This window comes from Cheilinus undulatus, linkage group 13 (assembly GCF_018320785.1).
Source record: "Cheilinus undulatus linkage group 13, ASM1832078v1, whole genome shotgun sequence".
Lineage (NCBI taxonomy): Eukaryota > Metazoa > Chordata > Actinopteri > Labriformes > Labridae > Cheilinus > Cheilinus undulatus.
Genome location: NC_054877.1, coordinates 9,336,380 through 9,458,275, shown reverse-complemented (window position 1 = coordinate 9,458,275; position 121,896 = coordinate 9,336,380). Strand labels below are relative to the sequence as shown.

The 121,896-nt window shown below is 39.8% G+C and overlaps 7 protein-coding genes across 9 annotated transcripts in view; 5 read left to right on the top strand and 2 right to left on the bottom strand.

Moving 5' to 3' along the window:
* Positions 1–4,555: 4,555 nt before the first annotated feature.
* On the top strand, positions 4,556–5,473 carry LOC121519879 (GTPase IMAP family member 4-like). The gene has a single exon (XM_041802977.1). The coding sequence runs from the start codon at positions 4,559–4,561 to the stop codon at positions 5,471–5,473; it is 915 nt and encodes a 304-aa protein (XP_041658911.1). The 5' UTR covers positions 4,556–4,558.
* A 7,808-nt stretch (positions 5,474–13,281) lies between these two features.
* LOC121519877 (GTPase IMAP family member 9-like) lies at positions 13,282–19,289 on the top strand. Its single transcript, XM_041802974.1, has 2 exons — positions 13,282–14,080; positions 18,694–19,289. The coding sequence occupies exons 1-2, from the start codon at positions 13,282–13,284 to the stop codon at positions 19,287–19,289; spliced, it is 1,395 nt and encodes a 464-aa protein (XP_041658908.1).
* A 2,396-nt stretch (positions 19,290–21,685) lies between these two features.
* LOC121519876 (GTPase IMAP family member 5-like) lies at positions 21,686–22,990 on the top strand. The gene is made up of 2 exons (XM_041802973.1): positions 21,686–21,701; positions 22,350–22,990. The coding sequence occupies exons 1-2, from the start codon at positions 21,686–21,688 to the stop codon at positions 22,988–22,990; spliced, it is 657 nt and encodes a 218-aa protein (XP_041658907.1).
* A 5,668-nt stretch (positions 22,991–28,658) lies between these two features.
* On the top strand, positions 28,659–37,627 carry znf622 (zinc finger protein 622). The gene is made up of 7 exons (XM_041802396.1): positions 28,659–28,774; positions 30,375–30,945; positions 31,051–31,332; positions 31,553–31,715; positions 33,304–33,419; positions 35,494–35,637; positions 37,049–37,627. Exons 2-7 carry the CDS (start codon positions 30,381–30,383, stop codon positions 37,180–37,182), a joined length of 1,404 nt encoding a protein of 467 aa, XP_041658330.1. The 5' UTR covers positions 28,659–28,774; positions 30,375–30,380; the 3' UTR covers positions 37,183–37,627.
* Positions 37,628–47,036: 9,409 nt separating this feature from the next.
* Positions 47,037–64,923, top strand: march11 (membrane-associated ring finger (C3HC4) 11). Its single transcript, XM_041802971.1, has 4 exons — positions 47,037–47,363; positions 57,159–57,314; positions 61,638–61,830; positions 64,601–64,923. Exons 1-4 carry the CDS (start codon positions 47,037–47,039, stop codon positions 64,921–64,923), a joined length of 999 nt encoding a protein of 332 aa, XP_041658905.1.
* Positions 64,924–86,205: 21,282 nt separating this feature from the next.
* On the bottom strand, positions 86,206–97,926 carry LOC121520358 (ubiquitin carboxyl-terminal hydrolase 42-like). The gene is made up of 15 exons (XM_041803759.1): positions 97,503–97,926; positions 95,648–95,885; positions 94,826–95,032; positions 94,599–94,709; positions 94,376–94,475; positions 93,874–93,941; positions 93,690–93,760; positions 93,496–93,578; positions 93,266–93,377; positions 92,999–93,139; positions 91,686–91,786; positions 90,837–91,559; positions 90,277–90,525; positions 88,914–89,196; positions 86,206–86,412 (listed from the first exon to the last, which is right to left on the bottom strand). Exons 2-14 carry the CDS (start codon positions 95,874–95,876, stop codon positions 89,037–89,039), a joined length of 2,355 nt encoding a protein of 784 aa, XP_041659693.1. The 5' UTR covers positions 95,877–95,885; positions 97,503–97,926; the 3' UTR covers positions 86,206–86,412; positions 88,914–89,036.
* Positions 97,927–101,191: 3,265 nt separating this feature from the next.
* Positions 101,192–121,896, bottom strand: part of myo10 (myosin X) — a 167,976-nt gene continuing 147,271 nt past the window's right edge. For all 3 annotated transcript variants that reach the window (XM_041803145.1, XM_041803146.1, XM_041803148.1), the window contains 19 exons: positions 121,119–121,343; positions 120,502–120,541; positions 119,284–120,249; positions 117,649–117,769; positions 116,943–117,186; positions 116,224–116,319; positions 114,356–114,449; positions 114,127–114,182; positions 113,451–113,593; positions 112,916–113,107; positions 112,608–112,765; positions 112,366–112,489; positions 111,796–112,093; positions 111,501–111,708; positions 109,464–109,600; positions 109,259–109,379; positions 108,621–109,097; positions 105,956–106,147; positions 101,192–105,630 (listed from right to left, as the gene is read on the bottom strand). In XM_041803145.1, coding sequence (XP_041659079.1) covers positions 105,520–105,630; positions 105,956–106,147; positions 108,621–109,097; positions 109,259–109,379; positions 109,464–109,600; positions 111,501–111,708; positions 111,796–112,093; positions 112,366–112,489; positions 112,608–112,765; positions 112,916–113,107; positions 113,451–113,593; positions 114,127–114,182; positions 114,356–114,449; positions 116,224–116,319; positions 116,943–117,186; positions 117,649–117,769; positions 119,284–120,249; positions 120,502–120,541; positions 121,119–121,343 — 4,003 coding nt within the window. In that variant the 3' untranslated portion in view covers positions 101,192–105,519. The remainder of the gene's footprint in view (positions 105,631–105,955; positions 106,148–108,620; positions 109,098–109,258; positions 109,380–109,463; positions 109,601–111,500; positions 111,709–111,795; positions 112,094–112,365; positions 112,490–112,607; positions 112,766–112,915; positions 113,108–113,450; positions 113,594–114,126; positions 114,183–114,355; positions 114,450–116,223; positions 116,320–116,942; positions 117,187–117,648; positions 117,770–119,283; positions 120,250–120,501; positions 120,542–121,118; positions 121,344–121,896) is intronic.

Sequence of the window (121,896 nt, the reverse complement as noted above, 5' to 3'; positions counted from 1 at the left end):
CATGGATGCCATGATGAGTACGGTCTACGCATGGTTGGATAACCCGATGAAGTTTGAGAAATCCCATGGCATTAACAACAACCTGGACACTGGCACACCTGGCTTTCTGCTTTACATCTACGAACCAACGCTACTTTATTTCCATCCCATATGAAGAATGCTAAAAGAGGAGGTGCTCTAGGAACTACACGGTGCCAGATCCACCCGGCCTGTTCGATGGCCATGTCTGGCCCATGTATTTGAAACACAAGAACTACTTATTATAAACTTTCCACCCCCCAACAAGTAAAGCTGTATTGTGTGCCTACAAAACTAAAATTAAATAAAATAAGTAACAAAATGTCGTCAGTTTCAGTCTTTGACAGCAGCTGACTGACTGATATGAACGCCAAAGCCTGTAAAGAGTAAAATGGTTGAATGTCATTGTTTGAGCTCTACTTTTTTGACCCTTTTGGGTCTCATCCCTGGCAAGTGTCCCTCCTGTACTGCTGAAAAAAATTTAAACCAACACTAGAACAAAGTAAAACTGAACTAAAAAAAAAAAAAAAAAAAAATTAAATAAAAACCAAATAAATCAAAACTAAAATAAACTAACAACCAGCAATAAAAACTAATCAAATTAAATTTAAATTTTAAACCAAAAGTAAAACTAAATAAAAACTTATGAAAAAGTACTATGATCTTGAATGGGACAGCATTAAAAATCACCTCTTAACATTTTTGTGACACTTTAATGGCTTTTTAGATGTAACTTATTGCTGAGTTTTAAAAACCATGTTTCTGTTTTGTGAAAATTGCTCAAAAAATCTAACACACACCACTCTTGCCAACAGAAGAGAGCAGCTACTACGAGTCTTTTATCCCTTAAAAGTAGCTGCACACCCCCTATTAAAATTAAGTTTCTAAAAGAAAACATAGAAACTGTAAGAGTATTCATAAAAAGACATTTAGTAAAATGAAGATAGTTCATTCTTAAATAAATAAGAAAATAACTGAAGAAGTGGTGTGTTTATTTTTTGGTATTTGTCGTCAGTGTCTAAGATTATTTTGAAGAATAAAATGTCTCCAGTGTAGGCTAATGTTTTATGAGGGTCTCAGACTGGACACAGTTTGGGAACCATCCTGTACCCCTGTCAAAACTAGAAATAAACCAACAAAAGCTTGTACATATCTAAAGAGTATTTAAGATGCTTTGCAAGTTTATATACTGTGACATTTCAGCAGGATTGGAGGCTCAGTCTTCTCCAAAATTTTTAAAAATTTGATATGAACATTATAATTAATACCGTGATACTTTTATACAAGAAAAAAGGGAAAAAAGGTGGAGAAGCACTGGCCTCCACCATAGTCCCTGAACCCTTTGCAGATATATATAAATATATATATACGCTAAGTAACTTTAAAAATGCACATTGTAAAATTTGCTAGAATTGTCATGAGATGTACTCAGATGCTTCAAACAACTTCTCAGACACACAATATACCTTTGTTCTGCATGACTGATTGTGCTTTTTCTCAACCACAGACCAATTCATTAGAGTTGTACTCACAAGTGTATAAACTGGGTAGGTGAGTGAAATATTGGGATGGGATAAACTGTTGACTAAAACGTGTAGGCATATATATATATATAATCCAAGGACTGATCAAGGCAGCCCCATCACTCTGAATATTTCTGAGATTATCTGAGAAATCTCAGGTGTTCGTGTGTTTGACTAACCATAGGACCAGAAATGTTGCATCAATGTGCACGTTGGCACTACCATTGATGAAGATGACTCTATTTGTTTTTTACTCATTTCATCGTTTAGATCGACTTTAATTTTCAACATTTCTGGGAAAGTGGATAATTTCTTGTGATTGCGGATGGGCGGGGTAAACAGGATGTGCTGATTGCATTCTGTCTCTGAAGACAAAATAGAAAAAAAGGGAATTACGCTTTATTTACTGCACAGACTCCCTGAAGAAGGGGAATGTGGCGTTGAGGACGACTTTATTCTACTTCTCCATCTCAGAATCAGACAAGCTCTTCTCCTGAACCAAGTATGGCCGGCAATAACGGTAGGTCAAGTAGAAAAGAACTTCTTTCCCAGATCGATCAGATTGTTGAAGTCTTTGAACACTGTTGAGTTGTTTTAAGGATCTTAAGACTGATGTTGCATTGATGTTTTTTAGACACTGGTTCACATTGGTTTACCTTCTTATAATTAAACTGTACAGATGTGGAGACAGCTGCATGTGGGGAGATTTAAGACAGTTTTTCCTACCAGGCGGTAATGTGCATGTTTTGTGTCATGTGATTAATATGAAATGGAACGCCATTGTAGGTCTGACTGTATTAGACTTTAAGACTATCAGATCTGATACAAGTTAAGATTGAAGTTTCTTTTGAAGAGGCTGTCATTTTTTATTCATTATGTCAAAGAACAGCCATGTAGCCAAACCTGACTAATATCCCCGGGGTACACATTATTGCTATTTTGGCCACTTTTTGGGCATTTTTCCCCTCTTCATCTAATTTGAAACATTTTTGACATTTCTTTTTGTTGTTATAACCCATTCACTAGCATTTTTGCCACTGCTATTGCAACTTCTAACCAATTTGTACCATTTCTTTTGCCCATTTTGCAACTTTTAACCCCGTTCATCCCCCTTTTGGCCATTTAGCATTTTTTTTGTTTTTGCTTTTTTATAACTATTTTTGCCACTTATTGAACTAATTTGTAACTTAACCCCTCTTCCTGAGATTTTTGCCTCCTTCTTTTGTGACTGTTATTTTTATTATCATTTTTATTTTTACAAATGCTCACCCACTGTTGCCACTTTTTGGCCTTTGTTTCCCTTTTCCTCTCCTTTTTTTTTCTTAATCATTTTTTTCTCCTTCTTTTCACCAATTTTTGGCATATTTATGCTCCTTTTAACCCATTTTTGCCACTATTAACCCATTTCTTTGTCTCTCATAATTTTCTACTCTATTCCTACGAATATGTCTCAGTAGTTGTCTTTTACTTGATATTCAGGCATCCTGATGTTTGTGGACATCGTGGTTTAGCTCTGAAGTCTGGCATTACTTCTCTAATGGTTTAGTTTACAGCTCAAAGACGATAAAACTCAGGTTTTACTTGTTGCACAGGAAAAGTTTTTCTCTTTAATCTTGCAGAATTTGTGTTGCCTCTCAAATGCTGTTTGCCCGAGTCTTTGAAACCTTGGTGTTATTTTTGATCATTCTTTTACATTTGATAATCACATCAAACAAAATCATGTCTTTTCACTCTGGTGTGGCATTTCTTGCACACGTTATGTCTAAGTCTGTACTGTCTTCATAGTTTGGAAGCCAAAACAAGTTCACACATCCACTTTGAATGTTGCAGAGAATAGCACTCAGGACTGCCCCTGGCCAAAGTGAGGCCCTAAGCAGACTCTCTTCACACCCACACACACACACCCACACACCCACCCCCACACACCCACACACACACACACACACACACCATCTCTGTATTACAACAATAATGATAAATACAAAGTTTGTGCAATTTAGCCGCTATGGCTATGTGGGACGATATAGTTGTCATGTCTGTAATATCCACCTTATTTCCTCCCATTTATCACATGATTCATCTGTTTGACAGTGAAAATTATTGTTTGAATCGGCGCTGTCATACTGAGTGTTTTAATGAGTGGTCAACAGGTGTGTCACTCTAATCAAAGTTGGCTCAAAGAATTGTGGGTCGTCTCCATCTCTCCTTTGCTAAAGGATGGTCCAGTGTTTCCTAGGCTAAAGGAGAGAATAAAGGAAGTTATGAAGCTCCTTTCCTTATCACTTAGAGAATATGAACAGCCTTTATCATGGCCGACATTAAAATACTCATGGGTCGTTTCACTTGGTTAAGAACCTTCCTAAGCAAATTGAACCATTCAAACGGATCCTTGGTGTTGTCCTCACCACTTTCACTGCCTGTTGCAGTTAGTGCCTCCCTTTGTGAATTAGGTTCTATTGTAATGAGGCTGATTTGCATGTCAGAGGAGTGATTTTGTGTAGAATTTAAAATACTCCTCCTTCTACTCCTCATTTACGTACATGCAAATGGGACAGGACGCTGTTTGCTCGCTTGAGCAGATTGCCTGCATTTTATGTGCAGTTGGTGTGGATTTCCTCTTTGCATGTGCTCTGTGGATTAGCCGCTAATGTTTTTGCCATTTCTATTAAAAAAAAACTGCACAAAAAGCTGCGCTATTCTTTAGTAAATCTGCCCCTTAACTTTCTAGCGCCATTCTGTTCCTTCTCTCTCTGTGTTCCTGTTTCATGTGTTATTTTGTAGTTTGCTTGTGTTTGATTATATATAACAAAGGTTTTACTCTCTAATTTTAATTTATTATTATTATGTTTTATCTCTCACTCTATCATTTTCTTATTCATATTAGTGTCTTGTTTCTTTGTAAGATTTTTCTACTTTCTGTTGTGTTTCAATATGTGTCGAAAAGTGTTATGAATATTATTTAAAAAATAAGAAACTTAATTGTATACATGTTTTTTTCTGCAATCTGATCAGAGCTGATGAGATACAACAATAAGGAGATCCGGATCGTGATGGTGGGGAAGACCGGAGCTGGGAAGAGCAGCACAGGAAACACCATTCTGGGAAGAAGAGAGTTTACATCAAGGTTCTCCCCTATATCAGTGACCATATTCTGCTCCAAGGCCAGTGGTGAGGTGGATGGACAGAAGGTTGCTGTCATCGACACTCCAGGTCTGTTTGACACCCGTACTGATGAAGAGAAAACCAGTAAAAACATCGCCCAGTGCATCTCTTTTGCTGCTCCTGGACCCCATGTCTTCTTGATTGTTATCAAACTAGACAGATACACTGAGGAGGAAAAAAAGACGGTGGAGAGGCTTAAGAAAATCTTTGGACCAGAAGCAGACAAATTCAGCATGGTCCTCTTCACCCATGGTGACCTGCTCAGAGGAGGGTCTATAGAGAAGTTCTTGGAGGACAGCGAGGAGCTGCAGGAGCTTGTGGAAAGGTGTAACAGCCAGTACCACGTCTTTGACAACAACCTGGAGGATCAGTCTCAGGTCAGAGAGCTGCTCAGCAAGATCAAAAACATAACAGAGAGGAACGGAGGAAACCACTACACCACTGAGACTTTCCAGAAAGCAGAGAGGGCGATCGAAGAGGAGAAACAAAGAATCCTGAGAGAGAAAGAGCTGAAAATGCACAAAGAAAGGGAGAAACTGGTGAAGGAAATAGAGAAAAAATATCAGCAACAAATAAGAGAAGCACAAGGTGATCTGGAGAAAGAGAAACAGCAAAGAGAAGCTTTGCAGAAAGAAAAAGAAGTGAAAATAAAAACACTGAAAGAAGAGCAGGAGAGGAGGGCAAGGAAGGAAGCAGAGAACAGCTCTAGAGTACTTGGGATCATAACAGGGGTCTGTACAGTGCTTTTCTTCACTCTGTTGTTGCTCTGATGGGCAAAGTGCCAAAAATACGTCCTTGATTTAAGAGCTGTTAAGTGCAAAATCAGTCATTTTGCTGTAAGTTCAGCACTCAAATGTGCATTAAAGTGCTCACAGGTGTTCTTAGATTTTGTTCTTGGCTGAGAACAGATAAAAATGTTCTGAAATTTCTCTTTAAGAATGGCAGATGAATGAGGCCCTTAATGCTGATAGGGACTGAAAGTGCAGTTTAAAGATTATTTTAATCACCACTGTGATCATGATCAATAGTCATGATTAGTTTCTAATTCAAGGGGAAATTATTTTCAGTTTTTTCCCATGTTGATAAACTCTGACTTAACTTTTGCTCTGTTATTTCTACCCACAACAATTCCTAACAGTGATTTATGCTTCTGTGTTGAGGCTATGCTATGCTAGCCACCTACACCCTTGGTTCCCAACCTTTGATTTGGGACCGTCTTTGGGGGGTGTCAGACATTTCAGCAGAATGTGAGGCCCTGTCTCCTCCAAAACTGGTAAAATTTGATTTAAACCTTACAACCAATACCATTATACTTTGTTCCATACAAGGAGTGGGGCTCAAAAAAAAAAAGGAGAACTGCTGGCCTTCACTGTAGCCCCTGAACCCGTTGCAGAGGTCTACCACACAGGCTGACATGCACCTACTCAAAAATCTAACTATACATGAAAATGACACAGACTGCAAGTGACTGGTCCACTGTGGAGCGCTGGTGACTTCCAGTCTCTGAGTGTAGTCTCTGCAGAGAGATAAATGGCTGCAGACGGTTATGCAACTTATGTAATCTACATGCAAACATCCAAAATATCTCAGCGACCATGTCCTCCATCTCCTCACTTTTTGCTTTGTCACAACTGCAGTGTAATCAACTACTGCTAGATAATTATCAGCCCATACTCCATCATTAAACACTCAGTTTCAGCAGCCAAGGTTTATATGAACAAGCAGGAAATGTGGCGACAGGACCGGGCATTAAAATCCCACTGTGGAGTCGTGCTTGGGCGGAGTTTTACCAGGGACATGGATTCACCAGTAGTGCTCACATCGGCGTTGGCCACCACAGCCTAGACTTGACACAAAAGCATAAACCAGACTTAAGGCTACACAACCTACAAACCCAAAGGTATCCTGGGTAAACAGACTGAAAAAAGGCAGAAGATGACATCAAACAACCAGTTTGAGTAAAGTTATAAGCAAACTCCACAGGGCAGTGTCTGTCACAGTGAGGGGCAAAGTGGGCAGAAAGTGTGGGTTTATTAACCATGTTATTTCTCCAAAAACATATTCATTGAGCTGTTGGAATAAAATTCTAGTGTTAATAGATTATTTCCAAAAATGTAGAAATGAAGCTTATTGAATATTTAACCGAGGTTGGCTTTAACAGTAAAAATATTGCATTTTATTGCTTATATAACAGTTAAGTTTTCTTTTCTTTGACTGTTTGAAGTTCAGAAATATAATCATTTGAAGTTGATGTTCCTGTTTTTGCTCTGGAATCTATTCTTGTTTCCTTTCTCATGTAAACCTTTCAATTCATCTACTCATTTTTCCTTTCATTTTTTTGTGAACTTCTTGCTGAGCTTGAAAATAAAAGTGGGTCAACTGTCCCAAAGTGTCTTCTCTTCTCTGTTGGACTGAAAGTTGAGCTTGCAGCAGAGCGGTTTTCTCCAGGCTTTGTTGTAGCCCTTGAGGTAAATCTCAGAGATCTGCATGGCGTCTAACTCATTGCTTAGAGACATTAGGAATGCTATATCACATTCTGCACAGGGAGTCAGAGGGTTGTTCAGGTAGAGTCACTTGTGCAGGCTCTTACAACCTGCTGGTGACATCTCACTACAGCATGTCGATAAGTGAGACAGGAAGTCGCTGCAGAATGAGGACAGATGAACTCTTCATTGTGACCATCTAAAGGTCCTTGCACACAAGACATGTTTTTCTTGTGTGCAAAAAATCTGCACAAATTACTTTTTTAGAACCTGTAGACAGTTAATTCAGGCTTTCACATCAGGATAGTTTCACTGAGCGATACTGCAGCTTTTATTTTTTCAGATCACTGTCCATGTGGTGAAGTATGGACTTCTTAAAAGGTTCTTTTGAGTAGGTGACGATATGGAAGTGTTCCTGTACAGATGAACAGTCCAGGGGCTTTAGTAACATCCAGGTATAATAACACGTGGCAGTTACATGTGTTCGGTAAAGAAGGTAAATAAGTTAAATGTGTGTGTGGTTTTTATTCAATCAAAGGTGATGAAGAGAGATGTACAGCACACATGCTGCTGTCATGGCTTCTAACTCACGAAGAATCAAGCTCCTCTTGCCCTGCCTGATGACATCATCCACTCCTAGCCAGTCAAGGCATCCTAGCAAACATTAGACCTCAGCGCTGACACGGGGAGGAGGATGCAGGCTCTCTGGTCAGTAAGTGTGTGGGGTTGCTAAGCTCTGGTCATGGAGTCAGAGGGAACGAGCAGAAAACCAGGACTCAGAAATTAAATAAATTCATATAAACAAGATAAATGACATAAGGATATGTAGCTTGTTTAACAAAGGGAGCAGGTATAGGCCTGATCTATAGGAAAGGTATCCTTAAATGAATTCTGTTGTGATCTGGCGCTATATAGAAAATACAATTTAAAAAAAACTGACTCGATGTACAGGGGGGGGGCTGTAATGAAATGGTAGGGGAAACACTGGTAAACAGTTAAAACTTCAAACTACACAAGTGTAATGATAGCCTACATGAAGCTAACAATATTATCTAAATCAGTAGTTCCCCACCTTTTTTCCTAGAGCCCTTCCTACTTATACCTAAGAAAAGCCAAAACACCCCAGAGACCCACACGGATTAAAAAGTGACTGATTGCTGTTAAAAATCAACATCAATTTTAATTGTTTCACAGACAAAACGCAAAGAAAATAGGTTTATATATGTTTATTATACCAACAGACATTTGTATGAACTATTTAAGTAAAGTTTCGCCACAATCTTAGTTATATATACAAATCTAATCTTGACAACCTCAGAGCAGGCACAGCCTTGCGCCCCCTCTGAGATCTCTGGCGCCCCCCAGGGGGTCCCAGAACCCAGGTTGGGAACCAGTGATCTAAATTTATGTTTAAAAATCATGTCCGATACAGCTGATGCAAAAGGACAACACTATCTATGCTGCATTTTAATAAATTAACTGTTATGGATTTATTGAATAGATACCGAGTGTTACCTGCATCCATTGGGACACAACAAAGCAGGTTAATCCTGGTGATCTGGTAGAAAGTGGAGCAAAAGATTCAAATTTGTGTGCATATGGGTTTGGTGTAGGGTGTGTTTTAATGAGCTAATTTAGTCATTTTTTCTTAACTATAAAGAAAGGCCCTGACCGGGAAGCAAACCAGCGACTTTCTTGTTATGAGGCAACAACGCTATCCCCTGTGCCGCTGTGCAGCCCCTCTGCTTATAGTCAACATGTTTTAAAACAAATATCACTGGGTTAAATGTGCTTGACTAACATTCAAAGACATTTTAAAAACACACAAAATAGGACACACAATTCATAATTCTAAAGTGGTGAAAAAGCACAAATTGGCTTCATGAAACAGATGGCAAGTATATTGTTTGTTAACGTTAACAAAATATCAGTTCTAAAATGTGGCCATCCCTTGTAAACATCCTGTTTCTGATTTATCAGGTATCGAGTACCTTACTAGATTCGTTTCAAGTTTCAAGTATGGTTTTAGTATTGAGTATCATGATATTGAACTTGGTATCGAACTCAAAATTTTGGTATTGTGACAACACTCCTTTGCAGCTCTCACCTCTCAGCAAATGTTTGATTGGTACTTGTTTTGTTCTTCCTCTGTTAAAAGGGGGCGAACCTTCAGATGTAAATAATTAAAGACCCATTTCCAAACTGTGTATTCTTGCTAAAGTGTTTGAACAATTAGTCATTGATCAACTGATGGATTGTCTTGTCACAAATAACATTTTATCACCTTTCCAATCTGGTTTTAGAAAGCAACACAGCACAAATACAGCTGCTAAATGCCAAACCTGGCTGGCCTTCTCTGAGGGCTCACAGGTACACTCACTGGCTGACTCTAATTCACAAAGCTCTTCTTGGCTCAGTTTCTTCTTATTTATGTACTCTTCTTCAAAGAACTGAAAGCCATAGCGCTTTGCACTCTAGTGATATCATTCATCTGCTTGTTCCTCGTGTCATGACTGAACAGCAGAAAAGAGCGTTCAGTTTTGTTTCACCTCTGCATGGAATTCTCTCCAGACTGATTTGAACCCATATGAACTCATGTCACTGGAAAACTTCCGCTCTATCTTTAATGACAGACAATGTGAGACCATGCAACAGTGCTTGGGTTTTTAAATTCTTATAATGATTCCCACTACTGGACTTTACAATGTGAACTAGCTCTAATTTTTATTTATTGTTTGTTTTAACATAATGTTTATTATTTGTCTCTTGAATATGTATTATTTATTATGATGTGTGCTGCTGACCTCTTGGCCAGGTCATTCTTATAAAAGAGATCTTGATTTTAATAGGTCTTTATCTGGTTGAATGAATAAATAAAGAGATTATCAGAGAAATCTCAGGCGTTCGTGTGTTTGACTGACCATAGGATCAGAAATCACATACTAAGGCAGCATGTTGCTTCAATGTGCATGTTAGCACCACTGTTGATGAAGATGACTCTATTTGTTTTTTGCTCATTTCAAAGTTTAGATTGACTTTAATTCTCAACATTTCTGGGAAAGTGGATAATTTCTTGTGATTGCGGATGGGCGGGGTAAACAGGATGTGCTGATTGCATTCTGTCTCTGAAGATAAAATAGAAAAAAAGGGAATTACGCTTTATTTACTGCACAGACTCCCTGAAGAAGGGGAATATGGCGTTGAGGATGACTTTATTCTACTTCTCCATCTCAGAATCAGACAAGCTCTTCTCCTGAACCAAGTATGGCCGGCAGTAACGGTAAGTCAAGTAGAAAAGAACTTCTTTCCCAGATCGATCAGAATGTTGAAGTCTTTAGATACTGTTCATTAGTTTTTAGGATGTTAAGACTGATGTTGCATTAACGCTTTTTAGACGCTGGTTCACACTGGTTTAACCACAGCTGCATGTGGGAAGATTTAAGACAGTTTCCCTCTCAGGCGGTAATGTGCATGTTTTGTGTCATGTGGTTAATATAAAATAGAACGCCATCGTAGGTCTGACTGTATTAGACTTTAAGACTATCAGATCTGATACAAGCTAAGATTTAAGTTTCTTTTGAAGAGGCTGTCATTTTTAATTCATTCAGTAAAAGAACAGCCATGTAGTTCAACCTGACTAATATCCCCGGGGTAAAAGCTTGAGACTTTAACACATTATTGCTATTTTTGCCACTTTTTGCCATTTTTCCCTTCTTCTCTTTGTTGTTTTCACCCATTTACTAGCATTTTTACCTTCGCCAAGGAGGTTATGTGATTGGGTGGGTTTATTCATTAGTTTGTTAGTTTGTTAGCAACATAGCTCAAAATGTTATGGACGGATTTTGATGAAATTTTCAGGAAATGTCAGAAATGGCATAAGGAAGAACTGATTAGATTTTGGGAGTGATCTGGATCACCGTCTGGATCAAGGATTTTTTTTAAAGGATTCTTTACGATTGGGAGATAGGGCTAATTGTGGAGTTCTGCGCTCTCTGAGTGCTTTTCTGGTTGCCACTGCTTTTGCGACTTCTAACCAATTTTTGCACTTTTTTTTGCCTATTTTGCAACATCTAACCCCCTTTCATCCCTTTTGGCCGTTTTGCAATTTCCTTTTGCTTTTTAAAATCTATTTTTGCCACTTGTTGCACAATTTTGCCACTTAACCCCTTTTCTGACATTTTTGCCTCTTCTTGTTTTTTTTTTTGCCATTTCTCTTTGCTTCTTTTTGCCAATTTTTCCCAACTTTTGCCCTTTTTGGCATTTTTATGCTTCTTTTAACCCATTTTTGCCACTATTAACCCTTTTCTTTGTCTCTCATAATTTTCTATTCTATTCCTATGAGCATGTCTCAGTTATTGTCTTTTACTTAATATTCAGGCATCCTGATGTTCGTGGACGTCGTGGTTTAGCTCTGAAGTCTGACATTTCTTTCCTGATGGTTTAGTTTACAGCTCAATGATGATAAAACTCAGGTTTTACTTGTTGCACAGGAAAAGTTTGTCCCCTTAATCTTGCAGAATTTGGGTTGCCTCTCAAATGCTGTTTGCCCGAGTCTTTGAAACCTCTGTGTTATTTTTGATCTTTTACATTTGATAATCACATCAAACAGCAAACAAAATCATGTTTTTTCCCATCTTAGAAATATAAATAAACTTAGATCACTAGTTTCCCCCACTAAACTTAAAATGCTCATACACGACTTCATCTCATCACAGATTGATTATTGTAATTCACTCTTCACCTCTCAACACATCCACACTTTTCTGCCTCCAATCAGTCCAAAACGCTGCAGTCAGAGTATTAACAGAGTATTCTCCCACATCATTCCTGTATTCAGATCCCTTTACTGGCTCCTCATTACATTCAGAATCAAGTTCAAGATCCTCACATTCACTTACAGATCCCTGGATGGTCACGCTCCAGATTATTTGTCAGAAGTCATCCACCCCTACCAGACATCCTGCCCCCTTAGATCAAACACACTAGAATATCTCTGTCCCACACACTCACCTAAAGACTTGGGGTGATAGAGCTTTCCAGTCATTGCACCAAAAATGTGGAATGAGCTGCCCCCGTCTTTGCGCTCTGCAAACTCTGTCATTCTTTTCATGTAATATGAACTGTTTACATTGTGTGTCATGTGTTTCTAATGATATTAGCCCCCTTTTTTCATGCTATATTGTTGTTGTTATGACTAGGGCTGGGCAATTAACCACAAATTAGATTAAATCACAATATGGCCTGCTGCAATTTTCAAATTGCAAAAGGTGCAATATTTCTTTGACCTGAAATTTGTGTCAAAATGCCAGTTTTAAACTTCTTTTAGCAGCAGAGATGTTATGCATGACATATTATGCAATCATTCAGGTGTCATTTTTTTTAGAATAGTCTACAAAAAACCTACCCTCTTTATTTTTATTCTTTTTTCTTATTGAACTTCTTATTAAAAAAAAAACCCTTCAATGCAATAATTCATATCCAATTTGCAATACAAGTCAAAATCATCAGAATTAGACACTTTTAAAGAATTGTTCAACCCTTGTTTAGGAATAAAAGAAAGTTAAGGAATAATTGTATATCAAATCGCAATTGCAATATTGGGGGAAAAAAAAATCACAATTTGATTATTTTTGAACATCGTTCAGCCCTAGTTATGACTGTTGTGATCATGTGGTGATTTCACAACTATCACTTTTATTCTCTGTAGTTTTTTTCTGTGTAAAGCACTTTATGACTGCAGTCTGTGAAGAGTAGTATACAAATAAACTTCATTTCATACTTAGTTTAGTGCGCCCACCCACATTGTTAACATGACCAAAATAAAGAGGTAATTCTGATGGAGAAAGAGATTTAGAGTTTGAAAAAGGCTATACTGCACTGCAACAACAAAACTGTTTGAAGCTTTGATCACAGTGGTTAAAGGTCAAAAATAAACGACTAATAATAAACCTCCACTGGCCCCCAGTTCGGCTGGCTCCAGAGAGCTCTCCTCTTTATCGCCCCTTACAGGCGGCGTTTGCTCTAGGTGAATTTGTGCCGTCTTATGAATGCCCGGAGTGCTAAATGCTTGATTCTTTTCTCCCATCTCAGCAGAAATGACCCGATACAATAATGAAGAGATCCGTATTGTGATGTTGGGAAAGACCGGAGCAGGGAAGAGCGCCACAGGAAACACCATTCTGGGAAGCACTGAGTTTATTTCCAGGTTTACCCCCAGAGCGGTGACTCTACGCTGCTCTAAAGCATTTGCTGAAGTGATTGGTAAAAAGGTTTGTGTCATCGACACTCCGGGGTTGTATGACATGAACACTGATGAAAGGGTAACACGTGCAAATATCGTCCAGTGCCTTTCCTATGCTTCCCCTGGACCCCATGTCTTCCTGATCGTCATCAAACTGGACAGATTCACAGAAGAAGAAATGAAGACAGTGCAGAAACTTCAGCAAATCTTTGGACGAGAAGCAGACAAATTCAGCATGGTCCTCTTCACTCATGGTGACCAGCTCAGAGGGGAACCTATCGAAGTGTTCTTGAGAGACAGCAGAGAGCTACAGGAGCTGGTGGCGAGATGCAACAACCAGTACCACGTCTTCAACAATAACTCAGAGGACCATCATCAGGTCAGAGAGTTCCTCTTCAAGGTGGAAAACATCACACAGAGGAACGGAGGAAAACATTACACCACTGAGATGTTCCAGAGAGTGGAGAGGGAGATTGAAGATGAGAGTCGACAAATCATGGAAGAGAACCGAGAGCAAATACGCCAAATGCAGGAGGCACTGCAGAGGGAAACAGAGGCCCGGAAAGCAGCAGATGAGAACATGGAAGAGGAAATGAGGAAGCTGAGGGAGCAACAGGAGAAGGAAGCCAGATCTGGAGCAGAGAACAGCACTCGTTTACTGACGAGGTTAATGGAAATTGTTGGGGCTGCTGTTGTGACGTGGATAAGAGCTTTCTATCATCAAGGCAATGATCGCTAAAGTTTGCCTGACATCCTGCCTGAGCACATGTCAAAACCACTGATCTGTCCTACATGTCCAGATGAGCTGCTGTATAAAAAAATAATCTGCAATACATGAAGTTTTTTTATGTTACACTCATCTTCATGTGAGACTGTAATCCTAATAAAAGTCCCTCAGGGTTTCACATAAACATTTGAGAAATGCATTTGTAATTTTGGGAAATTTATTTGATTTTGGGGTTGATTTGCTGAGGTAGTTCTAGGTTTTTTCATGGAAATTTGGAGAGTTTATCTGCAAATTTGGGAAACATTTCTTTGGAAATTTCTTTAGAGGTTCTCTTTGAAATATTCAAAAATTCTAATGGAAATTTCAGGGATTATGAGGGATTTGATGAGAACTGGGGATGTAGCATGAAAATTGTTGGGAATTTATATGGAATCTTTGGAGAACTTTTATTGGAATGCTGAGGCTTTTTTCAGTTTTACTAAATTATTTGGGAAATATGTGAAAATTTTTTTGTTGATACTTTTAATGGAATAACTGTATACTTTTAAGAATTTTCACAGAAATTTCAGATCATTTCTTTAAAATTTTTAACCAAATTTTGGACAAAGTTTGTTGAAAGCCCTTTATTTTTCTTATTTTTTGGCATTGATATTGATATTTAGAAAACTGGTTTGGGGGAATTTATTTAGACATTTTTAGGCATTGTAATGGAATTCACTTAGAAATTTTGGGTAGCATGCTTTAATATGTTTAAGTATTTTTATGGAAATACAGGAAATTTGTTTTCAAATTTAGTTTTTTTAGCATTTCATGGAAATTTATGAAATTTATTGAAAATTTGGAAAACACTTTATGGAATGTTTTTTGGAAGTTCTAGAAATATTCTACATCTTTAATGGAAATTTCAGAGGGGTTGGGGAATTTGATTAGAATCAGGGATTTATCTTGAACATTTTCAGGGATTTGCATGGAATTTTTGGAAAACTTTTATTGGAAGGTAATGCTTTTTCCAATTTCAATTTTCAGTGAAAAAAATAAATACTAATAATTCCTGTTCAAAGACAATGCTGAGCTTTTACACCTGTCAGGTCATACTTATCTCAAATAATTGTGAGAAACTAAAAATGCATTCCAACCAAAAGCTCAGGTCTCAGGAGGTTAAAGAGCGTCCCTGCAGCTATGCAGGAGTCGTTAAAAACAGCTATAGCAGCTACTAGTGGTGGGTGGCTGCATGACAGTTTAGACAGAGTGTCTGACTGGGATTGTGGACCTTCTCTGATATAAAAATATATCAAAAACTAGTTCCACTGACTCAGGACACCTACCAAGGGATGCAATTTCAACGCTTTAGCCAGCATTCATAACTTAGCAACAATAAACGCTGGTGAAGGGAAATGTCCTTGAACTGAGGTTGTGAGTGCTGCCAGAGCTAAAATCACCAGCTGTGGACTCAGGCCTTTAATGTGAAACAGAAACAGTTTTTAGGTGAGTCCAACACTACAGACAGAACCGTGTTTTTAGAGAGGTCAGTACAGAGTGTTTATGCATTTAACTGGTGTTATTTCACACATTAACCATGCCTTAATCATAACCACATATATCATGGCTTTGCAGAGGGCAAATATATTAATATAATCTCTGTGCTGTAATGTTATAAAATGTAACCATTATTTTACCCAGTTGATTTTGTTTTTCATTGTCATCACTCACTTGTACCATGGTGGCTTCTCGTTTTTTGTTTGTTTGGTTTTTGTTATTAATAATAGAAAATACTAAATAAAACTGAAATATTTGGGCTATAACCAAACTACAGTATCATGGTTTATTTCCATGTAATTGATCTCAGTAAAATCAATGAAATGTAGTCATGCAGACTGTGGTTTTGTTTATTTGAAATCAAAGGGAGACAAGTATGAAAAATAATTTCCTGTCTTTTACTTAATCCTTTTAAATGCAATCACTGTTTAATTTTTACGAATGCTTGTATATTTTAACATTAATTTCAATGAATTATGTAATTAATTTTATATATTTAATTTTTTTGGCATCCTTACATGCAGTGAGCTATGAGGCTGACAAGCCAAAGTACCTGTCTTCATAAAACATTGCAGATTCTGCACTCTGTATCATTTTAAAGCATGTTGTTAGCCTCTCATTGTGTGAGTATGAAGTTAAATTGGAGCCATGTCTGCAGTTTGATGATAATTTAACATAAATGAGGATGACAAAAGTAGAGGAGAATGAAGATTATGTGCCAACAAACTGTCACATGAACGCATGAAGAACATCTTATAAAAATTAAATGAACCTTTAAAATAATAAAAAGAACAGTTATGACATTATTAAGTACTCATATATTGTATGTACTCTTTATCAATGAGTACCCGAATGTAAGTACTCGTACTTGGTCTGGACAAATGTGATATTGGTGCATCCTTTATCTTTCATATATATGCCTGTCAGACTGTGTCTACACAACCAACCCAATCCAGATGAAGGCATCCCACATCACCTCAGTCTGAGCTATCAGGTATCAAGCTATTTTCAGTCCATGCACAAGAAGCATAAATCTGTGTTAATGCATTTTTAAAGAGGAGAAAGCTTTAAAAGCTCTGAAATCACTCTGAATACTGCTAATCTTTAATGTTTGATTTTAAAAATTGTCCTTTCACATAAGGTGAATTTGAATTGTTCCCTTGTATAATCCTCCTCTGTGCTGTGCATCTTTTAACTTGATCATTCTTGATCATTTGCTGAAATTGTTAAATTATTGTAGTGAAACCATTTTACTTTAAGATTTTAATAGAAATTGGCTAGATAAAGGCAATAAGCAGAAACTTAACATGATAACATCTAAATATAAACTGCATGAAATGATAAAAAGGGCCAACACGACTCGCACGAACAAGCAAAACACTTTCAATTCATTGTTAGGGCTGTTCTAAATCCAATACCAGTGTCAGAAATACGTCCCATACTGCTTAAAATGCAGGTATTGATATTAGGGAGTAAATGAGTTTATGCACAGATCCGATACTGTTTGGTTTAACTTTATATTTTGCTTTGTTTAGCCATGCTAAATGTTAGCGCTATAAACCAGAAACCAATTCTTCTTTGCGGCCGGAAAACACTGCATGCACGTTGCTACTGTTGTTAGAGCAGCGAAGAAGAACCAAAGGACCCACTGCAGCAGCAGAGAATGGTGTCTGCAACACAGTCTTTCTCTGAATGTGATCGTTAAAATGCCTTCCAGACTGACGCTGTTGTACAAGACAAGAAGTGACACAGTTTATCTAAAGTTAAATAACTTTTGAACCATAAATCATTCCTTTTTGTTTTTCCTCTTGAAGCTAGCCGTTGTACCTTACCATTGATGCTACTGATGCCTTTGAATCCTGTGAGCCTGGACCTCGTAGGACTTTTTGGGACTTTAATGATTAAATCCACACCAGTAAACCTGATATTAAATGTCTTTTTATCCATTTAAAACTGAATTACATTATCATAATTAATTACCACTTGAATGCTAACTCGAATGCTAACCGCCATATTGTTCTCCCTTTGTGAGAGTCTGTCAGCTGCAGGCCGTAATAACATCACAGCAGGGAAAATTTGGGGTTTTAGGCAGGACCAACAAATCTACATCAGCTGAAGCCTTGCTTTGTTAATTCTCACTCCTTAAACATCAAAGTCTGTCCTCAGGATTGGGGTTTTAGGTTTTTAGGTCTTATATATTGGTATGACCTAAAATGAACCTGGAAATACCTGCAAATCAGTAATCAGTGAAAAACTGATATCACCCCTCCCAACAAGGACCAGTCACAGTCGGATCTGCTGCTCCCAACCAGTCTGAGACATTCCTGACCTGTTTTAAGTTTTGGTTGAGCTGACTGTAAACACGAGGGAGAGAGAGGTTTTGCCTTGTTGTGCGTGCCATTTAAATGTGTCTCCCCCTTCTTATCATGAAAGATGTGAACAAGACAAACATAAACAGGAAAGGCTGTGGACCTGAACATTTGATTTGATATACGCTGGGCAGCCACTGCAATTTCAAGATGATTCTTTAACACTGGTGGTGGAATATCAGGTCAAACTGTGTGACTAAACTACTTTTGATTTATGTCCTCATGGTGTAAGATTGATGTTGGTGCATACTCCCTGCTGACTTCAGTCATCAGTTTGTGCTTTCTGCCACTAAATGGCTGGAACTGCAGACACTCAGCTGGACTGTGACGCCACATGCATCCCCTCTATCAGCAGTAGAACGCTGTTCTTGCCCATCAGGGGCAGATCCATGAATGTTTGACACCATGTGAAAGCTATGAGCATACGAGGAGTTTAAGGGGAGGGGTATCTGGCCCCAACAAAATGGGGGACCCATGGAGATCAGCAAAATCATGGTCCATTGTAAAGTTAAGCTGTGATAAACATATCTTATATTTAATCTGAGTAATACCCACTCTTATCAAAGCAACAAAAAATGTACTTATTTATGCTGTTGTGCTTTTTTCAAAATGTGAACTCCTTTCCTTAACACAGAATCACCTTTCTTCCCCCCTGGACACATCATTCTCAAACATGGACTACACTTCCACAGCTATGCCGACGACACACAACTCTACCTCTCCACCAAATCCATCTCCCCCAAAACTGTACCAACCATCACAAACTGCCTCTCTGCAATAAAACTCTGGATGACCACCAACTTCCTCAAACTCAACTGCAATAAATCTGAAATCATGATCATCGGACCCAAATCCCTCCTCCCTTCCACTCAGAACTTCTCTCTCACTGTCGACAACCACACAGTCACCCCCTCTCAGCAGATCAGAAACCTTGGAGTTATCTTCGACCCCACTCTCTCCTTCAAACCCCACATCTGTCATGTCACTAAAACAGCCTTCTTTCATCTACGCAACATCGCCCATCTCCGTCCCACACTCTCCACCTCTGCTGCTGAAACACTCATTCATGCCGTCATTTCATCCAGACTCGACTATTGCAACAGCCCCCTCTATGGACTCCCTTCCTCCGACTTACAAAAACTGCAATACATCCAGAACTCTGCTGCCCGCCTCCTCACCCACACCCGCTCTAGAGACTACATCACCCCTGTCCTCCAACAGCTCCACTGACTCCTCATAAAACAGCACATCCATTTCATGGTCTTGCTCATCACCTACAAAGCCCTCCATAACCTGGCTCCTCCATACCTCACAGTCCTTCTTCAGCACCACCGTCCTTCCCGCTGCCCCTGCTCCACTGACTCCAACCTCCTAAATCCCATCACCAAATCCAAGCACCGGACCTTGGGGGATCGAGCCTTTGCCATCGCCGCACCCACCCTTGGAACTCAATCCCCCTCCATATCAGAAACTCTGACTCTGTGCTCACTTTCAAACAATCACTCAAAACTTACCTGTTTAACAATGCATATGACTCCTAACCATTCATTTTTTTTCGTCCTGTCCCATTTGTGTTGTGTTTTTGTTTTTGTTTTGTTCTGTAAAGCGTCTTTGAGTTTCCTAGAAAAGCACTATATAAGTCTGATGAATTATTATTATTATTATTTTTTATTAATGATATTAGTGTGGAATGGCACATTGAACTAAACTATTTGGAAAGTAAAGTCAGTCTTCATAGCTAAGCCATGATGTGCACAAATGTAAGGATGCCAAAAAATAAAGGACATGAGACAACTGTAAGTGAGAATAATGAATTAAAAGTGGCATTTATTGGTTAGAAAAATGTAAAAGTTTCTAAAATCAGCAGTTAAAAAGTGGTAAGAATGGGATAAAAGTACCAAAAACTGGTAAAAAAATAAAAATAAAATAAGTGGCAAAATAGGTCAAAAGTGGGGAAAGTAGCAAAAATGGCCAGATGAAGTGTAAGAAAGGGGTTTAAAAGTAGCTAAAGTTGGCTAATAGTGGAAAAAATGTCAAAAATAGTGAAAAAGGGTCAAAAGTGGCAAAAAAGTTGCAAAAATTACCAGATAAAGTATTAAAAACAAGTTAAAAATCAGGCAAAAATTGACTAAAAGTCAAAAAATTAAGCAAAAAGTGGCAAATGGGTCAAAAGTTAAACCAGGTAAAGTTTAAAAAAGTGTCAAAAAGTGTCAAAATTGAGGAAAAAATGTTAAAATTGCCAGATACAGTATAAGAAGGGTTAAAAAGTGGCAAAAATTGGCTAAAAGTTGTAAAAATTGGGGGGAAAAGTGCTAATGGGCAAAGAAATTTTGCAAAAATGACTAGACTAGTGGTTTTCAAAGTGTGAGACAGGCCTCCCCTAGGGGGCACCACAGAACTTCAGGGGAGGAGCAGAACCATAAACCAGAAAAAAAAAAAGATGAATTTGCTTTGCTAACTTCTGCTGTGCATGAAGCAAAATGGATAGACTTGTAGTTACTATAGGGACTATGCTATAAAGTCAACTATCTAAATTAGGATTTTCCTGCATTGATCCCGATGATGCTCAAGTCACAGTGTTCAATTTGCAAAGATGTACATGCTAATGACAGCATAAGGCTGTGTAAACCTTGGGGCCATCTTAAGACTGAGCAAAAAGTCTAGTGACCAATCTAGGGGAATTTTAACAGGAAGAGAAAGGAAAGTTCAGGAGAGGCTAAAGGTGGAGGATGGTCTGTTGTTGTGCAATCCTGCATCAACTGTACAGATGTAAACGTATAGTTCCCACTAAATAAGAGGGAAAGGCAGATGTTTAAGGACATTTGCAGTCCAAAATATCAAAAATGTATTAATGTTAAAAATGTTTAAAGATTAGACATAAATGTTTAAAAATGTGGTTGTTTAATTTTTTTTTTTTAATCTGAATCTTTATGTAGGTGGGGGTCCACAGAATGGATAACCCTGGACTAAAACTATTTAAAGGGGGGTTACAAAGTGGCATAAACGGGCTTAAAGTGGAACAAAGTGGCAAAAATGACCAGATAAACTATGGTGAAAATTGGTTAAAATGGTTAAAAATGATATGAATGAATAATTCCAACATCAGAACCCAATAATAGCTTGAAATACTTTTCAGCTCCAAAATGAAGTAACTGTTAGCCAGGATGCTAGCAACAATGCTACAGATCCAACACACATGCAGTGATATGACCAATAAACCACAACTGGGCAGGGCCCATTCTCTGGGTTTATCAGAGACCTATCTCTCTGGGTTTATGAGGGGCCCAGACAGCTCTGTGGTTAGACCTGCCTTTGAGCTCAAACATTTTGTCATACCTAATCTGAAATGTAAAATGGTAAGGTCAGGTTCAGCTATGTCCTGTTATTTCCCAAGTTTATTTGTCCTCCCACCATTTTAGGGAAATTAGATAACTTGTTTTAATTGCGGATGGGAGGGTGAACAGGATGTGCTGATTACAATCCGTCTCTTAAGATAAGAAAGAAAAGAGGGGATTTGGGCTTATTTACAGCACAAGGTTGTGGCACACAGTGGGGTTGTTTTTGACTGACTTCAGTTTACTGCTGCAGCTCAGAATCACATCAGCTCCTCTGACTCTGACTCAAGTATGGCAACAAATACTGGTAAGTACAAAAACATATCTATAATGTAGATTGTATCCTTATCTTCCTTGTTTCTTATCTTCATGCATACCATAGGCATGACTGTGAGTCTAACAGTCTTTGTCTGCCAGGGACTAATGTGTATTTTATTTTACCTTATTGTACATCTCACTGTAACTCCTCATTAAGAGGGCATTCAATGTGACGCTACATGGCATAAACTTAAATTTAAGTTGCTTTTTAAACTAATTGGAGGCACTTCATGATAGCAAGATACTATTGCATATTAACTCATCACTTATACAGCATAATTAACATATAGATTCATATGTAAGTAGATACTTCCTAAGAGTTTCCATGTGCTTCCTGTCACATGGCATTGTTGAAGTCCTTTGCGCCTATTAATCCAGGGATTTTACCTCTTTTTGAGTTACTAAAAGCACTACATTAGCGAAAGTATTTGGCTGACCATTAAACCAACAGGGACTTTAATGGCATTATATTCAAATACATGTACTTTAATATGGAGTTGCCTCTCAGTAGAAAAGGTTGAAAATGTACAACCCTACAAGCTACTAAATCTTAAAGTAAATGGGGCTAAAAACTGATTCAGCTCATAAATTCCCAGTGTGCTAAATGTTTGTGTTTTTTTTCCTGCCATCTTATCAGATCTTATCCAACCTGAAGAAACACGGATCGTGATAGTGGGGGAGAACGGAGTTGGTAAAAGTGCAACAGGAAACACTATTCTGGGAAGAGAAGCATTTAAATCCAGGTGCTCCCCTACATCTGTGACCAAAGGCTGTGCTAAGGCTGACGTTAAGGTGAATGGACGAAAGGTTTCTGTCATCGACACACCAGTCCTGTTTAATACCAGGACTGATGAAGAGATGAGGCACAGGAATATTACCCAGTGCTTTTCTCATGCTTCTCCTGGACCCCATATCTTCCTGATTGTTATCAAACTGGACCGATTCACAAAGGAAGAAACGAAGATGGTGAGGAAGATTCAGCAAATCTTTGGACCCGAGGCAGACAAGTTCTGCATGGTCCTCTTCACTCATGGTGACCTGCTTGGAGGAGAACCTATTGAAACGTTCTTGGAGGAAAGTGAAGACCTTAAGAAGCTTGTAGCCAACTGTTACGACCAGTACCACGTCTTCGATAACCACCTGGAGGATCGTTCACAGGTCAGAGAGCTGCTCAGCAAGATCAGGAATATAATCAGGAGGAATAAGGGGAGCCACTGCAACACTTTAATGCTCCAAAAGGTTGGGAAAGAGTTGGAAATCAAAAAAGGAGTATTGTAAGCTGCTGAAAAGGAAAGAAGACCAAAACACTGTGCTGTCAACTTATTCTGGTTACATAATCTAAAGGCTGAACACAGTCACAGCTTCATGCTGTAATATAATAATACTTTCTGGGTTTAAAAAAAGACTCAGACCCAGAATTTTGGCTGAGATGAATCTACCCTGAACTGTAAAACCAATCAAGTTGAAAATACTTAAAATTTTTGTTGAAACTGATGACATCAATGATTTTAAGCAGTGGAAAGACATGTTTTGAGTAATCATTACTTGTAAATTTATGCTGGGCTAACCTGACTTTTATGAGTCAAACTGCACTGTAGAAACTTTCCTTCATTTAACAACTAGCTACCTGTTTGTTCTTTTTCTTTGAAGGTTCTTTTATTGTTTTTGACAGCTCTTAATGGTCTGGCCCCTTCTTATTTATCTGATTTGCTTTTGCGTTGTGAGCCCAGAAGAGCCCTCAGGTCTTCAGGAAGTTCTCTAACAGTCCCCAAAGAAGAACTAAACTTTACAGTGACAGGGCTGTACGTTGGCTTTTTTTGCCAATTGTGCTGGTGCTACAGAGGTTGACAATCTTGTAGCACAGAACAAAAACCTGTAGCACAATATGTACTATGTTTGTTACATCTCTAAAACCAACATGTAACCAAAATATATGCTTAGTAAGTGAATGTACCTGAGAAACAAAACCAAAACAGCCAAAAATACAGCTCTCATTAATGTCTACCAAAGCAAACAGCCAAACAGAAGAGAGATGCTGATGGTTCATCTCCACATTCAGACACAAAACAAGAGCAAACTGCTGGAAGCTGACTAACTTAATAGAAGTGTTGGTGCTTGAAGGTGATTAGAGCAGTATGATCTGGAAATCAGACTTTGAGATCAGACAGAGGAGCAAACGAGTTCCATTCATGCTGCTATTTGCTGCTGGAATCCTTTTGTTTGTAGACATCATTTTTTTCCTACTTTAGGCAGGACCAACAAACAGCTGAAATCTTTTTATGTGTTCATCCTATTTACTTAAACTTTAGTGTGTTCTAGAGACTAAAGTATGTTTCTTTGTTCATCTTTAAACTGTGTTTCAAGGACTGGAGTGTTAGGTCTAAACTACATTTATATATTGGTATTGATATCAGCTAAATTTAATTTGTAAATATCCCCATATTTTATAAACCACAATATTGTGCATTCCTAGTCAAACTAAGAAATATAGTAAAGTTTTATGTTCTTATGTGTGTCTTTTTTATGGATTTCTTGCAGGCCAATTCAAAAGGACCAAGGGCCACAGTTGGCCCACAGGCCATAGTTTGGACACCCCTTATATATTTACTGACACTCAGAGTAATAGGAAAATATTCCCAACATTAGTAGACATTAATTAAACACTGTTAGAGTTCAGTCCATACTGTAGTATCACACTGGGGTCTGATGTTTATAGAGCTAATGTCAATGAACAGACGCTCTTTTCTCTCTAACAGTGTAATCATAACATCAGTACTATTGGAGTTCAAAGGTAAAAAAAAACTATCTCTAAATCGCATCTTTACCCTAACAATACACACAAAGTTTATGCAGTGTGGTGCTGTACTGATCTACTTCTCTGTGCTCTTGTCGCTCTCTCTCTCTCTCTCCCCCTTGTACACTGTCTGTGTGTGTCATATTGGACCTGTATGCTAAATTCAGACGCGTATTGGCTTGTTGACTAAACAGCAGCAGCTACAATATTAGTGGAGAAAAAATGCATAGTTTTATACATTAATCTTTAATCAGAAGTTAGCGCAGACTGAGAGCTCTGTCCTCTCACTGACAGCCAACTCACTGTGACTGTCAGTGCGTGATTGGAAAGGACGAGACTAAAATAAAATAAAACTTGGGATTATAGCAGTGCTCCTCTTAAACATAATGACACCTGTACTGCATCTGCCCTGACCCTTCTGTTAGAGCTGCAGCAGGTTCCTCTCTCACCATTGCGGAGCGTGGCCGCTCGCTTCAGACACACAGGATTGTGCATGACGAGAGGAAAAAACCATTCCACTCGAGTCTAAAATGTACCAGAAATAAGAAATAAATGGACTGGACATGAAATTCAAATCTCAAATCAAAGTGGAGTGAAGTTTCTGGGGCAACAAGTCAAACCTAAAGTCTTCTCTGTCTGGCATGCACACACCTCTCTCAGTTTGCCATAGCACCTGTGCGATGAGGAGTGAAAACCTCTTAGCACAGACCAATTTTCTCGTAGCATTTGCAACATGTATGTCGCACTGTACAGCCCTGAGAGAGGCATCTTTTTAACTCATTCACATATATATTTTTTTAACACATGTATCTTTGAACATGTATATATATTTCATTGTAACTGGTCTGGTGTATTATGGTTTCTTCTCATGATTTCTGTAAGAAAAAAGTCTTCCATGTCAATAAACTCAAACGTCATTAAAATGTTGTTTTGCAGTCTGTAGTTGTGCTTCTGTAAGAGCAGCAGGGGCATAACACTGAAGGTTACACTGTGAAGAATTTCTGCAAAGACATATCTACACTGATGCAAAAAAATGACTACCCTTAGCTACATTTTTAAGATGAGTTCTTACTTCACCTCAAATACTACCAACAGTTTCAAAGTCAGAGAAATTCTTATTTTTATAATCATAGCAGGAAGTGTCTTGTTAAGATGGCTGTCATGGCAGAACCACCGTAACAGGCACGTTTTGTTTATCATTGCCATGGAAACGGCCTACCCAGTTGTACCCTTTCACTCCGTTCTTTTCACAATCACACACTGAGGGAATAAATCTCAGACAATCGGCCACCAGAATTAGCTAATCCCATTCAAATTGCACGCCACTGATGAAGCAGTGGGAACAAATTAGGGTTAAGTGTCGTGCCCAAGGACACATCAGCATGACAGACTACAGGAGCTGGGGATCAAACCCCCAACCTCCCGAATGCGGGACTACCAACTCTACCCAGGTGACACCTGTCAACCAATCACAACCATCTCATGCACATCAGTGATACCTACAGCATTAAAAGCCACAAATCCCACTGAGATAAGTTCAGTTTTTGGAGGGTTTTCTTAACCTGGGGCACAAATGTGGTTTAAAAATGCAGATAAACTCAAAACAAACAGCTTTACAGCTACAACAGTGAGGAATGATCAAGACACGACTGAAGCCGGTCACTGCTTTCTGCAGTTTGTGACTGCTGGAGTTTTAAAAGGTGAGCATGAAGGAGCACAGCATGCTTCTACAGTGATGTAGAAGAAGGTCACGTTAACAAAAGGTGCTAGCAGTACTCATGCAGTTTTTGTGGCATTAACAACACCAGAAGATGAAGAAATGCAGCAAGAGAGAAGCGCCGTGTGTGTACCAAACACACCTGGTGCAGGTGCAGCACAGAGCTGATTCCTAGTGAACTTTATGTCATGTAAGGACTGTTCTCTAGTGTTTGAAAGGACTAAAACTCATCACATCACTGGTTGTGAGTTAAATTGACCAGTCAAAAGACCAATGCAGAACTCCCCCTCTATGAAATGAGGACTGTGTTCAATAACAACTACACTCCATGAACAGTAATCCAACATTTTAGTTTCATGGATGAATTAATGCACATTAAACAAGGTTTTATGTTTACTTTCTACTGCTAATGCAAACAAACAAAAACTGAATAGTCCCTGTCATGCTAATTTGGTTTACAGTGTTTTTAAATATCAAATTTGATGAAATTATTTGAAGTGATGACTTGGTAAACTAACTTTTGCAGATTTCAGCTTACTATATCCTGTGATAATTCTGATAAATGTAATATTTGGGTCATGGTAGTCATTGTATGAAATTTAAGTATTGTTATATCTCTAATTTAAACAAAGTGAAGTACATTTTTTACACGAACGACCTCTTCAATGAAAGTAAAATTTCTTACCTGAAAAACTTGGGTCTTCATTAAAGAGTAGCCCAACAAGTAGCCTACACGAAAAGAAAGTTACAGTTATCTAAGTACATGACAAATGTAAATGTGACTTTCCACCCTTTCTTCATAACATTAAAATATATTTTAAATATATATACCTGATAGAAGATAATTCAGGTGTCTTATGGCTTCTTCTGTGGAAATAATCTCCAGCATTTACTGAAACAGAGGGAAAATAAAACTAACGGTTAGCAAGCTACATCGCTAAAACAGATAATAAAGATTAACCGAGCAAAATATGACAAAGTAGCTAGATAAATCTATTCTAAAGTGAATTAAAATCAGCACAAAAATGTTTGGTGTCAATTTTAGAGGGTCTCTTAAACATAACACATCAATATTTAGTACTTTTACCGCGGAAAACACGTTATTTCAAAGTGGTTTAACTTATTTCAAATTAATTTTACCGCAGAGATGGGATAACCCGTCTGTCAACGAGACACGGGGTTTGATACGCAAGCCTGCAGGGGCCCAGAAGAGGGCGCTAGATCATCACTGTATATTAATGTCAGGACAAACAGTGGGAAAAATAACCAGTAATACTACACAGGCATGGACATTTTCTATGGTCTGATTATTTTCAGTTCAATGTAACAAGCTTTATTTACAAGAATGTGAGAAAACAAAAGACAATTGACTAAGCATTATATGATTAAAGACTATACAAATTTAGCCACTTGTAACAATCCTACAAAGTGAAACATTATAATGAATAATAATAATAATAATAATAATAATAATAATAAAAGTAATAATAATAATAATATATCAAAATAATCATTGTCATGATAGTAATAATATAGTAAAAGGATAATTAACCCCGTTATTTATTTATTTGTTTTTCCACAAAAAATGAATTAAGTAAACTTTTGAAACTAAACATCAAAATCTTTGTTGGGACCAGTTTCGGTATTTTTTGCAATGTACTCTTCCATTGCATCTTTGATGAAAGACTTTCTTTTTTCACAGAAATGAAGCAACATGCGATTTTTCTTTGCATTTTTGGACTTATAATTTTAAAACCTTGTGTTATTTATAGTTTGAGAATGTCTTGACATTAACCTCCTGAGACCCAAATGTTAGTCCTCATATGTGTCTGCAAGGCCTTAGGAGGTTTTTCATAAAAACTCAGTGCTGTATGTGTAATGTGGACAACGCTGTTGTTTCTTTATGGCTGCAGAATGGCCGACAAAGCCAACACTCATTTCTACTTTCTTTTGAAAAGTTAAAATAGATTTTAAGCAAAGAGGATGAGCGCTACTGATTGTTTTCTGATCTGTTTTTTATTCTGTGGATAAACTGAGAATTCTGGGGAAAAAGTCAAAATTCTGACTTTGATCTCATGATTCTGAAATTAACTTCATAATTCTGTTTTGAATCTCATATTCCAACTCTAATCTCGGCAATCTGACTTTATTTTCAGAATTACGTTTTCAATCTCAGATTTCTGAATTTGACCTCAGGATTCTGTTTTAAATCTCAGCATTTTGACTTTATTGACATAAATAAATAAATATATATATATATATATATATATATATGTATGGCTGACACTCGAAGGATATATCGAAGTCAGAATTCTGGAAATAAAAGTCGGATTTCTGAGATCACAGTCAGAATGTGCGTTTTTAAATAGTCATGCGTCAAATCAGCAGGCGGCGATAACGCTCAGCTTGCCAACATTCGAAAATCCCCACGAAGAAGAAACCAGGAAGTAACCCTCGTGTGCTCGTGTGGTTTGTAACCGTAACAGCAGAGAGTTCATCAACTGACAGAAAGAGTAAATCAGCGTTTCCAAGGCGCCAGCTCACTGAACAGGTACGATGATATTTTAATGTTTGTTGTCTCTTTTAAAAACCGACTTATGATGCCAAGAGTTTTAAGAATATTTGGGTTGAAGCTTTAAATTGGTCTGAAATGTGTCTTGTTTTGATACCTGGTTTAAAGCCGGTGTTACGGTGTAAAGAGCCCCCGTTTTAACTGGTGACGTTTAGCCGGATGCTTCACCTATGATTGGCGAGGTTTACTAGAAATAGAAAGTTTATTGAATAATTCATTGTTTGATTTTTAAATGAAGATATACCTGATGAATATTTTGTTTATAACCGTTTGAAAACATAAAAGACATTCGGTAGAGCGTCTCCAGAACTACGACACTCACTGACGTATTCCGCTGAAGGTCACCAGTTAGCATGGTTACTCTTTAAACCGTAACACCCCTGTTAGCGTAGCTTGTGTCAGACAGTTCAGGAGCTTTATATTATTTGAATTTAACCATTTTCGTTGTTTGTTATGTTACTAATCGTTTCAAACAACCCTTACAATGAAGTTTATTTTTCTATACCTAAGCTATCTAATGTCAGTGGGTTAGTTCAGGCTACCAAACAACCAGACTAGGTGTTACACAAGTTTTATGTCCTCCTCCATTGAAATAATGTTATGTAAATCACAATTAGATGTGACTGACCTGTCGTCTCTTCTCACTGACCTAGTTAATTCAGCTTGGCTCAAGTCTCTCACTTCCTTGTTTAATTTTTAACCACTTGTGGCTTTTAAACTTCTGTCATATAAAAAAATTGATTAACCCTTTAATGCTCACGTACATCATTGGAAATATCAAATATTAGTTCTTATAGTTCTGGCTCTCACAGTTATGTAAAATAAGGAAATCATGGCTCCTTTGACTGTCTTGTTTTCTTTTAACCAAAAAAAAAAAAAAAAGAAAAAAAATGCAGATGCGTTATGGTCCTTTAAAATGATAGCATTTTTTCTAAAAGGAAGTACCCTTAATTTGAGACAGTATAAATTACAAAGTAAAAGCATCAAATGAACATTTTATTGAGACAGTCAGTTAGTTAAACATAACTGGGTTACTCAAAAGGACTGTACAGATACAGTACAGAGTGGAGGATGAGCAGGAGTGAGCCATCTCACATCCTTACTATCTTTGCACAGGCAGGGAGAATTTAAAAATAAAAGCATAGCTTAAAGGTGACTGTACAGATCGATGATTTGGCTTTCTATCAATCCGATTGTTTGATTAATCAATTGATGTTTCGATATACGTCGATGCATCATTACACCCCTTAAAAAACTGCGTGATTTAATAGTTTTATGGCATATAATCTTGATAAGAATCATTAAGTTACTAACAAATTAACCAGGGATTTTTAGACATAAGTGAGTCATTTTGTACATGCACTTCTTTATGAATGCCAGTATTATGTCCCCAGACTCTTAAGTCATGGTTTGATACTACACTGGTGTACCGGAGCTGCACTCATTTAAATCTCAGCATGGTTCATTTTCTAAATTAAGTGTCTGATTGAAATAGGTGATGTTTCTCAGGTTGTAAATGCCCATAATGTTAATTTTCATTTTTAAAAATCTGTATTCAAAGCTCTCCTCATTCCCTCAGGTTATAATGGCCTCTTACACCTGCATCAGCTGCCGTGTGGCTTTTGCAGATGGCGATGTACAGCGAGCTCACTACAAAACCGACTGGCATCGCTACAATCTGAAGCGCAAGGTCGCAGACATGCCTCCAGTCACCGCTGAAAACTTCCAGGAGCGCGTCCTTGCACAGCGTGCAGCCACGGAGCAGCAGCTGAGTGACACCGCGGCCACTGAAGGCTGCGCCGTTTGCAACAAAAAATTCTCCAGCACCAATGCCTACCAGAACCACCTGCAGTCCCACAAACACCAGCAGGCTGAGAAGCAGGCCCTGGCTGCCGCCCAGAAGAGAGTGGAGAAGATAAACGAGAAGAACCTGGAGAAAGGACTCAGCGACGAGAAGGTGGACAACGACGCCAGGAATGAGGCGCTGCAGCAGGCTCTGAAGGAGCAGCAGAGGTTGACCCCAGCCAAGCAAAGGAAGGTTCAGACATCTCAGCAGAAGACGGGGAAGCAGGAGAAACCGCCACGGTTGATGTGGCTGGAGGAGCAAGCCAAGAGGAGAGAGACGGAGGAGGGAGCCACGGCTGGGGAAGGTAAGGAGCAGAAGTATATCAGCATTATGTTACTGTAATTGAGTGTATTTTTCAAAGGTTCCTACAGTTTGACATCATCTGGAGTGAATTATTATAATCTTTCAGATGGTTGGGAGGACGTTGACGAGGAGGATGATGATGAGATGGAGGAAGAAGAAGAAGAGGAGGAGGAGGAGGTGATGGATCAAGGAGAAGGAGACTCTGCATCTTCTTCAGACCCCCATCCTGCCGCTCTGCCAGGCTCCATCCCTGTCACAGACTGCCTGTTCTGCTCTCATCACTCAAAGACGCTCATGAAAAATGTCGCCCACATGACCAAAGTCCACAGCTTCTTCATCCCAGACGTGGAGTTCCTGGTCGACCTCAGAGGTCTCATCCGCTACCTCGGTGAGTTTGTGGTGTTGATTTCAAAAACAGATTATCACTGATGGACTGGGAGTTTGATCTGTTGAAATTCATATCATTGGTATTTAAAATGTGAGGAGCTCTGTACAGAAACTTAACAGGGTGACAGATGTTGTCTCGGAGCATTGTTTGTGTTCAACGCCATGTTTGTTAGCTGTAAAAGTACTCTGGTGTCTGATATTGTTCTTGTTTTGTGTTAAAGGAGAGAAAGTCGGAGCTGGAAACGTGTGTTTATGGTGTAACGAGAAGGGACGGTCATTTTACTCAACTGAAGCAGTACAGAGTCACATGACGGACAAAAGCCATTGTAAACTTTTCACAGAAGGAGACGCTGCTCTGGAGTTCGCAGATTTCTACGACTTCAGGTAAAAAGTAACACTTACTGAAAAGATATACAGGTGCAGCTCAAAAAATTCGAATATCATGAAAAAGTTCATTTTTAGCTGTGATTTAATTCATAAAGTTAAATGTCCATATAACATAGATTGTCTCACACAAAGTGAAGTATTTCAAGACTTTTTTTGTTTTAATCTTGATAATTACAGCTTACAGCTCATGAAAACCCACTATCTCAACATATTCCAATATTGCAAAACACCAGTCAAGAAAAAATAATACTCATCTGTGCACTCACTGCTTGGTCAGAGCTCTTTTTGCATGAATTACTGCATCAGTGTGGCAAAGCCAATCAGTGCTGAAGCCTTATAGTCTGATAGCAGTCTTCAACTCGTCTGGTGTCTCTCGTCTTCCTCTTTACATTTCCCCAGAGATTCTCTACAGGGTTCAAGTCTGGCCAGTTGGCTACCCAATCAAGCACAGTAACACCATGGAGAGGAAATCAGTTTCTGGTAGTTTTGGCCTTACTGTGGGCAGGTCAAAGAAAATCAATATCTCTGTTATGAACCTGTCTTGGGGAAAGGTGCATAACATGATAAAGTAAGAAAAAAGAATGTGTCTTCCCAGTCCCCACACTAACAAGCAGGGTCAGAATGCAAATTTAACTAGAATTTATTTAAAGTTAATCAAATAAAAGAAGTTACTGTTAACAGTTGAAATGAAAGACTGGATACAAACTAAAGAGGCGATTGTAGCACTCAAAAATAAGAACTATACAGTAACACAATTACCAGAAATAGTAACTAAAATGACTACAATTCAACAAGATCCACGTAAACAAGATTCAAAGTTTTCAAATTACCACCAAATTAACAAAAACACAGTTATCAACAATGTGAGCTAGAATTTGGAGGAACAGACAGAAGGTGCTGCTGTCAGAGATGCTGCTGAGTCAACTGCAGGCTGCCGTATTTGAGAGGCCAGGGACCAACCAGCCTCGCATGCCACCGCCCCCAGCCCCCACTCCATCAGCCAATCACCAGGCACCACCTGGGAAGACGACCAAAGATCCACACATATGACAGACAGCACATTCACTCAAGCACACCAAACGAACAAAGCTGTACAAACAAACAGAGGTCTCACTCTCACGCAAAAACAGAAGACAAGCAAAGATCCAAGCAGCAGTAGAGCGCTCACTTGGATACAAAAAGGAGAACACGAAATACAAAAACAGAACATGCGGCCACAGCTGTAACAATCTCCATGAAGCCTCTCAGCAGATGGAAGCATGAAGGTCTCTAAGATCTCCTGGTAGACGTCTGACAGCGTCGACTCATAAAGGCCAGTGGAACAACAGCAGCAGAACAACATCAAGACTAAAACAAAAAAAGTCTTGAAATATTTCACTCTGTATTTGGAAATTAAACATTTTGAATCAAATCGCAGAAACAAAACGAACTTTTCATGATGTTGTGATTGATCTTTTTGAGATGCACCTGTATTTCAATAATGTATGATGAAGTTTATTCTCTAGAAGGAGATTTTTCCCTTCATTACAGCTGGTAAAACATCTCCTTATCAAATGATTCACAGTATTTTCTTTCTCAATAACAGGAGCAGCTATCCAGACAGGAAGGAGGGAGAGGATGTAGATATGAATGAAGATGAGTTACCAGATGAAAAGAACCTGGAGTACGACGATGAGACGCTGGAGCTGACTCTTCCTTCAGGTGAACTCTCAGAAATTATCTGATTATTTCCTCTTGTGTTGCAAACAGCTACTGTACTGTTTTAAAAACCTCTTCAGTGGTAATTTAAAACCATCATACCCATGGTGGGGCTTTGCTTTGGGGCTGTTTTTTCTCACCTGGTACAAGGGTTTTAGTTAAGGTAGAGACAATTATGAACAATTCCAAATACCAGTCAGTTTAGGCAAATTACCTTCAGGTATGCTAAAGATGAAGGGCCGGGTGACGCCTTAATGCAGTGACACATGCAGCTTTGTTGAGAAAAAATAAACCTCCTGAAGAACTTTAATAAAGGTGAACACTGTGAAACTCATCCAAAGGCGGGTTTCTGATTCGACCCTTTATGCACTAATAATAAATACCATCAGAAGAGCAGAGACGTAAAAACAAAGCTACAAAATGAAGTGAGGCAGAACCTATTTTTGCATAGTTAAGATTGAAGGGATGTTAGCATTTAACCCTGTGAGGATGGCTTTGTCATATACGACAAGAAGAGACGTGTTATTCAAAGTTAAATAACTTTAAATCACAGCCTTTTACTTGTTTATGCTCTGAAAGCCCTCCTTTGTACCATTCTAATGACGCTATCCACACCTTCACAGCCCTTGAAAAATGTTTTCTAGCAAGCAAGGCGCTTGAGTGACTTTCCAGGGTCTTTAAGATTTAATCCACACTAGTAACTCTGATATTCAGCGTCTTTTTATCCATTTCTATCCATTTCTCGATTGTTTTGGCAGCTAGCAGGTTTGTCCGCTGCCTAATTGTCTTTTTGTATCCCAGAATGCACTGTGACTGGGCTGTGACAACCAATGGCAGGCTTTTCCATCGTCACATCATGCTTTGCTGCACAGTGGAGAAGAGAGCCTGAATGACTCATAATTGAGAGAAGGAGACACAGGGAGCCTATGATTTGTCTCTCTTTGTCTCTGCAGTCAGGAACCACTTTAAATAATGACTCAAATTCCTAAAATGCGCAAGGATTTTTTTGGGTAAAAATATGAATTATTTGAAGACTTTTTGACACGGAATGATTATTTTTCACTTTTTGGTCTAAAAAAGATGGGAGAACAAGTTTTTAGTTTAGTTTGTAGTTTTTCTTTTGTCTTTTTAGTCCCGTAACGTTTTCAAAATTCCAGTAACATAACTGCAGCACACATGAAATTCAGAATTCACTTTAAGACCCTTGTTTTTGTTTATAAAGCCCTCCATCATCAAGCAGCTGAATATATAGCTGACCTGCTTCATTCCTACATCCCCAGCAGAACCCTCAGGTCCTCAGATCAGGGTCTTCTTGTTGTCCCTCGGGTCCGACTGAAAACCAAAGGGGATGGAGCCTTTGAGATTTTGGCCCTGACTCTTGGAACTCTATCCCTTTTAGCTTACGCTGAAAGCAGCTGAAAACGCATCTCTTTAAACTGGCTTTTGGTCATTTGTTGTAATTTTGTATACTTGTACTAATTTTTTCTTTTATTCTTGCTCTTTGTATGTATTTTCGCTGTTTTATTATTTTGTTTTCTAAAGCACTTTGTGACTTGCTCTGTGAAAGGTGCTATATCAAATACATTTTACTTACTTACATATTCTTAAAGCCAAACTTGTCCTGAAGAAAAGGGTGTTTAGAGCATGACTGTGCACCACAGAGTTGATGTTTTATGAGACACAAAGGTTAGAAAATAAAAAAATAGCTTAGGGCTCAGAGTATTCAAACCAATTGAAGTTTCTGCAGATAAGACTGAACAACATTAAAAACAAACTATAAAAACCCAAAGGCCTGTGTGAACCATGATAAACAGCACATGAATAATGGTGTCATCTGCATAAAAATGATAAAAGGCATCAAGATATCACCCAGATTGTTAATATAAACGGAGAATATGTTAGTTCCTAAAACCGAACCTTGGGGCACACCAAAAAAAGGTTTAGATTTTTAAAGTGCACATGTGTTTGAGCTTTAACAAATTTGACAAGACTCAGATGTTTATTTTCTACCTGTAAAAGTGCTTATTAGTGGCTTTGTAGTTTATATTGACAGTGTTCATATTGTGCGTTTCTGCAGGCGCTACGATCGGCCATCGCTCCCTCATGAGGTACTACAAACAGCGGTTTGGAACTCAGAGAACCGTGGCGCTGAGCCACAACAAGAACGCCGTCGGCAGAGTCCTCCGGCAGTACAAAGCTCTGGGCTGGGGTGGAGACGGAGGTAAGATTCAACCAGGAAAACAACAAATCCGGATATTTAACGTGCAGACGATCTTTAAACTGAGAGTTAGTCCTGACTAGTTCTGCTCTTCTCTTACCAACACCGTGTTTCACATTATTATGCAAATGATATTTTTATCTGATTTTCCTAAATAGTCAGTGCAAATGACAGTCAGTTATTTTTAAGTCATCAACTGTTAGAGCATAATTCAAATTCAAATTCGATTGAACAAACCTCCTTATAATATGTATATATATACATAATTTTTTTTTTTTTTTGTCAAAAATAAAGATCTCAAAATGCACTGTTCCACATTATTAAGCACAACAGAGTTTCAAAACATTTTATAGGTTCTAAAGAACTGAAAATGGTCATTTGTTGAATTTGCAGCATTAGGAGGTCATATTTACTAAAATCAAAAGCTGTTAGAATCAAAACCGTCTTAACAGGCCAAGTTCCATGTTAACATAGGAGCCCTTCTTTGATATCACCTTCACTATTCTTGCTTCCATTGAACTTGTGAGTTTTTGGAGAGTTTCTGCTGGAATTTATTTGCAGGATGTCAGAATATCCTCCCAGAGCTGCTGTTTTGATGTGAACTGCCTCCCACCCTCATGGATCTTTAGCTTGAGGATGCTCCAAAGGTTCTCAACAGGGATGAGGTCAGGGGAAGATGGGGGCCACACCATGACTTCTCTTTTTTTATGCCCATAGCAGCCAACGACACAGAGGTATTCTTTGCAGCATGAGATGGTGCATTGTCATGCATGAAGATCATTTTGTTACAGAAGACACTGTTTTTGTTTTTGTACCATGGAAGAAAGTGGTCAGTCAGAAACTCTAGATACTTTGCCGAGGTCATTTTAACACCTTCAGGGACCCTAAAGAGCAGGCAGCAGTAGAGATCCTTTTTCTGTGGCCTGCTTAATCATGTGGAACGTCCTTCTTAAGTAGTTTTCTTTAATTGGGCTCACCTGGAAAACTAATTATCACAGGTGTCTAAGATTGATTTCAGTGATCAAAAGAGCCCCAAGACACAATACTATCCACGAGTTTCATTGAAAAACAAAAAATTAAATGCTTGTGATACTAAAATCCAATTTGCATAATAGCGTGGAACGTGGTGTATATCTTGTGTTTGGTAGAAGTCTTAAGTCTTTGTTGTAACAATGCTTCCTGGCAATGAATCTTAAACTGTTAGCATGTGACTTACAAATGTGGCACCATTTAAAAGGGAAATAAACCAGCTTTACAACGATTTAAGATCTGTTGCCATGAAGCATTGTCACAACAAAAAAAATCTACCAAAAACAAATTTCTTTACTTTTTGTGGCTGATTAATCTTAAAAACTTGACATTTAACCCAGCCCTAATGACACACTGTATCCCTGTTCTCCTCTTTCCCTTTTAGGCAGCGGCTCCCTCTATCAGAAACAGAAAGACATGCAGTACGTTCAGATGATGAAGTCAAAGTGGATGCTGAAGATGGGCATGAGCCACAACGCCACCAAGCAGAAGCACTTCAGGCCTCAAGTCATTTTCTAAACTCAAGAAACTTTCCAATCTTTGTTGTTTTCCTGCCAGTCAGACTTCAAATACTGCAGCAGGTTCCTGCATGGTGGCAGGAAAACACATGAACTGGAGGTCTGTAAGCTGCTGCAGAAACCATCATGAAGAGTCATTTTACCAACTTCTCGAGAGTCTAAAATAAAAGCAGTTTAGCTACATTTTGTCCTAGTAAGACAGCGATCTTTAATACTGCATCTGTCATGTTTCATGGTGATTTTTGAAAGGAATCAAGGTATCGTCACTGCAAAAGATAAACTAATGGAAAAGAGTGTAAATCACAGAGAAGGATAAAACTAGCAGTTAATAAAAAGATATGATTTCTAACAATTTAAATTCCTTTCAGTGCATAAAATACAGGATTACATCTTAATTGTTCCACATGCTTCTAATACATCAACAAAATAAAGATTTTAAATACTTAGGAGTTGTGTGGCACTCTGTCCTTGATGATAACTAACTGTATTTATATCGACTGCTCTCTATGTTTACATGTTTACAAGAAACTCATTCAATAAAACTACAGAGCTATAGCTGTCCAAATGACAACAAATTGTATCCTTCCTGATTTCTCTTTGCATATATCACACTGAAATGTTTTAGGTTGTCAAACAGATCTTAATATTAGACAAAGATAACCAGAGTAAATACAAAACACAGTTTTTAAATGATTAATTTATTAATTATGGGGGAAAAGCCATCCAAATCTACCTGGTCCTATGTGAACCCCCCCCCCCCCGGCCATTGATTTTATAAATTAACTGTGAATAACCACATTTTTTGGATTGCTGTGTTCAGTCTCACTATCCACACCCAGGCCTGACTAGAGTCAGACCAGTTGAATCCAGAAATTCCTTCAATAAAACCGATCTGACAAAGTGAATTCGGTTAAATCACAGTAAGCAGCACATCATGACACCATCTAAAGGAATTCAAGAGCAGATGAAAAATAAAATAGGGATATCTATCAGTCTGGAAATTGCTATAAAGCTGTTTCTAAGGCTGGGACTCCAGCCAAAGGTGGTGAGAGCCATTATCCACAAATGGAGAAAACAGGGAACAGTGGTGAACCTTCCCAGGAGTGATCGGCCAACCAAAAGGACTCCAAGATGGATGGACGACTCACAAAAGAACCCAGAACCACATCCAAAGACCTGCAGGCCTCACTGCCCTCAGTTAAGGTCAGAGTTCATGACTCAACCATAAGAAAGACACTGGGCAAAAATGGCATCATGGGAGAGTTCCAAGGCCAAAACCACTGCTGACAAAAGAAAACACAAAGGCTCCTCTCACATTTGCCAAGAAACATCTTGATGACTTTTGGAGAAATATTCTCTGGACTGACGAGACCAAATTGGAATTTTCTGGAAGGTGTGTGGCCCGTTACATCTGGGGTAAAACTAACAGCAACAGTCAAACATGAGGCAGTGTGATGGTCTGCCCCAGAACCTGGACCACTTGCTGTGATTGATTGAAGACTCATTGCCAGTTATCACAAATGCTTGCTTGCAGTTGTTGCTGCCAAGGGTGGAACAACCAGTTATAAGGTTTAGGAGGAATGACTTTTTCACATAGGGCAAGGTAGGTTTGGGTGGCCTTTTCCCCCTAATAAACAAAATTATCATTTAAAAGCTGACTTTTTATGATGGGTCGAATTTATAAAATTATTTTCAGTTATAAGATAGAAGAAGGACCGTTTCCTCTTCTTGAAATCTAAACTGAAAAATGTCATTGGCATCCAAAAACTAAGGTTTAAAGACTTCATCTTTAATTAACATCTTTAATACAGCTTAGGGGAGCTTGTTTATAATATTTATTTGTTTTAATCAGCGGTTACACCTGCAACTTATTTGAAAGTTAATGAAAAATAATGATCACAGCACACATGTGGGGATTTGCACATCTTACAAGATCTGAAAAGCCAGATTGATCCTCTTTAAGATGTCACAGTAGTTGTTCTCCAGGTACGTCAGATTTATCAATGACTCAGATCCTCATGCAGATGATGTCATCGAAAGCTGATCGGGCCTGAGCAGGATGCTGACCCACCACACCGCCCCGTTAATGAGCTCAGTTACTCCATTTGTTTGCGGTCCTCCACTTTATCTTTGGCAGCCTCTCCACTTCCTTTTGCAGGCTGGGAGAGTGTTTGCAGAGCGATGGTTTCAGGGTTTAGGGCACTCTGCCCGTCCAGCACGCCGCCGTTTGACAGAGTCAACAGGAAAAACAGAGAGGGGGAGGGGCCCTTCAGACTGGCCGACGGCGAGGAGACTAATTGATCAGGACGGCTTGGGGAGAGAAACAGGACAGAGAGGCATTAGCACTGTGAGATGATGGGAGGAGGTGATGATGGTTTGACTGATGACTGTTTCTGATCATTCCAGACTCCAGATTTATCTCAGCTGTCACGCTGATGACTTGTATTGTGTCCTTCCAAAAAAATTGGCCTGTTTTTTTTGTGTTCATGGCACTAATCATAGCGAAAATCAGCAGTATGAGACTGCAAAGACAAACAGCAGTGAAGATTTTATGCTCTGTCATTGCTTGAAAACAAGGAACCAATCCATCCTAACAGCGTTTATCTAGCCAAGCTCAAGCATCAGGACTGAAAATACTAAAAAGTCTTTACATAGAATATTTGAAGTTCAGTCTTTCTTGCTTTTAAAGGCAGTAAGCACACATTTTGGCCTTATTTTATTATGGTTCATGGATTTAATCCACAGAATGGGTACACCACAGTGATTAAAGAAGTTTAATTGTGAGAGTGAGAGCAGGGAGCTGCAGCCACTGCTCAACAAGCCTTTTTTAGCAGGGCATTTCAATTAAATCGAGCTGCTTGGCTCAACCACAGCAGCCCAGCAGGGCAGGGGATTTGCAGGGGAGGGCGCATGTAAAGCTGATGATGCAGTGTTTTGAGTCAATGTTGGTTTAGGGATTTATAGGTGAGGGGGAGAATCTTGAATTAGATATGAAAGGGGATGGGGAGCCAATGGAGATCTTGTAGGACAGGGGGGATATTGTCCCGGGATCGGGTGTGGGTGAGGAGTTGTTCTTCAGAATTCTGTTTAAGTAATGACGGTACCACCAGTTTTATCTTATTTTGCCAACAAGAGAAAATATGATCACAAATATTAAATAAGTGGATTTTAGCAGTTATTCTGTTCACAATAAAAATAAAAACAGATTTATACTGTTTGAGATTGATAGAACTGTTATTCTGTTGTAAAACTGATCATTTTCTACAACATTTAGCCCAAAACTGACTACAGTCACTTACATTTAAAGGTCACATTTTATGCAAGATACACTTTTTCAGGCTTTTCTAACAAAAATATGTGATCCTGGCCGGTCCAAAATCCCCCCAAGAATCAGAAAATTCATAACCTTTCAGAAAATGTGTGCTGAAACAAACCGTTCTCAGAATTTCCCCTCGTGATGTCATGTGGGGAGTTAGCACCACCGCCAGGTTGGGTTGGTCCTCCCTGCTTGGAGGAAAGGTTTGCCCTCCTCTCCTGATCTGATCAAGAGAGCCACATCCATTTCCTCAGAGGGGCGTGGTAGGTACTATTTATTCCTTGAAAATTCTTAAAATTAGTCAAATTTACCACAGGATCACATTTGAGTTTGCAGCAACATCCAACTTCACTATAGAACACTATTATCCTAAATTATAAGCAGATATTTGTCAAGAAAATGCCCTCACCATGGTTGCTAGGTGAGCTGGTCAATCGTCTTAGCAAAGACATTATTTTACACCCCTAAATGGTTTTATGTCCAAATATGGTTCCTCCATTTTTCTCACTAAGATTTCAGCAAATGATCTGATGCAAATAAAACCAATGATAACATTCAGCACAACTATTCCCTCTTCTAATGTGTGAGTTTAATCAACTTATTATACTCAGTTATGATGTTTGGGACCAAAGGGGATGTAAAACTGCATTTGTCAATTTCTGGAGGAAACAGGAAGTTTGAAATGCTCTGGGTCACTGCTGATTGGTCGTATGGTGTTGACTGATCAGAATCTTTCAGGTTCTACAGTGTCACAGAGAGTCAGGGGGAGGTTACAAAGGAAGTCAAATGATGTGACCATATATGCCTCATAAAGGGTTAACAGGAGGTAAATTACTGTTTATTTCCCCATTAAACAATCAGTTAGATGATTATTCTTTCCCTAGTTAACTATCAACAAGTTACTCTTCTTTTTTCAGCTGAACAAGCTGTTGGTAAATTCTTTTCCTCATTTATGAAGCAGTTTGTCCTTCATTGCCTGGTAAACTAGCAGTTAGATTCTCATTATTTCCTGGTTAACATGCCGTGAGTTTCCCTAACTATGCTACTTTTTGAATACTTTAATGTAAAGTGCTACTATCTAAAAACTCTCATTTATAGCAGATAAATTTCTTGTTATTTAGGCTTCTATAAATCACTGGATTTGCTGTTCAAAAAGACCATAGCTTGTAAATCAGAGTCAGAGCTCTGATGAATTAGTATCATATAGAAGGGCGCCGCTCTGTCAGACTGGAGGTAAAATCCAAAAGTGAATTTAGAGACTGTCCATCTCAGTCACCACCCCTCCTAAACAAAAACGAGTTACGGAGCAGTCCACCAGTCCCTCCCTGCTCTCAGCACGTTCCCCGGTCTCCCTGGGAGCCCTGGGGACCTGGTATTGATCGGTGCCTCGTAGGTAGTGATTGGACATGAGTGGATAATTTCCTTTGCTGCATTAGAGTCCATTACTGGCCCGCTCCCCGGAAAGCGATAGACATCCTCAACACGCAAAAAAGACAACAAAAAGAGAGGAAGATTTCTTCTTGGAAAAGCAGCCTCCTCGACAGCCGAGCTTTATTATCATCATCATCAGGTCCATGTGGAGGCTGAAAGGAAGATACCAGAAATGTAAAGACCTTTACTGAAGCCAGGAACAGCTCTGATGATGGGTTTACTTAAAACCACTTTAATGTGGCATTTACTAGAAACTACATTATCTTAAAGAGATGTAAATATAGGAGGTTTCTGTTCAGACAAGAGAAAGGATGAATAGCAGCTTCAGATGACAACTACAACCATACTTCCAAAAAAGTTGGGACAACATGTAAGATGTAAACAAAAACAATACTATGATTTTCAAATCTAGTGAACCCATATTTTCATTCACAATAGACAATAAACATCATAACAGATCTTAATACTGAGACAGTTTACTAATTCATGAAAAATATTAGCTTATTTTGAATTTGATGGCAACAACACATCTCAAATAAGTAGGGACGGGCCGACATAAGGCTGGAAATATATATGGTACTGATGAAAAACAGTTGGAGGAGCATTTTTCAACTAATTAGGTAAATTGGAAACAGGTCAGTAACATTGATGGGTGTAAAAGGAACATTTTAAAGAGGCAGAGTCTCTCAGAAGTAAAGATGGGCAAACCATGCCCACAAATTGTGGAAACAATTTGAGAAAAATGTTCCTCAGTGTAAAATTGTAAAGACTTTAAATATCCCAGCATCTATAGCCCACAATATCATCAAAAGATTCAGAGAATCTGGAGAAATCTCTGCAAGCAAGGGACAAGGCTGGAGGTTAATATTGAATGCTGGTGATCTTGGGGCCCTCAGGGGCCACTGCATTAAAAACAGGCATGGTCCTGTTCTAGAAATCACTGCATGGACTCAGGAACATTTCCAGAAATCATTGTCAAAACAGTTGGCCATCCACAAATGACTGTTGAAGCTGGATCATGGAAAGAAGGACCCGTATGTAAGCAGGATCCAGAAGCTAAACTCGTTTAAAATGGACTGAAGCAAAATGGAAAACTGTTCTGTGGTCAGATGAATCCAAATTTGAAATTATTGCTGGAAACTCTGGATGCCATGTCCTGCAGACTAAAGAGGAGAGGGACCATCCAGCTTGTTCTCCTGGTTCTGTTCTAAAGCCTGAATCTCTGATGGTCTGGGGTTGCATTAGTGCCTATGGTGTGGGCAGCTCACACATCTGGAGAGACACTATCAATGCTGAAAAGTAGAGAGAGTGTTCAAGCAACATCTGCTCCCATCCAGACAACGTTTCTTTCAGGGAAGGCCTTGACTGTTTCAGCAAGACAATGCTAAACCACATACCATATCCATCACAACAGCATGGCTTCACAATAGAAGAGTCCAGGTGCCGAACTGACCGACCGTCAGTCCAGACCTTTCACAACAAAAACACATTTGGAGCATCAGAAAAGGAACCATCCAGCAAAGAAGACCCAGGACTGTTGAGCAGCTAGAATCATACATCAGACTAGAATGGGACAACATTCCTCTCCAAAAACTGTAGCAAATGGTCTCCTCACTTCCCAGACATTTACAGACTGTTGTTAAAAGAAGAGGGGATGCTAAACCTGTCCCTACTTTTTACATGTTGCTGCTATCAAATTCAAAATGAGCTAATATTAGTTATGAAATGGTTAAATGACTCTCTTTCAACATCTGATCTGCTGTTTGTGTTCTATTGTGAATAAAATATGGGTTTATGAGATTTAGCAGTCATTGCATTTTGGATTTATTTACACTTTACACAGCATCCCAACTTTTTTGGAACTGGGGTTGTACATTATCAGCTCAGGCTGATCACCACCGCTTCCCCTTGTTTCTTGCACAGAAAACCACCCCGGTGTTTCAGTGTAATGGGTGACCATGTTATCTGGTGACTTTTAGCTAACGGCATTTGTATTGGATTATATAGGATTCTTTTCTTGTTGATTTTTTTTTTTAATATTAAGCAAATTCATTTATTTAAAACAGACCCAACTGATAAACAAGCCAAGAAGATTCCAGCCAGCATAATCCAGCACCTGAGTTTGTTGGTCCAACCCTTATTAGACTGAGTCCTCCATCTAAGAGCCTCAGACTGTGAGTAAACAGCTCCAACACTGACTGGCTGAAGTGTCCCTTAAAGTCAGCCCCCTCACCCGTGATGATGTTGACATTTGTAACCCAGCAGGTGACCCTTTCACACAGACAGGATGCTGCAGATCTCCACATCTCCCCACATTCAGTCTCCTCAGTGTCAGCAGGCCCACTACTGTGAGTGTGATCCTCTCTTCCTGACAGCCGGCGGTGGAGGAGCAGAGCGAGCATGGCTCTGGAAAGTTATCTCCTTCATCATATTAATGGGATAATAATGTGATTGATTGGTCATCTCCCCGGGGAAATGCTCTTTTCTGCTTCCTGAGACAGCAAGACTTATCACTGATAGGGGAGACCGGGGGCAATGTAACAGACCCAGTTCCTCCTATAAGAGACAAGATAGAGTGATGATTCTTACCGCACGCGCTCAGTAGGATTCTCTCTCTCTCTCCCTCTCTCTGCCTGCTGAAAACGAAAGGGATCATTTCACTATGGAGGAAAGCAAATAAAGGGTTTTAATGTTAGAAATCTGTTGATGGGATGTAGAGTATTTTCTTTTAACTTTCTGAAGTTCATGAATGTCCCTTTAAATTTTGATAAATTTCATTTTCAGCTTAAGGGTTATAAATAAGCTTGTAAAAAAATGCTATCATATCTCTCTAGGTGAAAAAAGCCCCTCAAAATGAATGGGAAAAGTGGGTGTTTAGCTATTTAAAATCTTTTAAAACCAAAATGTTACTGCTTAACGGTTGTTGAGAGTCTTTGTGGGTTTGCATATCAGGACTTTCTGTACATATATTGGCATCATAACATTATTGACTAAAAAAAGACTCTCTCTTCAGCTTCAGACAACTTTATTTAAAGCCTGACATACCAGATAGACTATTTCATATATCCTTTGCATGGATAAACTGTATTTCACATGCATTTGGGAAACCACCCATGCAAAGTGTTTGGGAAGGACAGGACTTGAGCTTTACAGGCTAGCGCTACCATAGTGTTTGAATGGTGGAGGTTGTCAGTGGCTTAAAATAATGACGGGACCTAACAGGAGACGTGCAAAAATATCTTTTCTGCTAAGAGATTCTTTCACTGTGGCTCTTTGCTCTTGTTTTAAAGACATAAAAATGTCGCTGTGGCTACATCCAAGCTAATCACTCCACCAGCAGTAATTGTACCTACCAACTCACACTACACTGCATAAACCCCAAAACTCTGGATAGAAACACACCCACAATGCTGCTGGGATTGAAGTTACTCACGTCTGCCATCTCCTGGTGTAAAGTGGTAACAGCGCAGACCTCCGCCATTAGCCCTATCTCCCAATAGTACAGAATCCTTTAAAAAAATTCCTGGATCCAGACGGTGATCTGGATCACTCTCAAATCTTATCAGTTCTTCCTTGCGCCGTTTCTGACATTTCCTGAAAATTTCATCAAAATCCAGGAGGAGTTTTCAAAAAGGGACGTTTTCGGTGACATAAAACGCAGTTTGTGTGTGCACAGATGGTAAAAACCCCTCAGTTTCTGAAAATATCCTCCTCTGTGTGGAGAAGGCCTCAGAGGGTTAAACAATGACAACGGATGGAGGGAAAGTGAACTGGGACTCAAACAGGACCTAGCACGCTGCAGCTAATGGTTATTCGAGTGATAGTCCGTCAGTGTTTCAGTTAAAAGCACGTTTGGGACGAGTCCTCAGGACTCTGATCTCCCTTTATCTGGCTAGAGCAGTGTTCTCAACTAGTGGTTCGGGACCCAAAAGTGGGTCACAGCAATTTTTAATGGGTCGCAAATGTGTGTGTGAATGTGTGCAAATTTTACTCTGTTTAATTTTGATAATGGGCAAATGTAAATGTTTTATCAATATTTAGACTCATTTATCTCCTTTTATTGTAATAAAATAGCTGCTTTAAGCAAGATGATGAAGTAATTTCTCAAGATCTCTGGAAAAATGGCTCAAAATACCACGTTATCACAGGAAAAGGGGGTATAAAACATGCCAGTTATGTCCTGTATCTTTTTCCTATCATAAATTCTGTTCCTTCCAGATCTTAAATGCAACATTTTTATCTAATAAACATGCATTGTTGAAATTTTTGATTATTTGGGTCGCAATTTGTCATGAGCGATCTTGGTGGGTCCTCAAGCTGGACCAGTTGAGAACCACTGGGCTAGAGCAGTGGTTCCCAACCTGGGGTCCAGGCACCCCTTGGGGGGACAGATTGACTAGTAACGGTTGCTATGAGAGGGGCTGGGTCATCCGACCAATCAGAGAGCAAACAAAGGGTCAAGAGCCCCCAGGTGGCGGCGGTTATAACACCTTGACTTAATTTATTAAACTGGTTAAAATAATTAAATCCCTATAAGAAATATAATAAAGACATTATTTTATATCAGATAAAGTTTGTGTTTCTTCATCAAGTGTGTTGAAAATAATCTTTGAGTTATGAGTGAGAAGGTGAACTCCTGTTACACTGGCCCCCGGTCTCCCCTACTAGAGGAGGATCTGAGCTGGAGAGCCGCTCAGCGGTCAGCACTCGTCCTCATCCGGAGGTCTGAGCCCGGGTTGTCCCGTGTGGAGGACGGGCTTCGTGTTTCAGCGTTGCTGTGTGGACTGAAGAGGAGGAGGAGGAGGGAGGAGGAAGAGGGATTACTCGCCGGTTCAGGACGCGGAGTTCCGCTGAGATGTACGGAGGCTGTGTGGAAACGCTCCCCGGGTCTCTGGAGCTCGTGAGGCGGCCAGCAGCATCGGGAGGATCCGGCCGCTGATCCACAGCCACACCAGAGGAGCACGGCTCGGCTCGGCTCGGTCTGCCCTCCGTCAGAGCCGGGATTTAGGAGCCTGAAGGCTGCAGCACATTTCTGCGTCACAGTGGTGGATCCTGGGTAATCTGTCGGCTGGCATCTATGCAATTGAATCTGGACTTTTCATTTGATTATGAGCACAGAGGGGGGAGAGGCGGGGGGAGGCACTGCCATCACCCACCGACACACCTGGGATGAAGGCGAAGCGGACAGCTCCCAAGGACGTCCGCTGCCCGACCATGAGGAGCAGAGAGAGGAGGAAGAGGAGAAAGAGGAGGAAGAGGAGGGCCGGGGCTGCAGGGAGGCATGTGAAGGGAATAACGGGGGGAACATCTCCGCTGAGGAGGGGGCTGTAGGAGGCAGACCGGGGAAGACGCAGCCTGCCATGCATTCAAACTGCAGCAGTGAGACGTGCATCCCCACTCCCAGCTGCCGGATCTGCTTCCAGGGAGCCGAGCAGGTAACGGACGTGAATGTGGACATGTTATCAGATTAAACGCTCTGCTTTTGTGAATGGTGGGATTTAAATTGAATGAAGGTGAGGCCACAGTGCTCTCGGTGCTGGGCTCTGATTGGCTGACAGCTGCAGCTCCTCTCATTAAAATGAGGTAAACCTGCTGAGTGGAGTCTCTCTCAGCCTGGAGACTGGTCTGATTGGACGGGGTTTAGAAGTGCAGCCAATCAGGTCCAGAGACAGAAAAACAGTTAAACGCTTTATTTGAAAAAACTTAAACTTTGGCAGACAATACGAAGAAAAGAGCAGGAAAAAGTGAACGATAACAAGAGAACTTAGTTCTGCTGCAGTGATTTCAGCACCATGGACAGCTCCCAGCTCTATCATCACTGAGCCACAAGAACCAGGAAGTTTTAGTTACAGGATCAAGGAACTGGCACACTTTGGTCCACCAGGGTCTAAAATTCGGGGGGATTCTGCAAATCAGGCATCCTGACCCAGCTAGGTTTTAGGGAGATAAAATAAACCAGCAACATTAAGAGCCATCAGAAAGATCTAGGTGCCACAAATGCAATTATTAGCAGGCCATTAGGACTTCAACTCAATAACTATAACTGGACTGAAGTGGTTTTCAATTTTCATCAACTAAACTTTGAAGAGTGACAACGACTTAAATGTGACTTAAACTGAAATTTTTAAAAATGCTGCCAAAAGTAAAACTGGTTCACAGAGACGAATCTGAAGAAAGATTTTTTTTATCATTAACCTTTACTTTCAGATACAGCAGGTTGAATTTCTGCTCTGAAATATCTGTTAATTTAAAAAATGACTATTCCTTTGTTATATTTTTGATTAAGGTATGATGTAACAGAACATATTGTTATTCAGGCTGCCGTAGGTTGCAAGTTCATCCTCCCAAACATGAGATACACAGAAACCAGCAAGTTGCGACCAGCACTGCTCGGTGCCTCCACAGCCTCCACACTTCCCAATGCTATTTCTTACTCTAGTGGTGTAAAGATAATCCGATATGGATCGGTTAACCGATCTTCACATCAGCGGTCGAGTGCATCGGTCCGCGGACCCCTGGATCGGGCTCTCTGCTATGATGGACCGGTTTTAACGTCAGAGATCGGTTCATTGAGGCTCTGCTGCTTGTTTTTATAGCCCGTTTCACCATGCTTGGCTCAGTGTCTGTAATCTCGCGCGACCTGCGGTGACCTTTTACCTTTAAACAAGCTTTCCATTCACCGTCGGTGCTCACTAGTTAGCGAGATATATCTCACCCAAGCGGCAACCTCCAGTCCTGAAACATGAAGCCAATGCAAAAGTGAAAAAAATTGCTATACTCTGAGTGTCCACTTGAGGCTGGCTGCAGGAACACTGGAAGTCCCCAAACGTGTCTCATTAGCTAGTGTCTTATTGTGCTCCCACTGTACGGGGGGTGAATTTTTTTGTACCACAATTGTTTGTATTATATTCAGGATGAAAGCTGATTGGTGCATCTCATTTGATTGGCAGATAGCTCAGCAGGCTTATGCTCCGTTTCTGTCAACCAGAATGCTAGCTAGCTAGCTAGCTGATAGGAAGTCGCGCTTAGTGGGCGGGCCATTAGGTTGATCCAAAGTTCGGTTGAGACCGCGATTTCTATATGGAAGCCTCCACAGATTGGCTTCAAGAGCTGTTTGAGTCCGCCTATTGTAAGCAGACGACTGACGTCACACGGGGTTGGTCCAATTCTTTCTACAGTCTATGGTCTCACCGGGCATCGCCTAAACGTCTCAGTTCCAGTTCTGCCCCTCAGGAAAAAGTCACGTGGACTTTACATGAAGAAAGGATAACCTTCAAAATGTCCGCCCCTCTGTACGCTTTGGAGAAAAGAGATTAAGAACTATGGCAGCTCATAAATCTCACCTGTTGAGATGGAGGAGCTAAAGTTTAGCTAAGATGCTAACTCACATTGAGAGGGATTATGAAAGGAGAAAAATGTATGGAAAGCTGTTTTAATTTGACTGTTGTCAATATTATTTTAACCCCTTGTTCTCCTGTACTAGCAGACACACAGAGCTCTGTCTATACAAATCTCCATGTGACTTTAAATTCGTTTTAATTTGTTCTTCTCGGGAAAATGTGATATTTAGTTTGTGCTGTTACTGGTATTTATGATGCTCAGGAAGTTACAAGTACAGAAGGATGAACATGTACCAGTAAAAACTCATTTTAATATTTATCTCCCAATTTAATGTCAGAGTAAGACACCTGGGTGTGATGAAAACTTTCTTAAACATAATTTCAGGATGTTAGCACAGGAGGCCTGGCATTTAGTCTGGTTTATAAATAAGATCAAATAAACTTAGATTATTATGAAATGATCTTGTTTCCCCCTTTGTTGCTCATTTTTGTTAAAGCAAAAAGTTATTATGATTCTATAATCAGATTGTATACGATTGTAATCGGACTGAACCTAGTTGAATCGGATTGGACTGAATCGTTCTGTATTTTAATGAATCGTTAGTGAATCGAATCATAGTCTGTGAATTGAAATTTGAATCTATTCATTTTGAGGAGAGATTCATTTCATTTGTTTTCATTCTTTAAATTCTCATAATAAAGGAGACATGCACTCAAATAAGCATTGCCACATTTATGCTGAAAGCCGTCCCAGGACGTGTGCTCTGCTGTCTCTTCCAGTGTGAATGTGCTCTGTATCGTAAATGAGTAACGCCAGAAGAATGGCGGCTGTGGACACAAGCCCTTCAGGCTGGCTCAGTCTACACTTTAGCCCCACTGCAACATCGCAGCTATCGTCAAACGTCAGCCTCGATTATGAGCGTAAGGAACAACAAACGGTCTTGCAGTGTGACATAATCAGTCACGCGTCCCGGACCACGATTCAACAGGACGAGCATGTCAGAAGTTTCCGTACACCATCGTCTAGTGTGATACCCTGACGTGAATCCTGACGCCCCACTTGTCCTCCCTCCAGGGATTTATGTGAACTTAAATATTCTCGACATTTTATCACCTTCATACCTCAAGTTCTATTTGAAGAAGAGCCAGCCTGTGGGACGTCAGTCGTCTGCTTACAATAGGTGGACTCAATCAGCTCTTGAAGCCGATCTGTGGAGGCTTCCATATTGAAATTGCTGTCTCAGTCAAACTTTGGATCAACCTAACGGCCCTCCCACTAAGGGCGACTTCCTATCAGCCAGCTAGCTAGCACTCTGGTTGACAGAAACAGAGCATCTGCCTGCTGAGCTATCTGCCAATCAAATGAGACGTGGCAATCAGTACACAGTGAGGTTTTTCCTAAATATAATCTAAACTATTGTGGTACAAAAAACTCACCCCCCGTACAGTGAGAGCACATAAAGACACTAGCTAATGAGACACGTTTGGTTTTTTTGAACCAGGCTGTAAACCAGTTTATTTCTAATGTAAAAACCAGCTGTTTAACATGTGTCCAGGCAGGACTTTTGGTGTTCCTGCAGCCAGCCTCAAGTGGACACTCGCAGTATTGCAATTTCTTGCACTTCCGCATTGGCTTCATTTTTCAGGACCGGAGGTTGCCGCTTGAGTCTGACATGGAGCCGTTGTTAAAGCCAGAAACATTATGAAGCCTGAGTTGGCCTGCATGTCACAGCAGGGGCGTAGCTAGGGATTTTGGGTCCAAAGAAAGACTACTATACAGACCCCCCTCTTAACTGGATAGCCAAACAACAAATGTGCCATTTTTACAAATATCCATGCATTTTAATGTATTTTTGAACCACAATTTCCCCAATTATGAGCAATATATTTACTATGGATAAATTAAATTTATATGCATTATTTTGCAGTGCTGGACTACATGATTTGGACATTTTAAAGGGAGGAGCAGGCTGCCCCCCAGTATTGTATTTTACCCTATTTAAAAATTTCAGTCTGTTGACTGATTTATTTAGTCTCTTTTGATTCAATAATGACATTTATTACTAAGAAAAAATACTTTAAAACAAACTTCTCATTGCAGGCTTCTCAAGGGCCCCTCCCTACTGTTGGCCTGGCTAACGAGTAGCCACCCCCCCCCACCTGAACCTCTCAGAAAGTCCCTGTTTGACAGGAATTTAAACCAGGAATCTTCTTGCTGTGAAGGAACGGTGCTACCCACCATGCAGCTGCCCTCATGATGATGTGATATAGCAAATATACACAGTTTTTCAAGTTTCATCCCTGCTGAATATTCCACAGTCAACTGTACGTGATGTTATTAGAAAGTGGAAGCATTTAGGAACAACAGCAACTCAGCCACAAAGCAGAAGATTATGTAACCTTTACAGTTCCACAGTCTGGTGTCTGTTTCCTTCTAACTGTCCTTTCAAAATAAAGGCATAAAAGCCCACACATACATAAATGAGCAGATAAAAAACAGGTTAAATCCCAAACACGTAGGTAAAGTTCTGGTCCAAACCTTGGCTTAAGATTGATTAAACCTGATACTACAAAACAAAGAAGAAATCCCCAAAAAGACATGAAATCACACCAAAGAGAATCTTTGCTGCTCATAAATTTGATTCTTTGTCTTTATTTTTACTGAATATATAAAAGAACTTAGCAATGTTCGCATTGATTTACAAAAATAAAAGAGGAATGTTATAACACAGAGGAATTTGCAGAGAATTGAAGTGAAGACATTTATAAGAGAAAACAATAAAATGGTAAAAATCAGGTTTACTGGTAGGACTGGTCTTCCTGTAAAGGTGGAAACTGGATTTTGAGTGTCATAAACAGAATAATGGTGATAAAACAGGCCAGATTGTCCTAGATCTAAATCTTTTATCAGTTTAAGATCTGACAGACAGCAGCAGAGCATCGGTCATGTCAGATGTTTAAAGACGTCCATCTAACTCGTCTGCACCCAAGCAGACAGATGTGGACTAACAGGGACAACAGACATACAGCAGATATAAAAAGTTGATGTTTCACCCTTTTATTGATTTTATGAATAGATTATGGTCAATACAGTCTGGCTTTTTCACAAAAAACACACGCAAAAGTAATGTTTTAAAGCTCTATAAAGTACCGTCAATTAAATAAAAATATATGAGATAAAATAAGTGACTGCATAAATATTCACCCCTTTAAAGTGACTGACTAGTTCAACAGACAATTGGAACTGGTGGCGTCACAGTGTCTGGAAGGTCCAGTCACTGGTTAATCAGTATTCCTGACTACCATTACACCATAAAGACAAACACTCCAAGCAACTCAGGGAAAAGGTTACTGAAAAGTATAAGTCGGGGATAATATAATAAAAATCCATCATAAAGAAATGGAAGGAGTCTGTTACATGTGTAGATCTGCCTAGATCAGACTGTCCTCACAAACTGAATGAGCGTGCAAGAAGGAGACTAGTGAGAGAGGCCACCCAGACACCTATGACTACTCTGAAGGAGTTCCAAGCTTCAGCAGCTGAGATGGAGAGACTCTGCAGACAACAACTGTTGGCCGGGTACTTCACCAGTCAGAGCTTTATGAGAGGGTGTCAAAGAGAAAACCCAGATTAAATCCGGACTAGAGTTCACCAGAGGGCATGTAGGAGACTCCATGGTCAAGAGGAAGAAAGTTCTTTGGTCTGATGAGACCAAAATGGAGCTTTTCGGCCATCAGATGAGATAGATAATGCTGCACCAAGTCTGTAATTGTTTTGGATTTTTCATTAGTTTTTGTTTTATTTAGTTTTTACTTTTTAATTTCTGGTTAGCTTTAATGAGCTGAGAAAAAGGCTACTCTTCAGTTTTCATTTTATTTATTTATTTTTGTTTAGTACTTCAATTCTGCTCAGGACCTAAAATTCCTATTCTGTGAGGTCTTCTTTAACCAATTAAAACCGTTCTGCAATCTGCAGGCAGTAAAAGATTAAAATTGAGGAGACTTATTATTATTATTATTATTATTATTAATTCATTTATTTATTTTATTAATTTATTTATCTTATTTTAGCTATCCCCCCCCCCCCCGAAAACAAGACGATTCTTTTCAAAGGGCTACCCCTTTAATAAAAGGTCACAGCTAATTTTTGTAGGCACACAATACAGTTTTATTTTGTTCTTTTTTTATTCAGTTCCAGTTAACTAAAATGATTTCTACTTTTTACTTTAGTTAACTATAATAACCACTGTGAAGCATGGTGGTGGCAGCATCATGCTGTGGGGATGCTTCTCAGCAGGAGGCCCTGGAAGGCTTGTGAAGGTAGAGGGTGAAAAAGAGGACAGTCTGCAAGAGAACCACGGCTTGGGCGAAGATTTATTTTACATCAAGACAATGAGCCGAAGCATACAGAGAGAGCTTCACAGAAATGGTTTAAAGGCAGCAAGGGGAATGTTCTGGAGTGGCCGAGTCAAAGCCCAGACATCAATCCAGTAGGGAATTTGTGGCTGGACTTGAAAAGAGCTGTTTACTCCCATCCCTGCTTAGCCTGACAGAGCTTGAGCAGTTTAGCAAAGAAGCAGGAGTAAAATTTCAGTGTCCAGATGTGCAACCCTGATTGAGACCTGTCCACACAGACTCAGTGCTGTGGTTGCAGCTAAACGTGACTCCACTAAATACTGACTTAAAGGAGGTGCAGTCACTGATTTTACATTACATATTTTTATTTAATAGACATGACTTTGTAGAAATCAGTTTTCACTTTGACATTTTTTGTATTTTTTTGTCAAAAAGGCCGGATATATTGACCATGACCATGAAATCAGGGGGTGAATATTTTATAAAGGCGCTGTTGTACTCTGACTCTGCAGCTCTTTGTTGACAGTGACAGGGAGCCTTGATGAGGGACCGTTCATCAGAGCGGAGAGCAGTCAGAGCTGTAAACGTCTAAGTGAATATCCTGTCTTCTGAACGTGGGCTTTAGCTGATTAGCACGGCTAATCTAATAGCTCTGCCTCCGGGTCCAGACTGATATTTGATTTTGATGCAAGGAAGATGACTGGGCATGCTCAGCAGTTATAAGGGAAAAAATCCCAAAACAGAAACCTGACACTCTAAATATTCATGTCTGAGCAGAGAGAGTGGGATGTTATTTAACACCAGAGAGGACACGTTTCCTGTTAGATGATTCACTACACAGTGAAGGAAAATGATGATGGTTAGATGTAACTGTGGAAACTGAAAATATCCCTGATCAAGAGGAAAAGTTTAGTATGTTCATCAAATCTGTAGCGAGCAGCTTCAGCTCTTTCAGGACGAAGCCTCCGAGGTCTTTTTAAACCCACAAGGTTAATCTGACATGATGAAAAACGAGCGCCCAGACCACTGACCTTAATATACTATTAATATGCCGCTCACCGCCCAGCCGGCAGGTCAAAGCAACAGTAATGGCTGCCTCAGGGCTGCCTGGAGGAAGGAAAACATCTGAACAAATAGATATGACTGTGATGATTAATGCGGCGCTGCATCCAGCCGTTAATATCCGCCAGTGCTGCAGATTTGAGAAATGATCACTGATCTGAGCGTTGCTGGTAAAACCTGCTGGTGAACGAGTCTCTTTGCTACGTGAGCCGCTGCATCAGGAGTTCAGTGATCACACTTTAACCTCTAAAATAGATATGAGATTAAAACTAGTTAGGAGGCTCTAATACCAACCTGGAAACAGATGGTTCGTCTCTATCCTTGACTTTATTCTGACATCAAATCTGGCGCAGTGATTACAGGATGTGGTCAAAATAACGGATAAAAACATATATCCACAAGCAGGAAATTGTAGGTTAGAGATATTGATCTTTGTTGTTTAAATAGGGCATTCTTTGGGGACAAGTTGGCCTATTGATCAAAATCTGATGTGCCAAAGTAAAAAAAAAATCCCAAAAGGCTGGAGCGCTGTGGAAAATATAAATAAAAAAAGAATGCAATGATTGTAAAATCTTATAAACCCATCTTTTATTCACTATAGAACATCGGATGCTGACGCTGAGACATTTTTCCATTAATGAAAGCTCTTTTTAAATTTGATCGCAGTAAGGCATCTCAAAAAAGTTGGGTCAGGGCTATGTGTACCATCGTGTAGCATCCCCTCTTCTGTTAAAGGGATCATATTTTACCCTTTTAGGCATGTTTTGGGGTGTCAGAGGTCCCAGAAACATGCCCTTGAAAGTCAGTTGCTGAAAAAGCACTCCAGTATTGAATTTTGTGTGTTTAAAAACCCCTCTGTTTCAGCCCTGCTCAGAATGAGCTGCTTATGTGTCTGTGGCTTTAAATGTAAATGAGCTGTCTGACTCCGCCCCTGACTCCGCCCCTCTCAGGAAAATGGATGTGGCTCTCCTGATCCTCCTCTCAGTTGCCATCTGAGAGGAGGAAAAGGAGAAGTGGGCAGGACTTTCTTCCAAGGGGAGGGACAACCAAACCTGGGGGCAAGGCTAACTCCCCACATGACATCATGAGGGGAAAATCTGAGAATGGCAAGTTTCAGCATACATTTTCTGAAAGGTGGAGAAAGGGAGGGGAGGAAGGAATGGATTTTTCTGATTCTTGGGGGAATTGTGGACAGGCCAGGGGCACATATTTATGTTAGAAAAGCCTGGAAAAGTGATTTTTGCATAATATGTCTCCTTTTAACAACAGACTGTAAACATCTAAGAAGTGAGACCAGTCGCAGGAGTTTTAGGATGTAGGATTCTAACTGGGTATTATTTGCTGTATTTTTCCTTTTCTGATACTTCAAATGTTTTCGATGTGAAAGGTCTGGACTGCAGACAGGCCAGTTAAGGATCCGGACTCTTCTATTGTGAAGCCATGCTGTTGTGATGGATGTTGTATTTGTATTTATGAAGTTTAGCATCGTCTTGCTGAAACAGTCAAGGCCTTGCCTGACAGAGACCTTGTCTGGATGGGAGCATATGTTGCTCTGAAACCTCTCTCTACTTCTCAGCATTGATAGTTCCTTTCCAGATGTGTAAGCTGCCCACGCCATGGCACTAATGCAACCCCATACCATCAGAGATGCAGGCTTTAGAACTGAGCCAGGAGAACAAGCTGGATGGTCCCTCTCCTCTTTAGTCTGCAGGACATGGCATCCAGAGTTTCTAACAAGAATTTACAATTTTGATTTATTTGACCACAGAACAGTTTTCCATTCTCCCTCAGTCTATGCTAAACGAGCTTTGGCCCAGAGAAGATGCCAGCATTTCTGGATTCTGGTCACATAGGCTTCTTCTTTGCATGACCCAGCTTTTTGCATTTGTGGATGGCACAGCCAACCGTGATGATGATGATTTCTGGAAGTGTTCCCGAGCTCATACAGGGATTTTCAGTACAGAATCATGACTGTTTTTCTGGCCTTTGGCCTTGACTGTTCTGATTTCTCTAAACTTTTTGATATTGTGAACTGTAGAAGGTTGGATATTCTAAATCTTTGCAATTTACATTGAGGAAATTTTTTTAAACAGTTTCACAATTTTTAAATACAATCAGTGAACCTCTTCCTTACTTCTGAGGGACCCTTCCTCTATAAAATGTTCATTTTATACCCAGCCATGCCACTAACTTTTTTCCAATTAATTGCCAAAGCTCCTTTTTCATTACTACCTACTTTTCCAGCCTTTTGTTGCCCTGTCCCTACTTTTTTGAGACGTGTTGCTGCCATCAAAGTCAAGATGGGCCAGTATTTTTCATGAAATGGTAAAATATCTCAGTTTCAACACCTGATGTGTTATTTCCGCTCTACTGTGAATCAAATATGGGTTTATGGGACTGTATTCTACCACCTGTTGGACCTTATTTAATCTGCTTTAATATTTGACTTCTCTCTCTCTCTCTGGTGTCCAGGGTGACCTTTTGAACCCGTGTCGGTGTGACGGCTCGGTGCGTTACACCCACCAGCACTGCCTGCTGAAGTGGATCAGCGAGCGAGGCTGCTGGACCTGCGAGCTCTGCTGCTACCGCTTCCACGTCATCGCCATCAACATGAAGAGACCGTGGCAGGTACGACCGCTGCACGCTTATTCGGTTTTTACGCCACTGCTTTAGACCACAAACTGATTCACACATGGATGTGGTCTCAGTGGTGTCAGCTGTTGTTTAATTTCTAATTTTTGATCAGTCTGAAAACAGGCAAAGAGAAGGACTGGCTTAACCCTTCGTCTCCTAAACTTATGGTTGCTGGAGGGGGTCAACCCCAAGTCCATTCATTCTTATGAGAGTCTCTTTGATATCTGACGTAAACTCCTTCACTCTAATATTTCCATTTTTAGGGTGAAATTTAAAAAAAAATGAATGACAGCATTCTAGCTGAGTGAACTAGTATGCTAATTACTAACTAGGCTACAACGAGTCATAAGCCCCAATTCCAAAAAAGTTGGGACGCTGTGAAAAATGTAAAACATAGAAGTCAACGATTGTAAAATTTCTTAAATCCATATTTTATTCACAGTAGAACAAAAAACATCAGATGTTGAAGCTGAGACATTTCACCATTTCATGAAAAAATATTAGATCATGTTGAATTTGATGGCAGCGACACATCTCAAAAACGCTGGGACAGGGAAAGTAAGTGGTACTTACATGAAACAGCTGGAGGAGCATTTTTGCAACTAATTGGCCACGGGTCTGTAGCATAACTAGGTATAAAAGGAGAGAGAGAGTCTCTCAGAAGTTAAGATGGGCAGAGATTCTCCGATCTGCAAAACACTGCATCTAAAATTAGTGGGACAATTTCAGATATTTATATATTTTCTAAATTTTGTAATATCCCACCATCTACAGTCCAAAATATCCTCAGAAGATTCAGAGAATCTGGAGAAATCTCTGTGAGCAAGGGACAAGTCTGACAGTCAGTATTGGGTGCTTGTGATTTTTAGGATCTCAGGGGCCACTGCATTAAAAATTAACTGCATGGACTCAGGAACACTTCCAGAAACCACTGTCTGTCCAGAAACACCACTGTCTTCTCTGGACCAAAGCTCATTTAAATTGGACTGAAGCAAAATGGAAAACTGTTCTGTGGTCAGATGAATCCAAATTTGAAACTCTTTTTGGAAACCATGGACGGTATTTCCTGTGGAGAAAAAGGAGCATCCAGCTTGTTTACCTGGCTCAGTCCTAAAGCCTGCATCTCTGATGGTATGGGGTTGGGCTATGGCGTGGGCAGCTTACACATCTGGAAAGACACTATCAATGCTGAAAAGTAGAGAGAGGTTTTAGAGGTTTTAGAGCAACATCTGCTTCCATCCAGACAACGTCTCTGTCAGAGAAGGCCTTGACTATTTCAGCAAGACAATGCTAAACCACGTCATTCACATCAGCACGGCTTCAAGGTCGAAGAGTGCAGGGGCTGAACTGGCCCGTTTTTAGTTCAGATCTTTCACCAAAAGAAAACATTTGGAGCTAACCTGACGGACCAGGGGGATTTGTTTCACACACCCACCTGGAAAACCTCCCATAGACGGTGTTTGGGAAAGGGCAGGGCCTTTGAAAAAAAAACTCAAAGGGTGACTGGATGAGTGTCTGTCACACCTTTACGGGCCAATCAGAGCAACAAAACACGCAACGTCGTAGGTGTAATAAAGCCATGGCGACTGTAGACATGTCAGTACACGACGTTTGTTCTTTGTTCTTCTTTTAACAAAGAAATGTCGTCAAGTTCTGGTAAAACTGATGCTATAGCAGCATCCATGCTGATTTCTTCAGCACCGGCCTCTTTTTTACTGTTTGCTTACATCACGACTCAGCTTACTGCCGCTTACTCCTGATTGGTCCTGTCACTTTCTTTCATTGCCCAATCTGTTCAGATGAGAGCTTTGCAAGGTTAATTTGAAGCATCATGAAAGGAAATTCCAGCAAAGAAGACTCAGGACCGTTCAGCAGTTAGAATCTTACATCAGACAAGAATGGGACAACATTCCTCTCCCAAAGCTCCAGCAACTAGACTTTTCACTTCTCAGACGTTTTCAGACTGTTGTTAAAAGAAGAACGTAAACGTAAACCTGTCCCAACTTTTTTGGGATGTGTTGCCGCCTTCAAAATGAGCTAAAGTTTTCATGAAATGGTAAAATGTCTCAGTTTCAACATCTGATGTGTTGTTTATGTTCTACTGCTGATCAAATGTGGGTTTGGGAGATTTGACAATCATTGACCTCTGGTTTTTAGTACATTTTCCACAGTGTACCAGCTTTTTTGGAATTGTGACTGTCGGTGACAGATTGAGTTTTAAGACAGCACTGGCATCAAACTCCACTTTAAGAACCAGTGGGCGGTGTCTGAGAGATTCATGTCTTACCTGGTCCGTCTGTGTTTCTTTAACCCTTTAAATCAGTTCATGTTGTGGTCTGTGGTTATTATTAGAAATGGTTTGCCATGCTGTTGCTTTCACATTTCTCTGAGTCAATAACACCTTCAGACACTGCTGTTTCCACCCTTCATTTCCTTTTCAGGTCTCTGTTATCACATTTAGGCATCAGATTCCTTCGTTCTCCCTTTTCCTCTGAAGCTGAACAGAGACTCCTGAAGCTTTAAATATCTGCTCTCTGGATCGTTCTTTCTCCCCAAAGAACATTCAGGCCTTTTCAGATCTGTTCGCTCCAGATGGGACTTGAGTTTTTGGCAGACTGAATAAACACAGCTGAGGCTCAGCAGAGCTCTGCTTTCTGTCCACGCAGTCTGCCTCAAGTCTTTTTCTTATAAGGAGCTTCACAATCATCCGCTCTGCATCAACAAATCTCTGTTTCAAAGTTGTTTTCGATCAGGTTTTTGTTCTGTTCTCTCCTCCTGCACTCTACCGTGGCTTTATTCTCATGTTATTGATCTGACAAACAAAAAAACACGGAAGCAAGTTTTCCTTCTCTTTAGATTCTTCATGTTCTCTATCCACTTCCTGTCAGTCTCCTTCTGGTCTTTTCAAGAGATTTTCACACTTTTAGGAGGTTTTCTCTGGTTGTGAGTCTTCATTTTGGCATCCTACAGGGGGCGCTCAAACAGACATGAGGACAGTTTCAACCACCACTACCATCCACTACTCCTCCATCTGGACCATCCAGGGTCGTATGGCACTCATCAGTCAACAAGACTGTTTGAAAATGAGTCTTCATGTATTTCTGGGCCCACTGCAACCGTTTCTGCTTGTGAGCATTGGTTAGGGGGGGCTGAAGAGTAGGTTTATGCACGACTGCAAGCCTCTGGAGGATCCTACACCTTGAGGTTGGTGGGACTCCAGAGGCACCAGCAGCTTCAAATACTTGTTTGCTGCTTTGTAATGGCATTTTAGCATCTGCTCTCTCAATCTGATGAATTTGTCTGTCAGAAACCTTCCTCATTATGTCTTTATCTGCACAAACCCGTCTGTGCTCTGAATCAGCCACAAATTTCTTTACAGTATGATGATCGCGCTTAATTTTCATAAAATATCCGATTTTTTCATTCCTTGTCCAAGGCATTACAGTATTTGAGACTTTCAGCAGCAGAGATCCTTTTTTTCCCCATATTGCTGAAACCTGTGGCCTGCTTAATAATGTGGAACGTCCTTCTTTAACTGGGCTCACCTGGCAAACTAATGATCTCAGGTGTCTGAGATTGATTTCAGTGATCTACAGGCTCTTAGGACACAATACTGTCCATGAGATTTATTGATAAACTAAAACTTGAATGTTTATGACACTAAAATCCAATTTTCTTAATAATTTAGAACGTGGTGTATACTTTTGATTGTGCTCTGTAATTATTTTAAATAAATAATTTATTTTCATTTTTTTTACTATTATATATATTTTCACATTTGAGGTGTTACTTTTTTCAGTTGCAGGTTAAATGTTTTCAGATTTGAATCTTTTTTCCAAACTCAAATCTTATCATTTTAGGTTTGGGATTTTTTTTTTTTTTTTTCACTTTCAGATCATATTTTTTCAGGTTCAAACTTTTGGCCCTTATTTTGGCGTGGGGGGCGTGGCCTCAGCTGAGAAGGGTGTGGAATTGTGAGTGAGCCTTCACCAATTATGTTGCCTTCAGGAAACGTGGGTACTTTGAGAGAAATGACTCAACACTTTCTGTACACTGTATTCACCTAATTAGCTGTAAATGAAGGGATGCTGAGGACAAAGTTAGCTTTTACAAGCAGTTTTAGACGACTCTGGCAATTGTTTATTCATTAAAATATGTTTATCTCGCATACTTAAAGAAACAATGTTTCCCACTTCCATATTGGACTGTGAACGCAGCGCAGATTCATTCATTCAGAATCATCAGTTTGTCAGGACAAACCTGCACAGCTTTTGTGTTTCCTCCGTGTCAGGTGTGTCCTCTCTTTGCTGCTTACAGTGGCAGTCCATCACCATCACTCTGGTGGAGAAGGTGCAGATCATCGCCGTGTTCCTGGGCTCTCTCTTCCTGGTGGCGAGCATCTCCTGGCTGCTGTGGTCGGCTCTCAGCCCGCAGGCCGTGTGGCAGCGCCGGGACGTCCTCTTCCAGATCTGCTATGGCATGTATGGCTTCATGGACCTGGTCTGTGTAGGTGAGCCTGGGCATGGTTTCATTTTTTAGTTTTGCAGTTATGTTTGCATCTTTAAGTCAGTATTTTAGTTCTTATTTAAAACTCATTTTGAAGTTAAATATATCCTGGAAAATATCACACTCAGACACATTCCTAACATTGCTCACAGAAACAGAAGAGAATTACTTTGTTAGTAAAATAGACAATAGAATGGTTTTCCCTGTCTATGGAGGTTACATAAGAAACAATCTATAGCACAGATGGAGCACAGCTTTAGTTCAGACAGAGGGATGAAGTCACAGCTTAACTGCTCCATAAATACTTCACTGTTATTCACAGGCGGCTTCACTACAGTTTACTAAAAACATCCACTCATGTTTAAACAGGATTATACAGCAACTGTTGTACCCAGAGTGTATATTCATCTCTGACTGATGGATTGTGATACTCCTAGAACTTGCTCTAAATCTAAAAATAATCATTTTTCATTATTTAAAACACTTTGCACTCAGACGATAATGTTTTGATAACAAACGTTGTGCACATGGACCACATAAATGAGTAAAGACGTTGTATACATGCCAGGCTAATAGTCTGCAGTGTGAGCTTCCTGATTTTTAGGATAACTGCATGGCAGTTTACACTACAATGAAAATGGGTGATGTTTTCAAAGTTTACGCTGTTAGTATGCACAAAAGCAGCCAGCTGCTGGGGGAAAGTTTTGAAAAGTGCTTCCTGATTAGAAACAAACTGTGTCAGCTGCCAACATGCAGTTCCTCTGAGCATGAAGAGTCTACGCACATGCTCATTAAGGTCCTGGTTAATGGCCATGAGCGAGTCAGCGGACTACAAAAACAATAGCAGACCACCCAGCTCTGTTTGTGCCACTCAGTCTGAGCCGAATTTTCCTCACATTTACTCTCTGTAGTCAAGCATCACATTAACCCTTTACCTACTGATTTTAAAAATGGTGATTTGGACATATTTTATTATGGCTGTAAAATAGTCAGGAAACGCCCTAAGTCTGACAGCTTTGGTCCCTTTTCCCAGGAGTACTTGAACTTGACTTTTCAACATCTGGTTAATGATTATTGCACATTATATGGAATTGTCAGCAGCTAAAAGAAGAAAAGTGTAAAAATGGTTTGTTTTTCATGGCTTTTATGAGAAGAAATGTTGTTACTGCTCATGAAGTTTGATTTGACATTTGAAATGTGAACCTATACATGTTTAGAACAAACACCAGTCATTTTTTGAGTCTAGGACTCTGGGTAGTCAAAACACAGTGCAAAAGATAACTATATACATAGGTGACAATTAGTGCAAATAAAGGTGGAAAAATGCATTCCCAACATTCTTAAGTAACATAGTTATTGCACATGACAGACATGCACAAATGCCACTATCTAACCCTATTTTTTGAAAATCAAAACACCACTCTCGCTCGCTCTCCTTTTACTCTCTTCCTTCACTCTCCTTTTCTCACTCGTCTTCTGCCAAAGCTGCCATTTTCACGGTGCTGTTCCACATTACTGTAATATATATACCACACATCATATATTGCCAGAAAGCACAGATTCTCAGCTCTCTGTCAGCGTTGGAATTTTTTAGATTGAGCAAACTTTCTAGGAGTTACAGTGTTGAGAATCCGTGTAGCGGTCTGGCGATACTTCTGGTGTTTTGCTATGAATGCCTTAGTCATGTGGTTGTGAGTACCGTAATGAACCATATATGTGTGCATGCCCACAATTCTCAGCTTTCCAACACTGTTGGAATTTTTCTGATCGAACAAACTTTGACAGAGTTACGGTAATAATACTCCAGACATATTAAACACAGCGCCGGCGCTGGCTCAGTAGGTAAAGGGTTAACCAACCTCACCTTATTGTCCATCCTAACAAACGTAAGTGTCAGCCATTTTTGTCTGTTTATTCCTCAACACCTTGTAGAAAGAAGAGCATGTTAGATCAGTGTACTTTAAGACCAATAGACTTTTAGTCTGAAAACCAAAATCAAAAAACAAGATGTTTTCAGATTACTGAATAAAAACAAGAAAGCTAAACATAAAAATATAAAAATCCTGTCCTGGTATATTACGGGATGTAAGGGAACACAAACAGCTGTGTTTGTGTTCCCGTATATCATTCCAGGAAGCGTGAACTCCTCGGCGATGGGCATGTGATTCTCAGGATGCTTTTCTGAGCACAACACCTGCACCAGGTTAACAACATCAATATTGCAATCAAATTGACTGCTTACAGCTTTTTTCATTTTACATTCTTTGATCCCAACATAAATAGCTAGAGTGAAAAAGACTCAAAATTTCCTGTTCATTTGATTTCGTTTCAGAAATAAAAACTAGAACATAAACAGTATTTTCATTATTTGATTTGGTTTTTAAAACAGAAAAGTGAAAAATGAGACATTTTTCATTTATTTGTTATTCAATAATTAATCCTTTTTTGTCTGTTTCTTTGTTTTCTTCTTTTCTTTTTCTCTTTTTGATTTCAAACAAGGAACAGAAAACGAAACAAAACCAGTTCAGTCTTTTATTTTTTCTGTCTCTCAGATTATGCCAAGTCACACAAAAACAGGAAGACCGATGAGCTGAACTGTGGCGCTGGAACATTCTTTTTTTAACATGTATGCCAAGTCACAGTTTGAGAAAGAATGTTACAGTCCCAGTTTTCTGTTCTTTAATCGTCCAATTTTTCTGTTTTTTTCTTAGAACAGAAAACAAAACAATAACCAAATCCAGACAGAAACAGTATGTCTTTTGTCTTTGTAACAGGCCTGATTGTCCACGAGGGGGCAGCAGTGTACAACGTCTTCATGCGCTGGCGGGCTGTCAACCTCCACTGGGACGTTCAGAGCTACGATAAAGCAAAGGACATGGAGGAGACGAGCACAGGCCATTCTTCTTTGGCCCCCAGGACGCTGTGGTTACCTCTGGCCACCTTTGGGCCCAGCGGCCCCTTAAACCCCACCCAGCTGGGGCCGCAACCGTGGACCTGCCTCTGTTTGGCCCCTTTCTGCCCCGGCCTCGTGCCCCGAAACAACCTCAGCCAGGACAGTGACTCAGGAGAGGTGGTGATTCGTGTGACGTCAGTGTAACAGCCGGTGGTATTTATACAGGAACAAAACATCTGAACGTTTGTACAGAAAGGCAGCGAGTGGAGCTTCTCTGAGCTGTGTGTGGAGTCATGTTTGTCCTGATACTAAAAGCTTTTCTAATCAGGTGAAGACTGGCTGCTCTGAGGCCGGCCCTCAAAAATCTCTACAGTCAGGTGACGGCGTTGCCTTTATATTACCTGCTGTTTTATTCTGTATACAGACATCAACAATACAACTACTTTCTTCCAGATAACTGTGGCATTTATTTCACGAAGGTAGAGCTAGAAAAGATGATTGAAACAAGAACATGCAAGCCTTTTTATGATGCCATATCTCAGACTAATACCAAAAAAGTTGAGACAATGTAAAATATAAATAAAAACAAAATTTAATGATTGTCAAATCTCCCAAACCCATATCTTATTCACATTAGAACATAACATACTAGATGTTGAAACAGACATTTTACCATTTCAAGGAAAATATTTGAATTTGATAATAGCGTCACATCTCAAAAAAGTAGGGACGGGCATCAAAAGGCTGGTAAAGTAAGAAGCACAAATGAAAAACAGATGGAAGAGCATTTAGCTTGATTGGCAACAGGTCAGTAACATGACTGGTCATGAAAGGAGCATTTTAGGCCCCGTGTAAACGACAACGTTTTTGAGTGAAAACGCAAAAGTTTTGTAGTGTTTTGGCTGTCGGTTTACAGGGCAACAGCGTTTTGGTGCCTGAAAATGAAACTTTTTGGAAGCGGGCTCCGCAGTGGAAGTTTTTTCAAAACATCCCCGTCTCCGTCTCTGTGTAAACAGGGAAACCGACACTTTCTAAAAATGGATATGCGCACTGCAGCTGCAGTAAATATCCATCGCGAGCAGGCTTATAACATATGTGTGAATGGGAAGCCCAAAACAAAACAAAGATGGCCGATACCAGTGTACTGTTCGTGCTCCTCACTCTTTTGAATTTAACTGTACTTAAGTGTTGATTTACTTCACCATCACTTGGATCAGCGGAGACACCTGCACCAGATTCTGACTCAACCCATATGCTGTCGAAGGGCAGCCCGAAGGCGATATTGGACATTTCAAAATCACACCGCCATCTACTGGCCTGGCATGTATACTACATCGTTTTTGGTGTTTTCTGCAGTCTCGTGTGACCAGAGATCGTTTTGAAAATGTTGCCGTCTGAACATGGAACAGTTTGGAAATGAAAGCGGTAAGCGAAGCAGAACGTTGTCGTGTAAACGGGGCCTTAGAGAGGCAGAGTCTCTTAGGAGTAAAAATGGGCAAAGGTCCATGCCAACATACGATCAGTTCTAGCATCAGCATGATCAATACCAAAACATGGATCAGAGAAGAAAACATTCAGAAGCTTTAGTTTTATACAGATCTTTGTGAAACTGCTAAACCATATCTTTAAATCTTTATCACTGTGTTTTCTTTAAAGGTTTTATATGCTTTTAGAGATTTTTCTGAGAATTACACCGAGAAATAGGCAAGTTTTAGATAAAATAGCACAAAAATGGAGCTCTGATGGTACTGAAGTTTAACACAGCAGAGCGGGTAGCATATCTGGGCGGTTTTAAAGGTCCTTACAAATCGATCCTCAGATGCTTTGTGCCTGTATAAATACAGCTGTTAAACTAGTGTTTTTGATGCATCTGTACTCATTATGTTGAGCTTCCAGGAGCCCTGTGGTGTTTGGTTGGTGGGGCTTATGTAGGGTGGGGGTGGGTTTTGGTCTCTGTTCCTGATTTTTTTTGGTGCCTTAGGAGGCTGGGGGCCGACGCCCCTCAATGTGCAGCACAGAAATGACTTGAATGTGACTTTTGCTGTTGGCTGTATTTCTATTTCTTTAGAATGTAACATGGATGTAATGTATAAAGAATATTTATATAAACGGAGAGCAGTGTGGGCTCTTTCCTGGACTAGACTGAAACAAATCAAACTTTAAAGGAGACATATTATACAAAAATCACTTCTAACAAAAATATGTGCCCCTGGTCTGTCCATAATCCCCTCAAGTACCAGAAAAATCCACTCCTTTCAACCCTCTCTTTCTCCACCTTTTAGAAAATGTGTGCTGAATCAAGCCATTCTCAGATTTTCCCCTCATTATGTCATGCGGGGAGTTAGCACCGCCCCCAGGTTTGGTTGGCCCTCCCACTTGGAAGAAAGTTCCACCCTCCTCTCCTGATCTTCCTCTCAGCTGCCAGCTGAGATGCTGGATAGCTTAGTGGGTAACCCTGCTGACTTTGGTCTGGGAGGTGGTGGTTTGAATCCCCATCAGGTCCTTAACTTTGGAAAAAAGTGTGTGTGTGTGTGTGTGTGTGGGTGTGTGTGTGTGGTCAGCGGCGGAGTCAGACAGCTCATCAACATTTAAAGCCACAGACACAGAAACAGCTTGATCTGAGCAGGGCTGAAACAGAGAGGTTTTAGACATGCAAAAATCTAATACTGGAGTGTTTTATCAGCAACAGACTTCACAGGCATGCATGCGTGCGAGAACATGTTTCTGCAGAGGGGCGCTGCAAGGTAAAAGTGCATGCATTATTGTTTATGTGCAGGTGCTTACACACCTTCATTCAAGTAGCGTCACAACTTCAGATTCTGCCAAAACAAAACTATATCGTTAGCCGCTTTAATACCTTTGAAATGCCGCTTACATTAGAATACCAGAAATGTTCTTGACTTTACACACGTGAATCAAATGAAATCATTATTCCTTAATTTTTCTGCAAAGGCACAGATACTGAGCAACAAAAGACTACACAAAAACCAAAGCTCAGGTCCCTGACTTTTTCCATGAACACCGCATACACACCAGCCACATTGTTCAAGTCCCACACACAACTCATACCGTAAAACATATTTTTAACAACTAAAACCACCAAAGACACCAACTAACAGTGCATCTGTTGCTGTGTGCTTATTCTGTGTTTAAAAAAAGCCACTAGATTTACATTTCACATGCACGTTTGACCGGTGTGTTTTGTCTCTGACCCACAAGTAAACTGTGCAAAAATCCAGTACAGCTAAAATTATAACAAACATATATCTACAGCAAAATATAACTGTGAGCTAAGTTACTTCAGCTGATGACGCCATAGGTGGCCGTGCGCTACGCTGTGCGCTGCACAAAGATTTGCGTCAAAGGCACAGTGTCCAACTCGTTCAAAACGTCCTGATGGACGTGCTGCAGAGCCATGTGTGTCAGTCTTTTTTGATTCACAGTGCTCCTTAACCCTGTTTTTAACCGCCTAAGAGTGGAGAATGACCTCTCATAAGAGGCCACAGACACGCGCAGGCAGAGGCAAGGTTCTACTAACTTTTCCACCTCCCTCAGCAGCTCCTGAGTTTGTGGATGCAGGCCACCCAGAAAACCTGCAACAACAGTGGCTGTTTTTAATCCCTTTTCCTTCGTAAGTTCACACAGAAGAGTGAGTTGCATGCAGGCAAGACTTGTCGATGCACTTTGACTTGACGTGATGTCGATTGTTGTCAGGTTGGAGAAATTAATTTATTTAAATCAAATAGGATAATATTTAGAATATGTTTCATTCACCTCTGACAGGAAATGTACGACACGCTGTTGCAAAAAAAAGAGGCTAATTATTTTTAAAGACCCTGTAAAGTGAAATCCAAAGTTTTTGTCTTAACACTCTAGCTATGTTGGAATATGGTTGCTGTAAACGTGAAAACTCTGAGATCTACATGAGGCTGAATTCTGGATTTTAGCCATTTCATCTCTTTCCTGGTTTGGTTTCATGTGGGCGGGGCCAATATGTGGGCTCACGATGTCATGAGCCCACAGTAGAGAATGACCCCGCCCCTTTGACACTACAATATTGTAGAAGGAAGCAGTCACCTGGAGCAGGGACTTCTGGTTCATTTTCTGCAAAGGAATTCAGTCTTGTACTCTTGTACTGCTCTATAATGTTCATGTTTCATTGCAAAGTTATAGTTCTGCATGTTTTGTTTATTGGTTCATGTTTTTAGGGGAAAATATTTTTCCAAGTATGACACCATGAGTGAGGGGGTTAATGCTGCAGACTACCCGTGTCCTGAGTGGGTGTGGTTTAAGCTCATTCAACAGACACACCCACACCATCCTGGAGCAGATTTTACTGCCTCATTTTTCATGATTTGAAGCTTAATTTTGTAAACTTCGAGATGCTTTATGTGACTGAAATTTGACCTGGGGGTTCATAACACAGTGATCTATCATACAACAAACCTAAATACAGATTTATTTTTTACTTTACATGGTCTTTAAGTTGTAATTGTTTACACACTGTGTCCTCATACTGCCTACCAACAGGGGGCGCTGCAACACCCTCAGCACCCACCTTCTAGCCCCTATGCGGGCATGTTTTTTGGGACCTCTGAGAACAACATAAACTTGTCTTAAAAGGGTAAAACATGTCCCCTCTAAAGGAAAAGCTTTCAGACTTTCAAACAGCTGTATCACTGACATGTAAACAGTTTTGTTCCTCTTAGTGTTGACTACAATGGGAACTCTCTGCTGAAGTAACAGCAAAACTCCACCAGGCGGAGATTTTCTGACGCCGTTTAAACTCCAGAGTGTTGGACGACAGTCAGGCTGAAGACCTTTCCACTCTCACAGACCATTTATCTGAGACAAGAATGGAAATACACGCTAAACTTTGCAAATAAAATCGGAATAATCTTCTGTTTAGGGTTTGGACAGGAGTTAAGGTAACAGTTAGGATACTAAAATTTAAAACCTATAAACCTGATCTGCAAAAGCTGGTTACAAAATGTTTAATTAAGCTGACTAAACTCTGTTTACCGGAAAAAATCTTGTCCTCATGAAAACTAGGGGTGTGCATCTCTCCTAGAGACAATTCGATTTGAATCTTGATTCACAGACTACAATTTATTTTACTTACAATTCATTAAAATACGGAAAGATTTGGTACAAACTTATTATGAAATAAAAATCACTTTTTGCTTTAACAAAAAATAAGATAAAAGGGGAAAACAAAATCATTTCATGATAGTCTTATTTAGAAAAGAGACTAAATCCCAGCTCTCCTGTGCAGACATTTTTAAATTATGTGTAAGAAAGGTTTCATCACACCTGCCCAGGTGTCTCACTTTGACAGTTACTTGGGAGATAAATAATAAAATTATTTTACTGGTACATGCATTTTTGTCACTCCGTACTTCTGCATTATCAATCCTAAAAACAGTAAAAACTGAATATTAAATTTTCCCAAGAAGTACAAATTAAAGCTGATTTACAAATCAAAGGGAGATTTGGATAGACAGAGCTCCGTGTGTCTGCTAGTACAGGAGAATAAGGGATCAAAATAATATTGAAAACAAAAAAATAAAAATAGCTTTCTATACATTAAATGTTCTCCTGTACTAACTCCTCTTAATGCGAGTATTCAGTCTACATGTCGCTCAAACATCACCTCCAGTCCCTCTATTTCATGTTCTTTGTTTTTGTTCTAGAATTAATTCTCTGGAGATCGACTGATCTGACATATCTGGAGAAAAAACACAAGTTGACTAGCCGTCACTACTGTGTTGGACTCTCACCACTTAATCCATGCGTTCTAATGAAAGCTGGCGAGCGTTTCTTCTGACTGTGACTTTCTATTTAACCACTGACAGATGCGAAGGGTGACTAATAGCACTGATTAATGACAAATGTAAAATCGTGAAAAATGGTAATATAAATGGTAATATAAAAATGGCCTGACTCCAGTGATATATTATTTTAAAATAGAAACATACTGTAAGACGGCATATGGGTGGTTTTTACGAGTAGAGGATCCTTTCATTTTTTTGCAAAAAATTCAACACGGGGGAGGGGGGCTAAATTTCGAGATTATAAAATCAGATATTTCTGAGAAAACAAACTCAGAATTTCAGAGGTAAAAGAGTCATTAATTTTATGGGAAAAAAATGAAATTTCTTAGTTGATAAAGATTTACATCTTAACATTAAAATCATGTTTTAGTTCATATACATTTTAGACTTTCAAAGTGAAACATTTCTGGGGGGGTTCTATGGCCCTATAGAGTTGTCCTAAAACGTGGAATGAGTTAGCATATTAGCACTTCCTGTTCCTTTGTCTGAAAGTTTACGGGATTTTTAACTGAGTTTGTCAGTTAAATGCCTGAAATAAGGTCTGTGGTGAACACAAGCTCATGTAGTGAAAATGTGTTGATAATAAATTAATATTATCAAGTAAATCTCATAAAGATAGGGCACCACCGCTTACGCGGATTGGTTATTTAATAACCAATAAAATATTGTAAATATTAATTAATCAAAACCTTTAATTAATTAACAAGAACATTAACTGTAAATCAATCTCACTTCTAAAGTAGTAAATTCTCACAACATTGACTCTATTTCTCTGCTTAATAGAATGAATTCCCGAACTACGACTGTCTTTTGAAGATTTATTATAGAATCACAAAATAACAGACATAAATCACAGGTTATATGAATAGATAATGTAAATGAATAAACAGAACATGATTAAATATGGTAAAGAGAAAGGATGCTAACTTAGTTGGTGAGAGTGGATTATTCTAGTAATCCTAACAGAAAAATTTTAACCGACGTTAAGAATTTGGAGCGTGAATTTCGAAGAATAATAGATCTGAACTAATTTATTGGAACTTTGGAGACATCAGCACCAGAGAGATGAATTGGATCATACCAGCCGTTCGACGGAGGCGAGGAGGAGAGGACCCGTCTGGAGGGGCCCGGAGGAAGGCGCCTGGCAAGTTCTGAACGCCCGAAGCTACCGCGTGCCAACTCTGGTCCGACCCGGATGGGTTCAAGCTGGGCCGCTGCAGCGCCGATGGGTCGCTTAGACTGTAGGGACGGCTGTACAGACTCTTGTCCACGGACTCTGGGAAGGATTGTCTCTCGTTCCAAAAACAGCTCTTGATCGTCCAATTAAAAAATCGGATAAACTCAAACGCATCGACACCACGTGACTGCTGGCTCACAGTGAAGTCGATTGTGTGATAAAAAGGAAAAACAAAAACTCTGCGTTACAAAAATCTAGCACGAAGCTATAAAAAAGTTAGGAAAAATCTTGTACTGGATAAGAAAAATTCTAAGTCTGATTGTTTATCAGACTTGGCACAACGCTTGGATCAAGAATGGGCCTAGGAGGCCCAAGGAGACTCAACAGAGCTCTCCTCAGCGGGCATCTTCTTGGACTGTCCAGACCTGACCGCTGGAACTGCTCACCAAACTCCACACTCTCCACACTCTCTGAACTCTTGTGAGTTCTGAAGTTACTCTTATACAAGAGGGAGGGGTTTCGGTTTTGAAGCCCTCCCAGTGTTTGATTAAATCCACTCCACCAGATCATCAAGTTAATCGGATAATGTAGAGATAACACAACATGGTTATAAAAACTCTAGAATACTATCAATAAACTATCACACAAACATTAGAAACACAGTTAATTGTTTATACGCACAATTATACATTAGAAAATGTTTCTGCATTTGGGTGTGACGGAACTTGACCACAAGGTGGCAATGTTGATCCAGGGACGATTTTCAGTCTCTGTTCGTCAACTTGGAGCAATACAACTAAATTATATCATAAAACCATAATTCAGTAAGGGAAGATGCCAGAGATTAGTATGACACGTCATTCTGTTCCTTGTAAACAGACTCAACCAAATATGAACATGTCCTGTTAGAAACATAACATTTAAGACAGTTTTTTGATACTTCCAATCCTTGCAGCTTCATGTGGTCGAGATAACACCGGGAATTTACGATATGCGCCTGCTTTCTGCCACGGCTCTGTAGGAAGACAAGAGTCCTTAGATTTATGAGGCGTAGTGCAAAGTTTCTTACAGCTTTCAGGAAGACAGGATTTAGTCTGAGGAGGTTCACCATTTGGTCGACCAATCGAAAGATTCAGATTTTAAGGTGTTTATCTCTGCTGGGAGCTGTCTTTCATCAAAATGGCAGTTTAAGAGTCCTACTGCCTGAGAAACTCTTGTTTTTCGAACGTGGTTCCTTGATAAGTTGTCAGCCATGGGGGAAAGAGAATCCCCCCCCACTTTCAGTGACATTCCTGAAGGATCTCTGAAGGTGTAGGTTTAGGAAGGAGAAAGGATCTCTCCCCTCTTGTATCATTATCTTTCCTCCCTAGAGGGTGTGATATCAACAACCTTAGATTGTGGTTTCATCTTTAGTTGTTCTGGATAGATTCTCACTACACTCAGGAGAGTTTGATGTTTTATCCTGATTGGTTTGGCTGCAGCTGCTCACTGATTATCTTCACCTTTCAGCTGCAGCAGTACAGGTTTCAGGATTCAGCCTAGAGGTTTTACCCAAGCCACTCAAACACACACACAAATACCCTCAGGTAAGTAATGAAGCTAATTTAAAATGCAGTTTTAGCACGGTTTCTTAAATCATCCTGCAGATGGTTAGCAGTTTGGTACAATGATTTGTTGGTGTTTTCTGTGACTGTGGTCAAGCCAGCCCCCACAAGATTTTGTGGTGCCCATAAAGACAAATTCTGCTGCTGGTTTGTGCGCGCCACCATCTTGAGTGGCCGCCATTACTGCGAAAGTAGTGCGGTGTCTACTGCCACCTGCTGGCTGTGACAGCAGCAGAGATAATTGGAATAAAAACGTTACAGAACCACATGGATACCGTAATCGGAGGGCTACGACTTCAGCTGTATTTTAAAAAGTAAAGACATTTTACCCATGTTGAATATCGATGTCATAAATAGACTAAAAACGTGAACTTAGGTCCAGAGTTCACGCTAGACTCTCATCACTGACCAACCTCCAGAATTCCACTCACATACAACTAACGGGCAACCTGGCACGCCAGGTGGATTTGTTTCACACTCAACGCTGTTCTTTGTTTGTCTTTTAACAAAGAAATGTAGAAACAGTAGAAACTGAACCGAACATTGACCCGAGCTGTTCATCCTGTTATTAGCCTGTTTTTTAACACAGATTACACATCACTGGAATGTGAAAATGACTGAGAAACGTCAGTTTTTCATTTATTTGCATGCAAGTTCAATAGAAAACATAATAAAGTGTGACCAGCTCTTCCTTTCATGGGTCAATGACGTGACGTGTCCATTTTGGTGTCTGAAGCACATTTTCAATATAAAAATACATATTTTTAAACTAAAATTACATTATATGATTTACAGATATTCAGGAGCAATATTGTATCATACAGAATTCTCATAGTCATGTGACAGGAAGTTGCATCAGAAAAGGAGTTTCTCAAGGACCCCACGACTGTGCAGAAAGGTCAGTAAAGCTCTCTTAAAGGAATACTTCAACATTTTGGCAAATTCGCCCATTGCCATAATTCCTATAGTCTTAGGAGTAGGTTTGTTACCTTTAGTTGTTGGTGTAAGCTGTTTTTAGATCGGCGGGGCTGAGATGCCAGCTGCTCAGCTAACGCTACGGAGACACATGGTATTTCTGGCTTTCCCTCATCAAACTCATCAAATACACAATACAACAACTCCAAAACGCTCTCGTGGACAAGTTGTGACCTGCACATTCACCACGCTATGAAATAATCATGACAAGAGGACGACTTTCTTTTTTAACCAACCAAGACCCACACGAGTATTTATTTGAGCCAGAATACACAGAAGAAGAGTTGCAGGTTTTGGAAAAAGAGAGGCCGAGGCTGCTGAACAGCCAGGAGCTGAGGAGAGACTCAGAGCCGGCATGGATTCGTGGTGTAAATGTGGGGCTTAGCCTACAGAAATAAAGTGTCTGTGCTGTTCTGATTGGCATCTGGTGCTGCCATCAATTAAAAGGCTTGACCTGTCTGCCTCTGGCGAAGAGGACAGCGCACGAACATGTGTCACAACCATGGAGGATTTTGCAGCTCTATCCAATCCTGCAGTGATTGAAACATTTTTCCATACATAATTATACATTATTATTTCATAGCGTGGTGAATGTGCAGGTCACAACTAAGGGTGCGCGGTATATGCGGTAGACGGTATAAATGATACAAATTTGGCCTACAGTAGAGATTTGGACTCTACCGACCAATCGCGATAATGCTTGTTAATGACATCAACGTATCTGCCACAGTGTGGGTTAGCAGGCAAAAACACGTGTTTTTTCCTCTCAAAGTCTGACAGCTGTACCACCACTAAGTCAGTGTGCTGTCTCTGTCAGCCTGCCTGAGGCTGTAACACAAGCTAAGTGCTGCTTGGATGGTCACAGAGGCCAGCGCTGCAGCTCTTCCTCTTACAACGGCATAAACAACCGTTTAAAAGTCTATTTTAACTTGTGAATTTCTTTTCTAAGTCCACAGTGAGTCAAAGATCCAGGCTGTGATGTTAAATGAGGTCAGAACAGCTTCTGTAAACTAGGTTGAGGTATCCCTTTAAGATACTGATAATTTGACCTTTTTGGTGACTGGTACAATGTAACACAAAATTCTGTTTAACGTTTTGAGGCATATTTTGTCTATGTATGTGAAGCAATGATCACTTGCTATGTGTCTATTATGCAAGTTTAACAAAGTGCTTTTTGCGTGGATTTATATACAAAATGTTCATATTAGTGTCTCAGGATTTTGACTGTAGCCTGCACATTCTTCTTGTGTCTAGTTACTTCAGATGAAAAGAGGCTGGCAAAACAGGGCATTAGCCAGTCAGACTGTTGAATACCTCTGCAGCTGAAAAGAAGAGGGAACAGTGGAAGAGAAACCAGAGGAACCGCAGGGAAAGACTGAGGCTTTGATTAACCTCGCTCCAGAGTCCATAGATGGCGACAATCTTCAGGAGCACCCTGCACAACAAGAGCCTGAACAACAGCACCCCCAACTGCACCTCAAAAGCAGTCACCTCAGCAGCAGCCATCTCAGCATCCAGCAGGTTGTTAAAGGCTCCGTAAAAGTACACCAGGTTGTCTCACTAAGCCCAGGGAAGATAAGTCACAGAGAGCTGTCCTGCTTCTGCAGCCAAGAAGGGAGCCATTGTAACTGCTATGATCCAGTTCATGTGGACTTCAATCAGGAAGGATCTGAAGAGACCACCTCCACATGCTCACTAATCCATGCACAACGGCACAGATTTAGCTGGAAAATTTGTTCGTGTGAAATATGATGACCAACCTTTTGAGGGCCAAGTTCTTCAACTGTTAGATAATGAAACTGAGGTGAGCCACATGAGACGAACTGCTGCAAAGAATTCATTTATCTGACCAGAAACGTGATGTAATCTTTTACTACATATCTGACGTGCAAGCAGTCATCTCAGAGCCAGAGCCATCCACCAATCACAGCGCAAAACTATGCGACCAAGACTGGGAAAAATTCAAAACCATGATGTAACTGAAATGGGCAGCAGGTCATGTGAGTGCTTGAACTCCACTGCAGCTAGTCAGCTACCACCTTACATGAGATGTAAGGTGGTATGCCTGCAAACAACATCCCTGTAATCAATAACTGATAGGAGCAGAGCTTCAGCTATTCTCTTCCTACAGGACAATGGGAAATGAATGTAATCATTTGCCCAAACTGGTTATTTACACTTAATTTGATGGTTACCAGTGCCTCTCACTTCCTATTAAATATAAAATATTTAGATACAAAATTGTTGCTGAGACTACACTTACCTGGCAGAAACTCACAGTATGGCATTCATGCTTTGATAAACTTTGTCAAATGAGCCTGTGTCAACATAAAAGCCTTAAATTTTTATATTAACTTTAACACAGTTATGATTTCCTGAGCAGAAAATGTTTGTTGATACCAAACTACAGATATGTACCAAGTATTGTGTGTTTATAAACATAAAGAACCAAATGCTTAGAATATCCGTAATGTTACCCCAAATGACATTTTCATGGGAAAAATCAAAATTGTAAATAATAAAACACATAAATATCATTCAAACAGAACATTCTAATAAAGGTAAAAAGAGCTTCAGTTAGCATTTTCTGATTTCTTAACATTTTTCCACTTTTTGAAACCTTATTTGCCACTGACCCACATATGCCTTAACATAGTTTAACGTTAGCTCCCAGTTAGCTCCCAGTTAGCTCCCAGTTAGCCCATAGCTCATTAGCCAATGTTAGCTGCTAACAGCTGAATATCCTCTTTGAGCACAGCTGGAGTAAAACACCTGCCCCAATAACAGTCCTATGTTAAAACATGGCTAAAACTGGTACCTAAATGAAGAGCCGCTGAGGAGCTGAAAGAGCCAGCTCTTCTTGCTGAGCCCAGCCAAATGAACCGGATCACTGAAAAGAGCCCCAATTCCCATCACTAATCTCAACTGGTGAGATTAATGAGCCGCTGTTGTCCTTGGAGAACTGTAACTGTGAGACATCTCAGTGATGACAGGTGAAACACATCCAGCTACCTAGTGAGCATCTACAGCAGGGGTCATCAAGTACATTTGCACAAGGGCCAGATTTATTCTCCACAGAGACTCTGGGGGCCGGACTTTCAAATACACAAACATCAAAGAAATATTTTGGTCTTACTGAAATGTTATTGCAGTAGTATTTATATTTTCTTTCAATACGCAGGACATTTTTAGTCATTACCAGTCAGATCTATCCCTATCTATCCCCCATTTTTGAAACTTTTAACCCCTTTGTGACTCTTTTTGCCCCTTTTTTCCTCTTTTACCTATTTTTGCAAGATTTTAACCCCTCTTAAACCCTTTTCCTGCATGTTTTACCCACTTTTATCCATTTTTTCACTATTTAACCCCTTTTCATTAATTTTTTTTCAACATTTAATTAAATATTTGCCACTTTTCACCCAGTTTGCCACTCTTTAACCCTTTTCCACTACTTTGCCAGGCTATTTTTGCCATATTTCTTTGCACTTTTAATCAATTTTTGATACCTTTTGCCACTCTTTAACCCTTTTTAGCAACTTTCCTGCCTATTATTGCACCCGAGTGCCGGTCTTTAACCCCTTTCCACTACTTTGCCAGGCAATTTGTGCCATATTTTTGCCACTTTAACCCATTTTTGCCTCTTTAATCCATGTTTTGCCTTTCTTAACCCCTTGTGAACCAGTTTTCTGGATTTTTATCCTCTTCTTTTATCTTCTTGGTGTCACTTTTCTTCTATTTCTAACACTTTTTAACCCCTTTTCATTACTTTTTTGCACTATTTTTGCCACTTTAACCCATTTCTGATATTTTTGACCCTTTTTCCTCTTTTTCACCAATTTTTGTCCCGTTTTGCCACTCTTCAACCCATTTTGCCATTTGTCACCCATTATTTTTGTAACACTTTTCCAACCTTACCCCTTTTTAAAAATATCTTAAAGTGTGACTGAAAAGTACATTTCAGTAAAAACAGGTCAAATGTTAAGTCATTCTAAAACTACTTCAATATTATTGTTTGTGGGATGGAAGGATACTCTTAAAACCACAACATTGTCTTTTCCTCCTTTTCTGAATTTAATGATCTTTTGACAGGAAGCTTTGGGGGGCCTGATATGGCCATCAGTTGATGATCAGTGCTGTACGGCTAGGGAAAAGGTCATCGCGGGTTGCATAAAATTAGAGACACTGAGGGGAGGCATGCTGGAACAGGCTACGATAACAGGCAGCAGAGGCTCAGTGAACTGATCTCTAAAGTTTAAACTGGTCCAAAGACTGATTAATGCTTCATGTTTACTGATCCAGGGCTCCACGGACTGATGCACTTGGATCCTTGATGTTAAGAGCGGTTTGATCCATATCAGTTGATCCTTGCACCACATAACTTATGTATCTCCTTAGGCTTTTTTTTTTTTAATCAAAAAGTAGAATATTGGTCAGCTAATTAAAGATGAATTCTACTGTTTTTCTCTCTTTCATAGCTTTTTGTTTTGTTTTGTTTTGTTTTGTTTTAAGAAAAAAAATCTCACAGAATATTATTTCACCGCCACCATTGAAAAAGTATCCTGTATTGGAAAAAATCCAAAAGATACCAAACTCTTGTTGTTATTATTAGGATATGTTTTATATATATATATATATATATATATATGTATATGTATAGATAGATAGATAGATAGATAGATAGTCGCTCGGACAAACAATGAACATTCACTAACAGACGCTATGGCAGTTGTCACAGTAGGAGACATTTTACAGGAGGCTATTGATGATTTTGGAGACAGAAAGATCACATATTAAGAAGTCACCAAAAGGGTCTAAACTACGCATTGGATGGAAATATTAATCGTTTTATTGTCGACAAGGTCGATAAAAAGCTTCAGTTACAAGCCCAAATTTACAGGTCCCACTGCAAACATGATAAACCGCATCTCGTTGTCATCACAATCTCAGACCACAAGACAGAGGATCAGCATCAAAGTGCCACTGAAGTTAAAGTTTTTTAGCTCAGAATATGAGAAAAAAATAACAGCCTTTTTACCACCTTTACCAAGAGTGTGTCTCCGGTAGTTTGGTGCTACAGTATTTACACTGAATCATTCAGCATAATGTTTGCCAACCTTTATTACCTCGGCTATTACGGAAAAGTTCATGAAGCTAAGCTCCAGAAGTTAACGTTAGTTTAACTACAGCCCTTTGGACAACAGCTCACAATGATGTACGATCACCAAAGAACAAAAACCAGAACAAAAAATGCCAACGAACTCCCACCAAACAACGTGACACCACGAACAACGCAGCTAGGAGCTAACGTTAGGCTAACTTTAGCTAACGTTAGAGATGTTAAAGATAACTTTACATTTCTTTCCAGCAAAGTGACAAAATGCTGCCTCAAATACGATGTTGGCTTACCTTAGAACAGATGTAGACATCCGTGTTAATTTTATTCACACTGAGTTGATATTGTGGTCTACTTCACAATTATATCCAAAGAAGACACTTTTCTCAGTTTAGATGTGGTTTAGGAAAGGATAAAAAATACACTCCGTCGCCCAGCCTCTCAGGATACCTTGTGTTGGAGTCGCATGTACCCCATGAACACCGTTTAACCATTTTTAAACTTAAAATAAAAAATAAAAAAAACCTCATAAAACCGGACGAAAACGGACTTTCTCCCATTCATTTCAATGAATGTCCAGGCAGCCGATGTCTGAGTGTATGTGTAACCGGCTCCGCTGCGTTGTGTTCGGAGTTGGAAAGAAACAGAGGCATGGGCTGGTCTCATGGAGGTCAATTTTAATCCCTCACAGCCAGGCCTGAGTACATTCAGAGAGAGCAAAATCAGTCAAAATGGATATCTTCATCCTCATAACATGCCTAACACGAGAAAGAGGAATGTTTAAGGTGAGTTTCAAAAGAGATGTAGTAGCGACAAAAGCCAACACGCACACACGAGCACACACACACAGCTAACACGTGTTAGGCTAACTCTCTCTCTCTGACCTATTTACAACTTAAATACACAAAAGGAGCGCACATTCAACCTCCTGTACACTTATTTATACCAACTAAACTGTTTTAAACAGTTAACTCAAACTTGTAACTCTTATATTTGCACTTTTCAGACGAGCAACAGCGATACATACCTCTCTCAGTCGAGCTCTGAACGGACTGAGGAGAAGGTGGAAATGATGCAACATACTCGCCTTACCGCCAGCAGAGGGCGCTGTAATATCATTAATACTAATACTCAAAAAAAAAAAAACACTTAAAAATACATGAATAAACAGAATATTTTGGTGAAATTAAAACTCAATACAATAACAAAACATACTAAATACTCCCAAAAATAAAAGACAGTATTTTTATGCATTATATCTTTTACATCTGCTACATATGGAACGGCTATACGAACTGTGATTGGCTCATTGCGTTTGAGGGCGGGACTTAGCCATAGGTCAAATGCCTTGTCCCTAAGCGGGCGTCAAGAATTTGCCTAGGTTTGTTTTTCTACAATTATAGCTCACTTGTGTTTTTGCCGCTCCCCAGGTCAAAGAAAATAATTCATAGTTAAACATTTAGAGCAGGGAGGAACATCGTGAAAAAGACGCACAGCAGAGCCCATAGTTGCGCAACTGCAGCATCAACTCTGCTCTCTCAGTGAGTCTAGTCCTCCACACCTCTAACTGGTTTCTTGCACAAGGGCCTTGACAAATGCCGAATAAGGAGGTTTTTGCCCTGTAAAACCAAACTTCCTCCCCTGAGTGTGAATAAAACAGCTGCCCTCAGGATAACACTACTAACTGTCCCTCAGCCACAGACGCGGACATCTTATCTCACTTTGGTGAGCGGCGCAGTTCAATCTCCAGCCTGATTAATCTCACATTATAATAAATCTGTAATGCCATACTAATATTTACTAATTCTATTTACATATGATTTAATTTTATGTCAACAAGAAGTGAAATTGTGGTCTTGATCACTTACGTTTAAACAGGACGTGATTTATAAATCCTGTGGCATATTTAACTCCAGCTCTCATTAAATGGTAGAAATTCTTCTCTTCACGGTTAAATGGCTTGATAACTGAACATTCAATCCTAATCTGGACACAGGCTGTCCTATGACATGAGAGGTCGGCATGTTTGATCTTGGCGATGCGCTAAAATGCATCCAAAATACGCACGGAGATGCGCCAGTTCATCACCGGTGCAGGGATGTCAAAGGGGATTCATATAGAGTAGACATGAAGAAGAACGACTCTAAGGGCTCAGACATGAATTAAAAGTCAAGTTGCCACTCATCAGGTGAGAGTAAGAAGTAACATTTGGATCAAAATAGATCAGATCAAATATTGTGGATGACATAAATCCACAGTCACGTTGAATGTATATTTATAGGCCTAATGATTATTTCAGTCTTGTAAATTCAACATCAGTGGGTCATAAAAACGTTAAAATCTCTAAAAACTGTCATGTTACAAGGACAGCATATTTTTGCCTGACCTGTTCAGATTACCTGCAGGTAGCCCCAAGGGTTGCAGGTGATGCTTGGCATATAGCATGCACCAAATTCTTTTCTCCACACCTTAAAATACTTCATTAATTATCAGTTGTAGAGCATTTATCAGGACTTATAATCTGGCTCACTCTCCTCTCCTTAGAAGACTGTCCTGTCCTGAGCCTTGAGCAAGTCTTCCTTTTTTCTAACAACCTGAGTGAGTTTATGAGTTGGTATTTAAAGGTCTATATGTGGAGTGAGTTCATGGAAAAGATGCTGAAAAACATACCCATTAATGCATTTAGTTAAAAAATGTGTTATATAATATCTAAAATGTATAGTTTCATAACTCCTCTCTTTCTTCTTTCAGTCTGTTCATGCTTTCCAAATAAAACTAGTTTATTTCTGCCTGTCACTGACATTTTTCTGTCTGAAGACAGTCTATACCAGTGGAACCCAACCTTATTCTGCCAGAGGGCCTTATTGTCCATATGGTCTTAAAATACTTTAGAGAGAGCCACATCCCAACACAGAGGATGTAAGAAGATCCATAGATCAGCTGATCCATAGTGGAAATAAAATAAAACAGTGAATTGTTGGATTATTGTGAAGTTACATGGGATGCAATAGGACACACAAAAATGTCTGTAGTGTTAGAGTAGAGGATGTTACTAATAATGAAGATATATTCTTCTTTATTTATACAGGTTCCACCTGGTCTAATGACGTGTTATAAAAATTAGTTTGAGCTCTGAAATGTTTTTCAAAGAGCTGATGAAATAAGGTTGGTTATTTGGGTGTTTATCTCTCACTCTGGGACATTTACTGTAGATCTGTGGCTTTATTAATATAAAAGAGATGTTTTATATTTTTTCCGCTCATTATTGATATTTTTAGCTAAAGGAGGAGGGGCCTCATAGTGGTCTTTGCCCTGGGCACTCTAATGAGTAAAACCAGCCCTGCTTTTCACCTGCAGCTCTCGTAGACACATCGTTCCACCCGCCTCATTAGCTTTGGTTTCCTGTTTCTGCTCTTTTGACAGTTTTTATCATCAGCAGTACAGGTTCTCTAGATATTACGTTATCTCAACATGTGATTGGTGTGTGTGAGGGTCGCTGATGACTGACGATGCGTATCACAATGATCATCATAAAACACGAGTGTGGGAGAGCGTGGACAGGAAGAGACTGAAGAAACCTGTTAAAATGAGGGCAGAAGAAGCTTCAGTTTGAACACCAGACAGCACTACTGCATGAATGACCTTACTGAAGAGACGCAGCACCAGCTGACTTCCTCTGCTCTCTCCTGCGCGCATTCCTCCGTTGAGCGCACCCAACAATCATAATACACGGATTAAGTATTAATCTCTGCTTGACATGTCTTATGCCGGTCAATTTAGTGGCCCATTGAAAAACAATGAAAACCACGACGGCCAGGACAGGACCTGAAAACAGGACATGTCCAGGGAAAACAGGATGTTTGGTCACCCATCTGGTGAAGAACCTGGAAACAGTTGTTGTCTGCAGAGTCTCTCCTATCTCAGTTGCTGAAGCTTGAATCTCCTTCAGAGTAGTCATAGGTGTGTTGGTGGCTTCTCTCACTAGTCTCCTTCTTGCACGCTCACTCAGTTTGTGATGACGGTCTGATCTAGACAGATTCACGTGTGCCATATTTTGTTTCTTGATGGATCTAACTGAACTCCGGGGGGATTTTCAGTGGCTGAGAAATTTTTTGTATCCCTCCCCTGACTTACACTTTTCAATAAGCTTTTCTCTGAGTTGTTTGGAGTGTTCTTTTGTCTTCATGGTGTAATGGTAGCCAGGAATACTGATTAACCAGTGACTGGACCTTCCAGACACAGGTGTCTTTATACTACCATTACTCATGACACATTCACTGCACACAGGTTTCACTAACTGTGAGACTACTAGCACCAGCTGGCTGGACCTCTGTTGTATTAGGTCAGCCACTTTAAAGAGGGAGAATATTTATGCAGTCACTTATGTTATATCACATATTTTTATTTAATCAGCATTTCTTTGTAGAAATCTGTTTTCACTTTGACATTTGAGAGAATTTTTGGGGGGTCAAAAAAAAGCCAGATTATATAGAGCACGATTGATTTATGAAATCAGTAAAAGGGTAAAAACATGGATGAATACTTTTAATGGGAACTATTTATACAACTCATGACTGTTAGGTACTGTGAGAAATCTGAGCCTATTCTGGCAGGGATGGAGGAGAGGAAGAGGTGGAGCTCCTCATCCTCACCAGTCAAACTTAGGGGGAAAAAGCCACGCTACTAGTGCAGCATGAGAGACTGATGATGTGATTTCAGGTAAAGGGCATATAAGACAGTTTTGATTATTGAAACCAGGATCCTTCCAGTTGAGAAAGGACCTTTTAAATGATACAATCTATGATTTTATTGTTCGAATTTGAAAAAATAAAAATATCAATAAACTCCAGAAAGGTGCACAGCAGGTGAAAGAATCCATCAAAAATTGTAAACTGCTGCACACTGTCTGAATCAGTGGTTCCTAATCCTTTTACTAAAGCCCCCAACTCTGATCTAAAAATAACCTAAGGCCCCCCAAGACCCACTTGGAAAAATTAAAACATCAATTTTAATTGTTTCATTGAAAAAAATCCCAACATAATAGGCCTACATATGTTTGTTCTTGACTAATTTATTGACAAATATCTATGTTTCACATCCATTATTATGATTGTGATAATAAAGAGGTCTGTTCATTTTTAAGAAAAAAACTCAAAAAAATTTAAAATTAATAAACGTACTCCAACCAAAATGTAGTATTTTTGGGACTACAAAGTTGAAAATCCAACCACTATTTTCACCTTTCCTGTATTTCTTTTTACTTTACACTTTTGTCAATTTTAGGTTTTAAAACTTGACATTTTTGAGTTTTTAGTGTCAATTTCCAGCTTTTTGAACCCTGAAAGTCTGAAATTGATTCCCTGTTAATATACGTCTTCATAATCTTGATGTTTCTGCACAAAAAATCATCAAATTCTCTTTATTTTTTCATCTTTTATTGGCTCTTATACATTATGTTTCTAATCATGGTTTAAAAAATAAATATGTCTATGCATCAGAGAAGACAGGGTCCCACCCCATATCCATCAAAGATCATTTTCATCGGAGGTTTCAAATTGATTGTTTTTGTGAAGTTTAGACTGTGCTGACATTTTTAATGGAATCATTCCTTTGTAATATGATTGAAGGTTTTTTAAAGCTTTGGCACGTATCAAAAGTATCTATCATTAAAATTACTAAGGACTGTAATATTTTTTAAAACACTTGGTGTTAAAAGGTATCAAACAGTTTTACAACTTAAAACCATGCTATAGAAGAGCTAGAAAAGTGCATTTAACAGAAGAGAGCAGATGAATCTACATGAAAATGTATCATAACTGTGGTTTGTTCAACAAGACACTGGACTACAGTCAGTCTATTATTAGTTTGTCATACAAAGGCAGACAGGAGCTCTTTAAAGTGTCCGAGCACCTCTTCATTCAATTCTGACATGCTAAAGATTTAACAGCAGCTTTTCAACTTCTGTCTAAAGTTGAAAATAAAAACAACCAAAAAACACAATCACACCATACCCATTAAAGACATCCATCCAGAGAATATAATCAAAATCAACAGGAGATTTTCTATTAAAGAAAAACATAACTGAGAACCCTGATACAGGATTTTTACATATAAAAGAACTGATAGTACAGTTGATAATTAAATTCACAGAATTTTTTTATGATGCTAGAAGACATAAACTGTATTTTTCATTAAAAAGCAAACACATAATGGTCCACAGCCATGATAACAAACTTGATGCATTCTTTTTTTCTGTAAAAGTTTTAAAAGAAAGAATGTGAGAGAGGGGAGAAAAGAGGCATGACCTAGAGAAAAACCTCTGTGAAAAAGTTTTTAAAATGTTAAAATGCAGAGAAATGTCCTCAAGTCTGTCCAGGGTTGAGCCTGGAGGGATCAGTCAGCAGAGTCCTGTCCCCATTATTCATTTACAAATCTCTGCCTCCGTTTGTTTGTCTGCTCCCAGGCGGAACAAAGAAAACCTCTAAACATGGTGTACATATGGTGACATCTTAAACTTGCCATTTTCTGATCACATTTCCCTTTGTTTCATTCAGATTCAAAGCAGGTGGATACCCATGATGGATGTCAAACAAGTTTTCAAGTCCTGAGTTCCTCTGAGCAGCAGCTGACATGTTTAAGCTCCAGGCTTTGTTTGTGTTCATACAAGTATATATTAATATTTTTCATCAGAAATGTTCAAGGTGACAGTTTTTAACCATTTTAGGAGTATTAAAAAAATCAATGCCTTTAAAAAAAATAATTAGAACATTTAAAACACTTTATTTACAATTTTTCTTTTTTTGGGTCCCATTTAAGGAACACCAGCTCAAAAGGTTGTTGATGACATTCCTCCGGTGTTGATGGGATGGTGGTCACGGGTCTACAAACAGCTGATATTTACCATTGTTGCCAGTGCAGTCTGCTTGTACAGAGCTTGGATCCACCAGAGAAGCGGGTGGGAGTCCCCGTTGGTTGGGCTGTAGCCATTTCCTGCAAAACACCACCAACACTTTGAATCAACCAGCTCCACAGAATTATTACCAATGCATGTTTAACAGTTGGAATTTAGAGCAGATCATAGCGGTGCCGATGCTATGACAGGCCATTACTTTGTGTGCTCATTACTCAGCATCATCACCATGATGGTAAACAAAGCAGTATCTTTTCACACCCCTGGATGCAGTATCACCATCTATTCCAAATGTTTACATGACAGTCATGTTGGACGATGGTTAGAGCTTGATTAGGCAATAGTGATGTGCGATACCACTGATTTCCTTTCCGATCCGATACCAAGTAAAATTCAGGCTGGTATCGCCGATACTGATCCGATACCGATACTTGCCGTGAATTCTTAATCTTTTTAGGGTCAGCTGTGTGTGTAGACTCTCAAAACAGCCTACACTAAAACTAAAGAATGAACAGTTTTCATACACTTGCCATTTCATATAAAAAGCTATGTTACTCATTGAAATTGCTATTAAAATACATAATTTAATGACAATAAAATAAATGTCACAATAATGGCATAAGTTCGTCACTACTACATTTCAAAATATTCAATTAACCATCAGTCAAAACAAATGAGACTGAAAATAATACAAGAAAAATATTTTATAGAAACAATGTTATTATCTATCTTATTTATAAAATGTTTTTCAGTTTTATCTTAGCTTTTTTAGCCCTCAATGGTTGTTTTATTGCAAGTATAATGTATATTTTAATAACACCTAGCCTATGTAATCCACTTCAAAGGTTTTACTTTACAGGTAGCCTTACCTGACTAAATCTAGGCCTACTGAATAGATGTGAGCTGATCTCAGGGACATAGATTTTTACTCAAAGCTGAGCTCATGCAGTTGTTTATTGTGGCATTTATTTATTTCATTACTAATTTAATAACCATATTTATATTAATGAACATTTGTATAGAATAGGATTCCATAGCTTAAAGAATGCAGGGGACTCCCGTTGTTTGATCATTAAAATAAAACCTAAGTCTAGTAGACAGACATATATCACTACACATCTCCAACAGCTCCTTATTCTTTCTGCTCTTTCTGTACCTGGATAGTTTCTGCCTGCAGCACCGGGACTCCGAGAGTGACGTCTGTCTCGCCCTAGCAGCACCTGTCTCTCTCCTCTCCTGCTCTCTGGATCGCCTCATCATATCCTGTTTATGGTTGATTCTCAGATGTTTAACTATCTTAATACTTAACTGTCTTCTCACAGACATCACGTGCCGCGTCGTTGCTGTTTATGGAGCTGAAATATGTCCCCACATGACTGCGTTTTAGCGAGCAGTACGTTGTGACCAGTGACGCTCTTATAGAGCCCTATTACGCATGTGACTGACAGGCGGAAGAAGAAGTAGTTCCCACTAACTGGGAATCATTACAACAAGATCGCGATAGTGTTTTTACTCTCCACTGTATTCCTGTTAATGGCAAACTACACATTTGTCCACATTTATTAAAATATCGATATTTTTGTATGAGAATCGATTCTAAAACGTAAGACTCTGGTATCGGAGGGATCGATACTTCAGTATCGATCCGCTCATCACTATTAGGCAATGCACTGAACAACTGTTCTTGTCCCAGCATATATACAAAGCAGGAGACCTGAGTTTTTCAGTGGAGCATGTCTGCTCCTCCTCATGTAGGTGACAACACATCCTCTTTCAGCTAGTCACTATGGGCCTTCATGAAAACCTGGACAAACTTTACAGCTTTGTACATTTCATACAAACTCTGTTTTATTTTTAATACAAATGCTAGCTTATGGCAGCTAAACATCTGAATGCAGACAACGTCATGACTCCTGCTACACTTCGCTTAAAGCTGTCCAACCACAGCATCAAAGTCTGGCTCGACAGAGATGTGCTGTTCGTGGATGGAGCAGATCTTAGGAAATTCATGTTTATGATGTGTCAAACATTGCAAAAACGCCTAAAGTTGCCTTAAAATACCCTCTTAAACATAAGACATTTTGGAAAACAACCTCCAAAAACCTGAGGATTTACTTAAAAACTGCACAGAATTCCAACATTAGCTTTAATCTTTACTTCTCAGCTTCAGTAGCAGACAGAGACATGAAATAACCAACTTCTGACCTGCATTTAGTTGTTAATTATTGAGCTAGTTAACAATTTTAAAACCATAAACAATCTCCTCTCCAAACATCGTCCTTATCCACCGTGCCTTGACCAGTGGGTCTCTAGACACTAGTAATTTATGCTGTCACTCTTGTCATCTAAAATAAAGCTTTGTTCGGCCTCTATGTCACTCGCTTTGTCAACCATCATCTTTGACACTGCTCAACTTTTAAACTTCACCCATCAGGGTTTTTTAATATGAAAGCTAAAGAGGCTAAAACAAAATTATTTGCTCAGTCGGACTAACACAATAATGCAACTTTTGTTAAGTGTGTGTAAATATACCGAGTGATTATTTTAAAGAGTGATTCTCAGTATGAATCAGCTGTCGTACCTGTGAACCCGCTGAGATGGAGGTGACATTTGTGGGAGAGGCGTAGTTGAAGGGGAGATGATGATAACCACTGTTGCCTGCGCGGTCAATGTGTCGGCGTTTTTCAGGTGGATAATTGTCATGTTAAGAGTTCTTGATATCATCATATTTTCTTTTACGGCTCTCCCTCTCCTCGCTGCTCCTGTTCTTGTGACTGAGAGGGCTGTGGTGCTCCACCTCGCTGTCCCACTGCCGCCTCTTTTTCTTTTTTGTTTCTGCGGCTCTGTCAGAATCACCGGAGCTTCTGAAAGGACACAGACGACACAAAGTCAACAATCAATCCAAGACTAAAGAGACTGATTTCAGGCATCGCAGTCACTGAAGACACCCAGCACGAACAAGAAGTGATAACTTTGTTAGCGATCTGTCTCAAACATCCCTTATAACCTTTAATTTTTTTTAACTGTTTTGTTGAGCCCCAGGCAAACAGTTACAGGGTTCAGATTTGAAAAATATGTAGCAACAGGGCTGTCTCCTTCTCTCTTCTGTTGTATTTATCACACATGTTAAGTAGAAATTGTTAACATACAGAAAACCAGTGTGGAGAGAACAAAGACCAGAAGATTTAGACCATAATGTGATGCAATACTGGACATAAGTAATTGGATGTCATCTAAAACTGTTAGCTCTTATTAAACTTTTTAAGCATATGCTTTCAAGTACAACTCATCAATTAAGTCTTTGACTCAAGTCTTTGCATTTCTGTTGGATTTTTAGGTGCTACACTGCAAAAACTCAAATCAAAGCAAATTTATACATCTAATTTGTGGACTAAAAATATCTGATTACACTTTTTTATTAGCCACATCCGCCTCAAAAGTCAAGATTAAAATCCAGTTTCAAGACATGTCGATGCTGATATCACACCGATAATATTGCGCATCTCAAATCAAAAGTGTTAATTCGTAGACCTTTCCAACACAATGCAAAAATGCCAAAAAGGTTTTTTCATGTGTTTCTAAAAAGTTGAAAAGGTCTATGAAAATAAAAAATGCAGTAAAAAGACATTACTGGGTCAGAGCTTACGATAATGTTGGTTTATCATTTCATAGTCAAAACCCCCAATTATTCAGTTTTCTATGTTACAAATCTAGATTTGAAGAGCGTAATTTGGAGGCGGGTTTTTGTTTCTAATATTGCATCATGACATGACATTTGATTCTTGAAAGAAACTCAGCTTTTTTAAGTTAATGACCAATTGTTCAGTCCAAAGGAATGTTGACAAAACTCTCTAACATCCACTCATTAGCTATTATTACTTTCCCAAGACAAAATGTGAAAAAGAAACTTTGTGTAGCATGAAGGCAGAGATACTATCACTTACTCTCTCTCACGGTGTCTGTCTTTATCTTTTGATTTCTTCTTTTCCTCGCTCTTTTTGGGGTTTTTAGAGCGATGCGCCTCAGGGCTGCCTTCCCTTTCCTTGCTCCGGCTCCTCTTGCGAGTACGATCCGCCTTGTTTTGAGCGGATTCAAACGAGGAGAAATGAGCTTTAGGGGGAGAGACGTTGGATTTTGCGCTGTGGCTGTTCTGAGAAGAACTAGCCTGAGAGGCAGAGTTATGCGCCTCTTTACTGGAAGAAGAAAGCAGACAAACAATGCTTTTAGTCACTCTTTTAGGTGGAATATGCTTCATTTTAGAAGTTGATCATGTTAATTCAATTTGATTTTAAAACAATCATTGATTAGTAGTTACTACTTCAAAAAGGGGCAATTTTAGTGTTTTTTAATTGATGCAACTCTCAAGGCAGCTGAATGAGTTCAGCAGTTAAGTCTAAGAAAGATAAAAGTGTATCCTAGCCCATCGTATTGAAACCTACTGAATTGTATGATAACCGGTTAAAAGATACCCATTCCTAGTTCAGTGTTAGAGTGCTTTTCTTACCTGAAGTGACTGTGGTCACTGTCAAGCCCATTAGCTGCAGCGGGAGTCACATGGAGCCCATGGTGTTCATTCACTTTGTGGTCTCCGTACTGGTGCTCACTTTGACCAGATTTGGTGACACCATCAGTGGCTCCATTCAATCCAGTCCCATTATGGTGAACTCCTGACTCTCCGTTTGTGCCTGTAGGACAATTATTAGAACAGCCATTTTCCAGGGAGCCCCAGTTCTCCTGGTCCGACTCCTCTGAAGACTCTAGGCCATTTTCCAGGGAGCCCCAGTTCTCCTGGTCCGACTCCTCTGAAGACTCTAGGCCATTTTCCAGGGAGCCCCAGTTCTCCTGGTCCGACTCCTCTGAAGACTCGAGGCCATATTCCAGGGAGCTACAGTACCCCTGGTCTGATTCCTCTGACGACTCTAGGCCATATTCCTGGGAGCCATAGTTCTCCTGGTCCGATTCCTCTGAAGACTCGAGGCCATATGGCACCAAAAATGAGGCTCCATTCCCTCCAGTATGATGCTCCCCATTACTGCTGTTGGCAGAGGATGGCTGGCTGTCAGAGGATGACAAGGATGGGCCGTTCTGTTTGCCTAGCCCGAAGACGAATGAAATCTTCCGGACTTTGTCTTGATCAGGTATCACTGTGGGTCTACTGATCGAGTGGGAGACAGATGAGGAGGAAGAACTCAGGCCGTAGTCCCCATTTTTCTTTACATCAGTGGATCTAATGACACAAAATAAAGGAATATGATAATTGGAGTGACCAAGTTTGTAAGACACTTTCCCAAAATTGAGACATTTTAATGATTAAAAAATGTATTCTTTTACTATGCAACAATTTTCTACTTACTTGACGTAGAAAAGGACATAGGCCTGCTTGTTGAGAACAAACTTGATGTCCCTGACAGACACAGTCGAGTCGTTCATCCTATACCACTGATCGTTGCTGGCCTGGAAACACAACAGATTTTTTTACATAATCAATAACCACAATTCTCACTGTTGATCATCTAAATCTTAATAATCATTTTATCATTTTTATTCCTTCAAAAGTTTTCTTAACTTTTTAAATTTTACAGAGAAAAGACAGCTTTTCATATGCAGAGTACCCTTTGTCTAGACCACTTTATACGAAACTTCAAGAGTAATTGAACCCTCAGACCTCTTTTTTTTTTTTTTAATGAAAACCTATGTAAATGGGTATTTAGTTGTACTGTTAATCAGTTACGATCCAAATGTCAACATTTAAGTACAAACTATTTAAATTCTACTTTTTGTGCTAGAATTATGCTCAGGGAATACCCTCTGCAGATTTAATCATGGCTACTGCAACTGAATCTTTCTGATCTGGTGGCAGGTGATGCATCCGTTGACAGCTTTCATCATGACAGAGCTCAACAGTCTCAACCCACTCTTTCCCTTCAGCTGACTTTGATGGTAGCAGCTTGATAGCTGAAATATTTGTGGGTAATAGCTGGCTCCATCGCTGTTAGACTCTAGGATTGTGGGTTGTGTAGCTGTTAGCCAAGATCTTTATTGACCAACCTGATAGTATACAAACGGGATCATATATCATCATTTCACACTTGGGTAGCTTGTAAGCTCACCCTCGATGGTTTTGACTTTTGAAAATGAGCAAAAGTCACACAGGCTATATGATGTGGCTGATGCAAGTGGGTGTGTCTTATCTCTCCCTCCCATTCTCTAGTTATGATATTATAACGATATTTTTTAAGCTCCAAGGTAGATGCAGCTCAGCTGAAACTCTGGGGTTCAGTTACTCTTACAGATTTTTTCCGTGGTCTTGCACAGGGTTAAATTAAGATCTTTATCAATAAAATATACGCTTTGTAAAAGTACATTTAATACTTTTATGGCCTAAATTTAGAAATACAAAATGAAACCCTCTTTAAATACTCTCATAACCCTACGTGTGCCCTGCTTTGTAAACATGCTTTAATATAGAACAAAATACTACAAAACCTCTGTGTTTAAATCTATTTTTCCTTTTGTTTGTACTGATTTCAGACTTTGTAAAGCAAAGTTCTCAAAGGAGCTCTACATGTGACCGTCTCTGTGAGGTGTTGACAAATGTTTGCATGTGTACTCAGCAGCTGGAGTGTCATGATGGATTAGAACAGTGAATGGTAGCAGTGCCAGTACCTTAATATAGCAATAGTAGTGTCCAGAATCACAGCTGAATCCAGAGTGGACCAGCACAGCATACAGCTCGTAGAGCAGAGGCTCCCCCTGAGACTGAGACATGAAGGGCCGCAGGTCCAAGTACTCGGGATATTTCACACCCTGATGACCAAAATAAAAAAACAGCAGGTTGTTAGCAAGTTTATCTGGGCGTTACTGTATTAAAACTCCATAAAAAGTGATCCTCTATAACTTAGTCATGGTTCTGCATGGTTCTATGTGAAATACCTTTGTGATTTTGCCTCCATTGAAGTTTGCAAAGCGATTGAGACAGAGTGTGAGCACGTTGGAGCTGCGATGGATGGTAAGTCTCTTTGAGGCTGTGACCATTTTTGTGCACCTTTTGCAGGAAAGGAAATTTCAGTTAGTGACTGAGAAAACAGACATTATAATAAGCAAACAAAAGTCATTAAGTCAATGAGGGAAAAGAAAGTGTTTGTATTTGACGTGAAACATACTTGGCGCATTTGTAGGAGTCATCTCCACCCAGCTGTTCTGGTGTGACGAACTGTTCCAGAGCCTGGGAGACACTGCGAGCCGTCTGCATAGACAGAAAATGTTTTCAGTATTGTTGCAACATTTTGAAGTGAATTAGTTTGAAACACACTGGCAGCAAAATATCAGAAATATGAATAATGGTATGAGTAATTACCATAATGTCCAGAGGTATGTCCAGAAAAGGGTCAAATGTGTCCGAGACTGCTTTGCAGTTTAAACATTCAACTGAAAAAGAGGAAAGACAGTGTTTATTTGGTAGTCCAGAGAAAATGTATGAGAAATCAACAACAATGGCATGATATTGTGCAGTGAAAAAAACATTTGCACTAATAATTTACCTCTAGACCTCAGTTGCCCGCCAAATACCTGATGGATGAAAGTGGTTGCCTGCGTTTGCCTGTCCAAACTGTCACAAAGAGAAGTAGAAGGATGAAAAAACAACCAGTTAATGATAATAGCCTGGCACCCAACAAGCAAAGATGATGTTTTTCTAACTATACTAGAACAGAGAATAAAAATGCTGTGCCTTTACAGTATCAAAATCACAGCTCAAAGAGCTAGAGTGAGACAAAAAGGAGTTGAAAGGTCATTTACTTATAAGAATAAGTAACTAACTAGGTTATTATATTTTCATAAACCCCTTCATCAGGACTAAACAGACTTTGCAGAATTTATATAAGATCAACAGGATACAGAGTGCATATGAAGGACATTTTAGGGCTTAAATCCATTTTAAACATCCCACTAAAAAGACCCTAAATATGACCAACCGCTCAAAGTTTAGGTCTGATTGTGTACTAGCTTATGTTTTGTGTGTTTTTGGAAATGAATGAAACGTACTAGTCTCCAGGTAAGCAGGACCTTTGCATAGCATCCACTGTGTACCGCAGGAACTCGTGTGCATCCTCCTGGCGCCCACGGCGGAAGTGACTTGCAATGTCTGTTTATGAAAACAATGCAGAACAGTTAGCTTCACAAAGACTTATTTTATGGTCTTGCAATAGTAACAACAAAAAAGATCCAGTTAGCAGCAGGCTATAAATTCTTCCTAAAATCCACTTACTTGTGAGTTTGTTGAGCACACCAGTGGGCTTTATAACATCTCCAGAGTTTGCAAAAACTTCAGTGATGTGGTTTTGCATGGTGCACATCATACAGAACCCTGGCTCGTGACCTGTGGCAGATAAATATGAACAAAACATGTGGAGTAAGACAAGAACAGAGTTACAGTGACAAAGACTGATATAAAAACAACTGCATGACTGGCATCACCATGAACCAATAACTTACATGTGTTGGAGTGCTCCTGTGTCAGCAGGTAGTTTGCAAGTGGAGCAGTGTAAGTGAGACACTGCAGGGCTGAGTTTAGGAAGCAGGTGTTCCCCATATTTTGCAAGCCTGCGCCGATGGGGTGAACTTGTGTCCACTTCAGGTGGAGCCGCTCTGCAGGGAAGAGGACCATCTGGGGCAGGTCAAGGCCATCATCACAGCTCAGCACTGCACAGACAGAACAAACATCGTTACTAAAACTATAGTCTACGCTTAATAGCCAAGTAGGCTTGTATTGGAAAATAGTAGAGGGATAGTTATTACAGTTTTTACAGTGAAATCTGTGTAAATAGTTACACAAATGTCAACTACAAAGGAAAGAAGCTGAGGGAGAAAAACAGCTCAGTATTTGCCCTCTCTTTGTTTTCACTAATATCAAGCTGCTGCGCTGTAAGTCAAAACACTGATCCGTCACCAGCTGCAGTGATTGATCATGCACTTTCTTCAAACTGGCCTGATTATATAACTGGGTGAATGAAAATGGAGCGGAAGCAGCAAAACACCCACAAAACCAGCTGTGTTATTCTCCCAAACAGAAATAGCATGGAAAACTGCATCCTCATTAGTGCAGCTTCTGATAGAAAGCTGATAAAATACCTGGATTAAAATGTTCAACTTACCTGTAAAATCTAAACATCTAAATCAACAACAGTTTCTCAACGGCCAGAAAAAAAATGCACATGAGCAACGAGATTTTTAAAGACTCAGACTAAATAAGCACCATGAACAGATTTCTTGCAGCTTTCAATAAACACACAGGTAATAAATCTTTGCTCCACCTACCTTGCTCCTCGGGCCGTCCCACAGAAGAGGGCGTGTTATTGTAGACAGCAGGTCCGGGTGTCGGGCCCAGGGAGCTTCCTGGAGCCTTCAACCCCGGAGAGTCACTGGGTATGGTGGGACCCACTGCCAAGCTACCATCCATTTCCATGTCTCCACTGGTCAAGGGAGACCGCTGACACCCGGCTGACTCGTGGTCAGACTTCTCTGGTGACCTGTTAACTATGGTCATTGTTCAAAGCTGGAAGAGGGGCAGAATAACACAAATAAGTGAGTTAGACGGATGTACAAAACATGGATCAAATCATAGAGCGTGTGTTTGTCATTTATGTTTTTTAAAGAAGACATATTTAATGAGAGTAATTATAAAGCCCTGTAAGTGTGTTGGCCTGGAGAAACTCTGCTCAAATAAGTGTGGTAAAGTTTGCTTTACTTTTCTTTTCTGCATAGCAAATTTACACAGTAAATTATGCATGATTTATTAGTACAAATTATACCACCTACAACAAATTGAGAGAGCAAAACAGTACATAAACACTGCTAACCAGGGATGTATGATATCAGAATTTTGCTGGAATGCCGAGATTGCAATATTGTGATAGTATCATACACCTCTAATATAAATATAATATATATTGCATAATATAAAGTTAAGTCAATTTACCAAACTGACAGAGAAAATCATCCCACATTTCATCCCAAAGCAGCGGCTGCATTTTATTTGAGGTTAAGTCACACCTTTATTATAAACCACCTGTAGGAGATTCATATTCTGTTGGTGTTCTAGCATGTTAAGGAGAGGTAATATTTCACTGTAGAGCACATTGGGTACTTTCAGTAAACTTTAATAAACTTAGGTTTTTACTTGAGTAGAATTTCAGACTGGTATCTGCACCTCTACTTGAGCACATTTTAACCAAAGTAACTGTACTTTTACATGACTACAATAGTTTGATACTTTTACATCTCTGGTTATATCCAATAACCAATATATATATAATATACCAATAGTCACTATTGTGAAATAAAAAGGTGAAAAATAGCTTAACTAATTACATTTCCTCAAATGGCTGTAATTAAGTTAGTAACTTTCTGTTTACTGTTACTTTGTGAGTATGTTTGGAAATCAGCACTTTTACTTAGGATTTAACAGGAGTAACTGTAATTTTACTTGAGTACAATACTCTGATATCGGTACTTACAGGTATTATCCTAAGAGGGGAATATCTGTAACAGGATGGGATGAAAATATCTGCTCTGCTGATACTTGCGACCAATATTTTGGCTATAGAAATTTGCCTTCATCAGCTGTAAATCCTGGCTATTAACAAACAGGGCAGTCTGACTCAGGCCAACTTAGTCCTGCAAGGAGGATTTCCACAGTACAGTACAATATATGGTATATGGTATGGTATATTATGGTATATTTATTAACATGGCACATCTTATCCCGAGTTACCCTGCATTTCAAGCATTAATAAAGCAGTCTCACTTTCAATCTGTATCCGAGAACAACACACACTTAGCTCAAAGTAATATCGACTTATACCAAGATATAAATCTTCTCCATTAAAAGGTTAAAATCAGACTGACAGTTGTCACTTAAAACCCGCTGTTAGGCGTAAGTTTGAACCCACAAACAACTGCAACCTTAACAAAAATATCATCAACTATTGTAAAAGTAAGAAATTGGAGGGAAGCAGTTAAAGTTGAGAGGAAATGTCCTGTCTGGTCGGAAACACGTTTACATCAACAGCTGTTCCCTCCCACCTGCTCTAGCAAAACTCAATCACATTGGCTGACAGACAAAGTCTTTAACACACAGTGTTGAATGAAAAAAATGTCTAAAAATACTTACAGTAAAATCTTGGTTTGCTCTTTTCAGGCTCACAGTAAAATCTTGGTCTGCTCTTGTGGGAATTGAAGTGTGGAGCGAACATCCTCTTAATAACATGCCACTTTATAGACTGAGGTCTGGAACTTCTTAGTGAGGTCACGGTCTCCATGGAACGCTCTAGAACGAGGCTTTCATTCCGTTTGGCGGAGCTCGTGCCGTGCGCAAAAGAGATGCTAACGCTAACTAGCTCAGCCCGGTGGACGCTAACTGACATGGCAGAGAGCATCGTGACTCTTTATTGTTCACGCCGAATAGCAGCTTGGTGTTTCTGATTCAAAGATAATGTGATTTAAATGCACTGACCCGAGTAACGGGGCGTCTGGCTAGCATATAAAGGAGAGGCTGTGTGCTCACTGCGCTGCTCTCCGACAGGACCGAGACCCGGTGTTAGCTACTACAACAAGCCCGGGGATACAGGCCTCCAAAAATACGACAGCTGCACTCATTATATATTTATTTAGTTAGTTAGTTAGCTAGTAAGTTAGCTGGTTATTTAGTTAGTCAGTTAGTGAGTGAGTTAGTTATTTATTTTGTTGGTAAGTTAGTTAGCTAGTTAGTAAGTTACTTAGTTAATTAGTTATTTAATTAGTTAGCTAGTTAGTTGGTAAGCCTCAGCCCTGTTTTAAACCCTCCCTGTCCAAGTGCTAGTTTCTTAAAAAATAAAAAATGTGAAAGTTAGGAATTGGAAAAAAAAAAAAGAAGAAGAAGAATCCAAAGTCATAATTATGAGAAAAAAACTCGAAATTATGAGATAAAAACTCAAAATTATTAAAAAGTCGAAATTATTAGATAAAAAGTCAAAATTATTAAAAAGTCTGAATTATTAGATAAAAAGTCGAAATTATTAAAAAGTCAAAATTATTAGATAAAAAGTCGAAATTATGAGATAAAAAGTAATAATTATATGATAATAAAATCGAAATTATGAGATATAAAGTCGGAAATATGAGATAAAAAGTTGAAATATGATAATAAAATCGAAATTATGAGATATAAAGTCGGAAATATGAGATAAAAAGTCGAAATATGAGATATAAAGTCATAATTATGAGATTAAAAAGTTGAAATTATGAGATAAAAAGTAGGAGTTATGAGATTAAAAGTCAAATATGAGATAAAAAAAAGTCGAAATTATGAGATAAAAAGTAGGAGTTATGAGATTAAAAGTCAATTATGAGATTAAAAAATCGAAATTATGAGATAAAAAGTAGGAGTTATGAGATTGAAAGTCAATTATGAGATAAAAAATATAATTATGAGATAAGTCATAATTATGAGATAAAAAAGACACATATATGAGATAAAAAGTTGAAATTATGAGATAATAAAGTCATAATTATGAGATAAAAAATATAATTATGAGATAAGTCATAATTATGAGATAAAAAAGACACATATATGAGATAAAAAGTTGAAATTATGAGATAATAAAGTCATAATTATGAGATAAAAAATATAATTATGAGATAAGTCATAATTATTAGATAAAAAAGTCATAATTATGAGATAAAAAGTCAAAATTATGAGATATAAAGTCATAATTACGAGATAAAAAGTCAAACCCCTGAATGTGGAGGGGAAGATTTTCACCAGTATCATGGCACAGGGATTATCTAGTTATCTACAAATAAATAGACTAATAGACACGACAGTGCAGAAAGCAGGGATCCCCGGTTTTGCGGGATGCATAGAGCACACAAGTGTGATCTGGTATTAGATCCAGGCAGCTAAGGCAGAGAGTAGGGAGTTCTTAGTTCTTTTAGATCTAGCACATGCATTTGGGTCAGTACCTCATAGTCTTATCTAGAGGGCATTTGATTTCTTTAGACTGCCAGAGACAATGTTGAACTGAGTGAAGATGTATTTCAGAGATCTTAGGATGTGTATTAGTACTGAAAATTTCATGACAGGCTGGCCAAGACTAGAGGTAGTTTTCATGGCAGAGTGCACCGTTTCCCCCCCCCTAGCCTTCACAATGGCGATGGAAGTCATTGTTAGAGCTTCCAAGTGGGTGGAAGGTGGGGAGAGATGGCAGGAAGGGACGCGCTTCCTACCAATCAGGGCTCATATGGATGACATGGATGACATGACTGGTGACCACAACAGTGAGAAAGTCTTAGTGCAGTCATTTCCAGGGTCTGGTCATGTGTATGTGTGTACCAGGCTGTAATAACAGGGTAACAAGGACTCTGGTTTACTCTGGCTTAGTTTCTGTCTTGGTTTTGGGTCAGGTTTTGAAAAAAATAAAAGTGTCCCTCATCCTGTTTTAGGGCAGACTTGAAGTTGTATCAGGCAGGTTTGCAAAGCAAGACATCCAGACAGACAGCTCTCCAATTATAGTAGTGAGATATATAGACAAATATAGCCACATTACAGATCATCACAGCTGACTGTATTTTTTAGTCTGATTCTCGGGAATATGATTGATTAATAAAGGTGATTATCTAAGAAATCACAGCAGTGATGATACTCAGAATGTCATTCCTTATGTGAAAATATTTTTTCCCACCTTGGTTAGAAGACTTAAATACTTTTAAATTCTTTATTGATAAACAGAACTATCATTATGGTTGTGCATTATATTGACCTTGTTGTTATGGAAAAAATAAAAGATGTTCATCTTTTAGTGGATTTACTTTGGTAAAGACAAAAACAATGGCTTTAAATAGCATCATAGCACAGCAAAAACACAAAAATCATATTTCTAAATAACATCAACTATTTTACAATACTCTACAGTCTGTGTTGGATAAAGCTTTCTTGGAGGATGTAGAGATGGACATAAGGTACCAGAGAAATGCAGTGTTCTAGGTGCTGGCCACAGTACTTCTACAGATCATAGCCCCTCCTAGTGGTGACAGGAAATATGTTCTTACCTTCTGAGATATATCTACTAGTCCTTTGGTTATTTCATCATCAAATTTGCCAGGTAGCTCTTCAGACATTGGTCTTGATGTGTAGAAAAATTGGTAAGTTTCCGTCAGAGGGCGTAGATGTGCCGGCATGGCGAACTTCAAATAGGGCATGATGCTTCACCATAAAATTTCAAATGGTTATAACTCAGCGTTTTTTTTCATCATATCATAATAAAGTTTAATGTGCACAATAGGATTTTGAAATTTGGATAGCATGTGTATCATGCCAGGACCTATAAAAAAGCCTCTTGGACCCATACTGCCAAGTCAGCAGAAAGTCCACTATTTTGATTGCTTTTATAACATGTCAACCAAGCCTTTAAGTGTTCCCATGGTATATATTTTCAAGCCCACAGGTAAGACACTAAATGTGTTGCCATGGTGACCCATAAGTCCCCATTAAAGAGGAAGTAGTCTTGTGAAGGGTTTTGGAAAGCTCCAAAGACCTTGTACTGCCATGAAAATTGGTGGGAATAAGCACAGCTGAAAAAATTTAAAGGCACATATGGGTTTAGTTGGTGGACGTGGCTTAGTGGCGTCCCTATACAATTTTTTTAAAAATTAGCCCGCACAAAACACACAACCCCTAGTTTGTTTTTGCTGTTTCTCTCCCAGCCTCAGGCTTTTCTTCTAAGTACAGGAAAGGCAGGAATTAAAAAAAACATAGCAGAAAATAAAGAACAGTATCAACATGAATGTTATTTCAGACCAAATATGTAACCATTTATTGTTAGAATCATCCTTTCAATACATAACACAGTGAATACAGATAAAAAACTAAATACCAGAGTTATGTTTAAGGTCCATGGTCAGTCGGATTGTTACACAGAGAAAAATACAGCAAGATTTTTTTCAAAAAACGGCAGTGTGGTCATTATTTAGGTGAGAAAAAACAGAAGGCAAAGACTTACAGTATAAAATGTACAGCCACATGATTATATAATATATATAACATTGCACATTATACCAAAAACAAGAAACCACACATGGAAAAGAAAAAAAATGTACACAATATACAACAAGGCACTATGGAAGAGACCTGCACACGCGTCTTTGGATGGATCTGCCGCCCGCGGAGCTCCAGCGAAATGTTGTAGGAATGTTACACCGTGAAGAGTCTAGCCGAGCACGCCATTCCCTCTAAAGTCTGATCAGTCAAGACTAAGACTTTGCTCATCTCTATGTAGCACAGGACGACAGCAGTAAACATCTTTATCTTTGGTCAAAATTTGGGAATTTTAAGTGCTTTGCAGAAAATGGGAGGTCATTTATGAGCACTGGAAATAAGGAGAAAGTAATATGTGAACAAAGTTTACTCAGACCGGACAAGCTATTCTCTCTCTACAGTGCAATTCTATGACAGCGTATTAGGAACATTTATAAAAATACAAAAGGGCCTGTAGCACCGCATTATGTAATAACGCCACATTATGTAATAATGTACATTTTCCATCCATCATGTAATACCGCTGCATTTTCTAAGCCACTAAGTGGTTAGGGTTAGGGCAAGGTAGGATAGGTGTTTAGTCTAGAGCCCTGAAGGGGGGTTAGGTTTAGGCATAAGTCACTAAGTGGTTAGAGTTAGGTCAAGGTAGTTGGGTAGGGCATACCTTGGAGCCCACACTAAGTCCTATGGTTAAGGTTATTACATAATGTGGCGTTATTACATAGTGTGGCTTTACAGGGCTGTAAATTTTGGAGAAAAGTGTTGAAAACTTTTGAGATTATAAAGTCACGCATGCCCATCTTGAAAAGAAAATCCGAAAGTTCTGTCTTATAAATTTACACATTTATAATCTCTAGTTTGTTCCAATGAGTTTATAACTTTACAGTTTCAAAAATTCAGTTTTGCTTCTTGGATATTTTAGGACTTCATCAGCATGTTCCATTTAACCTTGAAAGTCAGACATTCCAATATGCCAGTTGAATATGTCATCCTAATCACCCCTAGAAGTTTTAACTCCAAGTTCTCAAACTCAAACAAACTGAACTACACTGAGATATCAATTTATGTTGCTTGTAAATATATAGCTCTATGCTGTTGTGTTCTATTTGATCTTGGAAGTCGGATTTGCCAGTTGGAAAAGTCTATCTAAACACCCTCTATATTTGGAACTACAACTTGGGAAACTTGCAGGAAACTCTGCACCCTGAATTTTGACTTGACTTGGGTGGGATGCCATTCTCAGTTCAGAAATGCAACTTATGAGGTAACTGTATTATGTCAAAAAATCTGATTTTCTATCCATCAGTGCTCCATAAACCTCTGCTCCTCCTGGTTAGAGCTGTGGTGGACAACAAAGACGTACCTCTCCCTGACTATATTTCCTGGCTGTTCCTGGGGGATTTGGACGTGTACCTAGACAGGATGTTATCCCTCTAGCAAGTTCTGGGTCTATCAGGTCTCCTGGGAGGCACCCAATCACTTTGACCAACTCTTTTTGATGTAAGGGATGCATTAATTACTACTCTGAGCTCTCTCTGGATGTGGTTGATTTGGTTCTCTGAAATGTACAGCTCATATTTATTCCCCCATGTTTTTAGAGAGATCCTAAACTGCTGTCATACAGTTATTTTATCTTGCACTCTTAAGCGTATTTTTGCGGTATAAGAGGCTGAAAGAAAGACACTTTATTCCAGTACATTACTTCAGTTCACAAAGAGTGATGTAACTGCAAGTAAGTCCATGGAAAGTGCTTGCTTTTGCCTTATGAAGTAGACCTTTTTGGATAACAGCTGGACCCTCCTTTAACCAGGAAAGCTACATCACGGTCTCTGACGCCCCCAGACACATTTGTCAAAACATCAGTTTTACTGCTCATCCTTTGCTGTCTCCACGTTTCTTTCAACTCTTATAAATGCACCTTAAACTTGAGTTTAGCATGAATGGCTTGCTCGGCTGGACAGATTGAGCTGTCTTATAGTACATTGGTAGTTAAAGGGAACACGGGAGCACCTTTCGGAATTGTGGTTACAGGAGCAAGAGTGGCATTGTTAAAAAACAAGTGTGACTTAACTTGTCCTGCTTTAGTTTAAACAGGCACTTGTGTGACCATCAGCAAATCAATCAAAACAATAAAATCCAAAATTGAAATATGTTTGCATATTATTTACAGTGAGCACATCATCCTGGAGAAGTTTTGTGAAGAAGTCCCAGAGTTTTTTTCAAAGCAGAGGAAAAGGCTCAAAGGCTTTAACTAGTTTTTTTTTTCTGCTTTTTTTATACATTCGACAAGCCTGTAGGCACACCCTTTTAAAAACTCACACATACAACACGTCCACACACACACACAAAAACCTTTAACAAACAACCCCATCCTTTTTGTGCCACACAAGTTAGCATCAGAAGAAATGCTGCGGTTAAATTCCAAAACAAGATACATCCACGTTTTCTTGGACTATCTGAATAAAAAAGGTTCAGCTTGATTTCTTTGGTCTTAGAAACTGTAAAACATGATGCATCTTTGTACTCAGTCACTACAGTTTAGTTGTTTTTATCTGACCATTTTCACCCTTAAATGGCCAAGATAACAGAAAAAAAATCAGTACTCTGTTCCTGCTGAAAGTTAGGGTCACATAGTGTTAAAATCACTTCCGATTGTCTTGTTTTTTGCATTTTTCTCATACTTTGAGATCATCAAACAATTTATAAAATTGGACAATGATAACCAGCGTAAATAGAATTTGCATTTTTTAAAATTCTGATTTCATTTATAGGGGAAACGCCATCCAAACCAGCCTGGCCCTATGTGAAATAAAGAAACTTTGTCCCCTTGTTAAATCATGAATTAACTGTGATTAACCACACTTTTTGGAAAGCTGCGTTCAATGTCACTATTCACACCCATTACTGCCAGACCTGCTGCATCCAGAAATCCCTTAAATAGAACCTGTCTGACAAAGTGAAGTAGGCTAAATCTCAAAAAGCAACACATCATGGCTTTGTCTACATAAATCAAGAACCGATGAGAAACAGTCATTGACATCTATTAGTCTGAAGAGTATTATAAAAACATGTCTAAGACTTTTGGACACCAGCAAGCCATTAACCACAAATGGGGAAAACTTGGAACAATGGTGAACCTTCCCAGGAGTGTATTGCCTCCCAAAATGACTCCAAGAGATTATTGACGCCTCATCCAGGAGGTCACAAAAGAACCCAGAACAACATCTGAAGAGCTGCAGGCCTCACGTGACTGAGTTAAGGTCAATGTTCATGACTCAATAAGAAAGAGAAAAAAATGGCATCCAAGAGTTCCAAGGCCAAAACTACTGATGGCCAAAAAGAACACAAAAACTCGTCTCACATTTGACTAAAAACATCCTGATGATCCACAAGACTTTTGGGGAAATTTTCTGTGAACTGTGAGACAACTTATTGGAAAGAAAAGTGAAACTGTTATGAGGTTTAGGGGACAATGACTTTTTCACATAGGGCCAGGTAGGTTTTAATGGCTTTTTCCCCTTAATAAATAAGATCATCATTTAAAAACTGCCTTTTTTATTTACTTGGGTAATCTTTGTCTAACACTAAACTTGTTTGATTTGAAAGATTTAAATACTGAAATATGCAAAAAAAAGATCCTATGATGCACTTTCCTTGACCTATGTGTATGCATCATGGCTGCCACATGTCAACTGAATTAATGTCACACGAGATGCAGTATATACATGACAAGTAAGGGGTAGTTGCTGAATCCACAGAAGGGATGTGATAGTCAACACAGCTGCAGAAAGCAACAATATCCACATCCATACTATGAGTCAAACTAGCTGTCAGACTCATTATAATATACTCACAAAGCAAATCCTTCTTGATTCCAAAGTTTAAACCTGGGAGCAGCACATCCCTCCAGCTTGAAATGATTGCTAACTGCATTGCCTCTAAGGTTCTGATCCCTTGGTGTAGAGGTCTCAAGTTTTGGAATATAACTGGTCCAACATAAAAACATTAAGAGCATTGTGGTTTGTCTCCAGCATTCAGAGTCTGTTTGAAATGTCAAAAGTCAAAGCTGCGCCCAAAGACAGGTGGACACCCTCTTTGACACTTCGGTAAGTTGAGTTTACCAGGCACTGCACTGGCTGCCGTGACTGCTGACGGACTGACAGTTGCTGTAGCGTTTCTTGACAATCATGCTGATGTACGCCTTCATCAGCTTGGCGATGTCCATGACCTGCAGAGGAGAGGAGAGGAAGAGGGATGTTTACATAGTTAATTACACTTTAAGGTTCATTTAATAATCTGCATTTCATACTGTTAGAAATGCAAAACAAAGTTGCAACATTTTGGTACTGAAATGTACCAAATGTACCAGTGCATGAAGCCTGCACTGCTTATCCAGCAAATTCATGCTGATTCAGGCTGTGCTTTAGGGAATCCTGCTGACTGACTGCAAAATAGTTTGAGCACTGTATTACTATCTCTTCCAAACCTGAAATTTGGATTTTCAGCTTAAGAGAAGAAAAGATTTGAAGGGGTGTTCATAAGTTTGTACAAACCATTTGTGTTTCAAAGACAAGCTCTCGTCCCTCCACAGCGATCTTGTAGGCATTAGGCAGTGGGGCGCCGAAAGACAGAATCTGTTCATATGGGAATACTTCCAGAGGCCATGGCTCTCCTCGTTTGTACACTGATATGGACTCCCGGCTGATGCCCAGCCACAGTTCGGTGGGGAAGGCTCCATCTCGGCTCTAAAGGAAGAACAAGCATGAGAACGCTTTGCAGTTCCAATGTCTTTTTCAGAAGAAAGAGATGTTAAGAACTGCCTTAGGAATCTATTTTCAGAGACGTACCTCTAATGGAATTATAAAAAAGCCAATGTTGCAACACACTTTTACATGTTTGTTACTGATGTTACCTTAAAAGTAAATGCCTGTAAAGTAAATTAAGAGAGTTAAAGTTCCAGGAGGGTTAGGTTTAGGTTAAGGAATTTAGTAAAAAAAAAAAAAAAGTTAGGTTACAAATGATTCAATTTAGGTTCTGAGAGGTTAGATTTAGGAGGGTTAGGTAAAGGGTGGTTAGGGCTAGGTTGAGGGAGGGATTTAAAAGGGTTAGGTTTAGAATGAGGAAAGTTAATATGGGGTTAAGGAGATTTAGGATTAGAATGGTTAGGTTTAGGTTAAAGAAGCTTCGATTTAGTGTGGATGGGGTTAGGTTGAAGAATACTAGGATTAGTACACATAGGGTAAAGTTAAGGAAGATTAGGTTTAGTGTGGATGAGGTTAGGTTGAAGGAGATTAGGTTTAGTGTGGATAGGGCTAGGCTGTGGAAGATTAAGTTTAGTACAATAGGGTTAGGTTAAGGCAGGTTAGGTTTTCTTATGGATAGGGCTAGGTTGAAGATTAGGGCTGGATTAGTTTTTTAAGTTTAGAACGGTTAGGTTTAATATGGTTGGGCTTAGGTTGAGGCAAGTTAAGGTTAGGTTTAGTAGAGTTGTGTTTAAAATGGTAAAGTTTGGGTTGAGGAAGCTTAGGTTTAGTATGGATAGGGTTAGGTCTAGGAGGGTTAGGTTAAGGTTTTGGGAATTTATGTTTTAGTGTGTGTAGGTTTTGGTTAGGAAAGGTTAAGATTAGGTTTAGTGTGAATAAGTTTAGGCTTAAGAAGGTTTAGTTCACTAAAGTTTGGTTTAGGGTTGTGTATCATTTTGTTTTTTTATGATACCAGTGCCAAGTCAATACCTCCTACATAGGGGTGTAAAAAATGATCGATGTATATCGATATATCGATTGGTTGATTGACGATCCAATCAGATCGATGGAAAGTCAAAACATCGATCTAAACGGATGCTTCAAGCTACGCTTTTATTTTGAAATTTCCCCCCGCACGCCCGGAGACAGTTTCCGCCCCATGCAGCGTCCACATCAAGTTAGCCACAAGCTAACTAATTTGCAGCCGTGGCTTAAAGTTTCGCGGCTGAGGGAAAGAGGATTTCCTCTCCTCTCTCTGCTATGTGGATATATTTCAGACAGACACTACTGCAGGACGGATCTCTCCCCTTAGTTTGCCGTCTACATCTACGTCTTTATCCGTATATAACCCCCGTATGAGATTGTTCATGGATATACCTCCACCCCCTCGCTCCTGTTATAAAGCTGCACATCACAGCAACGTCTTTTATAATAAAACTTTGCTCTAGTATTCTGTCGAACATTTCCATTTATTAAAATCAAGGTTGCAATAAATAAAAAATGATAAAGAATCATTATATAAAATCATATGTCTCATAATTTTACCTCATTTAAATCTCATAATGTGAAATCTGCCACATTAACAGGCCCTTGTGTAAAGTATGAAGGGCTGATATAGAGCAGAAATATCTGTAAAAGTCCGCATGTGTGTAAATAAGTTTAAGAAAAAATCTAAAATGGGAACACAGAAAAAATCCATAGCTATTGGTGCTAAAATGTTTGGTACTGAAAATGTTTGTTGTTTTAAATCAGTATGTTTTAACACAAATGTACATAGTTGTGTTCCTAATTCAAAGGTAATCAGGTCTTTGTTGTTTTTGTTAAAGACATATTTTTATTAAATACAGAGACCTGTCAATAATTTAATTGCAGAAACTTTTTTTATTGTAACTGTGTGAAATTTTTGCACAAAATCGCCTGATATCAATCCTGTGCCCCATATCGAATCAAATCATCATAGCATCATAGCAGATTTTGTGATATCAGAAAAATCGTACTGTTGTCCAAAATATTGAAATCATAACGTATCGGGATGAAACTGGTGATTTACACCCCTACTCTTATACGGTGCCTGAATTGATACTTTTAGGAGAAAAAAGTGTGTTAAAGGTCAGCGGGAGACTAGAAGCTTTCTGGGTGTCATCAGTCAAGTTTGAGAATTTAAACTGCAGATTTGACAGCTGAGAGAGGCTGTCTATTCTTTGAATTGGCTTATCTTTGGCTCTTTCAGTGGATACACCCATAGCATCCCAGCACAGACACCACTGCTTAATTTATCCTGACTTTGAAACTTAATTCAAACAACAAGGCCATTTTTCAGTCAACCTAGTGATTAAGTCTTCTGTTATGTTGAAAAATTCTTGTGGACTTCAATGCTCAGGCATCATGCAATGCAAGAATAGATGTAATAGGATTATACAGCCAAATACATGATTGAACCGACATCAGTAAAATTATTTCTTATTTTGTTTCTCACCTCAACATTAAACAGCGTGGATCCATATCCCTGCCACTCCTTCACCAGGGTCATATATTTGACCATTGCTTGTTCCTGGTTCATCCCCTGTAGCTTCTTCCACTTGTCCATGACGCTGGTCCTTACAGCCGCTGCCTCCTCCCTCATCCACGCCTCCAGGCTGTTCTCCTCCTCTAGTTTCTGCCGACTCAGTGAGCCACTTCTGAAGCTCCTCCTCAGCGTTCCCTCCAGGAAGCTTGAGCGTTTCCTCTCACATGTCCCTGAACGGTCGGCCACTGAGCCGGTGCCTGGAGCAAAAGCCTTGGCTGAATTCTGCACTCGGGCTCGCAACCGTACCATGGGGAACACCTGAGACATTTCAGGGATGTTGGCCTGGGAGCTGTGATCACCGAGGAGGTACTGAAGTCTCAGGGCAGCAAGAAACTGGAGAGTCTCCTCAGGGGCTGGATACTGACCTTTAATGACAGCTTCATGCGCCTGCAGGAACAGAGAATATGTTTGAAAATTACAGAACTGCCATAACACAATCATTTTTCTTTTCTAGTTATGTATTTGTCAGAAGCGGAATCTTTTAAAACATAGTGTGTACTTCTTCATGACCTAAAACTGCACTTTCACTTTAGTAACTTCTATAGTACCTGCTCAAACATGAAGGCAAACTCCACACTGTCTTTGGGAACATTTTGCGTGTCCAAGAAACAGTAGAGCTTGAAGTAAAACTTCCAGCCGGTGCTGTGTTCGTCTGGACTGGCTGAAAGCCTGGAAACACAGAGGGGGAGTTAGTGAAGACAGAGGGACAGAAAGATTACACTAACACATAAACAAATACACTGTAATGCTTACTTTTCAAACTTGGCGAGCACGTCGGCCACCACTGTGCGGCTCTCGATGGCTTTCTCTGTGTCGCCGTTGTGTTCGAAGAGAGCAAACATGTTCCTGCTGTCCTCCATGGCCAAACCTCTGATCAGTTTCTCCACCACCTAACACAAAAATCACTCAGAATGATACACAACCTCCAATACTGCATACAACACATCTTACAAGTGTGCACAGCACACTCTGATGGGGTTCCTTAGAAATGTAACCTCTGCCTGTCTCCTCATCTGCATCCAGTTGATAGACAACTTTCTTTATTGATAATTGGCCAAAACATACACTATAAATGGCAACTGAGACTGTCAGTGTTCATTTAGGGTACCACAGTATGAACTCTTCCTTGCCTGACAGGGGTTGGTTCAATCCACATTTGAGTTAACATGCAAGCTATGAATACCTAGGGCTTAGGACAGTGACAATAAAGGATGCATACAGAGGGAGAAAACACTGCTTTGTGCACAAGTTTTCAATTATATAACTGATTATACTTCTGGTTCCAAAGAAAGTTCATCTAAACTTTAACAGTTCTCACTATGAACATAACCATTCTAACTCAAAACTTCCCCAACTTAAACCTAACCCTCCTAGACCGAATCCTATCCATACTACATCTAAGTTTCCTCAACCTTAACCTAACCATCCTTAATCAAAACTTCTTAAAACTAACCCTCCTAGAGCTTATCCTATCCATAATACACCAAAGCTTCCCCAACCTTAATCTAACATTTCTTTACCCAATGATTCACAAGCTTAATCTACACGTCCTAGACCTAATCCCACCCATTCTACATCCAATCTTCCCCAGCCTTGACCTAACCATCCTAGACCTTACCCTATCCGTACAAAATCCTCAACCTAAACTTAACCATCCCAACAGTTCCCTTAATCAATCCTAAGCCTTAACTTTTGAATACTAATATGAATCCCAGCCTGAACCACTTTTAAATTTAACCTAACCATACTTATTCTAACCTTCAACAATCTTAACCTAACCCTAATAGATGTATAATAGATAGAATCTTTCTCAAAATTAAATCAAAACATACTTAATCTAACCTTCCTCAATCTAAGCTTGAGCTTTCTCTACCAAAATCTAACTCTCCCAAGACTTCCCCTCCTCGACCTTTATCTTAATTTAGTAAACATAACCAAAACCTAACTATACTTAACATAACCTTCCAAAACTTAGCCTTACTCCTAAGACCTATACCTGTCAATAATATGCCTAAGCTTTCTCAGCTTGGACCTAACCATTCTAATTCTTACCTTCCAAACCCCAACCTTAACCTTTCTCAACTTTAAACATAAAATTCAAATCCTAACCTTCCTATGCCTAACCCTACCAAGACTTACCTCCCTCAACCTTAAACTGACTTTAGTCAGTCTAACCTTACTCAACCAAAAGCTAACTATTCTTAACCTAACCTTCCAAAAGCATTCTAAACCTTGCCATACTGAACCCAACTTTGACCTCTCCCAACCTAAATCTAACTACAACAGCCCTAACCTAACCCTGCTAGACCTAACCCAATCCATACTTTGCCTAGGCTTCTTTGACCTGAACCTCACCAAACTAAACCCAGCCCTCATAAACCTGACCTTATCTTTCCTCAACCTCACGCTTAGCACACTAAACCTAACCCTACCCTTTGTTGACCTAAACCTTACCAATCTAAATCTAGCCTTGGCATTTCTCAAAACTAACCCTAACCATACTAAAGCTAACCTTAACCTTTCTCAATTAAAATCTTACAATTGTAGACGTAGCCTTCCATGACCTAAAACTAACCCTCCTAGACCTAACCCCATCCACACTAAATCAAATGTATTGCAATAATGCAAACATTCTGATGCATTATTGTGATCACTCATATTGTCACGCTAAAGAGGTTGTGATGAATTGCACCGCCATACTTTTGACTAATATTTTTTTCCCATTAGTTGTGGTTTAATGCTGGCTGACCACCTTGACTTGTGTTCTTGAAACTCCTTTATGCCACCCACCTCTCCAGCTGTTGTGTGGGAGTTGATGGTGATCTTGCAGGATCCCCCTCCGTGACAGTGAACCGTGGTGCTCATGTCCTGTCGGGCCACGATGGCACGGATTTCCTCCTGTGATGGGACATTTTCCCTGGATCGAGTCTTCCTCAGGGCATCGAGGGCGAAGGCGGCGTAACGATCCATCTCTGAGCCGGGGAAAAGTTCTCGAGTTCTGCAAAAAGAGACAAATCAGATGAATCACTTATTGCAACAAGGCTAAAAACTCTGCAAGATAACCTGACGTGAAACTGTCCAGTACCTCTTCAAGTGGAACTTGAGGTATCGAAGGATGCTCCTTGTGGGGATGAATGTGCAGGACATGCAGGCCAGGATCTTCCAGTTGCACAGGTTTCCTGGTCCTCCAGGCTGAGGCGGCCGGGTCGTCTGCTTTATCAGCTGGCAGAAGAGCTCGTCCCTTAAAGGTTTCAGCTCCTGGCCTGTCTGAAGGATGCCCTGGATGATTGGCATCGGGTCAGCAACCCCCTCCAGGTGCTGAAGAGAGCCGAACACTTTGAGGGCTTCGTGCTGCAGGGTCGTGTAGTTTCTGTTTCTTGGAGCTGATAGAGCAGAGGGTAGGATGTTATTGATCGGTCAGTTTGTGCTGGCTTGTCAGGGTTAAAATCCAGAAGTAGATGGCACAGCTGGGTTTAAAAATCAGCTCTTTTCGCTTACATCTGACTTTGCTACAGCCAACTTCTTGACTCAAATTCAAGTCAAGTGCACCAAGTCAGCCTGAGCATAGTCTTATCATACACTTAACTCTGAGAATATTTATAAAAGCAACTAATTCCAGAGCTTAACATGCTTAGTTTGAAATAATTCAACTTGCCAGTGAGGTGGATGTCCCCGTATGGCAGTGGCAATAGCGGGGTGTGCAGTGGGTGGTGGCTGTAGCGCAGTATTGGGTTCCTCTTGCAGATCTGCTCCACCACCTCCAAGTTCAAACAGTTCTCCTGCAGAAGCAGAAGAGACCAACTTTAGGATACTGCTCTTCTGGTTATTAATATGCTTAAATTTCTACAGAGAGACAGCTTCAACAAGTCCTTTAAATTTTATCAGTAGACTTCCTACCTTGATGTCCTGGATGAGCTGCTGTGTCGGTGTGTCAATAGGAGCTTTGGAGTCAATGACGTTCTGGATGGAGTTGGCCCAGCGTGTCGCTTCATTCAGCAGCTTACAGTACAGACGGTAAGAGTGTTTACGTCCGTACACAATCACGTTCCAGTATCCTGTGAGGAGGGGGACATGAAGAAGAAGTGGGTTAAACGACACAACAACGCAGAAAGAAGTTTTGTTTGATTTATCTGGACTGAATCACAATCTATGGAGACCTCAGAATAGAACCAAAGTTCAAACAAAGTCCCTTTTCTTTTCCCTACCTGTCTCTTTGAAGACTTTCTCGTCAGGTTGAACCACCGAGCAGAGGCTGTTCAGCACCAGTGTTCCCAGCTTTAGGGCGTTCCGCTCTGAGCTCTTGTAGTAGTCCAGGGAATTGTGGGTAAGAAGAAACCAGCGTTTCTTCAGCTTCAGTGAGGCCTTGGTGCTGTTCTTCATTTCTTTGTGCAACCAGCCTGGAGGATAAGTGGGTATAAGACTTTTTTTTAGCTAGAATAGTCCATTACCATACAGAAATACTCTGTTAAATCAGCCCAAAACTGCAGCAGTGAAACTCAGAAGACTTGTGCAGATTATTGAGCAGAATCTTGATTTTAGCTGGAGTATTTCAGGTTTTATAGGCTTTTAATTCAGTTAAAACCATGGTGTCAGCTGCGACATGTGCAAGCACGCAATTTTACAAATGAAATAGTTGTTTGTTGTCTTATTTTTTTAGGTTTAACATCTTGTTTACATGTCCTAAAAACCCTTAAAAGCATGACAAAACCCATCAGACAGAGTAAGTGGTTGCATTGTCACCTCTGATGATGAACTCCTGTCCGTCCACACGGGTGTCTCCTTTGGAGCGCTGCAGCAGAGTGATCCAGTGGTGCATCTCCTCAGGCGTGTCGGCATTGCAGTGCAGCACGCGGTTCGCCGTGATGATGACAAAAGAGTTCGGCCTGGAGAGAGAGAGGAATTTAGTAATGTTGATAGTTACAAGAGACAAGGCTCAAACTCACTTTTAATGATGACAATGATCAAAGCTTCAGAATCACATTAGTCAAGTTTGTTTTTGTGTAAAAGGGATGTGATCCAAAGTAACTTTGCTCTCTACATAAAGCATAAAACATAAGTTTTTAAACTAATCAATTCAAACCTGCATGATACAGTGGAGCAATACTGAAGCTAAAGCTGATGAAATCAGTTTATTCTTGTGTCATCCATGCTTTATTTCCAGAGATATGCAGGATTAGCCCCCTCTAGTGGCTGAATGAATATTAATTAAGTACAAAGGAGAGACCTTTCATTTAGAGCTGATTCCTATGGCTCTCCAAAGATTCTGCACCGAACTTTTTAGGCAAATTATAGAGCTAGTGTCTGAACCAACAAGGAAAATAGCTCTCACTGCTTTAATATGTGATATAAGGATGGGTTTCATGTTTATATATGTGTAACACTGCAGACTGATGTGCTCTTAAATCCAGGTCCTCACCTCTCTGGATTATCTGATGCACAAACAGAATCGATCATCCCGACGTCCAGCGTTCCCTGTAGGATAAAAAGAGAGAGGGATTCAGAGTGAACAATGAACAATCTGTTTGGAGGGTCGTATTTACTTGTTTCTTCACTGTTTACTATGAAGACTGGAATCATATTTTACTTTTTTTAACCCCACCCTCTTAGGTTAAAAAAGTAAGAACATAGATTATTTTAATACTTACCACAGCGTTCTGTGGGTTTGCCTGCTCATCATGCATCTCTCTGATCTCCTGTTCTGTCGAGCCATGGACCTGACTCAGCACGCTGAACCACTGACTGTAACCATGGAGACCACATCATCATCATCATCATCATCATAATACACATCCATGCAACATTATCACATTGTCATACTTTTTCTCTTCAATGGTGTGTGAAGTTTAGCATGACACACTTGAAAGAAAAGAACCAACCAAACAAAAAGTCAAATAAACAAATGAACAACTAATCGACCAAATGGACAGGCAATCAACCAACCAAGCAACCAAACAAACCAACTAATCAAACAATCAAACAACCAACCAAATGGACAGCCAATTAAACAACCAACCAAAAAACCAACGAAACAAAAGTACAACCTGTGGGACAAAAAAAAGAGAGAACCAAAAACCCAACCAACCAACCAACCAACCAACCAACCAACCAACCAAACAAACAAACCAACTAATCAAACAATCAAACAACCAACCAAATAGACAGCCAATTAAACAGACAACCAACCAAACAAAACACCAACCAACCAAACAAAAGTACAACCTGTGTGACAAAAAACAGACAACCAAAAACCCAACCAAACAAACAACCAATCAAACAACCAACCAACCAACCAAACAAACCAACTAATCAAACAATCAAACAACCAACCAAATGGATAGCCAATTAAACAGACGACCAAACAAACAAACAACCAACGAAACAAAAGTACAACCTGTGGGACAAAATCCAGACGACCAAAAACCCAACCAAACAAACAACCAATCAACCTAACAACCAACCAACCAAACATACAAAAAAACAAGAAAACAAACAAAAACAAAAGAAAAGCTAACCAAACAAAAGACTGTCCAAACAAAAGAACAACTAACCAACCATAAACCAACCAACCAAACAAACGAACAGTGAAAGGCCAGACAAACAAATGAACAACTATTGGACTAACTGGAAAGCCAATCAACCAACCAACCAAACAGCCAACTGACCGGTCAGTTAACAAATGAACAAACCAAACAAACAAAACAATTAACTAACCAAGTGGTCAGTCAACCAACCAACCGACCAACAAACAAACAGCCAATTAAACAGACAACCAACAAACCAAACAATCAACCTAACAAAACAAAAGTACAGTCAACCAACCAAACAACCAACCAACCTAAAAATCAAAGAACCACTCAACCAACCAACTAAGCAACCAACCAAACAAACCAACTAATCAAACAATCAAACAACCAACCAAATGGATAGCCAATTAAACAGACGACCAAACAAACAAACAACCAACGAAACAAAAGTACAACCTGTGGGACAAAATCCAGACGACCAAAAACCCAACCAAACAAACAACCAATCAACCTAACAACCAACCAACCAAACATACAAAAAAACAAGAAAACAAACAAAACAAAAGAAAAGCTAACCAAACAAAAGACTGTCCAAACAAAAGAACAACTAACCAACCATAAACCAACCAACCAAACAAACGAACAGTGAAAGGCCAGACAAACAAATGAACTATTGGACTAACTGGAAAGCCAATCAACCAACCAACCAAACAGCCAACTGACCGGTCAGTTAACAAATGAACAAACCAAACAAACAAAACAATTAACTAACCAAGTGGTCAGTCAACCAACCAACCGACCAACAAACAAACAGCCAATTAAACAGACAACCAACAAACCAAACAATCAACCTAACAAAACAAAAGTACAGTCAACCAACCAAACAACCAACCAACCTAAAAATCAAAGAACCACTCAACCAACCAACTAAGCAACCAAACAAACAAACAAACAAACAAAAAGACAACCAACCAAAAAAATAAACGTACCTGGCATCCTCAGCAGACTCTGCGATCAGATGGTAGGTCCTCTCTGGCATCACAATGTCAATCCCATTCTCCTTACCGGTGTTATCGATGATTTCTCTGCACAGAACAAAAACAAAAACCCGCTGATCTCTCTGTAAATGTCTCAGCACAATTTAGAAACATTGTTCTTCCTGAAGTTATCATCATTTTCCAAATCCCCAACACACAACCCCCCCCCCCCCAAAAAAAAGCATACTTTGTAGAGGTTGGTGCATAATAGAAGGTAATCATGCATATTTTTGGCTCAGCTCCCTTATGAACAAAGTAAGCAAAAGCCTGATTCTCTGATATTTCTCTGAATTATCCTGACAGATTTTCCTGCTGTGTGATGTGTGGTAAGAGTGATTTTATCCTCCCTTATCTAATTGGAAGACAATCTGAGCTGCTCTAATTTAATAGCTCATGGTAAAAAAACAAACAAAAACAAAACTACGGAACATTTCGCTTTCTCCATTCGCTCCAGGCAGCAGGAGTGGTCTGCTTCCATGAGTCTTTAATTTAATGTTATTATCGTTAAAACTTTTCTTCTTTTTTAATTTGCAACTAAAACAGCTCCTTCTTTTTATGTCCTGTGGTACTGGAGTCATGTGAGCAGCAGACACAAGTGGAAAATACACCTTGCACTCAGAGTGGCTAGCACTTCATATTATGCACTTTATCCAGCATGTTCCAGTCCTTACTTTGCATCATGCATGTCCAGAACACCCTTCATCTTCTCCTCTCCATCATTCTCAAAATACATGAGTTTGCTCTGCCTCAGCACGAACCAGCGGCGCTTCCAGTTACGGCGGGACAGCGTGGACGAGCCCCCTCCCTTCTTGTGCAGCCAGCCCTGCTTCAGAGCCTCCTGTTTGGCCCGGAACCAAAGGAAGGTCTCATCTTTCAGGACGCACCAACGCCGCTTCCACGTATTCATCAGGCCGCCTGCGGAGGGAAACAAGACATTTATATGCACTAATTAGGAAGGAAATGACTGTTGAGGGCAGAGATTGAACTAATAGGAAGCAAAAGCAGTTTAAACTCCAGGTCTAACAGCTGAATTCTCATTGAAAGCTAGTTTCTCATCTTGGTTTGGTGTCTTAGGCCTGTGAAGAAGTTAAAAACTAAAAGAAAGAGTCACCACATCCTTGTGATCTGACATCAGAATCTCTTCAGTTTTGTTGCACATTAAAATAAAACTTATGCTTATTCTAACTGGGCTCAACTGAGATTATAAGACTTTATTTAGAGGCTGTTTTTCTATTTTCTTGTGAATGACTTTTTGAAAAAGATTGTCAGTCTAGGTAAGAAGACAATACGTTTTGCTCTAAAGACTCTTAAAAGAGTAAAAGTGAATTTCAGCACTATAGATATAAAAAGCTTTAAGTGCTGTAATGAAGGAAATACCTTTAATGTAGAGGAAGCTGTGGAAGTAAGGAAGCGTGACACAGCTGTAGACGGAGTCCCGACGATATGACAGCTCATCATCGGTGTCAAATCGGTCAAAGTCGTCCTCACTGTCCTCAAACTGGAAAAACAACAGAAAGAAGACACTCAGATTGAATGCAGCCATTGCCAGTGTTATACTACTGTTTGTTTGTTGACATCTAAAACTAGATTTTTGATCAAGTGTCTATGTTAGGCATGAGTGGTTGTTTTTGTGCCCAAGCTCACTTATAAATAGCCACTCCAATACAGTAGGTGGTAGTATTGGCACAGTTGGCTTGGAAATCCACCAAGAACAACCAACCACTTAGGTCAACATTAATATATGAATGCTCTGTGCAGACACTGAGGTCCGCACTGTAAATGACTGCAGATGTTTTCATTACTCTTCTTTCTTCTGCATCTACTTTGAAGCTCGGAGGATGAAATGGGCCTCTGCTGATGGTTTTTGAAGAAACACGTGATGCTTTAACGTTGTGATCACAACTTCCACAGGCCATTCTCAGGCCAACATGGACCGTATCTGAGACAACATCCTCAAGTTGACCTTGGTACAGTGCATGAATCTGGTACTTAGATCCAGGCCCAGGTTCCTATTGTAAAATCCCTCTTGCACCCTGTTGTTTGCTAACCTGACACGCTAGATGGATTTGTTTCACACATCCATCTGGAAAACCTTCAATATACAGTGTTTGGGAAAGGGCAGGGGATTTGAAAAAAAACTTGAAGGGTGATTGGATGAACACTCTGTCACATCTTTACAGGCCAATCAGAGCAACAAAACACGTCACCACTACCGAGGTGCACGTGCAAGATGGATTCGCCAGTGAGAAACAAGGAAACGGGCATATCCATCTGCTTTGCAAGGTTACTTGTATGCTATGCTTTAACAGGAATTTATGTCTGTTTTTAGCATTAAGATGCCAAGTCCATCCTTCTCCCCAGTGACATTTTCCAGCTCTTCCTGGGGGATTCCCATGCCAGATAGGACACATAATCCTTCCAGTGAGTCTTTGGTCTCCTCCCAGTTGGATGCATATGGAAGACCTCCCACAGGGAGGTGACCGAGCTCCTACCTTTAAGGCTGAGCCCAGACAACCACCTGAGGAATTTCATTTCCCCAGATTGATCGTACAGTCTCTTTTTCTGTTTTACCCAAAGCTCACTACCATAAATAAGGGCTGGAACGAAGAATGGCCAATAAATTGAGTGCTTTGCCTTCAGACTCAGATCTCTCTTCACCACAACGGTGTGGTTACCAAGAGGTAATCCTTAATGCTTTGTGAGATCACATCTGATCTGTCAGACTTGCTACAGAGGTGGTCTGGGATGACTTTAACAGCTATGGACAGGTTGTGTCAGGGCTACCAGAAGTGGCATATATTAAAGACCCCCCTCCATCAACTTCAAACAAAAGTGTGGCTTCATTTATGCCCGTCAAACCTCTCTTGGAAAGATGAGAATCACGGCTCATTTTAGAGACCCAGATAATATGTCAGCAATTAAAGCCAAACAGCCCAAACAGCTCTTCATTTGGCCCCATGTTGCCTTCATTGTGCCATTAAAACAGCCTGTTACTCTTGCTAATGAACTCACCGATGACTGAGCACCCTCCGAGCTGAAGCGGTAGGCCCCTGAGCTGTTGTAGGTCCCCACCGAACCTCTGTATTCAGGAGACCACTGGCCGCTGCAGGGGTTGGAGAACGCCACACTGCCACTAGACACAATGGCACCCTCATCGTAGTCATCCTGGTCATAGTCTGAGTCTTCATCAGGCGGTATGAGCTCCACCAGGTCGTCGGACTGGGCCTCAAATGAAGCTTGGGGATGGCAGTAGGCCGAGTCCCCGCTGGATGAGGCACTGTGGCAGGCAGAGGGCACTGGCGGTAAAGGCAGCGGCTGATTAAGCACAGTAGTTGGCGGCAGCTGTGGGATCACTCCGTCGTTGGCGTATGGGTCTTCTTCAGACGAGTCATCGCTTGTTCGGATCCCGCTCGTCCTTTGCCCGTCTGAGTGGCCGTGCTCACTTGGGTTTGGCGAGTCTTTAAAGGCGTCATCATCAGCTCCAAAGCCTTCATCGACCTCTTCTTCATCATTCCCTCGTCTCCGTCCACCCTCCTTCTCCTTCTCGTCCTCTTCGCCTACTCCCAACGAGCTCTCGATGTTCCTCACGCATTCATCGATCTCGTCAAAGTTCAACGACTCCAGGAACTGCTGCGCCGCCTTGCAAGCTTCGTCCTCCAGGCGCCTGAGCTCCTGATCCCGGAGGAGCTGCAGGCGGTTGAGGGAGGCTTCAGTCAGAGAGAGCTCCTGACGCTCCTTCTGCCTCTGCAGCGCCTGGATTTCCCGCTCCAGTCGAAGGATCTCCTCCACCTGAGACGCTTCATGAGGACGGACTGCTTCCTCTTCTTCAGACACCCCCTGGAGCGGCTCGGGTAGCTCCAGCTCCTCCATCGAGACTGGGACTGTTTCAGCTTCTACTGGAGGTGGAGGCGGAGGAAGGGCGAGAGCCGCTAACTCCACAGAGTGGCGGAGCTCCTCCAGTCGTCTGGCCTCTTCAGCCTGAGGACGGAGAGAAACATGTAAGCTATCTGATAGAAGCTCTTATCCCATTGGATGTCTTTGGATTATTGAATTAAATATAACAGAAATACAAACATGTATCTTACAGAGGAAAAAGCAAACAAATCCTGTGATCTTTCAGAGCTCTTTGCACATGAGAACAATCCTTATATTTACAGATTTACAGTGTAAGTATTCCACTAAACTTCAATCAACCATTAACACTCTAAATAATGAGTTTAATCATCGTACCTCTGCGGCGAGTCTCTCAGCCTCCAGCCTCTGCCTCTCCCTGCACACACACAAACAAACAGACATGAGATGACTAGAACAGACAGCAAGAAACAAGATTTACCAAAACAAACAAGTAATTACATTTCCCGTCTTATCCTGGCCATTTATTCCCATAAAATCCATCCAGGAGAGGGCTGCAAAGGTCAGACTTATAAATATACTACAGTACAGCTGTGAGTGCGTGCTAATGAGTGTAGGTAGAAGGAATTGAAGGAGTTTTATGTTTGTTTAATTGCAATAAGAACTGAAACTTTAAAACTGGACAAACAATAAAGAGTGCAGGACAAAAGAGATGTATCTGTATGAGGTGTGGAAAATAGCTCATTACATTTATGCACATTACTGTGATTGGTTTGCTTTTCCTTGTACGTGAACTTACAGTGCATTTGGCGAGTATTCACACCCCTTCACTTTTTTCAATTATGTTATATTGCAGGGATAGAAGGGGTCGAATTAGAAATGGGCCTTAACACCCGTACATACACTGAGGGTCTGACCCCAACAGTCAGAACTGGTTTAAACATTCACAGGTTATGTTTTTATAACAAAGGAATCCTCAAACATGACCAGCCCACCTCTCTATCTCCTCCTCCATCCTCCTGCGCCTCAGCTCCTCCTCCTCCCTCCTCCTCCTCTCCTCAAGCAGCTGGCCGAAGGCTCGGCGGGCCAGCTGGCCCCTGAGACGTTTCTGGAAGGTGAGCGCTGCCCAGCGGAGGAGCAGGAACTTCCTTCTCCAGTAGAAAGCCCGGTAGTTCTTCTGGATGACCACAATGCACTGCAGCAGCTTCCTGTACTGCTTCCTGTGTGCAGAACAAAACATCAATACAATCAGTTAACAAAGACGACTATTGATTCTAGGAAGATTAACCCTCAGGTGCCCAAAAATAAGTAGTTACACTGGGCATGCTTGAGACGAAAATGGACGCAGCTTTGAATGTGACAGTGATCAGAAATTACTATAATTTTTTTTGTTTTTTCATTTTTCCAGGCTGTAGGACTTCAAAAAGTTACAGTGAGCGCCTTCAAGACAAAAAATGCCTGGCATACAGACACTGCAATTAAACAATTTATTAATTTTTCCCACCTGATTTGCAATGATTCTTAATCAACATCAAATCTAATCATAAATGTTTTTTTTAATCATAATTTAATCCTTCATATGTCTGCTTATTTGTATTTTGGATGAAAAAATAGAAAAGATAAAATGTTTTTCATTTACTACATGCACAAAAATCCATCACATGGATTCACATCTTTAAATATTTTACTTTTTTGAACTGAGATTTAAAAAACTCTAACACCCACACATAAAAAGCAAGAGAAACATGACAGATTAAGATTTATTTCCACTTA

What these genes read in the sequence shown, in the direction of transcription:
- LOC121519879 (XM_041802977.1), top strand. Translation starts at nt 4,559, where the DNA reads ATGAGATACAACAATAAGGAGATCCGGATCGTGATGGTGGGGAAGACC.
- LOC121519877 (XM_041802974.1), top strand. Translation starts at nt 13,282, where the DNA reads ATGACCCGATACAATAATGAAGAGATCCGTATTGTGATGTTGGGAAAG. An exon ending in TGGAGCAGAGAACAGCACTC is followed by an intron (nt 14,081 to 18,693) that starts GTTTACTGACGA and finishes TCCTTAACACAG; the next exon opens with AATCACCTTTCTTCCCCCCT.
- znf622 (XM_041802396.1), top strand. Translation starts at nt 30,381, where the DNA reads ATGGCCTCTTACACCTGCATCAGCTGCCGTGTGGCTTTTGCAGATGGC. An exon ending in AGGTCTCATCCGCTACCTCG is followed by an intron (nt 31,333 to 31,552) that starts GTGAGTTTGTGG and finishes TTTGTGTTAAAG; the next exon opens with GAGAGAAAGTCGGAGCTGGA. An exon ending in GCAGATTTCTACGACTTCAG is followed by an intron (nt 31,716 to 33,303) that starts GTAAAAAGTAAC and finishes TCTCAATAACAG; the next exon opens with GAGCAGCTATCCAGACAGGA.
- march11 (XM_041802971.1), top strand. Translation starts at nt 47,037, where the DNA reads ATGAGCACAGAGGGGGGAGAGGCGGGGGGAGGCACTGCCATCACCCAC. An exon ending in GCTTCCAGGGAGCCGAGCAG is followed by an intron (nt 47,364 to 57,158) that starts GTAACGGACGTG and finishes TCTGGTGTCCAG; the next exon opens with GGTGACCTTTTGAACCCGTG. An exon ending in ACATGAAGAGACCGTGGCAG is followed by an intron (nt 57,315 to 61,637) that starts GTACGACCGCTG and finishes TGCTGCTTACAG; the next exon opens with TGGCAGTCCATCACCATCAC.
- LOC121520358 (XM_041803759.1), bottom strand. Translation starts at nt 95,876, where the DNA reads ATGACCATAGTTAACAGGTCACCAGAGAAGTCTGACCACGAGTCAGCC. An exon ending in TATGTCCTTTTCTACGTCAA is followed by an intron (nt 91,560 to 91,685) that starts GTAAGTAGAAAA and finishes TTGTGTCATTAG; the next exon opens with ATCCACTGATGTAAAGAAAA. An exon ending in AGTGACCACAGTCACTTCAG is followed by an intron (nt 90,526 to 90,836) that starts GTAAGAAAAGCA and finishes TTCTTCTTCCAG; the next exon opens with TAAAGAGGCGCATAACTCTG.